The following is a 144,179-nucleotide window of genomic DNA, read 5'->3' on the forward strand; positions in this document are numbered from 1 at the left end:
TACAACAAGACCTCATGCTAGATAACATGAAATTAAGATCTAAAGCCCACTAAATTATGGAGGGAGTGTTGTTTTGGTTTATAGATGCAAGCCGTACATTTCGTTGGAGAGTGTAGTGGATGGCTACGTGCCTTGGATATTGGCTTAGTACAAGATATACTAGAGGCTGGAGAGTGACATACTTTAGTCCACTTCATCATGTGCAATGGGAATGTGGGAGCTGGAGTTATAATGTGGATCACTAGTTTTGCTTTAGGTATCCATGGTTGCTTTGGGTTACCTTTTATTTGGGTCTTGGGAGGCCAAATTTTACTTGGTTCTCTTCATGCTTCTTTGTTTGGTCGCTTTTTAGGGTGATTTGAATAGTGTGTGGAGGTGATGACTACCAAGTTTGTGTACTATTTTTAGGGTGATTTGAATAGTGTTTGTGGAGGTGATGACTACCAAGTTTGCGTACTATCCAATGCAATGACTTACATTGTTAACCCCCACCTTGGACAGTTTGCATTTGAGGATGGTTTAAATCCCAATCTAGAGATGTTTTGTAAGTTTTCATCCATAGTGTCCTGAGTATGACAATTTGTGTCCACTCTGCATCTAGGAAGATATAAATCATGAGATCATTTAGTTTTATAAATCTTCTTGTTTAAAATAGCTCGACATCTTATGACATGATTTGCTATGCAACTCATATGGTTCCATTTACGCGACTCATGAATTACATATTATTGTGCTCCTGTATTGACCAAGGCATGCTTAGATATTCTTTATACAAACTCCATTATGTGTGGATTCATGCCATCTAGATGCGGTAAGTGATGCTAAATGGCTACATTGCTTGGCTAGGGTTCTCGCACCTCCAACCTTTTGTGAGCTTTCCTCTTAGTTATCCGAACGTGAGCCTCCTCTTGTGCCAAAGGTATGAATTCTCATTAGGATCCCTTTAGAGTCTTCAAGTGCCCTTTAATTTTTCATAAGCTAATAAGAAGGATGAAGAGATGTGCAAATGGCCATGTGCCATGTGAAAAAAAAAACTATTGGGTTGTCTCATTGACTTATAGGATGCTTTCCGGGAAGTTTACCTTTTTTTGCTTTCAACTCGTGCACTCTCCTTCCTATTTTTGTGAATTAACCCACCTTTGCAGGACTGTGATTATCCAAAAAACAACAATAGTCCTTTCTCTTGAGCATCATTAACCCCAAGTTTTGTGTAACCCAAGTTATGGATTACCTCCTACTATTTTCAATATCGTATCATACTATTATCATTAACTATTAATTAATGATGGTATACTTATTTTGTTATAGCCATAACCCAACAAGATTGAGATAAATGCTCCCTTCTCAATCAATTAGTCAAACTCTTTGTTATTGATGTAGCTAAGTGCCTTCGATTTGATTGATTCACCTAGTTCAAGTTTGCTCTGCATTATTAAAGTCAGGAAATTTGTGCACACACAAAAGTAGTAGTCTTGAAGGGATGAATTGGATTTAGGCTTCTCCTCAGCTTACAGATCGAATGTTCTTTACCTTTCTCAACAAAACCCTATGATTGTTGCATGTAAAATATCCTTAAGAAGATCGCCTTGACATAATTGTAGTGTGATATCCATTTGAAGAAGATCCACGTCCTTTTTTGCAATTAAAGCAAGAATAGCTGGAAGGTAGTCATTTTTACATCAGAGAGAAGATCCTATTTGAATACATACCCTTCTATTTCTTGAACTTACCAACTTAGCCGTACAAGAGTTCCCATCATTGGGTTTGATCTACTTATAGACCGTTTACACAGAAATGCATCCTTCCCTATTGGCAAAAGTATTGTCTCCCAAGTAACCTTCTTATGCAAAGATGTATATCTTGTTTCACATAAGCTTCTTATACCTTAAGAAAACTTCCTTCTAGCAACCTGACGAATGGCATAATCGCGAGACGGAACATATCTATTGGAAAGACGTGAAACCCATGTAGAACTCTCTAACAATGGCTTAATATTCTCACCATGATGTTTTTCTCTATTATCACATACTACCTTCTTTAGCTCGATTGGAAAGACGTGAAACCAATGTAGAACTCTGCAACGATGGCTCAATATTTTCCCCATGTTGTTTTTCTCTATAATCACATACAACCTTCTTTAGCTCAAACATCTTGTTTTTGTTGCTCAATCTTTGGTCCATTAGGAACTCTATTATGCACAAATTTCCTTTTTGAATTCTTACTATATGTATCTCGATAAAATAAATTCACCTCTTATATATCTCATCTTGATTGAAGTAAACATCATTATTCCTCGCAAACATTTTGGCTCTTGGATGCAATATGATACTCACCATCGCAAAGAAAAATGTGCTTTCTTGACTTTAGGTCAAGTGTATATATCACTAGAACTCAAAGGGTCGTAAGTAAGAATTGATTGCATTATGCAAATCCTTCACATAGTTTAGAGGAAAAATGAATAAATAGAACTATCTTCGAGAAAGTGTGTTGGCATTTAACATTTGGTTAAATGCCAAATTGCCTAAGAAATTCTAAACACAAATAGCTACTACAGCTTGTGACCATCAATAGATCATCGGATAATGCTTTAGAGGAAATATGTCTCAAAAGGATAGATGGTTTAACAAGCCACCATTGTATAGACATCTTGAGAAAGCTTGTAATTTTTCTTGAAAGGAAACACCCAAGCCATTTGTCGAGCAGTCATCAATTAACCGTAGCAACTTGGCTTGATTGATCCTCAATACACCTTCCCTTTTAACGCTTCTATCGCACATAGCACACCCAATTGACATGCAAAAATCCTTGTATGCAAGACCATTCAAGGATTGGCCATTTGGCATTGAGGGGCATCATGGTTGATGGTTAACTTCTATCAATACTTTCACTACTATGATGGGGACACCCAAATAATCACGAGTCAATTTTTAAAAATGAATAAGAATTGTGCAATCTCTTACTATAGTAACTTATCTCAAGCGACTTTTGTTGTCTTCAAAGTATGCAGAAATACACAAAGCACTAGACTATTTGAGAAACCAACTTCTAAAGACAACACAGCAAAGTGAGAGTGAAGTGTGTACTCATCATGGACAGACCAAGGGCTACATGCATGGGAGAAAGATATAAAGAAATGGGATAGACCTCTCTCTCTCTCTCTCTCTCTCTCTCTCTCTCTCTCTCTCTCTTAAGGTTGCCAGGTTAGTGGAAACCTTAAGATGCTATTTTACCCTCTAACTCCACTCATCATTTAACATCAAAGAGGATCATGTGAATAGCACCCCCAAATGATGAGTAGAGCTAGAGGGTAAAATTCTAGATGAAGGAATGATGTCGGGTGATCTAACATGGTGAGGTGACGTAGCGTCTCCATTAGTTTGCGTGAGATGATAGAAATTGAATAGCTAAAAGTTCCAAAAACGCGTGCCATGTCTAGCACAAGGCACCATTATTTTAACTAAAGTCGCCAACCTCTTTTGACCAAGTCTTGACCAACCAAGCCAATGAAGAAAAGAAACTAAAAAGCAAACAAACTGCAATGTCTAGCAGCAGGAACTTGATAGAAAGTATCTCCATTATCAGTATTCTTCCTCACTTGCTGTAAGTACTTCTCTCAAGACTAGTCAATTTTTGATGCACCACAAACTTGTCTGTCAGTCCGGTATAAATTTGAAATGGAACTTATATTTGTAGCATACATGACACTTGATAGAAATAGAATCAGCATAGTTGCAGTAATGTGGGTTCCTGCTTTTTGGAAAAATCAGTATATTCTCCAAAGCTTCTCCCACATTCCCTACCTGAAGCCTTCAAAGTTGCTGTTTGAACTTCCCACTACAAAAAGTGACAACGGACTCTCCGAAAAAACGAGAGCTTACATAATATTTCATCTCCCACAATAATTGCAGAATGCTCAGGCGGCTGCTCTTATTGTTTTCGATCTTTATGATTCCAGTGTCCGCTTCGAGCTCTGTCGAGCCAAAACTTACCCTGCACATGCAACTTTTTAGGGATCGGCGACGCGATGCATAGTTATCAATTACTTTTTGAAACAACTGTGCCTCATGCATGGTCACACGTACACGAGTTATTTGTCTAATGTGCAACTATGCAAGGCCTTTCGTAACTATGCCAATTTTGGCATAGTTGCATCAGTAAGATCTTCCTGATAACTACGCTTCACATGACCACAAAATTTGTACCATATATATAAGAAAGCATACCTTTATAGGATCCCTTGTTACTCCATAGCCTGTGTTGTACATTGCGCCTACAAGGGACTGCATCTCACGATCACCTTGTTCAGCAGCAAGTAAATATTCCTCGAACCATCTCTTGACACAGCTGTCCACAACCACTTTCAGGCGCACTCTCTCATCCTTGTTCCTCACTTTACCATCGATCATTTCTGAATCAGTGATATTCTTTGATGGCGATGTTGACATTGTTCAAGCATAGCACTTTCACAAACAGCGGCATGAACATAAGACTAGCTGCCATGGGAATACAGAAATAATTACAAACAGCTGAAGCTATTCCTTGAACTCCAGAAGCTCGTAAGCAGTTTTCATAGCCAGCCTCACAGGAAAAACTTCATGTGAATGCCCTCACAGCCAGCCCAATTGCATATGTTGTACCTGCTTACCTCTCCCTCTCACACAGCCACAAAGTGTGATGACGTGGTATGACTCCAGTGGACCTAAAGGGGCCAGCCCAACCAAACTTAAAAGGCCAAAACCACTAAAAACGCATGCCAAAAAGGCTGACGCAAGAAACACAAATCGCGCCACAATTCATGGGCAGTTTCTAAAGAGCTTTTTGCATGGAAGTTTTTAACAAACAAAAAGCGTAGCTCGTGGGCGCCCAAATTATGGGCCATTGTAACCCATCTAGGTGTGCCTTGGAGGTGTCTCTGGCAAATCAGCTTGGATGCCTCTGGCAGTTGTCCTTTGCGATCATGAAAGAAATACCAAAAGGGGCGCCGGTCTTTGGGGCGAGTCCTCTCTCTCTCTCTCTCTCTCTCTCTCTCTCTCTCTCTCTCTCTCTCTCTCAGCGCGCAGGGGAAATCGCGGAAATTGCACCAGCGCTTGAGCGCGCAGGGCTGAGCTGTTGAACGCGATTCCGCAACAGGAGACTTGACAGCTGACTGTTTTGGCGAGAGCAAGGTGTCCAACGTGGAGAAAGTTCTGCCAAGATTAGCTACAGCAATTGGAGCACACACCGTTGTGGGGGAGTACACAGGTTTCAATGGGGCAGCCAGACACTGCTCTATGGTGCCAGCAAGCCACGTGCGGCAACAAAAGCAACAGCATGCCAGAGGATGGACCAACCAGCCGATCTTGGAGATGACAATATCTACGAAACCCCGCCTACATCGAAAGTGACATTTAGGCGGAGAATTCGAGAGAGCACACAATCGCCAGGTCCTGTGAGAACAGAGAAACTTTCTAGAGTCAAGGATGACTTAAATGTTTGAGAAGGTACAGATGATGATAAAGGCGGAGCTAAGCCTTTTTGAGGGGTGACATTGAAAAAGAGATGTATGCAAATGCAGAGACTTACAAAAAGGCTATGTATGCAAAAAATTGAACAAAGAAATACTTAGTAAGCATGACGAGATGTACATATCATTGAAGGCCGAAATGCAGACGATTGTGAAGGCAGAAGTGAATGTAATGGAATGCATGATGCAAAAAAGATTAGAGAATGCACTCGCTACGTTTGAATCCTGGAAATTAAAAATGGAAGAACGCATGAATGAAAAGGATACATTGATTGAAGCACTTAAGGGAGACATCGCAGCTTGCAAATATACCCCCGGAAAGGAGGGAGAAAACCAACCCTCAGTGATAAAGGAGCTCGAAAGCATTAAGGAGCAGTTGAAAACTTTACGGGAAAAGGAAGAGCAAAAGGCACGAACAACCTCTTCATGGGCAGAGCACCTATTCAAAACACAAGAGAAGGTTGATAAAGCTGAAAAGTGGACCGAGGACGCAATGAAAGGAAAAGATAAGATGCCTGAAGCCACACTGACATCCACTAACATCAATATGACAATTGAGGAGGAGCAAAAGAGAAAGACTAGAGCCCTTCATGTGTGTCTGTTACAAGTCTCAAAAGACACTGGAAAAGTAGAAGAAGAGGTGCAAGAGCCCTTGAAGTGCATGGGTATTTCTGAACCCACACACAAGGGCTTGGAGAGTTGGCAAGAAGGGAAGTGATGAGAAAGGAAGACCCAAGGAAAGAGCACTTGCATTATACATTTCCCTACGCTCGAAGCTAGGAAGGAATTCCTGAAGAAGAGACCAATACTCAAGCAAACTGGGATATTTTTGGGTGATGACCTCACTCTTAACACAAGTAGCACACATGCAAGAGCTGATGCCAGAGATCAAGGCGGCGAGGGAAAAAGGGAAAATTGCTTTCTACAGGGGAGGAAGAGTAGTGGTGTTGGAAAACGCACCGCATGACGGTGCGAGACCTATGGGACCAGCCTTAAATGGAAACATGGAATTGTAATCAATCAATCAAGCTAGATGTAGGCGCTTTTCAGGATAGCTTTAAGGGAAGGGATATTATTTTTTACTCGAAAATGCATCAGATTGGTGGCGGCACATTACCTAGAGTGACGGAAAACCATTGGGAGATTACTTGTAGGCAGGATGTGAGATCAATGCATAGAGGACGGGGGTCAGGAGGTGTGGCAGCCCTATTCAGGAAGGAGCTTCAACCCCTCATTCGTATTGTTTGGAGAGATGAGTAGGCCAGATATATATGGGTCAGAGTGAGAGCGGAGACACGGAGGCCACTCTACATTGCAATATGCTATTTTGCCCCCAGCACATCTCATTATGCATCGCCCAAGGGGCAATCACCCTACATAATATTAGATGAGGACTTATGGGAGTTCTCTAGGAATGGAGATGTCATTCTTCTGGGAGACTTTAATGCCAGGACGGGCCAGTCTCAGACAGCTTTCTACGATAACTCCGAGGAAATGTTGAAAGAATTGGATGTCAGTGATGTAAGATAGGCCAGGTGTTCACAGGATGAAGAGCACACTGGATATGGGGGGTATCTGACAGATTTGGGGACTGCACATGGACTGCCATCTTGAATGGCCTCTACAGATTTCCATCGTCAAGTGGGTTCACTTGTTTTCCCCATAGACATGGGGCTAGCACAGTGGATTATGTTTTGGCTCAGCTCAGTTTCCTACCCTCTATTCAGGACTTTACAGTCGGGCCCAGACCTATTGGCAGTAAATCATGCCTCACGTTTACTGTCTCATTCCAATTTAGCACAGCTCGACTAACACATACATCTACGCATACCCGATACAATTTTACGTCGAAGACTGATCCTGTCTACATAGATGGTATCTACAGACGCTTATGCACAGAGGATCCGGGGAGACCTCTAGGGGAGCTCAATATTAACAGAGACACTACAGGTGATGAGAAGTACAGAGAGAACAGAGCCCGACTTCAGAGAAAGGTACTTCAAGGAGTCATTACTCACAGGCAGTCATCGGCGTTTGGTACGACGAAAGAAGCGGGCATTTCTAGCTCGACCAAAGCAGGATTTATATCAGCTGTGTTTGAGCCAGGATTCAGGCGAGGCATGGCGACTCTTCCATGAGCACTCCCCCCCACCAATCGCCACTTCTACGGAGGTATGGGGTCAGTATGCCTCACCCCTCTACACAATCTCGGGGCAGCCACCTCTTCCAGATTTGCCAGAGCCATGCCCACACACGCGCTTTCTTTACCATTGAGATGGTAAAGAAAGCCATTGACAGGATGAAGGCCAGTAGAGCATATGATCACAATGCCTAGTAGCGGAGCATTTTATACATGCCAGAGATCTGCTTATAGAGCTTCTAGTAGTGATATTCAACCGTGCCATGTGCGAGGGCCGACCGGATGCTTGGAGTTTGTCCATTATCGTACCTATCTTCAAGTCAGGGGACCCTATGGAGCCTGGGAACTACAGCACTATCATGATTGGACACAATTGGCACGGTTGTCCGCATCCATCCTTGAGCAGCAGTTGAGTAGATGGGCAGAGAGAGAGGGCCTACGCACAGCAGGACAGGCAAGTTTCAGGAGAGGTTTCTCTACTCTTAATCATATTCTGACACTCAGAGCCATTATTGAGGAGGGGAGATCACGTGGGAGACGGCTCTATTGTTGCTTTGTGGATTTCCGCAAAGCCTTTGATATAGTACCCAGAGCTAGATTGATGTGCTGACCGTAGGAGATGGGAGTACCCAAAGAGTTGATTTGGGGGATCATGGCTCTATACAAGTCAGTAGTGGGATATGTACACTCCAGAGGGGATCTCTGATGTGGTCCACTCCACTATTGGGGTGAAATAGGGCTGCCCGCTATCCCCTACACTATTTGGCATGCATGTGGATGAGGTTGTTGACTACATTGAGAGGGATGGTGATAGAGGAGCACAAGAGGCAGGGACATGGATCCCACTATTGTTATATGCTCATGATATTGTGTTGATTTCTGACTCCCCGGAGGCATGAAGCGTCATTTAGATGCTTTGTACACATTTTCCTACAATAGTGGATTGTCTGTTAACCTGGGGAAAACCAAGGTTATGGTGTTTAACACCACACCACAGTGGTCAGGAGGTCAGCACCCAATTTTACATATAAGTAGGAGACGGTGGAATATACATATGCATACCCCTATCTTGGGGTGGTCTTCAGTGGACAGGTGTTTTCATTGAGGAGAGCAGCATAGACTAGATTGACGAGAGCTTATGCAGCCTTGGAAGGATTGGAAAAGATGTATTTGCAGGTCCAGTTTCAGGAACCTCGAACAAAGTTGTGGCTTTTTGACCCTCTAGTGGCTTCAGCTATGCTTTATGGGGTTCAGATTTGGGGACCCTCAATGGACCACCATGGCAGATCAGGTAGCACTGATGGATGGAGATGCATGGAGAGGCCTCTAGTCTCTATGATCTCTCGGCTGATTCAGGCTAAGGCCTCAATGCCACATTCGAGCCAAGCTAGCTGCCCCCCCTCTTGTAGTTGAGGCCCTTACTAGATCAGTTTCCTTCATGCATGATTTATGGGACCTCCCCACAGACAAATATGCTTGGCTAGCCCTTGAGTCATTACGACAGCTAGCGCTACAGGAGGACACAGCAAGCTAGTATGGGCAAATGACATCATGGTTTCAGTCATATGGCTTCAGCATGGATAGACTGCCTCCATTCGAGTACTCCTTGGATGCACCCTCCCTTTCTCTCACACGGGCAGAGAGCACTAGACTTTTACGTCGATTTGATTCAACTAGATACCAGAAGCACATGGATACAGTCGACACAAGAGTTGGGCACGAAGATGGCTTTCTATAGAGAGCATCTTCTCCAACTAACAGAGGATGGATATGTGATCAGACCGGCCTATATGGACACAAAGATGGCTTTCTATAGAGAGCATCTTCTCCAACTAACAGAGGATGGATATGTGATCAGACCGGCCTCATTTATCCTATGGGATATGATGTGCTATTGGTCAGATGCGTACATCATCACATCAGCTAGTGTCACAACTCAGTGACGTGGCTGCCCAGTACACACACACACCCTTTGGCAAGGACTCCCGGCTGGCTTGCTGAAACTGCTGACGTGGCACTGCCGTACGGATAGGCTCGCAGAACCCGACGCGAAATGCGGAAATGCTAACACGTGGCATGCTGTACGGACGTCCGAGTTTTATGGTGCTGCTTTTGGGCAGTTTTGCGTGGCCTGCTTTTCCAGAGCATTTGGACGCAGAGTCTGAGAGTGAGTCCCGACCACTCGCTTGTACTTTGAGTTGCAGATTAATACAAAAAGAAATACCAAAAGGGGCGCCAATCTTTGGGGCCAATATCTCTAGGCACGGAACTCCGCCAAACCAATGTGGAATCAATTGTGAACTGTGAACCGTATTGAAGTGTATTCTTGTGGTGTCGCGGTAGAATCTCGACTTGGAGTGTCCAAGTTTGTTACAGTGGTATCAGAGCACGGCTGATTTCTCTTCTACCGGGAAATCCGATCCTTTTTACGTGGCACTTATGGCTTCAGACAAGATGAGTCGACTCCCTCTGCATCTGGAGATGCGGAAGGAGATCACGAAGAAGATTCATGCGAGGAGTACGGCCCGCCTCGGCCTACTCCGGCGGAGCTTGAAAAGATGGAGCGTCGACGACTGATTGACGACGCAGGAAAGATGATGTTAAATTTTGCGAAAGACCCGAAATTTGCAAAATTTATGACTCAGACCTCTTTCGACGAGGTGTATGCACAGTGGCAACAAATCACAGAACCACCCCCCAAACCAGTACTCAAGAAACCTCCTACCTCAAGGATGTTTACTGAGCAGGAATTAGAAGAGGTGGTTGATGCACGAATTTCTCAGCTTTTTGATGCGCAAAACAAAGCAGAAAAGCACGACAAAAAGCAGAAGAAAGGAACTGACTTCCCGGGTTATTTGGGTCGTCAATCTACTTTTGCCTCGGCAAGAAAGCAGAAGAAGCCTATGCGGTTTGAAGGATTACCTAGTTCTTCTTCTTCTTCTGAGAGTTCTTCTAGCTCTTCCGATTCGAGTGAAGAAGACAGAACAAGAAAAAAGCAAAGCAAAAAGCAAAAGGGCAAGAAAAAGGCAAAGAAGTCTAAATCTCGCCCAATTTTGGACAGTTCTATAGAGAACTTGTCTTCGAATAGTTCGGACTCCGACGACCGCAGATTCTATTCAAAGAAGAAGAATTTTTATAAAGCCAAACTAGTGTGACTTTTTGGAAGATAAAAGCAAGAAAGTCCGAGAGTTCAAAGGTGGACAGTTAGTTAAATTTAACACGTTTTCTGGTTTTCGAGATGCTTCGAAGGCTTTGGCCTTCATACAGCATTTTGACATAGCTTTCTCTGGAGGGCGTTACTCAGAGCACTCCAAGATTCGGAGGGCTACTTCCTACTTCAGGGGAAATGCTCAAACTTGGTGGTCCACGCTTCTATTGAACAGGAAAGCGCCAGTTAAATGGCTGAAATTTAAAAGGCTTTTTATTTCTTCTTGGCTGACTTGAGAGTACGAACGCGACATACGAACTGCTTGGAACCATCTTCGGATTACCAAAAAGAATACTTTGGACACATATTGCGAGAGATTCTGAAGCTCTTTTCTACTAGCCTCTTCGTTTAAGAAGATCTCGTTCAAAGAACAGATTGAGCGGTTTACCTTGGGACTTCCTACAGAGATCCGAGATCACTGCTTAGAGAAAAAGTCAGATTCCATTCAGGAATTGATGAGTCATGCGAAACGGGGTTTTGCCATTCACTCAGGTAGTTTGACCTACCCCACAGATGAAATCATGACACAGAGAAACGAACAGATTTCGAACAATGAAAGTAGAAAGAAGAAGAGTAACCCAGAAAAGAAAGAAAAGGATGCACGACCCGAGCTCACACTCGGGGAGAGAGCTCTCTACATCAAAGAGGGGAAGTGCTTTGGATGCGGGGAAACTGGGCATATCTCCGCGAAATGCCCTAAAAAGGCACCGAATGAACAGAATGAAAAAAGGTCAGAGAGTTCGGAAGCAGCTGAGGAACGTGGCAGAAGAGGCAGATGAAAGCAGAACTAGAACCACATTGCGTGGGGCCTGAACCGAATCAAATGAACGAAAGTACAAAACTTTGCCGCTTTTAGGGCAAAGTGAAAGATCAGGAAGCCCTCTTTTTCTTTGATGAAGGAGCCAAGGCCAACTCCTTTTGGCGGCTCGATCTGGAATTACGTCCGACAGGCTGAGGCCACAGGCGGAGGTAGTTCTAGCGGCACCCAAACGGGATGTTGTCATTACACCAATCATTGGCAAACTTCGTTTGCAATGTTAGGGGTGTTTAGAGCACGAGGATTTCTACGTAATTCCCTTGGGAGGTTGTGACGTCCTACTGGAAATCCCTTGGTACCACAAGAACAACGCCGTGGTTGATTACCGAGCCGAGAAAGCGACTTTTGACAAATGAAGAGCACGGACATTGTACTTGATGAAATTCACTTTCATTACTTTTTGGAAAGGACTGAATGATGATTGAAAGTCGAATATGTTTTGACCTCGAAAAAAAGAACGCCAAGATTTTCTCCGCACTCATGCCGATTGCTTTTCAGAAAGCCTACCAGACGAGTTACCTCCTACTCGTCCTGAGGATCATACCATTGATCTGATACTTGGAAGCACACCACCGAACCGGCCACCTTACCGTGTGAGCCGAGCCCAGAACGAAGAAATTATGAACCGAGTGAAAGACCTCTTGGAAAAGGGTCTTGTCTAGCCTAGTACTTCACCGTATTGCTCTCCAATGTTGTTGGTTTTGAAGAAAGACGGATCTTGGAGAATGTGCATCAATTATAGAGCTCTCAACAAAATCACCATCAAGAACAGATTTTCAATTCCTAGGATCGATGATATACTTGACAGACTACAGGGATCCTCGTGCTTTAGCAAGATCAATTTGAAGAGTGGATATCATCAGATCAAAATCGCGCCGGGAGATGTCTACAAGACACCTTTTTGGACGACTTTTGGGTTATTTGAGTTTTTGGTGATGTCTTTTGGCCTAACCAATGCTCCTGCAACATTTAACCGGATGATGGACAGGATTTTTCCAGAGTGCAGACTATTTGTTGGCACTTTCTTTGACGACATCATTGTTTTCTCCAAGGGTGAGGCAGAACATAGAGAACATCTGCTTCAGGTCTTTCAGGCATTAGGAGACCACAAGTTGGTGATTAATGCGAAGAAAAGTGATTTTTTCCTACCAAAGATACACTTTTTGGGACACATTGTCTCAGTAGTAGGAGTGCAGATAGACCCAGCCAAGATAGAGACTATCCGTGGTTGGCCCGATTTGAAGAATGTCCATGAAGTTAGAAGCTTGCCTAACTCCTTGCATGCTACTTGTAGCATTTGCTTGTCTAGAGGATGGAGAAGATTGATTGCTTCGTGGTTTCTTTTGTGGGTAACCTCTTTTACATTCCTCTTTGCTTGGTGCAATTGGGACGATGTGTTGTCCTCCTTTAGGTGATAGCTTGAGCGACTCAAGACACACGCAAAGCTGGCTGGCCATAGCCAGACTCTCTCTCTCTCTCTCTCTCTCTCTCTCTCTCTCTCTCTCTCTCTCTCTCTCTCTCTCTCTCTCTCTCTCTCTCTCTCTCTCTCTCTCTCTCTCTCTCTCTCTCTCTTTGGAAAAAGTCAAGGCTGTATATTACTGAGTACAATATAATCCCCAGCGGATGCCAAAATAGCCTATCACGTGGGGTGTACAAGCTGAATGTAAGGAGGAGAGCCACTATAGTGACAACTCGACTAGAACAATCTCATGGTGGTCGGTGTGATGAGTGGAGGAGAAACCACCGAGGAGGGGCATAATGCCACGTAATCTGGCCACCTGTAAGTGTGAAGAAGAGTGGGGATTGAGCCCAATGCCGAAGGAAGGCAAATCGGCGTGCCTCGGCTGCTCGAGATGTACCTGAGGATGAATCCCACTGCCAAATCAGGGTATGAATGATGTCCGGCCAAATGGCAGTGAGGGTATCCTGAAGGAGCTGTGGAGCCGCACTTAGAATGTGGAGACAACGAGCTCTCCAAACATTCCATAGTGTAATACTAGTGATGACTGAAAAAACTTCATCACGTGTCTGAGAATCCCCCTGCCAAGCAATCTGTGGTAGCATAGCCAAAGTACCTCGCCGATAACCAGTCGATGTGAGCATAAAGGCTGGATCTGTGTCTGAGCCCGCGTAGAAAAGATGGGGGCCGGGCATCGGCATCAACCATGAGACAGATCCCCAAGTAAGAAATCCATGTTGAACACCTGCTCTGCTAAGTAGAAAGCAAACTGCAAGCCACAGTACATGGGAAGTTGAGCATGACCAAAGACAGTGTGTAGGTGACTCAAGTAGTCGCAAAGGACAGCGAGTACATAACGGATCATGACCCATAGTAGCTAGCCAAGTCCCAACTGGAAGTCCCGCATGTGCAATCATCCAAAGAAATACGACGAGCCGCATGTAAATCCCAGATGGTGGACCAAAACTGCTGCAGATAGGCATGGGAGAGGCCTGAATGTAACCAGAAACGCATACGAGTGGGCTGCTCTGGCTGCTGTCTCATCAGTGCTAATCGTCCAATCCTAACAGTGTACTCAAAGAAGGATACTGGTGCACCGGTGGGGTCAGAGTGAGGTCAATGCCACTCGCCTGGGTCCCAATAAAGCTGAGATAGGGCACGACCCTCCCACACCCAAAGCCTCCAAAGTGCAGCATCGACGGAAGCGAAACGAGGGTCAACACAACGACGCTTCCCGCGGGAGCCAACTACTCTGATGGCCTCCCATCGAGCTCCGGGAAGGGCAAGGTGCGGAGAGGTGGAATCATATGTCAATCTAGCATGAATCCCCTAAGACTGGTCAGTATCAACTGTGAATAGCATGGTGTCTAAACGAGCTAATAAGAGAGTTCTCTGAGCAAAGAGGCCTTCCCAGCCACAATGGGGAGGCATCTGAACCGTGCCTCTCATGACTGCATCCCACTGTGAAGGAACGGCAGAATCAATCTCAAGCAGTCTGTCTGTCACCCCTCGACCAATGTCATAATGTTCTGCCACAAAATCAGCATCCAGCATACGTGACTCATGAAACAACCGCATAGGCAGCAGGGCCAGTGTCCCAGGCAGCCCAATCAATGTGAGTCCTCTCTCCAAGTTGACGGGGTGGATCAACCGAAGAATCAAGAACTGCAGCATTCCAAATGAGAGGCTGGCGCTCAATCTCCTCACGACATGAGGGAGGTGAGCGTATGATAGCCCGTCGCATGGAAACCCAAATCTGAAGGAGCGATCGGATGAAGGGTGAGAGGGAGGCGGTGGACAAGGGGGCATCAGTAAAGAGAGAACGATACCCTGTCTGCCAAGTATGACCATCTCTAGTGCCGAGTCGTGGAGTCACTGCGCAAAGAGCGGCCTGAAGAAGCATCTTCCAAGGTTCTTGTCCGGGGAAAAGACCCCGAACAATAAGCTTGGTAAGAAGGGCGCAGCTCTGTAACTCTGGATCAATAATGCCAAGGCCTCCCTCTGACCTAGGACGAATAATCGTGGACCAGCGAACTCGAGCACGGGTATCAGAAGTCCCATATGTGCCACTCCATAAAAAGTTCCGCACTAAGCGGCGGAGCGGAGCTATCACACCTGAATGTAACATCTAGCAAGAAGCCGTATACCATACTGTAGCCAGAATGACCTAGTTGGTGACCAATGCACGGCCAGCCAACGACAGATGACGTGAAGACCAATGGCATAGCTTCCTGCGAATAGACTGTAGTACGGGTGCAAACTGCTACTGTGAGGTAACATCGAATCCAACCTGAAAGCCCAGATATCTGCATGTCTGACCCGGTCGCAGCCATGTGAAACCATCAGCTACCCCCCAAGTAGGTATGTCATCACTGCCAACCAGTAACCCATAGGATTTATGCCAATTAATGCGTGCGCCACTAGCAATGCAAAAAACCTCTAGGGCCTCCCGCATAGCATCAAGAGCAGCTAGCAAATAGCGTAACATGAGCATAGTGTCATCAGCAAACTCCTGATCAATAAGGTCTGGAGCTGTAGGTACTGGCATGGTCAAGCCACAAAATGCATGACTCTGAGCACGAAGAAAGTCGGACATAGTCTCTCCTACAAACAGATACAGATATGCTGCTAAAGAACATCCCTGACAAACAGATCGAGAAAGCTCAAAACTGCGACTGACGCGGCCACCAATAGTAATAGCACTGCTGGCAGTCCTGAAGAGAGAGGAAATGCCTGAGATCCATCTCGAAGGAAAACCCATCCTGGCTAAAGTTCCTTCAAGAAAGTCCCACTCAACAAGATCGTATGCTTTCTCGAAGTCAAGGATGAAAAAAGCGAGAGGCTCAGAAGATGATCTGGCCCACTCTACTGCCTCATAAAAAGTGAAGATATTATCCAGGATGCATCGATCCATGACAAAGTCTGTCTGAGAAGTATGAATAATATCTGGTAAGAACGGCCGCAAGCGATGGCTGATCATTAACGCTAATATCTTATAGACCGAGGGAGTAGGGTAATAGGTCTCCACTGTCGGAGCTGAGTGGTGTCACCCCCCTTCGGAATATCTCTCACCCCCCTTCGGAATAAGAGATATGAGACCTGAACAAAGATCCGGATGCATATATCCTGATGCAAAGATGTCCTGACAACCGCGAAGAGTGGTATATGCAATACATCCCAATATGTCAAAAAGAAAGCTCTAGTGAGGCCATCCTCTCTCGGACAGGAGGATGGATCAAGACTCTCTATAGCAGCATGCAGCTCTGCAAGTGTAAAAGGAGCCAACAAGATCTCTGCCATAGTGTCTATACAACGGTGTCTCGTGTGATGCCAGATCTGCTCACGGGCAAGTAAAACCTCTGTAGTGCATACATCAGCAATGAACAATGTCTCAAAATAATCTGCAGACATATCAAGTATAACATCAGGATGCATATGTAGTGTCCCTTGAGCATCGCACAAAGTCCGGAAGGGTGGTGCCAGGAGGGCGCTCTTTATGCGCAGCGAAGAAGTCTATTCATTCGATCAGCTTTAGCTATCCAATGAGATACTGAAGCATGATGAGTGAACTCAGACCTAGCATCCTGTACACGACGAATCTCCTCTGTGAGCTCTGTCTGTCTAGCAGCGAGGTATGCATCCTGAGGCCACTCCTCAAGCAAGCGCTGAGTGGAACCAAGAGGGATGTGAAGACCAGACTCCCGTACTCTCAACTGACGATGAATAATAGCGGTCTGATCACGGTAGTAAATACTAGACTAAGTAATGCAATGAGCAAGAAACTCTCCACGGGGTCCACAATAAGAAGCATCCAAGGACCATAAGTCACGAATCTGTTGCTGCAATACTGGGGTGGTGAGAACACTGTCAGGGATGCGGCAGCCTCGTCTCTGTGCAGAGGATCTAGTGAAGGAGATAAACAATGAGATGGGTGAATGATCTGAGAGGCTGGTCCCTCTCCATATAGTAGTGAATCCGCCTAGAGCTGTTGCCCAAGGGCCAATGTAAAAACGATCAAGTCGCTCTAATAATCTCCCCTCCTGTCTCTGAAACCCCCAAGAGTAATGAAGTGTAGCAAGGTGATGGCCAAAAGAGGGTAAGTGCCAGGCGTCAACACCTTGAATAGCTAGAAGAAATCGATCCCAAGCTGGCTGCTCATCGGGAGAGATGGATGATAGAACTGGAGGTGTGATGGCTCGCCAATCAGAGTCGCTCTCAACGTTGTTGAAGTCACCTCCAACAACCCAAGATTCTACAACAGGTAGAACGGCAGCCAAAGAGGACCAAAATGTAGCCCTCTCCCGAGGAGTAGTGGGTGCATAGACTGACATAAAACCAATGATAGATTCCCGAATCCGAATAGAAACATAAAGTGCTCTGCCAGCGACAAGGGTGCCATGCTGTTGAACTGAGGCCAAGTAACGTGGTCCCACTGAGATGCATACACCGCAACTCTGTCCATGAAGGCCCAGAGCAGGCTCCCAAAAAGTGCGGGCGCCCGAGGGCATGAGATTGCCAAAGGGAGTGGCAATCTTATGCTCCTATACTAGCAATATATCCACAGTGCCCACTACATGAGTGTGTAAATCTCTGCGAAGTAAAAGCTTACGCGAACCTTTTACCCGAGAAGTCTGTAAACCATTAAACTACATGTAAATCCATAGACTGCATGAAAGAGTTTGAATAGCATCTGACTAACTGCGCATCTTCTTGGAGGCAACTGGGCCATCCAAGGGGTGAGCTTCAAGCGGTAGGAAAGCTACCCGCAAGCCCTCTCTAAGATATGGTGTCTCATTGCACCAACTGCGTACCTCAGCTTGTTTACATTGCATTACCGATGCTCCAGCTTTGACACCCCAAATGCGCATAGACATAGGAAGCACCACACCTGAGGATACATGAATGACCATAGGCAATAAATAGCAAGCATAAACATCACTCCACTCCATAGCACCAATACATGAAGGGTAGTGAGGAGACAAAACATCAGGAGCGGAAGTAGACAACCATAAATGAAGCTGAGCCATAGTCTGTGCGTGCACAAAATGTAGAACCTCATCCTCGGTCCATTCCTGAGTAGCGTGAAATGGAAGGAAAAAGGAATGGGTAGGCTGAGAGCGACTGCCTATTAAAGAGGGAACGCAACCTGTCTTGTGATGCATAAGATAGAGCTGCACCCGCAATGGCCCTTCTAAGTCGCCGCACATCTGTTGCTAAATTGGCTTTATCTTACAGAAAAATAATTCTAAATGAATTATTGGATTATTAAGTGAGAGGGTTTTTCTCACTGGAGACATCCGAGTACAAAGTATTCCTAGTGCGTCATTCAAAGTAATGACGGGAGCACTGAGAACGGAAATATCTGTAAGGCCACCAGGAACGGGTACTTCTGATGCGTCACATCGGATGGGTGACAAGGAGCATCGGGAAGAAGTATCCGACCATCCGGGAACGGACATCTATGATGCGTCATAGGATGGGTGACATAGAGCATCGCGAAGGAGATTGTACCATAAGTTCGGTAGGAAAGGACTAGGTGATGGGTATTCTAGATGCGTCACAAGGTGGGTGACGGGTACATAGGAAAGGGAATATCCATAGTCGGGAGGAAATTCCGAACTGTGTTAGAATTGTGCACAAGGAAAAGCAAGCACTTGAATGAAGATGGGTTCAGAGGAAACTTTGAGGAAAGACAGATGCTTTCTGAGAAAGCGGGATTGCTTTACGGGAAAGCAGATGCTTTCCCGCGAGGAAGTCTATATCTGCATTGCAACTGTGCCTATGATTGCATCCAGGGACGCCTGGGAAGTGCTGTGAAAGCATTGCTTTTAACTTAAAAGGTTTTATTGAGTTTTTGGGCAAGTTCAGACTATTTTTAAAATACGTCGGCCGCCATTTGATAAATAAGGCAACAGATCAGCCAGCGTTTTCTCTTTCTCATTTTCAAGCAGAACATTGGAAAAAAAAAAAATTGAAAAAAAAATAATAATTAAAAAAAAACGGCCGCGATCTCTACGCGAGCAGCTATTCGTGCCCGTGGCTAGGAGCTATAAAAGCATCACATGCCCTCACTCAGAGGGGAGGACCAATCTTTGCAAGGAGGAGATGCTGCTGCAGATTTCAGCCATAAAGAAGACGTTGCCGGTGATGCCCATGGCTGCCCCAAGTGTACCAGATGTCGCCAAGACCCAGTGTGCGAGTTCCCTCGCGAAGAAGTGCCTACGAAGCATGTTTCCATCGTGACAAGTTGCTGTTTTTCTCTGTTTTCAGCCCATGAACGTCGTAGACGGGGCTGATTTACGAGAAGGAACCCGAGAACACACCTCTTTTGTGTGTAGGATTGGAAGAGAGGATTTTCTATGTAGAAATCTCTTCCAGGGAATTGCTTTTCGAGAACCGAGTTGCATTTCGAGCGTCGAGACTTTGAAGGTAACGATTTTCATGTTATGAACTCTGAGTATTTGTTTGCAGGTGTACTTCCTCTTAGCGAGGGAGTAGGAGCAGAGGAAGGCACGAGCCTCTGCAGGAGAAAAGCGCTCTGAGGAACTAGAGCCAGATCAGCCCAAGGGTTTCGTACCCGAGTTTGGGAAGTAGCTCCACGGATCGGAGAGAGGTAGTCTCTCAGGTTGTGATCCGGAAGTTGGGATTCCCAAGTAAGGACTTCGTGTCCAAAAAAGCAGAGTTGTTCTACGGGAAGAGGACTCTGGAAACAGAGTTGGAAAAGAGAGTTGCAGGGATGTCATTCCTTGAGTCTAGAAGGTGAGATCCAGAGCCGAGAACCTTGGTTCTCAAAGATTTGGAATAAGGAACGGAAGTTCCTTGGAATAGGGTTTTGCCCTAGGAATCGGAAGCCGAGGCTTTCGGGAACCATCAAGTCTTATTCTAGAACGAACGTGGTAATACGTTCGGTTCAAGTGCTTGTATAGACTTCTCCTCAGTAATAAAGATACTATTACAGGGGGGGGGACCAGCCCATCTTCTGGTCCCCAGTACTGTGTCGATCTTCTCACTCTATCTCTCTCTCTCTATCTATTTCTCTCTATATCCTTTGGCTTCATATTAAGTGATAAATTTTATTTATCCGAGTATATTTTATATTGCTATGCACTCCCGTTTGTGACAATGGTATCAGAGCATGGTCTCCTCTCTTTCTCTGTAAAGGAGGACGACTCTGGGAAGATACGAGAAGAAGCCATGACAAGCCAAGAGAGATGTAAGCAGGCAGAGCCCTAAGTCCTGCAAGGAAAAGCTCGCAGAGTTGGGAAAATGTTTCTCACTGCAAGAAGTCGACACAAGACTTGGGATTCTCTGAGAAGGCGACCAGAGCATGATGCTCAAGAACCTAGAGAATCCAAGGAGCGGAATGCTCAAGATCCTTCAGAACCTGGAAGATATCCATGAACATCAATCCAGAACCATAGCCAAGAAATCCCGTCATTCTGGGAAGGATATGAAGGTCTTTAGACCTCAGAACACTCCGATCAAGTTTTAACTTTTGACGGAAGGGAAGATGTTCCGAAAGCTACCGCTATCATTCGACAGTTCGAAGTTGCCTTTGCAAACGGCAATTTCTCAGAAGCGTCGACGGTGAGGCATGTGACCAAACACCTCAAGGGGGATTGCAAGTACTTGGTGGTATACCAAAGCTCTGCAAGGAACTTACAACAAGACTTGGATTCAATTCAAGGCTGAATTTTTCGACAAATTTTTTTCCTCTACGCTTTGAGGGAGGCATCTAAGAAGATTGGGATCGGTTTGCCCAATAGGAACACGAGCGAGTCAAAGCAAGTAGTGGTTCACTCTTGCCAAGGGAGCTCCATTCTTGATCCTCTTTGAGGAAGGAAAGATGAAGAATTCAACGAAGGACTTTTGTCCGAATTTGTAAACGCATCTGCAAGATACTTTGCAGTAGATGGTGGAATCAGCAATACAAGTTGAAAGTGTACACCTCAGTGTACATAGAATCTAATCCCCGTAGTGGGATGGGAACCATTGAACACAGAAACAACGAATTTTGGTTACCTCTCCTCGAAGGATACGTTTGCTATCCGGAGAAAGTTTGGAGTAAGGGAATTCAATCCAACTCCTGAGGTTTTGAAAGGAAGACCCTCAAACTTTAAGTAAGAGGGCAGGTCTTTGATCAAAGTTAAATCTTTGAGGAACTCATCAACTGCGTATTGCTTTTATACACGGGAAATGCATGTGTCTAGCCAGGACAATCACTCTCAAGTGTTTATGAGAGTAGGGTTGAGTCATAACATTGTTTTATACGATGAATTGCTTTGCTTAACCATCCGGAAGGTCCATGATTAATCTGGTATCCCGTAATTCTCGAACAGATTGCCTGCTACTGCGGGTAGGAAATTATGACGGAACCATTCTAAGCTTTCAAGCAAAGAAAAGCTTTTATTGAGCTTAAGTACCTTGCAAACCAACACTCCCTACCCGGTAAGGGAAGACATGGTAGTGTTTTTCGCACAAGTGAATGAACACTCTCTTTACGAGGGAAGGAAGAAGCGACGACTACGACCTGTGCTTGAGGAATATAAGGATTGAAATCCTAAATTATTTGATGAGCCGGTTTTGCTCTAAGATCGAGGCAAGGGATCGTCAGATTGAGCGTCTTTGCTCTAAGGATCTTACCAAGGGAAGGTAATTTCTCAGGTTCACCAAAACTCTCAGCTTAAGAATTATGTACACCTTTGGGTACATGGATAACACACGAAGATCCAGACCTATTGCAAGGAATTGGATGAGAGTTTGTTATACTCTCTTGAGCGTTGTTTTGCGCACAAGGATATTCCGACACGAGAATCTCTATTTGAGATGTGTTTGGTAGAAGGAATTTGAGTTTCTCTACGGAGAAGAGGTTTTCTGATGGTCGTTGATCATTGAGTATGCTATGTGCTTTTACCATTACAGAGCAACTTTTGGTTGCGGTATATGTTTCTCCATGAGCGGGTCAAGTAGCATTTACACGCTACTCGAATAAATTCGAACTATTATGTTCGTAAGAATATAGTTCGCCAACCGTTTCAAAATGGTAAGAATTACATATGGGAGAACATCTCTGAGAATCAAAGAGGGTTTGCTCTATTGTGAACCGGGTTAAAGCGTACGTTCAAAAAATGCTATGGCTAGAATCCTATCTGCCTGAGATTTTGCAAGTCGTCATTGATGCTCACAAGGTGAATCATTTTTTATGATTTTGTAAGGAAGAGACGCTAATGGGCGTCGGGAAAACACTGCTGGTGGTAATAACTCGCAGGAGGAAAAGATTGGAAGGAAGTGCCGTCGTGCACAAAGAATCTTCGGATTGGAACCGTCCGCCTGCGTTGAGCGACGGCCCGGAACAAGAACCTTCTTTAAGGTGATCGCAAACTTTGTTTGTGAAAGAAAGACATCGAGCTTAATGCTCTATGACTTGGGCATTCCCTATGTGGGAGGACACAAGAGGTTTAATACCCTCTGGACTAACAACGCAGGATTATGCGCAAGGACATATACCTAGATTGATTTCTAGGAAGATTATTCTTCTCGAATTTGAGAAGACGGAATCAAGTTAACAGAGTCTCGGATAAGGAAACTTTGGATCAGAACAATTGGCCTACCCAAAGCAAAGGCTCCGGAATAAGAACTTACTTTGGTAAGATGGCACACTTTGTCTGCCACAGGAAGATTCACATGAGCTTAATGCTCTCGACATGCCCTATGCGAGAGGACACAAGAGGTTTAATATCCTCAGGACTAACAGCGCAAGGTTATGCGCAAGGGCAAAGACCTAGATTGATTTCTAGGAGGATTATTCTTCTCGGGATTGAGAAGGTGGAATTGAGTTAACAATTCTCGAATGAGGAAACTTTCGATCTGTTGGAAAGACGCGAATGATGAGTTCTTACATGGCGCATAAGTTTGATGATTGGTGAAGGATATCCTCGAGGTACTAGATGTCACAAAGTGATGACGTGGCGGACAACAGAAACCCTAATTTCTGTCAGAAACCCTAAAATTCCTGCAAACCCTTATTTTTGCCAAAAACCCTAAATTCCGGAAATCGCGGAGGCGGATTATTTTTTTTATAAAAAAAATTTTTTTTTTTTGGAAAATGATGAGCGACACGAATTTTGCTTTTGCTTTTTTTTTATTAAAAAAAAAAGAGAAAAGACTCTCTAAGAGAGAGAGAGAACTGATGCTTTTGATTTTAAAAGCTTTTGGGGCTCTGCTTTTGGGCATCCCTTGTAACCTTTAAATTAGTGGTGAGGGCCTCACTTCTCAGAGCATCTGGACGCAGAGTCTGAGAGTGAAACCCTAACCGCTCTCTTGTACTTTGATGATTGATTAATACAAAAAGAAATACCGAAAGGGGCGCCAGTCTTTGGGGCCAATATCTCTAGGCACGGAACTCCGCCGGGCCAGTGCAAATCTATTGTGATCTGTGAATTGTTTTGAAGTGGTTATTTGGTGCTGTCGCGGTTGATTCTTGACTTGGAGTGTCCAAGTTTGTTACAGTGGTATCAGAGCACGGCCGATTTCTCTTCTACGGGAAATCCGATCCCCGAATTTTTTTCCGCGGCACCTATGGCTTCAGGCAATGATCAGTCGACTCCCTCTGCATCTGGAGATGCGGGCTGGGATCACAACGAAGATTCAGACAGAGAGTATGGCCCGCCTCGGCCTACTCAGGCGGAGCAAACAGAGATGGAGCGTCGTCAATTGATTGGCGATGCAACAAAGATGATGCTCAATTTTGCCAAGGACCCGAAGATGGTAAAATATATGAACCAGACCTCTTTGGAAGAGGTACAGACAGAGTGGCAGAGAACCACAACACCACTCCCGAAACCCGCTCTCAAGAAACCTTCTGCCTCCAAGAAATATACGGAGAAGGAACTGGAGAACGTGGTTGATGCACGGATTGCTCAGCTTTTTGACGCGCAAATGAAAGCCAAAAAGCACGGCAAAAAGCAGAACAAAGGTACTGGCAGACAGAGTGGCAGAGAACCACAACACCACTCCCGAAACCCGCTCTCAAGAAACCTTCTGCCTCCAAGAAATATACGGAGAAGGAACTGGAGAACGTGGTTGATGCACGGATTGCTCAGCTTTTTGACGCGCAAATGAAAGCCAAAAAGCACGGCAAAAAGCAGAACAAAGGTACTGGCTTCCCGGGATATTTGGGTCGTCAGTCGACATTCGACAAAGCAAAGAAACGGAAGAAGCGTGTTCGATTTGAAGGAGTACCCAGTTCTTCTTCTTCTTCTTCTGACAGTTCTTCTAGCTCCTCGGATTAGAGCGAAGAAGACAGAAAAAAAGCAAAAAGCGAAGCAAGACACAAAGCTTCGGAACGGGCAAGAAAAAGGCAAAGAAGGCTACATCTCGCCCAGAGACTGACAGTTCTACTGAGGACTCGTCTACAGACAGCTCAGATTCCGATGACGGAAAGTTTTATGTGAACAAGAAGAATTTTTTTTTACAAGGCCAACCAGTATGACTTTCTCGAAGATAAAAGCAAGAAAGTCCCAGAGTTTAAAGAAGGTGGCCACTCGATCAAGTTTGATACTATTCAGGATACTCAGATGCTTCGAAGGCTTTGTCTCTTATACAACAGTTTGACATCGCTTTCGCGGGAGGACGCTATTCAGAGCACTCCAAGATTCGGAGAGCTGCCTCTTACTCTGAGGGGAATGCTCGTACTTGGTGGTCCACGCTTCTATTAAGCAAGACTGTGCCAGTTACATGGCTGAAATTCAAGAGGCTTTTTATTTCTTCTTGGTTGACTCAAGAGTTTGAGCGAGATATACGAGCTGCTTGGAACCATCTCCGGATGACCAAGAGCGATACAGTGAATTCTTATTGTGAAAGATTCTGGAGCTCTTTTCTACCCGCCTCTTCATTCAAGAAGATCTCGTTCAGAGAACAAATTGAGCGGTTTACCTTGGGTCTACCTACAGAGATCCGAGATCACTGCTTGGAACAGAAGTCAGCTTCTATTCAGGAGTTGATGAGTCATGCGAAGCGGGGCTTTGCCATTCACTCTGGCAGTCTGACCTACCCCACAGATGAGGCCATGACACAACGAGCCAAACAGACTTCTGGGAATGAAAGTAGAATAAAAAAGAGCAACCCAGAGAAAAAAAAAGGATGCACGACCCAAGCTTACTCCTGAGGAGAGAGCTCGCTTCATCAGAGAGGGAAAGTGCTTTGGATGCGGGGAACATGGACATATTTCCGCGAAGTGCCCTGATAAGGCACAGAAAGAACAGAATGATAAAGACGACGACAGGTCTGAGAGTTTGAGAGCAGCTGAGGAATGTGGCAGAAAAGGCAGATAGAAAAGTAGAATTGGTACCACATGGCGTGGGACCTGCACCGAATCTAATGAATGAAAGTACAAACTTTGCCGCTTTCGGGGCAAAGTGAAGGATCAAGAAGCTCTTTTGAAGGAGCCAAGGCCAAGTTCTTTTCACTTGGAATTGGCGGCTCGATTTGGAACTACGCCCGACAGACTGACGCCACAGGCGGAGGTAGTTCGACTGGCACCCGGATGGGATGTTGCCATTACACCGAGCATTGGCAAACTTTGTTTGCAATGACAGGGGTGTTCAGGGCACGCGAGTGACGTTCTACTTGGGATCCCTTGGTACCACAAGAACTACGCCGTGGTTGACTACCGGGCCGAGAAAGCGACTTTGATAAATGAAGGGCTTAGAGATTGTACTTGATGAACTTCAGTTTTCTTACTCATTCTTTTGGGAGAACTGAACGATGGATAAAGATTGAATATGTTTTGACCTGAAGAAAAGAACGCCAAGATTTTTTTTTCTCCACGCTCATGCCGATTTCTTTTGAGAGGGCCTGAAGATCATACCATTGATCTGATATCTGGAAGCACGCCACCGAATCGGCCACCTTATCGTGTGAGCCGAGTACAGAATGAAAAGATTATGAACTCAGTGAAAGACCTCTTGGAAAAGAGTCTTGTCCAGCCTAGTACTTCACCGTATTGCTCTCCAGTGTTGTTGGTTTTGAAGAAAGACGGATCTTGGAGAATGTGCATCGATTATAGCACTCTCAACGAAATCACCATCAAGAACAGATTTCCGATTCCTAGGATCGATGATATACTCGACAGGTTACAGGGATCCTCGTGCTTTAGCAGGATTGACTTGAAGAGTGGATATCATCAGATCAGGATAGCGCCAGGAGATGTCTACAAGACAGCTTTTCGGACGACTTTTGGGTTATTTGAGTTTTTGGTGATGCCTTTTGGCTTAACCAATGCTCCTGCGACATTTAACCGGATGATGGATAGGATTTTTCGAGAGTACAAGCTATTTGTTGGCACTTTCTTTGACGACATCATTCTTTTCTCCAAGAATGAGGCAGAACACAGAGATCATCTGCTTCAAGTCTTTCAGGCATTACGAGATCACACATTAGTGATTAATGCAAAGAAAAGTGAATTTTTCCTACCAGAGATACATTTTTTGGGACACATTGTGTCAACAGCAAGAGTGCAAATGAACCCGGCCAAGATAGAGACTATCCGTGATTGGCCCGATTTGAGGAATGTCCATGAAGTTAGAAGCTTCTTGGGACTGTGTTCGTACTACAGGCGGTTCATACGAAAGTTTGCAGAGGTTGCTTCCCCTTTGCATACCTTGACACAGAAAGGAGTACCTTTTTCGTGGGGACCCACAGAGGTGACTGCCTTTCGGACATTGAAAGAGAAATTGACTACAGGACCAGATTTGACTTTGTCGGACTTGCAGAAGTCATTTGAAGTATTTTGTGATGCTTGTGGTCGTAGTCTGGGTGCGGTCTTGATGCAAGAAGGCCATGTCATAGCTTACGAGAGCCGTTTGTTCTCTAGGCCGGAGATGACAGCACAGATCTATGGGAAAGAGCTTTTGGCGGTTATCCACGCTCTTACTCAGTGGCGGCATTACCTACTCGAAGCGGATTTTACTGTCTTTACAGACCATCAGAGTTTGCGCTACTTCTTGTCACAGAAGCAGCTTTCGGAAAAACAGATGCGATGGGCGAACATCTTGTCACAGTTCCACTTCCAGATTGTCCATGTGCAGGGACAGAAGAATGTGGTGGCAGATGCTTTGTCTCGGAAACCGTTGGTTCTGGCTATTTCCGCGATACATCATAGAAGCTTCGAGGATATGGTCGATCAGTGTGCCACAGATACAGATTTTGCAGATATTTTCACACGGATACGGGATGGGGAGACAGTAGCTGGATACTCCCTTCGGGAAGGCTACTTGATGAAAAAGACTATGTTGTGCGTTACACAGCCGTTGAGGGAAAAGGTTATGACTGATTGCCACTGTCCACCTTTTACGGGTCACCGCAGCATTGCTACCACCATGAAAGGGGTAGAGAGAGATTTCTTTTGGCGGAGACTGAAGAAGGATGTGGAAGAGTTTGTGCGCAGTTGCTTGGTATGCTAGAAGGTCAAGTTTGACAGGCATAAGGCACAAGGATTGTTACAGCCTTTACCCATACCCACCCACCCGCCCCTGGGAAAATATTGAAATGGATTTCATTTTTTTTTTATCTCCCCAGAATACAAAATGATCACGATGATTTTTCGATTACATGGCACGCCTGAGACGATTGTCTCCGACAGAGACCCCAGATTTATGAGTTTGTTTTGGAAGGCAATTTGGGAGAACATTGGGACGCGGTTGCAGTTCTCGTCATCGTTCCACTTGCAGACTGACGGGCAATTTGAGATTGCCAATTCAGTGATTTTAGATTTATTGAAGTCTTGTATCTCGCATCAGAAGACTCAATGGGAAAAGAACTTACCTTTGGTGGAATTTGCCTACAATAACACGATACACTCTTCGACGGGGAAGACGCCATGAGAGATTGTTGAAACTGCTGCGAAGGTTCCATCCTTCCTGAGCACGAAAGATTAGAAATTTGAAGCGGATGAATATTCGCGAGATTTGGATACGGCTTTTGCCAAGGTTCACGAGACTTTACAGAAGTCTCAAGAACGACAGAAAAAGGCAGCGGATCGCCATCGTCGCGACTGGAAACTGAAGGAGGATGATTGGGTGCTCTTGCTTTTGAGAAGGCACGCCTAAGAAAAAAAAAAGGGAAAGGAGAGGCTTTTTCCAAAGCTTAGTATGTGATACTACGGACCTTTCCAGATTACTGACAAGATAAATGATGTCTCCTTCCGATTGGACCTGCCAGATACTTGGAGGATTCATAATGCATTGCATGTGAGTCTCTTGAACCCTGTTAAGGGTGATGTGCCTGACGATGGGGAGCCTGATGAGCAACCCGAAGTGGAAGAAAACGAGGAGATCCTTGTTCCTGAACAGATTTTGGCACATAATGATACGAAGAAAGGTAAAGTCCGAAGGCGGTTCTTGGTTAAGTTCAAGAACTTTCCTGCATTTGATGCGAAGTGGATGGAGGAGGAGGACCTAGCAGATACTCCTCGGATTGTGAAACTTTACCTCGATGTTTTGGTTTAGCATAGTCTACTCCAAACGGAACCCAGAAACTCAGCTTGGCCGAAGATCTGGTGCAGTGGGATGCACAAGAGGGGAGTCGCTCCACTCCTTTGTCAACAGATGCCTCGATTTTGATACTAAAGTCACTGATGTCTCTTTGAGCTTCAGGGATACTGAGAGCTGACAGTATTCTGCTGGATGACTTTATGAAATGGAATTCCTGATTATGATACTGATTTGTTCTTGACTTCTTGTGAGTACAGGAACTGATAGACGAAATGACTGCAGCATTTTGGTCTGATTGATCTCGAATAGACATGGTTGCAATAGGGGTTAGTCAATCGGACATCGTTGAGGTCCCGATTGGACCTAGATGTGATTGCTAGCTACATTGCCGATAAATCATGGTCTAAGATCCGAATGAATGTTGAATGTCATGTGATGTCCTGTGATGTCTGGTGATGTCCTGTGATGTCGTGTGATGTGACTGTCGATTTTGTACATGTGCTAGATGTGTGTTCCTAGTACGTAGGTACTAACAGTCAGTGTCTGCTAAGACGGTTTATGGCTTTTGTCGGTTTTGCAGGCGTAATCGCGGTCGATTACAATGCTTTCAAGAGGGGGGTATGTCACAAAGTGATGACGTGGCGGACAACAGAAACCCTAATTTCTGTCAGAAACCCTAAAATTCCTGCAAACCCTAATTTTTGCCAAAAACCCTAAATTCCGGAAATCGCGGAGGCGGATTATTATTATTTATTTATTTTTTTTTTTAAATTTGGAAAATGATGAGCGACGCGAATTTTGCTTTTGCTTTTTTTTATTAAAAAAAAAAGAGAAAAGACTCTCTAAGAGAGAGAGAGAACTGATGCTTTTGATTTTAAAAGCTTTTGGGGCTCTGCTTTTGGGCATCCCTTGTAACCTTTAAATTAGTGGTGAGGGCCTCACTTCTCAGAGCATCTGGACGCAGAGTCTGAGAGTGAAACCCTAACCGCTCTCTTGTACTTTGATGATTGATTAATACAAAAAGAAATACCGAAAGGGGCGCCAGTCTTTGGGGCCAATATCTCTAGGCACGGAACTCCGCCGGGCCAGTGCAAATCTATTGTGATCTGTGAATTGTTTTGAAGTGGTTATTTGGTGCTGTCGCGGTTGATTCTTGACTTGGAGTGTCCAAGTTTGTTACACTAGAGGAGGGACATGAACCGGTAAGGTAAGTATTGAATTTTGTTTATTTAATTGTATAGTTCTCTTTTGAGAAATAACCAGCTCAACTCACCATTGAGTAAGATTTGGAAATTTTCCGGTTTCTCCCCGCGCAGTTCAGTTGGACCTCTACAATTGAGGACAACTGTTTATAAGTGAGAGGGATGTTGCTAAATTGGCTTTATCTTACAGAAAAATAATTCTAAATGAATTATTGGAATTTTAAGTGAGAGGGTTTTTCTCACTGGAGACATCCGAGTACAGAGTATTCCTAGTGTGTCATTCAAAGTAATGACGGGAGCACTGAGAACGGAAATATCTGTAAGGCCACCAGGAATGGGTACTTCTGATGCGTCACATCGGATGGGTGACAAGGAGCATCGGGAAGAAGTATCTGACCATCCGGGAACGGACATCTTTGATGCGTCATAGGATGGGTGACAGAGCATCGCGAAGGAGATTGTACCGTAAGTTCGGTAGGAAAGGACTAGGTGATGGGTATTCTTGATGCGTCACAAGGTGGGTGACGGGTACATCGGAAAGGGAATATCCATAGTCGGGAGGAAATTCCGAACTGTGTTAGAATTGTGCACAAGGAAAAGCAAGCACTTGAATGAAGATGGGTTCAGAGGAAACTTTGAGGAAAGCCAGATGCTTTCTGAGAAAGCGGGATTGCTTTACGGGAAAGCAGATGCTTTCCTGCGAGGAAGTCTATGTCTGCATTGCAACTGTGCCTGTGATTGCATCCAGGGACGCCTGGGAAGTGCTGTGAAAGCATTGCTTTTAACTTAAAAGGTTTTATTGAGTTTTTGGGCAGGTTCAGACTATTTTTAAAATACGTCGGCCGCCATCTGATAAATAAGGCAACAGATCAGCCAGCGTTTTCTCTTTCTCATTTTCAAGCAGAACATCGGAAAAAAAAAATTAAAAAAAAATTGAAAAAAAAAAAAAAAAAAACGGCCGCGATCTCTACGCGAGCAGCTATTCGTGCCCATGGCTAGGAGCTATAAAAGCATCACATGCCCTCACTCAAAGGGGAGGACCAATCTTTGCAAGGAGGAGATGCTGCTGCAGATTTCAGCCGTAAAGAAGACGTTGCCGGTGATGCCCATGGCTGCCCCAAGTGTACCAGATGTCGCCAAGACCCAGTGTGCGAGTTCCCTCGCGAAGAAGTGCCTACGAAGCATGTTTCCATCGCGACAAGTTGCTGTTTTTCTCTGTTTTCAGCCCATAAACGTCGTAGACGGGGCTGATTTACGAGAAGGAACCCGAGAACACACCTCTTTTGTGTGTAGGATTGGAAGAGAGGATTTTCTATGTAGAAATCTCTTCCAGGGAATTGCTTTTCGAGAACCGAGTTGCATTTCGAGCGTCGAGACTTTGAAGGTAACGATTTTCATGTTATGAACTCTGAGTATTTGTTTGCAAGTGTACTTCCTCTTAGCGAGGGAGTAGGAGCAGAGGAAGGCATGAGCCTCTGCAGGAGAAAAGCGCTCTGAGGAACTAGAGCCAGATCAGCCCAAGGGCTTCGTACCCGAGTTTAGGAAGTAGCTCCACGGATCGGAGAGAGGTAGTCTCTCAGGTTGTGATCCGGAAGTTGGGATTCCCAAGTAAGGACTTCATGTCCGAAAAAGCAGAGTTGTTCTGCGGGAAGAGGACTCTGGAAACAGAGTTGGAAAAGAGAGTTGCAGGGATGTCATGCCTTGAGTCTGGAAGGTGAGTTCCAGAGGCGAGAACCTTGGTTCTCAAAGATTTGGAATAAGGAACAGAAGTTCCTTGGAATAGGGTTTTGCCCTAGGAATCGGAAGCCGAGGCTTTCGGGAACCATCAAGTCTTATTCTAGAACGAACGTGGTAATACGTTCGGTTCAAGTGCTTGTATAGACTTCTCCTCAGTAATAAAGATACTATTACAGGGGGGGGACCAGCCCATCTTCTGGTCCCCAATACTGTGTCGATCTTCTCACTCTATCTCTCTCTTTTTTTTTTTTTTTTTTCTTTTGGAAAAATCAGGGCTATATATTACTGAGTACAATATAATCCCCAGCGGATGCCAAAATAGCCTATCACGTGGGGTGTACAATCTGAATGGAAGGGTGAGAGCCACTATAGTGACAACTCGACTAGAACAATCTCATGGTGGTCTGTGTGATGAGTGAAGGAGAAACCACTGAGGGGGGGCATAATGCCATGTAATCTGGCCACCTGGAAGTGTGAAGAAGAGTGGTGATCTGGCCCAACGCCGAAGGAAGGCAAATCGACGAGCCTCGGCTGCTCTAGAGGTACCTGAGGAAGAATCCCACTGCCAAATGAGGGTGTGAATGATGTCCAGCCAAATGGCCGTGAGGGTATCCTGAAGGAGCTGTGGTGTTGCACTGAGAATGTGAAGACAATGAGCTCTCCAAATATTCCATAGTGTAATGCTAGTGATGACTGAAAAAACTTCATCACTCTATCTATTTCTCTCTATATCCTCTGGCTTCATATTAAGTGATAAATTTTATTTATCCGAGTATATTTTATATTGCTATGCGCTCCCGTTTGTGACAACATCTCAGCCCGATGAGTGCCCCAGGAAATAGGACAAGAGCTGAGAAAACTGCGTGAGACGTAGGTATGAGCTGCTGAGGGAGGGGGAGGACCAGAAGGCGGAGGGGGGAGAGTAAGGGCGAGAGGAAGAGGAGGAGAAGGGAGAGGTAGTAGCGGTGAATGATCCATCTGCATGGGAACAGGGACCTTGGAAAGAGGGGAAGGAGCGGACGGGGGAACTGCAGGTGAAGGAGGAGCTGGTAGCAAAGGCAAGTGATCCTGTCGCGAAGAAGAAGAATGGCGAGGAGATGCAGGGGGTAAAGGGGTGGTGGAAACTTGCGAGGGAGCAGGAGAGGTAACAGTGGGAGCTGGCTGCGTTGTTGGTTGCTGACGAGGACGGAAGGAATGATTACGACCCACTGTCTGCCATGCTACCTCAGTGGGAGCTGAAGCTGAGAGGAACATGGAGGACAGGAGCCTGTAGGCTGTTGAGGTGCCTGAGTAGTAGATGGGAAAGAAGGAGGAACCGGCTGTTGACACTGACCACTTGGCTGAGCATGACTGCCGCGGGCTGGCTGTTGTTGCCGCCGGTGTCGTGGCAGGGTGGGGCAATCTCGCGCCAAGTGTCCCATCTCGTGACAACGTAAGCACTGTCCTGGGCGGCCAGTGACTACCATACGGAGAGAGTAATCTCGATCACGCACAGCCACAGTAACTCTATCTGGTAATGAAGTATCCCCAAACACCAAGACCTGAATGCGAGGTGGGCCAGATGAGAAGATACAGGATCCTGGAACTACCGTGCCAAAATGAGCAGCAATCATCTGGAGGAGATGATCATCGATAAAATGGAGAGGCATATCTAGAAAGGAGAGCGTCAGAGGGAATCTCGGAATAAGGTGTCGACTGTCAAACTCCTCAGTGGAAAACTCAGGATACCACCTCGTCAAGTATATCATCCTGCGATCAGAGAGTATCGGAGAGCGAGCCAGGAGAGCTGAGGCGGTGGCGGGATCTGAAAGACGTACCATGAATATGCCTCTGCCAAGGAGTGTAAGCTCCGAGATCCGTCCCTGAGTAGTGCCCAATGCAGTCTGACACCAATCAGGAATAGAAGATCGGGGTGGAGACTGTCCAATCATCCGGCCAACTAAGGCATGCTGAGCTAAGTGTTGTACTTTGGAGTCAATGCGTGTCAATAGGTCGCCAGTGCAATCCACGCGACAGGCAAGTGGTGATGGAGCGCCATGAGGAGCACTCGAGACCGGCAAAGCCTCCATGAAGAATGGGCGAGACTGGCAAATGATAAAAGCAGGACCCAAAGTGAAGCGTGGACTCTCTCTCTCTCTCTCTCTCTCTCTCTCTCTCTCTCTCTCTCTCTCTCTCTCTCTCTCTCTCTCTCTCTCTTTCCAAGAAAAAATATCCTTCCATTAGTGGAGAAAACTTCCCAATGGGCTACAGTATGCCGCTACTAGAGAGGGCCACATCAAAAGGTGAGAGGAGACTCTCCTAATGAAAAGGCAAGATATGTACAATGACAGCTAAATCAAGATATTGGAGGAGAAAACAGCCACACTAGTGGACGGTACTGCCATCTAGACGCCCCATGAACCATGGTGAAGAAGGGCTTTGGTCGCCAAAGTCGAAGGAAGGCCTCGTGGTGCTCCTGAATGCGGTCATAGCTACCTTGAAGTCTCTCAAATAACACACTCTATCACTGCTCCACTCTTGAGGTACAAGCTTTGTGGTGGGTTGGAGCGTAGGCCAGCCAACCTGTGCAACAATCATCCAACTAACTAATGCCATCTCAAAACGTAGTGTTTGCCGCGTGAGACTAGACCAGGTTGTAGCACCCCAAGTATAGTGACTAGCTATCAAAAGTGCAGGCATCGGCTGAAGAATCTGAAGCCAAAGTTGTTGTGCCATGGGGCAATCCCATAGGTAGTGGCGTTGTGTTTCAAGTGGATGGTCACAAACTGTACATCTCGCGGAGTGACCACTGTGCACCAACCAACTCCCCATGTCCACAAATCTGCCAAGAACTCTCCTCCTCCCAAAGGACCGCTGCAGCAAGACAAGCCTCTCTCTGTGTTGTCATAGTCGTATTGTGTACTTGAAAGAGGGGGTCCCCGGATGATCGGCTAGAGTAAAGGATCCCGCCAAAACGACTCCCTCGGGTCCTACTACACTCGCACCAAAGGACAGCACTCCCCAGCCCATAACCACCAGTGTCCTGACACAGAGAGCTGATGTCACGTGACACATCCAACCCTATGTGTCCATGGACAAGCTACAGCTTGACCAGGGTTCAGTTCAGCCACGCCAGTCTAGAATAGGAAGTGATCTGGCACTTTTGTGTCTGTTCGCAGACCGTGCATGTCCATACACTTAGAGTAGATGCATATCCTCCGGTTGCACACATCATTACCATCAGAATCCATCAGGAGCAGTTTCCAGTGCATTAAACCTATTTTTCCTATTTTTGACATTTTTCACTTATTTATTAAGTGACTTTTGTTGGGAACTAGGTAGGGCAATTTTGCTAATGAAATATATAAGCAGACCAGAGCTACCACTATTTGGTAGAAGAAGAAGGAGAGCAACAGGCACCCAATGCAGCAGGCCCTCTGGAGAACTTCTCAGCAAGAACAACCCCCCATAGCCTGGTGTTTTCAGCAACCAACTCCAGCGTTTTTCGGCCCTTGCACTTGGCAATTCTGCAGCAGCGATTACAGCCCTATTCAGCGTTTATGTGCAGCTATCCTCTGCGTTTTTGAACAGCCCTATTCAGCGTTTATGGACAGCTAACCTCAGCGTTTTTGAACAGCCATACTTAGCGATTCCACAGCAGAATTTCAGCCAGCAATACAGCGTTTTTTGCAGCAGAAAATCAGCGACAAAACCGCATCAAAAACAGCGTTTTCTGTCAACAACAAGAGAGGGACTAATCACATCATGCATACTACCTGGGTCAAACAATATGACAAAACGCTTCCCCGTCATATGACCATAACATTTAATGAGAGACTCATCAATGGGAGGGTCATGAGAAACTTGGGACACACTCGTGTTGTCATTTATTGCATTGACAGAGGAAGTGGGTTCTGTGGATTCTTTAAATTCATTAGAGTCAAGCTTAGGACATGTTCTTTTTATGTGACCCTTAATGTGACAATGAAAACAACGGCCTTCCTTAGAATAAGTGCTTTGCTCTTCCGACGTGATGTATCCTCCTAAAATTCCTTGTGCTACCTTTGCATTTGGAGTAAGCTTAGGTTTAGCAATTGTGTTAGCTTTACTCTTAGGTTCACTTTGAGAGTTCTTTTCTGAGAGACTATTGGAAGATTGGTTAGAAGAGTTACCGTTCTTACCAGTCTTACCGTTCTTACCGTTTTGAGGGTTCTGAGAGGTCTGAAGGTACTTGTCGAAGTCTTGTTTTCCTTAGGCTTTCCCTTGTTGTGCTTCATCTCCTGTGCAAGAGCAATCGCTACCGCCTTGTTGAGATCGATCAAATCGAGCACCTCGACATCATACTTGATATACTCGTCCAATCCATAAAGGAATGCCTCCTTGCGCTCCGCATCCGATTTGCGTAATTGAGTGCCGAGCTGCAAAACACGATTAGAGAAAGACATAACTGGCATACCATTTTGCTTGAGACCGCGCCAATCGTCCTTCAATCGTGCAAGATACTGAGGTGGCATAAACCGCGCCTTGAGCTTGTCTTGGAAATCGGCCCAATTAAAGGAAAGAGGCGGGAATTCGTCGGCTTCCTCTAGGTGCGCGGCTAATGGTGCCTCTTGCCATGCGTGGTACCAATTGATGGCATCACCGGTAAGGTACATAGCTACCGTCAAAACTTTGCTATTTCCTGTCTTCTTAGTTGTCGCAAAATAAGCATTAAATTGATGCAACCAAGAATGAATAACAGTAGCATCCATCTTACCATCATACTTACTGAACTAAATCTTCTCTGTGTTGACAGGGTTGTTGGAGTTCGAATCTCGGCTTGCGCCACTTGATGAACTACCAACATCTTTGGTTGGCTCGGACTTCGAGGCGAGGACCTGTCGAACCAATTCTTGCATGCGTAGTTCTCTATGTGCCTCACGATAGGCCTCCAAGGCCACTCGTCTTTCTTCGGCCACCAAGCGCGCGGCATCGCGCTCACGCTCCAAAGCTGCCTTTCTTTCTGCTTTTCTTTCTTTTCGTTCCTTGTCCGCCAAGCGCGCTCCTTGTCCGCCAAGCGCGCTTGTTCACGCTCGCGAATCATCCGTTCCTCGGAGGCTGCCTGTCGTTCTTGGCGCTCACTCTCCAAGGTAATGCGTTGCGCTTCTTGTTGAGCCATCGCAACACGATTCGCTTCTTGTTGTTGTGCCATCATGTCTATCATCGTCTTGACCAAAGCCTCTATAGGATTTGGTACAATCCCTCGCGTAGATGGCGAAGGGGGAGGGTCAGGAAAACCTCCATGATGAGGAAATTCTTCTTCACTACTTTCATGCCCATCACCTCTGTCACGTGACACATCCAACCCTATGTGTCCGTGGACAAGCTACAGCATCATCAGGGTTCAATCAGTCAAGTCAGTCTAGATTAGAAGTGATCTGGCACTTTTGTGAGTCTATTCGTAGACTGTGCATGCCCGGTCACTTAGCATAGAGGCATATCCTCTCGTTACACACAGCATGATCATCAGTATTCCCTTCAGAATCCATCAGATTCAGTCAGGTGAATTTTCCAGTGCATTTAGCCTATTTTCCCTATTTTTCGTATTTTTCACTTATTATTTTTAAGTGACTTCCCAACAAAAGTAGGTAGGGCAATTTTGCTAAGTTTGTATATAAGCAAACCCAAGTTAGCACTTTCTGGCAGAAGAGGCAACAGGAGCTCCCGCTCAACAGGCACCTTCTCAGCAAGAACCCATCAGAACCTTGGCGTTTTGGTGTTCCCTCATCGCCCACAACCTCAGCACTCTAGCGTTTTCTGTTCCCAGTAGTTTCCCACCGCATCAAGCACCAAGCCTTGGCGTTTCTAGTTTTCCCAAGATCGCCACAGTACCAGATCATTAGCGATTGCATCAACATGCACTAACGCCAGCAGCAGACCCTCAAGGATCAGCATTTTTCATTAACGCTCAGCAGTCAGCCTGCGTTTTTGGTTTTCAGCCTTAGCGACAGCAGATCCGCAGCGTTTTTCAACAGTCTCCATAGCAGCAGATTCATCCCTAGTTGGATGCAAAAGAACCCCCATTTTCAGCCATAAAAACGCAACCAAAACAGTCATTTTCAGCCATCGAAAACAGTCCCAGATTTTCAGCCATAGCGTTTTTATGGACAGCAATTATAAGACCACAGATTTCAGCCCTAAAGTCGTCGTCGTCATCCCCGTCGTCGTCACCGGCATAGTCCCAAGTTGCATCAGTTTCCATGCATCATCATTGTACCACTTTGTGCAATCATAAGTAGACCACTCTCGCCGACGAGAGTGGGGCCTTTGGAGGAGGGTTTTACAACATCTCTGGTGTCGTATCTCTCTTCTCTCTTTCTCTCAGTCTCATACACTTGCACGCACAGTGTCCATTCACTTTTTTTGTGATCATAGCACTTTCCATTAAGAACGGAAGGCTCTCCCTTCCATAAGGACTAAAAGGAACCTTGAGCACAGTTCGGAGCACTCATCTTGAGCTAAGCGCAAACAATCATTCCGTTGCACCTAACATTGGTATCAGAGCTTTGGCAGTGTTCTGTATCACTCAAGAAAAGAACCACAAGAACCACAAGAATTTTTTTTCCTTGTTGAGGTCGCACGAACCCAAGTTCGCTTGGGCGTGTCGATTCCTAATCGTGTTTTGTTGAAGAGTGACAGGAATCCCAAGAAAGAAGGGCTTTTCCAGCCTCCCCTTGTGTCTTTTTTCACTCATTGAGAGCGGACCGTGCAGATAGTGGCCGGCCAATCGACATGAGGTGGGAAAAAGCAACCTTGGTGTGAGCGCAAGGCCGCCAAGGGGTGCGCCCGTAGAAAAGAGTAGAACTCGGGTGAAGAGAAGATCCTTCTCCAACGCGATTTGCAAGCAACAGAAAACCTCAAGAATCTCAAGAACCTCAAGACCCTCAAGAACCCAAGTTCCTCGTGAACTTAAGAACCCAAGACCACAAGAACCCAAGAACCCACGACTTCAGAATGGTCATCACTCAAAGCGGAATGGATACTTCGCTTAGCGGTGATGAGCATGAGAGAGGCGAAGAAGAATTTTCCCCACCAGGAGGTTTTTCTGACCCTTTTCCATCTATGACACCTACCAAGAAAGAATGGCAGCCATAGCGCGTGAGAGCGAGCAAGCACGCTTGGAAGCCAAAGCAAAACAAGCAGAATATAACCGCGAGACCACAGCAAGAATGCAAGCGATGTTGCGACTCTTTTCTCAAATGCAGGCACATATTCAACAAGATCGGGAAAAGGAGACTCTCTCAGTCTCTTTTTCTCCACAGCATGATACACAGGATTTGCATGATTCTGTGAAGCATGATGAGTTGATTAAAAATGATGAGCATGATGATTTAAATGATGATAAGCATGATGATTTGGATGACAATGACAACCATGATGATTTTCATGATCAAGATGTGATTTCTCACAAGCATGATGAGTTGCATGAAGAAGATGTAATTGTTTAGAAGGATGATGTGTTAGTGGATGCTTTTTCTAGCGAAGCTAACCTCGTTGTAGATTCGATCAATCACGAAGAACCGATCTTGGCTTTCGAGTCGAGGTCCAAAGAACCCCCTCAGAAAGAACCCCTTCAAGAAGAACCGATCTTGGCTCTTGAGCCTAGGTCCAAAGAACCCACCCAGGAAGTATTATGTGTTCGCATGATTAGTACGCACGCATTGTTCGAGTGTTTCATTCGTGACCGTTTCCTGTATTTTAGTCAACATCTTTATGTGATCTCTTTTCCTAGGCATGACATATTGTGTGTTGAGCACGTTTCTCTCATGGATGAGCACGAATGTATGCGGATTTTTCATGCAAAGCTGAAAAGTATGTATGACAGGAAGTCACATTCCATGTCTCTTCCTTGGCATGACACAGTTGTAGTAAGAGCACATGAAAGTATGAGCACCAAGCATGGGCATTTCCGTTGTGAATTGCCAAAGTTGATTGCTCTAGATCATAAGAGAAAGATTCGATCTCATTGTTTGCATGTGTTTGATGAACACTTTGTCACTCCGTCTCTATATTCATCTACATTGCATACACAGTCTTTAGCAAAGACAAGATTTTTTCCAATCACTTTACATGGAATAGGTATGTTCATGGTTTTGTGTTGGGAATGGTTTCAGGAATTTTCAACCATGGAGATTCTTGAAGACGAAAGAAGCAGGTCTCTAGATAAAGTTGAAGCATCGAAGGAGCCACAGAAGACTTTGAGTCGCTTTCGGCGCGGTCCAAAGAAGCAAGCATTGCAAACCGTTATGAAGTTCAAGTACCGCACGACTCACACATCAGTGGGCCGACGAAGAATCCCTTGCAGGATTCCGGATGCTTTTGGAGATCTCCCTCGACGCCATACAGTTCGATACCAGTACCTCACTTTGAAAAGGAGGGGATGTCATGTGACACATCCAACCCTACGTGTCCATGGACAAGCTACAGCATCATCAGGGTTCAATCAGTCATGAAAAAGATTTGGCAGGTCTGTGTTCTTTCTGGCTTGTAGGGGCTTGGACATTATTAAGCCTGATATTATGACCTGGCCTACCGTACAGGTCGGCTTCATCTCCTAGTCTACTAGTTAACTATATTTTCGGCTATCTTGAAGCCTTAAAAACAATATAAGCTGGAATGTTTGGCTAAAATGAAGATTCTTAAATTTGATAAATTGTTTGAGCACTGTTTAATTAGACAAATTTTTTAAAATAACTCTATAGTTCTGGGATGGTGATTCTAGCTGGTTTACTTGAAGAAATTAAGGAACTTTTTCTGATGTTGAGAGTTGCCAAATCTCAAAACTATTTTTTATTGTTTCACCAGTTGGTTAATGAGGGACAACCATATATGGGAATACTGGTTGAGAGTTTTATGAGCATCTGAATGATGGGATGTTCAGTCTAGAATAGAAGTGATCTGGCACTTTTGTGAGTCTATTCGTAGACCGTGCATGCCCAGTCACTTAGCAGAGATGCATATCCTCTGGTTGCACACAGCATGATCATCAGTATTCCCTTCAGAATCCGTCAGATTCAGTCAGGGAAATTTTCCAGTGCATTTAGCCTATTTTCCCTATTTTTCGTATTTTTCACTTATTATTTTAAAATGACTTCCCAACAAAAGTAGGTAGGGCAATTTTGCTAAGTTTGTATATAAGCAAACCCAAGTTAGCACTTTCTGGCAGAAGAGGCAACAGGAGCTCTTGCTCAACAGGCACCTTCTCAGCAAGAACCCATCAGAACCTTAGCGTTTTGGTGTTCCCTCATCGCCGACAACCTCAGCACCCTAGCGTTTCCTGTTCCCAGCAGTTTCCCACCGCATCAAGCACCAAGCCTTGGCGTTTCCAGTTTTCCCAAGATCGCCACAGCACCAGATCATTAGCGGTTGCATCAACATGCACTAACGCCAGCAGCAAACCCTCAAGGATCAGCGTTTTTCATTAACGCTCAGCAGTCAGCCAGTGTTTTTGGTTTTCAGCCTTAGCGACAACAGATCCGCAGCATTTTTCAGCAGTCTCCATAGCAGCAGATTCATCCCTAGTTGGATGCAGAAGAACCCCCATTTTCAGCCATAAAAACGCAGCCAAAACAATCATTTTCAGCCATCGAAAACAGTCCCAGATTTTCAGCCATAGCGTTTTTATGGACAGCAATTATAAGACCACAGATTTCAGCCCTAAAGTCGTCGTCATCATCCCCGTCGTCGTCACCGGCATAGTCCCAACTTGCATCAGTTTCCATGCATCATCATTGTACCACTTTGTGCAATCATAAGTAGACCACTCTCGCCGACGAGAGTGGGGGCTTCGGAGGAGGGTTTTACGACGTCTCTGGTGTCGTATCTCTCTTCTCTCTTTCTCTCAGTCTCATACACTTGCACGCACAGTGTGCATTCGCTTTTTTTGTGATCATAGCACTTTCCATTAAGAACGGAAGGCTCTCCCTTCCATAAGGAATAAAAGAAACCTTGAGCACAGTTCGGAGCACTCATCTTGAGCAAGGCGCAAACAATCATTCCGTTGCACCTAACATTGGTATCAGAGCTTTGGCAGTGTTCTGTATCACTCAAGGAAAGAACCACAAGAATTTTTTTGGCTTGTTGACGTCGCACAAACCCAAGTTCGCTTGGGCGTGTCGATTCCTAATCGTGTTTTGTTGAAGAGTGACAAGAATCCCAAGAAAGAAGGGCTTTTCCAGCCTCCCCTTGTGTCTTTTTTCACTCATTGAGAGCGGACCGTGCACTTAGCGGCCGGCCAATCGACGTGAGGTGGGAAAAAGCAACCTTGGTGTGAGCGCAAGGCCGCCAAGGGGTACACCCGCGGAAAAGAGTAGAACTCGGGTGAAGAGAAGATCCTTCTCCAACGCGATTTGCAAGCAAAAGAAAACCTCAAGAATCTCAAGAACCTCAAGAACCTCAAGACCCTCAAGAACCCAAGTTCCTCGTGAACTTAAGAACCCAAGAACCCAAGACTTCCGAATGGTCATCACTCCAAGCGGAATGGATACTTCGCTTGGCGGTGATGAGCATGAGAGAGGCGAAGAAGAATTTTCCCCACCAAGAGGTTTTTCTGACCCTTTTCCATCTACGACACCGATTGCACTAACTCCTATGGAGGCTTTCGACAAGAGGATGATGGACAAGAAGTTAGAAGACAAAGCAAGAGATGCCGGACGAGAAGCAGAAAGAAAAGCCTACGGTGAAGACATGGCAACCATAGAGCGCTAGTACCAAGAAAGAATGGCAACCATAGCGCGTGAGAACGAGCAAGCACGCTTGGAAGCCAAAGCAAGACAAGCAGAATATGACCGCGAGACCACAGCAAGAATGCAAGCGATGTTGCGACTCTTTTTTCAAATGCAGGCACAGATTCAACAAGATCGGGAAAAGGAGACTCTCTCAGTCTCTTTTTCTCCACATCATGATACATAGGATTTGCATGATTATGAGAAGCATGATGAGTTGATTAAAAATGATGAGCATGATGATTTAAATGATGATAAGCATGATGATTTCGATGACAATGACAAGCATGATGATTTGCATGATCAAGATGCGATTTGTCACAAGCATGATGAGTTGCATGAAGAAGATGTGATTGTTCACAGGGATGATGTGTTAGTGGATGCTTTTTCTACCGAAGCTAACCTCGTTGTAGATTCGATCAATCACGAAAAAACCGATCTTGGCTTTCGAGTCGAGGTCCAAAGAACCCCTTGTGGAAGAACCGATCTTGGCTCTCGAACCTAGGTCCAAAGAACCCTCACAGGAAGTATTACGTGTTCGCATGATTAGTACGCACGCATTGTTCGAGTGTTTCATTCATGATTGTTTCCTGTATTTTAGTCAGCGTCTTAATGTGATCCCTTTTCTTAGGCATGACATATTGTACGTTGAGCACATTTCACTCATGAATGAACACAGATGTATGCGGAGTTTTCATGAAAAGCTAAAAGGTGTGCATTCACAAAACTCACATTTCATGTCTCTTCCTTGGCACGACACATTAGTAGAAAGAGCACATGAAAGTATGAGCATCAAGCGTGGGCATTTCCATTGTGTTTTGCCACAGTTGATTGATGTAGATCCACACGACAAGATTCAATCTCATTGTTTGCGTGTGTGTGGTGAACGGGTTACCATTCCGTCTCTTTGTTCATCTACATTGCATGCACAGTCTTTGAGGAAGACACGATTTTTTCCACTCACTTTACATGGAATAGGTATGTTCATGGTTTTGTGTTGGAAATGGTTTCAGGAATTTTCAGCCATGGAGATTCTTGAAGAAGAAAGAAGCATGACTCTGGACGAAGTTGAAGCATTGAAGGAGCCACAAAAGACTTTGTGTCGCTTTCGGCACGGCCCAAAGAAGCAAGCGTTGCAGACTTTTATGAAGTTCAAGTACCGCACGAGCCACACAACAAAGTGGGCCGGCGAAGAGTCCCTTCCAGGATTCCGGATGCTATTGGCGATCTCCCTCGACGCCATACAGTTCGGTACCAGTACCTCCTTTGAAAAGGAGGGGATGCCACGTCACACATCCAACCCTATGTGTCCGTGGACAAGCTACAGCATGACCAGGGTTCAATTCAGTCAAGTCAGTCTAGAATAGGAAGTGATCTAGCACTTTTGTGAGTCTGTCCGCAGACCGTGCATGTCCAGACACTTAGTATAGATGCATATCCTCTGGTTGCACACAACATGATCATAAGCATTCCCATAAGAATCCTTCAAGGGAATTTTCCAGTGCATTTAGCCTATTTTTCCTATTTTTGACATTTTTCACTTATTATTTTTAAGTGACTTTTGTTGGAAAGTAGGTAGGGCAAATTGAGTAAGTTGTATATAAGCAAACCTAAACTAGCACTATTTGGCAGAAGAGGCAGCAGGAGCACCATTGCTCAACAAGCAACTTCTCAGCAGAACCCCAAGCCCTAGCGTTTTTGCTCCACAGCAACCACCTAGCGTTTTTGGACCATATCAGCCAGCGATTTGCACTTGCAGATTCCAGCGACAGCAAAACATCAGATCAACCTAGCGTTTTGCATTTGCAAGACAACCGGCGACAGATTTGCAGATCTTCAGCCCTAGTGTTTTTGCATCTGCATCATCACCCAACGTTTTGCAGATTCACCGCGACGGAATATCAAGAAACCTCAGCGTTTTCAGTTTTCAGCCTTTAGACACCGCAGATCAAGTCCCGAACCTCGGAGATCTCACCTTCCCGCAGCAGTTCCTCGCCGCACGGTCAGTTTCCGCAAGGTTTACATTTTCAGCCCAGAAAACACAGATTTCAGCATCTGCGTTTTCAGCGCGTCGTCGTCGCATCGTCGTCATCGACATAGAGTCAGAATTCAGCAGATAAAGATTTGCAGATTTCAGCCTTTAGCATTTTCAGATTTCAGCCCGGCTCGTCGTCGACATCGTCGGCAAGTCCAAGCATTGTAGAGATTTGTGCAATCATAAGTGGACTGCTCTCGCCATAGAGAGTGGGGCCTTCGGAGGAGGGTTTTACAACGTCTCTAGTGTCGTATTCTCTTCTCTCTCTATCTCTCAGTCTCATACACCTTCACGCACAGTGTTCATTCACTTTGTTTATGATCATTGCACTCTCTCATTAAGAACGGAAGGCTCTCCCTACCATAAGAACAAAAGGAACCTTGAGCACAGTTCGGTGCACTCATCTTGAGCAAAGTTAAAACGTTCATTCCGCTGCACCTTACATTGGTATCAGAGCTTTGGCAATGTTTTGTATCACTCAAGGAAAGAACCACAAGAATCACAAGAATTCTTTTTTGCTTGTTGCGGTCGCACGAACCCAAGTTCGCTTGGGCAAGTCGATTCCTAATCGTGTTTTTGAGGAGTGACGGGAATCCCAAGAAAGAAGGGCTTGTCCAGCCTCCCCTCGTGCCTCTTTTCACTCATTGAGAGCGGGCCATGCACTTAGCGGCCGGCCAATCGACGTGAGGTGAGAAAAAGCAACCTTGGTGTGAGCGCAAGGTTGCCAAGGGGTGCGCCCACGGAAAAGAGTAGAACTCGGGTGAAGAGAAGATCCTTCTCAAACACAGATTGCAAGCGAAAGAAGAACCTCAAGAACCTCAAGAACCCCAAGAATCAAGACCCACAAGAACCCAAGTTCCTCGTGAACTTAAGAACCCAAGACCACAAGAACCCACAACTTCAGTGGATGGTCATCACTCGAAGCGGAATGGATACTTCGATTGGAGCTGGTGAGCATGAGAGAGGCGAAGAAGAATTTTCCCCACCAGGAGTTTTTTCCGAGCCTCCCCCTTCCCCATCTATGTCAAGGATTGCACTAACTCCTATGGAGACCTTGGACCAGATGTTTATGAAAAGGAAGTTAGAACGCGAAGCAAGAAATGCAGAAAGAATGGCAAAAATGGAACGTAGACACGTAGAAAGAAGAGCAGAAAGAAAAGCAGAAATGGAGCGCAAACACCAAGAAAGAATGGCAACCGCCGTCAAAGAAAAGAGCGACCAACACATGAAAGAGTCTTGCGACTCTTTTCTCAAGTACAGGCACAAATGCAAGAGATTCAGGAAAAGGAGACTCTCTCAATCTCTTCTTCTCCCAAGCATGATACACAAGATTTGCATCATGATAAGCATCATGATTTGAATGACAATGATTTGCATGATGATTTGAATGACAATGATAAGCATGATGATTTGGATGATAAAGATGAGCATGATGATTTGCATGATCAAGATGTGATTTCTCACAAGCATGATGATTTGCATGATCAAGATGTGATTTCTCACAAGCATGATGAGTTGCATGAAAATGATGTGATTGTTCACAAGGATGATGTGTTAGTTGATACTTTCTCTAGTGAAGCTAACCTCATTGCAGATTCGATCCGTCACGAAGAACCGATCTTGGCTCTCGAGCCTAGGTCCCTAGGTCCAAAGAACCCCCTCAGGACGAACCGGTCTTGGCTCTCGAGCCTAGGTCCGAAGAACCCTCACAGAAAGTACTATGTGTTCGTTTGATTAGTCAGCACGCATTGTACAAGTGTTTCATTCGTGATCGTTTCCTGTATTTTAATCAGCATCTTAATGTGATCCCTTTTCCTAGGCGTGACATATTGTACGTTGAGCACGTTTCACTCATGAATGAACACGGATGTATGCGGAGTTTTCATGAAAAGCTAAAAGGTATTGTAAGGTGCAGCGGAATGAATGTTGTATTTTCTCAAGATTAGTGATCCTTATCGCTCAAGGTTCCTTTTAGTTCTTAGGGAAGGAGAGAGCCTTCCGTCTTTATGGAGAGTGCTATGATCACGAACAAAGTGAGTGGATATTGTGCATGCAAGTGAATGAGACTGAGAGAAGGAGAGAGAAGAGATACGACACCCGAGAGGTTGTAAAACCCTCCTCCGAAGGCCCCACTCTCATCGGCGAGAGTGTTCTACTTTGATTGCACAAATGTGTACAATGCGAATGCAATGGACTGATGCAACTTGGACTATGCCGATGACAACGACGATGGTGACGACGACGACTTGATGGCTGAAATCTGTGATCTTCTAATCGCTGAATTCGGGGACTGTTTCGGTGGCTGAAAATGACTGTTTTGACTGCGTTTTTATGGTTGAAAATGGGGGAGCATCTGCAACCAACTTTGGGGTGGTTCTGCTACTGTGCATGAGGCTGAAAACGCTGTGGATCTGAGGCGGTTTAGGGCTGAAAACTAAAACGCTGGCTAGTTTTGCCTCCTTGCCAAAACGCTGGCCTGATCTGAATCTGCAAATCAAAAACACTGATTTGGCTGCTTGGGAAAAACGCTAGCAATGCTGATGAATTCTGCTGGCAATAGCAGTTATCTGCTAGCGCTAGGGTTCTTGTGGTGTTGACGATCGAGGCTAGGCTGAAAACGCCAGATCTTGCGGGTCGGCGAGGATGGGATCTCCAAAAACGCCAAGGTGCTTGGGGGGATACTGCTGAGAAGTCGCCTGTTGAGCGGGAAGCTCCTGCTGCCTCTTCTACCAGAAAGTGTGAACTTTGGTTTGCTTATATATTAACTTAGCAAAATTGCCCAACCTACTTATGTACGAAAGTCACTTAAAAATAATAAGTGAAAATCCCAATAAATAGGAAAATAGGCTAAATGCACTGGAAAATTCCCCTAACTGATGCTAATGGATTCTGATGGGAAGTCCGATGATCATGCTGTGTGCAACCGGAGGATATGCATCCATGCTAAGTGACTGGGCATGCACGGTCTACGAATAGACTCACAAAAGTGTCAGATCACTGCTAATCGACTTAACTGAACTGACTGAACCCTTCTGTGGTGTAGCTTGTCCACGGACACACAGGGTTGGGATGTGTCACGTGACAGGTATGCATTCACAGAAGTCACATTTCATGTCTCTTCCTTGGCACGACACATTCGTAGAAAGAGCACATGAAAGTATGAGCATCAAGCGTGGGCATTTCCATTGTGTTTTGCCACAGTTGATTGATTTAGATCCACACAACAAGATTCAATCTCATTGTTTACGTGTGTGTGGTGAACGGGTTACCATTTCGTCTCTTTGTTCATCTACATTGCATGCACACTCTTTTTTCCACTCACTTTACATGGAATAGGTATGCTCATGGTTTTGTGTTGGAAATGGTTTAAGGAATTTTCAGCCATGGAGATTCTTGAAGAAGAAAGAACCATGACTCTGGACGAAGTTGAAGCATTGAAGGAGCCACAGAAGACTTTGTGTCGCTTTCGGCGCGGCCCAAAGAAGCAAGCGTTGCAGACCTTTATGAAGTTCAAGTACCGCACGAGCCACACAACAAAGTGGGCCGGCGAAGAGTCCTCCAGGATTCCGGATGCTATTGGCGATCTCCCTCGACGCCATACAGTTCGGTACCAGTACCTCACTTTGAAAAGGAGGGGATGCCACGTCACACATCCAACCCTATGTGTCCGTGGACAAGCTACAGCATGACCAGGGTTCAATTCAGTCAAGTCAGTCTAGAATAGGAAGTGATCTGGCACTTTTGTGAGTCTATTCGCAGACCGTGCATGTCCAGACACTTAGTATAGATGCATATCCTATGGTTGCACACAACATGATCATAAGGATTCCCATCAGAATCCTTCAAGGGAATTTTCTAGTGCATTTAGCCTATTTTCCCTATTTTTGACATTTTTCACTTATTATTTTTAAGTGACTTTTGTTGGAAAGTAGGTAGGGCAAATTGAGTAAGTTTGTATATAAGCAAACCTAGACTAGCACTATTTGGCAGAAGAGGCAGCAAGAGCACCATTGCTCAACAAGCAACTTCTCAGCAGAACCCCAAGCCCTAGCGTTTTTGCTCCATAGCAACCACCTAGCGTTTTTGGACCATATCAGCCAGCGACTTGCACTTGAAAATTCCAGCGACAGTAAAACATCAGATCAGCCTAGCGTTTTGCATTTGCAAGACAACCGGCGACAGATTTGCAGATTTTCAGCCCTAGTGTTTTTGCATCTGCATCATCACCCAACGTTTTGCAAATTCACTGCGACGGAATATCAAGAAACCTCAGCGTTTTCAGTTTTCAGCCTTTAGACACCGCAGATCAAGTCCCGAACCTCGCAGATCTCACCTTCCCACAGCAGTTCCTCGCCGCACGGTCAGTTCAGCAAGGTTTACAGTTTCAGCCCGAAAAACGCAGATTTCAGCATCTGCGTTTTCAGCGCATCGTCGTCGCATCGTCGTCATCGACATAGAGTCAGAATTCAGCAGATAAAGATTTGCAGATTTCAGCCTTTAGCATTTTCAGATTTCAGCCCGGCTCGTCGTCGACATCGTCGGCAAGTCCAAGCATTGTAGAGATTTGTGCAATCATAAGTGGACTGCTCTCGCCATAGAGAGTGGGGCCTTCGGAGGAGGGTTTTACAACGTCTCTAGTGTCGTATTCTCTTCTCTCTCTATCTCTCAGTCTCATACACCTTCACGCACAGTGTTCATTCACTTTGTTTATGATCATTGCACTCTCTCATTAAGAACGGAAGGCTCTCCCTTCCATAAGAACAAAAGGAACCTTGAGCACAGTTCGGAGCACTCATCTTGAGCAAAGTTAAAACGTTCATTCCGCTGCACCTTACAGACTCTTTTCTCAAGTGCAGGCACAGATGCAAGAGATTCGGGAAAAGGAGACTCTCTCAGTCTCTTCCTCTCCAAAGCAAGACATACAGGATTTGCATGATGATTTGGATGACAAATTAAGAATGATGATTTGGATGACACTGACAAGCATGATGATTTTCATGAAGATGATGTGACTGTTCACAAGGATGATGTGTTAGTGGATGCTTTTTCTAGAGAAGCTAACCTCGTTGCAGATTCCATCAATCACGAAGAATCGATCTTGGCTCTCGAGTCGAGGTCCAAAGAACCCCCTCACGAAGAAGCGATCTTGGCTCTCGAGCCTAGGTCCAAAGAACCCTTACAGGAAGTACTATGTGTTCGCATGATTAGTCAGCACGCATTGTACGAGTGTCTCATTCGTGATCGTTTCATGTAGTTTCGTCAGCGTCTTTATGTGATCCCTTTTCCTAGGCATGACATATTGTACGTTCAGCACGTTTCACTCAGGAATGAGCACGAAGGTATGCGGATTGTTCATGAAAAGCTGAAAGGTATGTATTCAAGGACATCACATTCCATGTCTCTTCCTTGGCATGACACATTTGTAGAAAGAGCACATGAAAGTATGAGCACCAAGCATAGGCATTTCCGTTGTGAATTGCCACGGTTGATTGCTCTAGATCATAAGAGAAAGATTCGATCTCATTGTTTGTGTATGTATGGTGAACGGTTTGGCACTCCGTCTCTTTGTTCATCTACATTGCATGCACAGTCTTTGAGGAAGACAAGATTTTTTCCACTCACTTTACATGGAATAGGTATGTTCATGGTTTTGTGTTGAAAATGGTTTGAGGAATTTTCAGCCATGGAGATTCTTGAAGAAGAAAGAAGCATGACTCTCGATGAAGTTGAAGCATTGAAGGAGCCATAGAAGACTTTGTGTCGCTTTCGGCGCGGCCCAAGGAAGCAAGCGTTGCAGACCTTTATGAAGTTCAAGTACCGCACGACCCACACATCAGAGTGGGCCAGCGAAGAGTCCCTTCCAAGATTCCGGATGCTATTGGCGATCTCCTTCGACACCATATAGTTCGGTACCAATACCTCACTTTGAAAAGGAGGGGATGTCACGTGACACATCCAACCCTATGTGTCCGTGGACAAGCTACAGCATGATCAGGGTTTAATTCAGTCAAGTCAGTCTAGAATAGGAAGTGATTTGGCACCTTTGTGAGTCTGTTCGCAGACCATGCATGACCAGTCACTTAGTGTAGATGCATATCCTCTGGTTGCGCACAGCATGATCATAAGCATTCCCATCAAAATCCATTAGAATCCTTCAGGGAAATTTTCCAGTGCATTTAGCCTATTTTCCCTATTTTTGACATTTTTCACTTATTATTTTTAAGTGACTTTTGTTGAAAAGTAGGTAGGGAAAATTGAGTAAGTTTGTATATAAGCAAACCTAGACTAGCACTAATTGGAGAAGAGGTAGCAGGAGAACCAATGCTCAACAGGCAACTTCTCAAACAAGAACCCCTTGGGGGCGATTTCCCTCAAGCAGACTCCCTAGCGTTTTTCATCCTCATCGCCTAGCTTCCAGACATTGGCGTTTTCAGCAGGATTCCTCGCCATAGAACATCAGCCCCTTGGCGTTTTTCATCAAGGTGAACATCGCCCAGACACTCCCAGCATTGGCGTTTCCAAATCTCCATCATCGCCCACTTTTGGCATAGCGTTTTTCAGCAGATAAGACTCGCAGTTTTCAGCAGACGAAGACCTGCATTTTCAGCCCTAAAGACCATCGCAGTTTTCAGCAGACAAAGAACTGCATTTTCAGCCCTAAAGACCATCAGATTTCAGCCCCAAGTACCCGCAGTTTTTCAGTCATAAAGACCAGCAAGGGCAGCGATTTCTCTTGCAATTCAGCCGCAACAGAATTCAACCTATGAGCGTTTTTGGACAGCAGATACATACCTTCAGTTTTCAGCCCTAGCGGCGGCCTCGTCACCCCCGTCGACGACACCGACATAGTCTAGACTTGCATCAGTCACATGCATCATCGTTGTACCAATTTGTGCAATCAATACTAGACCACTCTCGCCGACGAGAGTGGGGCCTTCGGAGGAGGGTTTTACAACCGTCTTGGTGTCGTATTTCTATTCTCTCTCTATCTCTCAGTCTCATACACTTGCACGCACAGTGTCCATTAACTTTGTTGTGATCATAGCACTCTCTCATTAAAAACGGAAGGCTCTCCCTTCCATAAGAACAAAAAGGAACCTTGAGCACATTATGGAACACTCATCTTGAGAAAGAACAACATTCATTCCGCTGGACCTTACATTCTCTAGTGAAGCTAACCTCATTGCAGATTCGATCAATCACGAAGAACCGATCTTGGCTTTCGAGTCGAGGTCCACAGAACCCCCGCAGGAAGATTCGATAGATTCCGAAGATCCGATCTTGGCTTTCGATCCTAGGTCCAAAGAACCCTCACAGGAGGTATTATGTGTTCGAATGATTAGTCAGCTGTCACGTGACACATCCAACCCTATGTGTCAGTGGACAAGCTACAGCATGATCAGGGTTCAGTCAGTCCAGTCAAGTCTAGATTAGAAGTGATCTGGCACTTTGGTGAGTCTATTCGTAGACCGTGCATGCCAAGTCACTTAGCATAGATGCATATCCTCTGGTTGCACACAGCATGATCATCAGTATTCCCTTCAAAATCCATCAGATTTAGTCAGGCGAATTTTCCAATGCATTTAGCCTATTTTTCCTATTTTTGACATTTTTCACTTATTATTTTTAAGTGACTTTCCAACAAAAGTAGGTAGGGCAATTTTGCTAAGTTAATATATAAGCAAACCCAAGCTAGCACTTTCTGGCAGAAGAGGCAGCAGGAGCACATGCTCAACAGGCACCTTCTCAGCAAGAACCCATCAACCTAGCACGCAGCCAAAACAGTCATTTTTAGCCACCGAAACAGTCCCGAAATTCAGCGGATAGAAGACCACAGATTTCAGCCCTAAAGTTGTCGTCGACATCACCGTCGTCGTCGACATCACCGTCGTCGTCACCGGCATAGTCCCAAGTTGCATCAGTCCATTGCATCCGCATTGTACCACTTTGTGCAATCAATAAGTAGACCACTCTCGCTGACGAGAGTGGGGCCTTCGGAGGAGGGTTTTACGTCTCTGGTGTCGTATCTCTCTTCTCTCTATATCTCTCAGTCTCATACACTTGCACACACAGTGTCCATTCACTTTGTTGTGATCATAGCACTTTCCATTAAGAACGGAAGGCTCTCCCTTCCATAAGAACTAAAAGAAACCTTGAGCACAGTTCGGAGCACTCATCTTGAGCAAAGCGCAAACAATCATTCCATTGCACCTAACATTGGTATCAGAGCTTTGACAGTGTTCTGTATCACTCAAGGAAAGAACCACAAGAACCACAAGAATTTTTTTGCTTGTTGAGGTCGCACGAACCCAAGTTTGCTTGGGCGTGTCGATTCCTAATCGTGTTTTGTTGAAGAGTGACAGGAATCCCAAGAAAGAAGGGCTTGTCCAGCCACCCCTTGTGTCTCTTTTCACTCATTGAGAGCGGACCGTGCACTTAGCGGCCGGCCACTCGACGTGAGGTGGTAAAAAGCAACCTTGGTGTGAGCGCAAGGCCGCCAAGGGGTGCGCCCGTAGAAAGGAGTAGAACTTGGGTGAAGAGAAGATCCTTCTCAAACACGGTTTTCAAGCGATAGAAAACCGCAAGAACCTCAAGACCCTCAAGAACCCAAGAACCCAAGTTCCTCGTGAGCTTAAGAACCCAAGACCACAAGAACCCAAGACCACAAGAGCCCTGGTCATCACTCAAAGCGGAATGGATAAATCGCTTGGAGGTGATGAGCATGAGAGAGGCGAAGAAGAATTTTCCCCACCAGGAGGTTTTTCCGACCCTCCCCCTTCACCATCTACAACAAGGATTGCGCTAACTCCTATGGAGGAGTTGGACCAGGAAAGAAAAGCAAAAATAGAGCGTGAACACAAAGAAAGAATGGCAGCCATAGAGAGTAACTACGCAGAAAGAATGGCAGCCATAGATCGCGAGAACAAAGCAATAAGGCAAGAGATGTTGCGACTATTTTCTCGAATGCAGGCACAGATGCAACAGGATCAGGAAAAGGACTCTCAGTCTCTTCTTCTCCAAAGCATGACACACAGGATTTGCATGATTGTGTGAAGCATGATGATGATTTGGATAACAAAGATAAGCATGATGATTTGGATGATAAAGACAAGCATGATGATTCGCATGATCAAGATGTGATTTCTCACGAGCATGATGAGTTGCATGAAGATGATGTGATTGTTCACAAGGATGATGTGTTAGTGGATGCTTTTTCTAGCGAAGCTAACCTCGTTGTAGATTCGATCAATCACGAAGAACCGATCTTGGCTTTCGAGTCGAGGTCCAAAGAACCCCCACAGGACGATCCGATCATTCAGGAAGAAGAACCAATCTTGGCTCTCGAGCTTAGGTCCAAAGAACCTTCACAGGAAGTATTATGTGTTCGCATGATTGATACGCACGCATTGTTCGAGTGTTTCATTCGTGACGGTTTCCTGTATTTTAGTGAGCATATTTATGTGATCCCTTTTCCTAGGCATGAGATATTGTATGTTGAACACGTTTATCTCATGGATGAGCAAGTATGTATGCGGATTTTTCATGAAAAGCTGCAATGTATGTATGTAAGGAAGTCACATTCCATGTCTCTTCCTTGGCATGAAACAGTTGTAGAACGAGCACATGACAGTATGAGCACCAAGCATGGGCATTTCCGTTGTGAATTGCGACCATTGATTACTCTAGATCATAAGAGAAAGATTCGATCTCATTGTTTGCATGTGTTTGATGAACTGTTTAACACTGTCTCTTTGTTCATCTACATTGCATGCTCAGTCTTTGAGGAAGACAAGATTTTTTCCACTCACTTTACATAATATGGGTATGTTCATGGTTTTGTGTTGGAAGTGGTTTTACGAATTTTCAGCCATGGAGATTCTTGAAGAAGAAGGAAGCATGACTCTCAACGAAGTTGAAGCATCGAAGGAGCAAAAGACTTTCTGTCGCTTTCGGCGCGGCCCAAAGAAGCAAGCGTTGCAGACCTTTATCAAGTACCGCACGACCCACACATCAGAGTGGGCCGACGAAGAGTCCCTTCTATTATTCCGGATGCTGTTGGCGATCTCCCTTGACGCCATACAGTTCGGTACCAGTATCTCACTTTGAAAAGGAGGGGATGTCACGTGACACATCCAACCCTATGTGTCAGTGGACAAGCTACAGCATGATCAAGGTTGAGTCAGTCCAGTCAAGTCTAGATTAGAAGTGATCTGGCACTTTTGTGAGTCTATTTGTAGACCGTGCATGCCCAGTCACTTAGCATAGATGCATATCCTCTGGTTGCACACAGCATGATCATCAGTATTCCCTTCAGAATCCATCAGATTCAGTCAGGGGAATTTTCCAGTGCATTTAGCCTATTTTCCCTATTTTTGACATTTTTCACTTATTATTTTTAAGTGACTTTCCAACAAAAGTAGGTAGGGCAATTTTGCTAAGTTAATATATAAGCAAACCCAAGTTAGCACTTTCTGGCAGAAGAGGCAGCAGGAGCACATGCTCAACAGGCACCTCTCAGCAAGAACCCATCAACCTAGCGTTTTTGGACCTCCTTCGCAGTACCTCCCAGATCCCTGGCGTTTTCAGACCTGATCATCGCGAGCCTACCCACAACCTCAGCGTTTTCACAAACGTTAGCAGATCAGCCTAGCGGTTGTGGTTTCCAGCCTTGACAACAGCCCAACTCCTGGCGTTTTCAGCCCTAGTGACCACCCTTCAAATCAGCGTTTTCCCTAGCAGATAGGCAGCGCTTTTCATCAACCATAGCAGCAGATACAACGCAACCTCAGCGTTTTCATTTTCAGCCTGTTCTGCAGCAAAAGACTCAGCGTTTTCAGCATGCGTAGGAGGTAACAGATTCAGCCCCAGTTGGTTGCAAAAGATCCCCCATTTTCAGCCATAAAAACGCAGCCAAAACAGTCATTTTCAGCCACCGAAACAGTCCCAAAATTCAGCAGATAGAAGACCACAGATTTCTTGCACGCACAGTGTCCATTCACTTTGTTGTGATCATAGCACTTTCCATTAAGAACGGAAGGCTCTCCCTTCCATAAGAGCTAAAAGGAACCTTGAGCACAGTTCGGAGCACTCATCTTGAGCAAAGCGCAAACAATCATTCCGCTGCACCTAACATCAGCACGCATTGTTCGAGTGTTTCATTCGTGATGCTTTCCTATATTTTAATCAGCGTCTTTATGTGATCCCTTTTCCTAGGCATGACATATTGTACGTTGAGCACGTTTCACTCATGAATGAGCACGGATGTATACGGATTTCTCATGAAAAGCTGAAAAGTATGCATTGAAGGAAGTCACATTCTATGTCTCTTCCTTGGCACGACACAGTCGTAGAAAGAGCACAAGAAAGATTGAGCATCAAGCATGGGCATTTCCATTGTGAATTGCCACAGTTGATTGATTTAGATCAGAAAGACGAATTTGGATTCCATGTTTTGCATGTGGTTGATGAACGGTTTGGCACTCCGTCTCGTGGTTCATCTCTCTTGCATGCACAGTCATCTCGAAAGATTAGAATTTTTCCAGTCACTTTACATGGAATGGATATGTTCATGTTTTTGTGTTGCAAGTGGTTTCAGGAATTTTCAGCCATGGAGATTCTTGAAGAAGGTAGACGCATGACTCTCGACGAAGTTGAAGCATTGAAGGAGCCACAGAAGAATTTGTGTCGCTTTCGGCGCGGCCCAAAGAGCGTTGCAGACCTTTATGAAGTTCAAGTATTGCATGACCCACGCTTCAGAGTGGGCCAGAAAAGAGTCTTTTCCAGGACTCCAAACCCTGTTGGCGATCTCCCTCGACGCCATACAGTTCGGTACCAATACCACACTTTGAAAAGGAGGGGATGTCACATGACACATCCAACCCTATGTGTCCGTGGACAAGCTACAACATGACCAGGGTTCAGTTCAGTCAAGTCAGTCTAGCATAGATAGTGATCTGACACTTTTGTGAGTCTGTTCGCAAACCGTGCATGTCCAGACACTTAAGAGTAGATGCATATCCTCCAGTTGCACACAGCATTACCATCAGAATCCATCAGGAGCAATTTCCAGTTTTTCATTATTTTGACATTTTTCCTTATTTATTAAGTGACTTTTGTTGGAAACTAGGTAGGGCAATTTTGCTAATGAAATATATAAGCACACCAGAGCTAGCACTATCTGGTAGAAGAAGAAGGAGAGCAACAGGCACCCAGTGCAGCAGGCCCTCTGGAAAACCTTCTCAGCAAGAACAACCCCCCCATAGCCTGGCGTTTTCAGCAACCAACTCCAGCGTTTTTCCGCCCTTGCACTTGGCAATTCTGCAGCAGCGATTACAGCCCTATTCAGCGTTTATGTGCAGCTATCCTCAGCGTTTTTGAACAGCCCTATTCACCGTTTATGGACAGCTAACCTCAGCATTTTTGAACAGCCATACTCAGCGATTCCACAGCAGAATTTCAGCCAGCAATACAGCGTTTTTTGCAGCAGAAAATCAGCGACAAAACCGCATCAAAAACAGCGTTTTCTACAGCATTAGCAGTTTTGCAACAGAAGCAAGTCAGCGTTTCAAGCACTCAGTTTTCAGCATTAGACTCGTCCTCGTCGTCCACACCGTCGACCTCAACATCGCAGCATTTAGACTCATTGCATCAGCCCCTTGTATCAGATTGTGCAATCAATAGTAGACCACTCTCGCCATCAAGAGTGGGGCCCTTGGAGGAGGGTTTGACAACATCTCTGGTGTCGTATTCTCTTCTCTCTCTATCTCTCAGTCTCAACACCTTCACGCACAGTGTCTATTCACTTTGTTTGTGATCACTTGCACTCTCTCATTAAGGCACGGAAGGTTCTCCCTTCCCTAAGCAAAGGAACCTTGAGCACAGTTCAGAGCACTCATCTTGAGCAAAGTTCAACATTCATTCCGCTGCACCTTACAACTGATGGGTCTGGGTCTATCACACAAGTCCTCCCACTGATGCCCACAACTCTGAACCGCTGAAAGCAGCACTCGGCCACCAGTGTCCTGACATAAAGAGCTGATGGGTCTGGGTCTATCACACAAGTCCTTCCACTGATGCCCACAACTCTGAACTGCCGAAAGCAGCACTCGGCCACCTCTCATGCCTCGGCAGTGACTCTGTGAATGCAGCCCTCTATCTAAACATCAAAGAACATGCAGGAGCTTGTATCTAAGCAATCCCTAACTACAATACCTCCAATCCAGTGAAGGTGCCCATCCAACAGGGAGCCGCCGGCTCAAGAGGGGTGTGCCACTCTGCTGGTATAGCTTCTATAATATCATGACACTTGCTCTACCCACCCCTCACATCTCGTAGCTTAAGGCTTTAAATCTCCTCAGGGAGTGCTATAGACTGTAACCAGTCTCCAAAAGTGCGGGTTGCCTCTGCCATGGGACCCCAAGAGACATGAGACCGGCTACCAACCATGTGACCTTGTTGTGTGCTGACCAAGGGGTTCCATGTAAGTGGGTGCCTCAAGCGCTCCTCAATGCATATAGGCTAGTGCTCAAGGCCACACCGCACCTGCTTTTTACTTTCACTTTTTACTTTTTTGGGCTAGAGCCGACAAGCTGGCAAGAAACTGCCTTTGATTCGCGTGCACGCAAACGAGTCAAAGACAAGTTATCTTACCGACTTGCCGGCAAGGGAAAAAGCGCCTCCAAGCCGTATCGTGGCATGTCAACGGGGAATGGAAGCAAGTTTTCCCCTCGGGGGAGTAAAAAGTCTTTTCATGCCATGTTAGTAAGTCCATGTTCCCTTGTTAGTCACGCCACCCGAAGGTAACATCTGGAAATCACCAAACGAGTTTAGTGATGCAGTTAAGGACCAAGGCCGAGAGACAGGGACGAACCCTTGTAACTCACAGACCGTGTTGAATCTTGCCCAGGTACTCCAGGATTTTCGCCCGGTAAAAAGACCCTCGTCCAGCGGATGTCCGGTAGGACTGCCATACCCAAAGTGGGCGTCAGCTCAAAGGAGGCATCCTGATCCGGCAAACCATGGTCGCCAAGGCCCGCTCGGAAAGCCCCAGGACCATGTTAGGCGAGACCGCACCGTACTCAATGACTACAAGCCGTACGAGCTTCAAACACCCTCACGGGCCAGAGCCCGTGGTACGACCCCGCAAAGGAATGCTGCAACGTTCTCCGCATAGGCACTCCTCAGCTGCGGTCCACGACGACCATTATGGGCCCCACGGGGGACAACCCATCCTGGCAATCGCTTTCCGCTAATCTCCCCTCCCAGGAGTAACACTTCGGTATCTTCACTGCTAGGATTGTTTAACAGCCGTCTAGCATGATCCAAACAGGGTCGTAATGAGTTTCTAAGATTGTCCAACTCAGGACACTGTACCAACATGTGAGTAAGTGACCTTGCGCCTTCTTCCAATCTGCATAGCGGGCAAGTTCTAGACTGTGTCCGCTCAATCTTATCCTTAAGCATTAAACCATCCACTCTTGCTAGTAACAAGACTTTCTCTTCCATCCCACAAGGGTTCTTTCCAATGCTCTGCCTATAGAGGTATCCACGCCTATCCTCATACTTCCTCTCAATATAAGGATCAAGGGAGACACATTGGTGTGAATGTTCCCAAAGCTTCCAGCTCTCCTGTCTTGCGGTCTCAACAGAAGTGCCGTTGATATACCTCTCCCCCCAAAAGTTTGTCCTTTTACACCACACCCATTTCTTGAATTGGTTCCAGTCTGGTAAATTGTTAACCAAGTCTACAATCCAAGTTTTTAGACCTGCGTACTTGGTAAAAGCTCGTACCCTCTATCCTGCACAGTAAGCTGGTACGGGGGAGAGCCCTAACTCCCGGTGAAGAGTTGCTGCTGCCACAGAACTCGACTTCGCGGCCTTACCCACTACCCACCTCATTCCAGTTGCTATAAGCGTCTCTAATGGATTCAACTTCCTCATGTCATGTGAACCCATAATCTCCGCTCCATAAGTCGCCATTAGGAAGACGCACGCCTTGAGAAAGGCCAGCCGTGACCACATTGGAATTTTCCTAGAGCATAGAAGGTGTTTATGGGCATACAGAGACTTACGTGCACTTTCGATCCTATCCTGAAGGATAGTATCTATCGAGACTTCGTTATCTATTAATATGCCCAAGTACCTATACTCTGAGGCTTAAAGGCAATAAGTTCCTCAAGGTCCCTGTTAAACACGATCGCATGGCATTTCTTTATGCCGAACTTCATCTCCCACTTCTCCGCCCAACTATGCAATCTATCTAAACTAGCCTGCAACTCCTCCTTAGACTCCGCGAATAAAACTAAGTCATCTGCAAAAAGCAGGCCCTGGATCTTCAGGAGTAGGCCTGGAATAGCCACCCCAAGGTCAGTCGCACTCTCATCCAAGATGTCATTGATGAAGATATTAAAGAGTAGGCGACGTGGGACACCCTTGACGCACGCCACGGGCAATTTGGACCTCCTCGCTCAGCTTCGCTCCGACCCGCATTCTGACCTTGGAGGATTGGTACAAGGCTTGAAAGAAATTCAAGCAACGACCTCCAATCCCTATGGCTTCCATCTTTAAAAAGAGCGCCTCGTGTGGCACTGTATCGTACACCTTTTCGAAGTCAATGTATGTCACATACGTTGGTTTCTTAACGACCTTCCGTCTCAGCACAATTTCCTTCAAGGCAATCACTTGAGCCACACGTTCCTCCTGAGTCTGAAATCCGGCTTGAGCACGGAAGAAGTTTCTTTCCTCGAGTTTCACTGAGATCCTATTGATCATGAGTGAGGTCAAGAGTTTCAGAGAGATTGGAATAAGGGAAATCCCTCTGTAGTTGTTCGAATTAGAAAAGATCACCCTTCTTCGGGATATACACCACTACGAGGTAGATGATGTGTCCGGCAACTTCCCTGAACCAAACCAAGTACATAGCAGTTTGAATACTGCTCTTCCCATATCTGTATTTGGTTTAAATCAATCCGATCTAGTTCCCTTATCTTGAATAAGGATCTTGAAAAGTTCAAGGGGAATGCCGTCTATCCCAGCTACTTTATGCCGTTTGATCTTGCGACATACCTCCCTAACTTCAGTCCAACTAATAGAGTCATTGATGCCCTCTATTCTAGGCCAAAGTCGCACAGCATGGTTCCGCCGGTGTTCTGGATCCTTACTGTGCCCAGAGGGATCGGCAAAGACTCGAGAAGCGTGATCCATCCAAATGTCTTGGATCTTCTCTTCGTCTGCCTACAGCTCGCCGTTCTGGTCTCTTAGGGGTTGAGCGGGCCCTCCTTTTCTGCTCCCCTAGAACGGCTTTCATATGCTTCCACCAAGCATACCACTCTTTGCGTCTTGCCATTTCGACGCTCTTGAGCATGAATCGTTTGAGAGACTCTCTCTCGCTTCTCTTCGTTTCAGCTCGCGCCTCTTTTCGGCATTCGACAAACTTCGGCCATGCCCTATCCTCACCAGAGGAATCACTCTTTGCCTGCCGCGCAGAGACTTCCAAGCTTCCCGTCTTCGGTTGATGGATCTCCGGGCTCTCGGGTCTAGCCTAAAGCCTCTATTCGGCCTCTTGGGGGGCCTTGCAGAGAACGCACCAACATCTCGAGAGACTCTTTCAGCTGCCTCCTCAAAGCTCTTCGATTGGCGGTTCACCCCCGCCTGAGTGATTTCCCCCTCTTCCGTCGCCTCTGGCAGGGAGTCCCAAAAGTTGTGATGCAAGAATACTTGAGTTGCCGTGTCACATGACACATCCCAACCCTATGTGTCCGTGGACAAGCTACACCACAGCAGGGTTCAGCCAGTTCAGCCAAGTCTAGATTAGCAGTGATCTGGCACTTTTGTGAGTCTATTCGTAGATCGTACATGCCTAGTCACTTAGCATAGATGCATATCCTCCGGTTGCACACAGCATGATCATCGGAATTCCCATCAGAATCCATTCACATCAGTTAGGGGAATTTTCCAGTGCATTTAGCCTATTTTCCTATTTATTGGGATTTTCACTTATTATTTTTAAGTGACTTTCCTACAAAAGTAGGTAGGGCAATTTTGCTAAGTTAATATATAAGCAAACCCAAAGTTCACACTTTCTGGCAGAAGAGGCAGCAGGAGCACCTTGCTCAACAGGCAACTTCTCAGCAAGACCAACCCCCGCGACTACTCTAGCGTTTTCTCCACAAAAGACCTAGCGTTTTTGCATCAGATCAGCCTTGGCGATTTGTGCACAGCAGATCAGCCCCGGCGTCATCACGACACAGCAGATCAGCCTAGCGTTTTTGCATTTACAGAACCCCGGCGACAGAAGGACCAATTTCAGCCCCTGGCGTTTTTGGATTTCAGCAGCAAATTAAGACTGGCATTATTCACCTAAAGTGTAGCAGATTCAGCCCGTAAAGACCATCAGTTTTCAGCCTAAGAAACCTCATTTTTCAGCCAAGAAAACGCAGCCAAAACAGTCATTTTCAGCCACCGAAACAGTCCCGAAATTCAGCGATTAGAAGATCTCAGATTTCAGCCGTTGTCGTCGTCGTCGTCGTCATCGTCATCGTCACCGTCACCGTCACCGTCATCGTCATCGGCATAACCAAGTTGCATAGTCCATTGCATACGCATTGTACACCTTTGTGCAATCAAAGAATAGACCACTCGCCAACGAGAGTGGGGCCTTCGGAGGGTTTTACAACCTCTCAGTGTCGTATCTCTTCTCTCTCCTTCTCTCAGTCTCATTCACTTGCACGTACAATATCCACTCACTTTGTTCGTGATCATAGCATTCTCCATAAGACGGAAAGCTCTCTCTTTTCCTAAGAACTAAAAGGAACCTTGAGCAATAAAGATCACTAATCTTGAGAAAATACAACATTCATTCCGTTGCACCTAACATTGGTATCAGAGCTTTGGTAGTGTTCTGCATTACTCAAGGGAAGAACCACAAGAATTTTTTTTGCTTGTTGCGATCGCACGAACCCAAGTTTACTTGGACGTGGCGATTCCTAATCGTGTTTTGTTGAAGAGCGACAGGAATCCCAAGAAAGAAGGGCTTGTCCAGCCTCCCCTTGTGTCTCTTTTCACTCATTGAGAGCGGACCGTGCACTTAGCGGCCGGCCAATCGACGTGAGGTGGGAAAAAGCAACCTTGGTGTGAGCGCAAGGCCGCCAAGGGGTGCGCCCGCAGAAAAGGGTAGAACTCGGGTGAAGAGAAGATCCTTCTCAACACGATTTGCAAGCGAAAGAAAACCTCAAGAACCCAAGATTCTCACGAATCAAGGACCTCAAGAACCTCAAGACCCTCAAGAACCCAAGTTCCTCGTGAACTTAAGAACACAAGAACCCAGAAGAACCCACGATTGCAGAATGATCATCACTCGAAGCGGATTGGATACTTCGCTTGGAAGTGATGAGCATGAGAGAGGCAAAGAAGAATTTTCCCCACCAGGAGGTTTTTCCGACCCTTCCCCATCTACGACAAAGATTGCACTAACTCCTATGGAGGAGTTGGACCAAGAAAGAGAAGCAGAAAGAAAAGCCTACGAAGAAGATATGGCAGCCATCGAGCGTAAGTACCAAGAAAGAAGGGCAGCCATAGAAGCAGAATTTTATCGCGAGAACAAAGCACAAATGCAAGAGTTATTGCAACTCTTTTCTCAAGCTCAGACACAGATGCAACAGAATCGGAAAAAGGAGACTCTCTCAGTCTCTTCTTCTCCACAGCATGACACACAGGAATTGCATGATGAGAAGCATGATGAATTAAATGATAATGATTTGCATGATGATTTGATTGACCATGATAAGCATGATGATTTGAATGACAATGTTAAGCATGATGATTTGCATGATCAAGATGTGATTTCTCACAAGCATGATGAGTTGCATGAAGATGATGTGATTGTTCACAAGGATGATGTGTTAGTGGATGCTTTTCCTAGAGAAACTAACCTCACAGATTCGATCAATCACGAAGATCCGATCTTGGCTTTTGAGTCGAGGTCTAAAGAACCCCCACAGGACGATTCGATCATTCAGGACGAACAGATCCTGGCTCTCAAGCCTTGGTCCAAAGAACCATCACAGGAAGTATTATGTGTTCGCATGATTGATACGCACGCATTGTTCGAGTGTTTCATTCGTGAAGGTTTCCTGTATTTTAGTCAGCATCGTTATGTGATCCCTTTTCCTAGGCATGACATATTGTATGTTGAGCACATTTCTCTCATGGATGAGCACGAATGTCTGCGGATTGTTCATGAAAAGCTGTAAAGTTTGTATGTCAAGAAGTCACATTCCATGTCTCTTCCTTGGCATGACACAGTTTCCGAAAGAGCACATGATTGTGTGAGCACCAAGCATGGGCATTTCCATTGTGAATTGCCACAGTTGATTGATTTCGATCAAACAGAAAAGATTCGACCTCATTGTTTGCATGTGTTTGATGAACGGGTCGTCACTCCGTCTACTTGTTCATCTACATTGCATACACAGTCTTTAGAGAAGACAAGATTTTTTTCCTTCACTTTACATGGAATGGGTATGTTCATGGTTTTGTGTTGGAGATGGTTTCAGGAATTTTCGGCCATGGAGATTCTTGAAGACGAAAAAAGCAGGACTCTAGACGAAGTTGAAGCAAGAAAGGAGATTCAAACGAATTTGTGTCGCTTTCGGCGCGGCCCAAAGAAGCAAGCTTTGCAGACCTTTATGAAGTTCAAGTACCGCACGACCCACACATTAGAGTGGGCCGGCGAAGAGTCCCTTGCAGGATGTCACGTGACACATCCCAACCCTATGTGTCCGTGGACAAGCTACACCACAGCAGGGTTCAGTCAGTTCACTCAAGTCTAGATTAGCAGTGATCTGGCACTTTTGTGAGTCTATTCGTAGATCGTACATGCCCAGTCACTTAGCATAGATGCATATCCTCCGGTTGCACACAGCATGATCATCGGAATTCCCATCAGAATCCATTCACATCAGTTAGGGGAATTTTCCAGTGCATTTAGCCTATTTTCCTATTTATTGGGATTTTCACTTATTATTTTTAAGTGACTTTCCTACAAAAGTAGGTAGGGCAATTTTGCTAAGTTAATATATAAGCAAACCCAAAGTTCACACTTTCTGGCAGAAGAGGCAGCAGGAGCACCTTGCTCAACAGGCAACTTCTCAGCAAGACCAACCCCCACGACTACTCTGGCGTTTTCTCCACAAAAGACCTAGCGTTTTTGCATCAGATCAGCCTTGGCGATTTGTGCACAGCAGATCAGCCCCGGCGTCATCACGACACAGCAGATCAGCCTAGCGTTTTTGCATTTGCAGAACCCCGGCGTCAGAAGGACCAATTTCAGCCCCTGGCGTTTTTGGATTTCAGCAGCAAATTAAGACAGGCATTATTCACCTAAAGTGTAGCAGATTCAACCCGTAAAGACCATCAGTTTTCAGCCCTAAGAAACCTCATTTTTCAGCCAAGAAAACGTAGCCAAAACAGTCATTTTCAGCCACCGAAACAGTCTCAAAATTCAACGATTAGAAGATCTCAGATTTCAGCCATCGTCGTCGTCGTCGTCGTCATCGTCATCGTCATCGTCATCGTCGTCGTCATCGGCATAACCAAGTTGCATAGTCCATTGCATACGCATTGTACACCTTTGTGCAATCAAAGAATAGACCACTCTCGCCAACGAGAGTGGGGCCTTCGGAGGAGGGTTTTACAACCTCTCGGTGTCGTATCTCTTCTCTCTCCTTCTCTCAGTCTCATTCACTTGCACGCACAATATCCACCCACTTTGTTCGTGATCATAGCATTCTCCATAAGACGGAAAGCTCTCTCTTTCCCTAAGAACTAAAAGGAACCTTGAGCAATAAAGATCACTAATCTTGAGAAAATACAACATTCATTCCGCTGCACCTAACATGCCGGCTCAATTCTTGTCGCATCAATGGAAGGGGGTGGTGGTGGGGGAGGCTCCGCACGCACCGCATCATAAACCAACTTCACCTTAACAGGCCACTGGTCCGACAAATCCACCGCTCTCTGGACACTGGCATGGCCGAGGAATTGAAGGGCTAGATCATTGGCTAAGAAGAAGTCAATGTCTGATCGTCCTTTACCACAGGAAGAGTGATACGAGAGTCCAAAGCCTCTCATTTGGTCCAAAGCCTCTCGTTTGGACAATCTTAAAGTCAAGGTCCTCGTTCCCCAACCATCTCTTCATCGGGCGCCGTCTAAGATTCCAATCCCCTCCTATCAAGAGAGGAAGGCTCTTTCTGCCCAGCCTACGAAGCTTCGAAGCTAACACACTTAACACGTCTGCTCGCTCATCCACTAACTGCCTTTGCGGGACATAAACATTCCCATAAATCCAACCCTCTTTCATATTTAGAGGAAAGAGTTGAACAAACAAGGAGTTTACGTCCAACATTCCCAACTCAAAGGCTCTGAGTTCCTGGGAGACCAAGGTCACGAGTCCCCTTGCCCATGGTTTATCAGATCCTAGCACTTGGAATGTCAAATACCCCGCCATTCTAAGGGGCCATGCACCCTAGAATAGTCGAGTCTCTTGGAGACCCACCACGTTCCAAGTCTTTTGTAACATCACGTACTCCAACTCCCCCCGCTTCGACCGGAGTCCACTGATGTTAAGCGTGGCAAAGATCGGCGATTTCAGCACTTCCCTCGCCGGCGCTGACGGTTCCTAACTCTCCTATCGAAAGGAAGCGAGATCTTAGCAAACCACCTAAGCCTACTCTCCGATTGGATATTCTGAAGGATATCTAGGGCTGCTTGTTTACTAGAAGTGAAAACATTGAATCGGGTAGCCCCCGTTCGATTGTTAAGGAATCGATCCAGAAACTCAATACTTGCAAAAAGAGAGGTTGATCTTAGTGCGTGCTTCAGAGCCTTGCTGAATGAAACTTCGGTGTGTTCATTAGCGCCCAAAATGCACATCTTGCCAACCGTCCCTTCCGAAACACCCCTCCCAAGCCTCTTCTCATCATTACCCGTTCATCTCTAGCCGGTCTGCTTGGGGCGGCGACCGAAAAAAATCGCGGGTACCGACAAATATCTTAGCCCGTTGTTTTGGAGTTGGTCGACATTCATAACCTCAATGTACCTTACTTCCCTTGTTGAGTTCGATTCATCTTGGTCTATGCCACCGCCCCCCAGTTCCTCAGACGGTTGCCCGTCGAAGTTAGCCGTGGGGTGTCCAATCTCAGCCATAGCTAGTGAGTTTCGCTGCCCCGCTACGCACTGGCTCATCCCGTCCTTCTCGATTTCTGTGAGTTCGGGTTCACCGTAGCAGCGACCAGCGGGGCCCCGATCCCCACTTTCTAGGGTGCTATCGAACGCTTTACTTGGAGCGGCTCCCAGTGCCCACCTCCCCGAGGGTACCTAGTACCAGCCCTCTTCCACGTCAGCCCAGATACCCTTAACTGGTGCTCCTGGATCGATTATATATAATGGTTGTGAATTCATTAAAAAGACACGACTATATTTATCGAACAGGTTGTTCACTTTAGTTTGCAGGGGTCCGGGTTAGGTACGTCGGTCCCGAGGGACCGCCGTCCCACTTTCCGGACTATGGATGTCTTGCATGTAGGACATATTCACAACTGCCAACGTGTTGACGAATCAACTTCATCTTCTAGACTCAAGGGTTCACATTTAGTATTGACACAATCCGCACAACATTCCGCTCCTCAATCAGTGGGGGCGAGGCCGAGGGACAAGCGAGTTCCTTGATCTAGGTGTGTTCCGTAACGGCCCCGTGGTTAGCGAGACCATGAGACACACACTCTATTGTACTCATCACATAGTTGGTTCACTTGCGGGTGGATCACCAAGCCCGAGGGTCCATTAAGGGTGTTCCGTGAAAAGGGATGGGTCAGGAGAACTCGTCGCCTCACCTCACCCGTCTCCCATTTCACCCTTCCACAAGCATTGACTGTTCCGTGGAGGGTGACATTGGCACCGGCCCGAGGGAGGGTAAATCATGAAATGAGGTGGGTCAGGGGAACTCGTCGCCTCATCTCACCCGTCCCCCGTTTCACAACCCACAAGTCCGTCTCAGGACGTCACCGCCACCCCTTTAGTTTGGAGTCTACTCTCCCTATGAGTCAAGGGGGACCATCGGAAAGGTTCCGCAAGGAGTGTCTTAACCCACCAACCTCAAATGTATGAAATACCCATTCGCCCATACTTCGAAGAGACATTCCGTGGTTCCTGTCTGCTTTTAGACTCCCCCTCAGAAGAGATCCCGCAAGGCAGCAACCCCTCTAATGTCACGTGACACATCCAACCCTATGTGTCCGTGGACAAGCTACAGCATGATCAGGGTTCAGTCAGTCCAGTCAATCTAGATTTAGAAGTGATCTGGCACTTTTGTGAATCTATTCGTAGACCGTGCATGTCCAGTCACTTGGTGTAGATGCATATCCTCTGGTTGCACAGAGCATGATCATAAGCATTCCCATCAAAATCCTTCACGGGAATTTTCCAGTGCATTTAGCCTACTTTACCTATTTTTGACATTTTTCACTTATTATCTTTAAGTGACTTTTGTTGGAAAGTAGGTAGGGCAAATTGAGTAAGTTTGTATATAAGCAAACCAAAGCTAGCACTAAATGCCAGAAGAGGCAACAGGAGCCAAGCTCAGCAGGCAACTTCTCAAGCAAGACCATGGCGGTTCTCCCCTCCAAGCAAGACTCAGCACCTAGCGTTTTGCATCATAAAGCATCATCGCCCTAGATCAGCATCAGCCTGGCGTTTTCCATCAGGAGGATTATCGCCCACAAACTCACAGATACCTATCGTTTTGGATTTGCAGCCCTAGCGTTTTCAACCCAGATCGCCCTCCATTGTAGCTGGCGTTTTTCAGCCATGAAGCAACCGCAGATTCAGCCCGAAAGGACCATCAGTTTCAGCCCTTAAGAACCATCAGTTTCAGCCCTAAAGACCAACAGAATCAGCGTTTTCGGCAATAACAGACTTCAGCCCATAGCATTTTTGGACAGCAGATAAAAGATTGCACATTTCAGCCCTTAGGTCGGTGTCGTCATCCCCGTCGTCGTCATCGACATAGCTTAGACTTGCATCAGTCCCATGCATTCAGTTTGTACCAGTTTGTGCAATCAATCATAGACCACTCTCGCCAACGAGTGGGGCCTTCAGAGGAGGGTTTTACAACGTCTCTGGTGTCGTATCTCTCTTCTCTCTCTATCTCTCAGTCTCATACACTTGCCCGCACAGTGTCCATTCACTTTGTTTGTGATCATAGCATTCTCTCATTAAGAACGGAAGGCTCTCCCTTCCATAAGAACAAAAGAAACCTTGAGCACAGTTCGGAGCACTCATCTTGAGCAAAGCGCAAAAATTCACTTCCGCTGCACCTAACATTGGTATCAGAGCTTTGGCAGTGTTCTGTATCACTCAAGGAAAGAACCACAAGAATCACAAGAATTTTTTTTGCTTGTTGCGGTCGCACGAACCCAAGTTCGCTTAGGCGTGTCGATTCCTAATCGTTTTTTTGAAGAGTGACAGGAATCCCAGGAAAGAAGGGCTTGTCCAGCCTCCCCTTGTGCCTCTTTTCACTCATTGAGAGCGGACTGTGCACTTAGCGGCCGACCAATCGACGTGAGGTGGGAAAAAGCAACCTTGGTGTGAGCGCAAGGCTACCAAGGGGTGCGCCCGCAGATAAGAGCAGAACTCGGGTGAAGAGAAGATCCTTCTCAAACACAGATTGCAAGCGAAAGAAACCCTCAAGAACCTCAAGAATCCAAGAACCTCAGGACCCCCAAGAACCCAAGTTCCTCGTGAACTTAAGAACCCAAGACCACAAGAACCCACGACTTCAATGGATGGTCATCACTCGAAGCGGAATGGATACTTCGCTTGGAGGTGATGAGCATGAGAGAGGCGAAGAAGAATTTCCCCACCAGGAGGTTTTTCCGACCCTCCCCCTTTCCCATCTACGTTAAGGATTGCACTAACTCCTATGGAGGAGTTGGAGCAAATGTTTATGGAAAGGAAGTTAGAACGCGAATCAAGACACGCACAAAGAAAAGCGGGAGTAGAGCGTGAACACGAAGAAAGAGTGGCAACCATACATCGCGAAGCCAAAGCAAGACAAGAACAGAGCGACCAACACATGAAAGAGTTCTTGCGACTCTTTTCTCAAGTTCAGGCACAGATGCAAGAGAATCAGGAAAAGGAGACTCTCTCAGTCTCTTCTTCTCCAAAGCATCACACAGCATTTGCATGATTATGAGAAGCATGATGAGTTGATTGAAAATGATTTGAATGACAATGATTTGCATGATGAGCATGATGATGATTTGAATGACAATGATGAGCATGATAATTTGGATGACAAAGACAAGCATGATGATTTGCATGATCAAGATGTGATTTCTCACAAGCATGATGATTTGCATGAAGAAGATGTGATTGTTCACAAGAAAGATGATGTGTTAGTTGATGCTTTTTCTAGCGAACCTAACCTCGTTGCAGATTCGATCAATCACGAAGGATCGATCTTGGCTCTCGAGCCTAGGTCCAAAGAACCCCTTCAGGAAGAACCGATCTTGGCTCTCCAGCCTAGGTCTCAAGAACCCACAAAGGGAGTATTATGTGTTCGCATGATTAGTACGCACGCATTGTTCGAGTGTTTCATTCGTGATCGTATCCTGTATTTTAGTCAGCATCTTTATGTGATCCCTGTTCCTAGGCATGACATATTATACCTTGAGCACGTTTCACTCATGAATTAGCACGGATGTATGCGGATTATTCATGAAAAGCTGAAAAGTATTCATTCAAGGAAGTCACATTTCATGTCTCTTCCTTGGCATGACACAATGGTAGAAAGAGCACATGAAAGTATGAGCACCAAGCATGGGCATTTCCGTTGTGAATTGCCAAAGTTGATTGCTTTAGATCATAGGAGAAAGATTCGATCTCATTGTTTGCGTGTGTGTGGTGAACGGATTAGCACTCCGTCTCTTTGTTCATCTACATTGCATGCACAGTCTTTTACGAAGATGAGATTTTTTCGAATCACTTTACATGGAATAGGTATTTTCATGGTTTTGTGTTGGAAGTGGTTTTAGGAATTTTCAGCCATGGAGATTCTTGAAGAAGAAAAAAGCATGACTCTAGACGAAGTTTAAGCATTGAAAGAGCCACAAAAGACTTTGTGTCGCTTTCGACGAGGCCCAAAGAAGCAAACGTTGCAGACCTTTATGAAGTTCAAGTACCGCACAACCCACACATCAGAGTGGACCGGCGAAGAGTCCCTTCTAGGATTCCGGATGCTATTGGCGATCTCCCTCGACGCCATACAGTTCGGTATCAGTACCTCACTTTGAAAAGGAGGGGATGTCACGTGACACATCCAACCCTATGTGTCCATGGACAAGCTACAACATGACCAGAGTTCAGTCACTCGAGTCAGTCTAGATTTAGAAGTGATATGGCACTTTTGTGAGTCTATTCGTAGACCGTGCATGTCCAGTCACTTAGTGTAGATGCATATCCTTTGGTTGCACAGAGCATGATCATAAGCATTCCCATCAGAATCCTTGACGGGAATTTTTCAGTGCAGTTAGCCTATTTTACTTATTTTTGACATTTTTCACTTAGTATTTTAAGTGACTTTTGTTGGAAAGTAGGTAGGGCAAATTGAGTAAGTTTGTATATAAGCAAACCAAAGCTAGCACTAAATGCCAGAAGAGGCAACAGGAGCCAAGCTCAGCAGGCAACTTCTCAAGCAAGACCTTGGCGGTTCTCCCCTCCAAGCAAGACTCGGCATCTAGCGTTTTGCATCATCAAGCATCATCGCCCTAGATCAGCATCAGCCTGGCGTTTTCCATCAGGAGGATTATCGCCCACAAACTCACAGATACCTAGCGTTTTGGATTTGCAGCCCTAGCGTTTTCAACCCAAATCGCCCTCCATTGTAGCTGGCGTTTTTTAGCCATGAAGCAACAGCAGATTCAGCCCGAAAGGACCATCAATTTCAACCCTTAAGAACCTGTAGTTTCAGCCCTAAGGAAGTGCAGATTTTCAGCCCTAAAGACCAGCAGAATCTGCGTTTTCAGCAACAGCAGATTTCAACCCATAGCGTTTTTGGACAGCAGATAAAAGATTGCAGATTTCAGCCCTTAGGTCAGTGTCGTCATCCCCGTCGTCATCGTCGAAATAGCCTAAACTTGCATCAGTTCCATGTATTCAGTTTGTACCAGTTTGTGCAATCAATCGTAGACCACTCTCGCCAACAAGAGTGGGGCCTTCGGAGGAGGGTTTTACAACGTCTATGGTGTCGTATCTCTCTTCTCTCGCTATCTCTCAGTCTCATACACTTGCACACACAGTGTCCATTCACTTTGTTTGTGATCATAGCATTCTCTTATTAAGAACGGAAGGCTCTCCCTTCCATAAGAACAAAACGAACCTTGAGCACAATTCGGACCACTCATCTGGAGCATAGCGCAAACATTCATTCCGCTGCACCTTACATCTACTCTCATCACTTAATAGGTATGCTTGCAAGTGTCAACACGAAGCCCGAGGGTATATCCAATGGAACACACCTGCTCCCTAGACCGAAGCAAGCTCAAAACAAAACAATCTTCCCATCTCCTGCTCAAGCCCACTCTACACATCTCTATGAAAATCCACCAAGTGGAAGGGCTCCATGGGCTGCCCGTCTGAGGGACAAGGGCACGAATCCGATGAAGCAACAACTCTTCCAAGGCTCCTCTCCTAGAATGAGACCTCTTACAATGAGCTTCCCAAGGAGGGCTCTACTCTACAAAGCTGGGCCTATGATTTCCAACCCTCCCTAAGGGCGAGGTAAAAGTAATGACCTGCCAAGAAACTTTGACCAGAGCAGACTGTGCATCTCGCCTTGACCACACCTAATCAACCTCTCCAATGGCTGATGCAAGAACTCGAGAAAATCCAGCAAGACGTAATGTACCACATAGTAGCCAAAAGCACCTGGTTGGCCACTACGGCCCTGCGTACAAGAGAAAGCCGTGCCAAACTCCAATGGAGCAGTTTCTCCTAATGGACAGGATGAGAGGAGCAATGTGTTGATCTGGTGACGGATCTAGACCAACCTCACACACAAGTAACGGACTGGTGTCCCTAGGGGGATCCACCTAAAGCCCTCTCCACGCAACCAATCAGGTGTGGGAGCATGACCGACCCAAAAAGCCACTATCTTCCTCCAGTTAATCAGTGCTCCCGACGCACAACAGAACACCTCAAGAGATTGCTCACACCTGTGTGCACAATTTTTCAAAGTAGTTGCTTTTAGATTCGTGTGCCTTTTATAATTGGGAGCACCTCTGCTGATCATTGCATGGTTGCAGTTTGCAGAGCGACTTCCCAACAGTTTTATCCATGATTTATCTAGCAATAAAGAAGTACCGCAAGGGGCACTTGACATTGCATCTTGGTGGAGAACTCCACTCATGTCTCGTCTCGTGTTCAGTTAATACAATGCTCTTTCAAGTTCAAGTGCATGCTTCTCGATTCAATCATTGGTCTGTTGTTGATTCACCACCTTGTCAGTGAGTTTCCGGTTACATAACTCATCAAAGATAGCCTCCTATTGAGACTTCTAGTAGTGTATCAGATGACAAAATCTTTGGATGAATTCTTCTCTCTGTGCAAATGTAGATTCACGAAGGCTACAGACTGCTTCGATGGTTGCCCTAGATGGGACGTCTTTGGCTCCGGATTCCGATTGCCAAGAATATGCAAATGGTATTTACTAACCATAGTCTTGTACCATGCAATTAGATTTCGTAAGCCCAGAGCCATGGTAGCTTAAGCTTGATACAAATTAAGATATCCAAATGAATACAAGCTTCAAGCTCACAGAAAGCTTCTACCAAAACTTAGGACAAATTTGGCAACGCCATCTACAACCAGGCAATTGATGTTGATTAGAAAAAAGACGAACGAGATCTCATGAGGAGTGACTGTCACATAAACATTCATCTTTGTAAGAGATTGAGGGAAATTAATGCCTACACTCTCTCTCTCTCTCTCAGTTCTCTTGGGATTGTTCGACGCTAAAATTTATTGTCTTCTCTCTCTCACACACATGCACACGCACACAATCAGACTGTCGCGCATAGAAAAACACGAGAGACTTACAAATGGTGAAGGGAAGAACAGCCCACCAAAATAACTGGGGGAGAAAGGAAATGAAACGTGCATATTGTGGCAAATTACGTTTAAGAACTATTGAAAACAACGCCGTCACTAACTTGACGACAGCGGCACTGCCTGATTTGTGAGAGAGAGAGAGAGAATTGCCTGAGACGAGAGCGACCAGGGAGAGTTTGCTGCTGCCGGCTTTTTAAAATGCGTGCTATTCTTACTGCAACAAGCGTGGCTCCAAAGAATAGCATCTTAAAATAGCTTCAAAAAGCCTAAAAGTTGTGTACGACATTTCATAGGCACCACGCCCATATCACTGCAGGCAGTGCCAACAAGGTGAAAGTTCACTATGTTATTGAGAGGAATTTAATAATAAGAAGCTTCTTTGGGAGAGAGGGAAAACAACAAAGTGAGATTAATTTATTAGAACATTTGTCATCATATTATATTTTTTGAAAACAAGTACACAAGGGAATGAGCCACCGTATGGTCCACCCCAGCACCATAGCAATCCGTACAAACCGTTGAGACGAAGAACCACAACTTCAGGTTAAGAAGGTGAACCATGCACCTGTGACCTGCCAATAAGGGAACAGTAGAACCGAAAGTTGCCACGGATCGAACAGCCCTACCACAACCATCCAGTCTACAATCGAAACCACCATCCCAGCTAAGCCATCTCGACCACCACCAAATGACGAAACGAAGCAGATCTAGGCGAGCTTGTTGCCATCACACAGAAGCAGGGTAACTGCCTTGCCCTTGATTCAAAAAAAAACTTGCAGTGGGAACCACACACCCAAGGGAGGGGTGTAGACAGCTGAGCACCCACTACTCGGGGCCACTCCTGTCTGTTGGCCACTGCCAATCCCCCCCCCCCCCCGACTGCCACAATGAAAGCACAAATCCTTGCACCCAACCATGATACCCCTGCAACCCCCAGCAAGTCCACCAAAGGGGCCCCACCCATGTGCGACATATGGGGCTGTCGTGCGAGTAGCAGAGGTTAGGGTATGGCATCATTTTTGTGCGAAAACCTTAAATTGTGCCAATTTTACTCAACGTACGTTATTGTTGTTCATGAAACATTGCATCCCTTTTTTTTCAAAACTCACAAAAGTGAGTGATGTTATATTAAACATATCAAAAAATTACAAGACTAGCCATGCTCACAATCCAAGGCAGGGCAACCACCACAGGACCATAGAGAAACATGAGACATCATAGGGTACAACCAAAAAGAAAGGTAGAGGTTCCATAGACATCATCAAGACTGTCACCCTTGAATGATACCTCCTCTAGAGTCAGCATGACATCAAGACAATACAGAAACTTGATACAACTTGTGGTTCATCGTACAATCAACAAAGAAAACCAGTGAGCGACATCAACTAGATAGGGAGCCACCTTCGCGACCAGATCAAGGAAATGATAAGAAGCAATAATACTGCATATGGGAAGAGCGTGACACTCCATCACCATGAGGAAAAGGAGAAACTTTCACAATTTCTAGACGACATGGAGGACGATGGGACCACCATTGAAATAGGCCTTTAAGGAGGGCCACGCACCTTCCAAGAGAGAAGAAAGAGCCCAGAGTCAGCCACAATTCGAGATGGACTGCCACCACTACCCACGATCTCATAGGCCCCGTGGGGGGGGGGGGCAAGGGGAGACCGCACAGAAGGGAGCCACCCAACAGCTCACAGCAAAGCCCCCTGACAGCTCACAGCAGAGCCCACCGCCCTTCAATGGCTGTGCTCTTAGGGAGCGACCACGGGCTCGTCGCCCTGCCCGCAAAACCACCCTTATGCACCTTCGGCACCGTGGCTCGCAGGCTACAGAAAGATGACACACCTAGCATGTATATTTGAAACATTGCATCCTAACCTAATCTTTTTTTAGGGATTGTTTAATCTATTGTAAGCGAGAACACAGGGGGGTCCTTTGTGGCCGTATTGGATGGGCTCTCTTTTAGTAGACTTGCTCATGCTCCCTTGCCAGATTGCAATGCCATACATGGATGTTGGATTCCTAATGAAACAAAGTATGACTTGATACATAGTACTAAACCCTTCTTTTTTTTTTTGCAAAACTCACAATGGTGAGCGTATTATATTAGCATAACCAAAAAGTCACAAATTCTACTCATGCTCGTGCAAAGTCATGACGTCCCCCAGCAACCATAGATACATCGGCTCATAGGGGAACCATCTTAGCACACTGAAAAGGACCCAACTTGGTTGAACATGGAGCAAACCTTGACCTGAGCAAGGACCTATATACTACCCAGTTAGTGCGGCACAATCACCATGTTTCATTCATTAGAGCTCCAATGGCAACGATAGCTTCCCTACTTTCTTGTATAATCTCTGTGAATCTAATATTTCCAAGGTGTTCTTGAAGACCCGATTGTTCATAGCCTAGTACATTGTACTTCCTAATCCCATTGTGTACTATATCGTCCTTGACGACATGAACATTCCTACACGACGAGACATGAGAAAGAGCCATTGTAAATTGCACTAATCAAGGCATGTTTAGACCAATCAACATGGGGTGGGGTTGCAAAGATCGAATGCCCAAAATCACATCAACACGATGTTTTTCTTACCAGAGTCGTTATTCTAATGCTTCTTTTCACCCCACTATTTTCCCAAACAAAAACATATCATAAATTGCACACCGTTCTCTTTCCCTATACAATGTCCGCGTGTGCAGGTGCTGCTTGTTGTAAAAGAAAAGACTTTGAAGAATGCTTGTGTACTTTGAACATGAGATATAGACTCAAGACTAAATGCCCTTTTGGACTGCAAAACAAGGTGACAGTCAACAAAGATAATAATACACGTGAGTTCTTTAAAATACATGTAAGTGCTAACAATGGATTTCAACTTAGAGCATCTATATCTATACTATAATAAAAGGGGGAGGGGGGGGGGGGATTCCCCCCCCCGACACGTGTTAGCACCTCTTGCTTCAGGCGAGTGTTCTCTGCAGCTCCGAGAACATGACATAGGAATAGCATGAGAGAGAGAGAGAGAGAGAGAGAGAGAGAGAGAGAGAGAAAAGGGTGTCGCCGTTGAGATCAAATCAGAGCACAGAAGAGCATTGGGAATTTGGGATTCTTGGAGGATGCAACATAAGCGACGGTGGTCGAGACTAGACAGGGAGAGAGAGACTGCTGGTATGGAGAGAGAGAGAGAGAGAGAGAACAAGAGGTTGTGTCCTCTTGTGACGTTGTTAGCCACGGAAATACATTGGGTTTTTATAACCCCTGGCGTCGCTAAGACCGTCGCTAACAGCGTCGATACGGGAATGTAGATATAAGCGTCGCTATAAACGTCGCTATATAGTGACACCTATAGCGACGATTATAGCGACGTTTGTAGGCCATCTATAGCGACGTTTATAGCGACAATGCAGAGCCTTATATAGCGACGTTCATAGCGATGCCCAAGAGGAAAAAAATTTGGTGGCAGGGCACACCCATCAACCATATTGAATGTTTCATTAATTGATTCACCTTTGAAAAAAAGTGCAAAGGTAGATATAGACCCATCAACCAAATTTGGTGGCAGGGCACACCCATCAACCATATTGAATGTTTCATTAATTGATTCACCTTTGAAAAAAAGTGCAAAGGTAGATATAGACCCAAAATAGTCACCCACAAAACAATATAACCATTAACTCCATCATCCATAATACGTATTGTTTGCAAAATAAAGATACAAAACTGACAAGCGTGAATTGATGAAAGTAAATCAATGACAATTGTACACATCATAGGCAAAATCACTTGATTGTTAAACTTTGCAAATGTAATAGTTACAACACCATTGTCATTATTGAAAAAATATACATGGTTCTCAAAAAGACGTATAAAAGTCGTCTCATGATACATAAGCTATGACAAAAAGAAACTAATGCTATCTAGCTACGGCTAGACTGACGTCGTTTAATCAAATGTCTCATCGCGTTCAAGCGGCGTATCTGTCGGATTCTGCAAAAAAAACAATAAGACAGTTTTTTGTAAGTATAAACATATAGCGACGTTTATAAAACAATACAACAAATAGAAAAGAGTAAACCCTAATACTAACCATGCCGCCGCGAGAACTCAGAATGTCCATCAGGGCGTTTAAGCCCTTCTTGCCTGCGTACTCGCGCTCGTACGGTGTGGCATCACGCCCATCATCGACCACTGTCAAAACACACAAAGAATCCATTATGTTAGAATATAAAAACCCATAAACCCTAAACTATCAAACATAAAGAGCAATGCGAAAACACTTACAAAATCGGCCTCAAATGATGCCCACCCGCCGCTCCCCAAGTGGTGCGAGCTCCCTGCCTCTACTCGCGCTCTGACTGCCTCCTTTTGTTGCTTCCACTTGTCGGGATTCTCGCGCGCTACTTTCTTCACATTCTTCCAATCTTCTTTGGCTAGCCAATCTGGTCTGTTCCACCCATGCTTGATTGCCTTTTGCACTTCTGAACGCTTGTGCTTGCAGTTTCACGCATTTGAACCTTCATCAGGTCTTCATTGAAGCGCTCATCCCGTGTTGGAACAGGAAACTTGTCATGAAGCATGCTGATGACTCTGTCTTTTAAATCATTCGGTACTTCACTCCAGGTGTTTACTATGTAGTGTCTAAACACCTGAGAGCAAAGACCGCGCATGCGCGAAATCATCTTGCCTTCATCATCCAAGATGATGCCACCGCTGAAGTCAACGAAGTAAGGCAAGCCCTCTCGCCGCTGACGCATGAACCTGGGTGTCCAAGTAAGGGTCTCTAGCGGCGTGCCGACAGGGGTACGGACGTGAGGTGTATCCACTGGAGTCTGAGCCCCGAAGTGAGGAGTGTCCACTGGAGTGACTCCTGGAGGAGTAGCTAGTGGTGTGTAGCCGTACGAACGGCAGTCAGCCGCGCAAAACCTGGTGTGGATAGAGATGCCGTGGCTGATGTCGGGGCGGGAAAAGAAGGGGAGGGTAAAGAGCCTCGTCGAACACGAAACGGTGTCGAAGCATCGGCGGCGGCATCCCCACAACAATCGCCACCGCCACCACTAGAGCGCCGGTGCCTAGATGAGTGTGAAGATCGTCTCGTCGATACTGAAGCTTCGGAGCACGCTGAATGCTCCGAAACAGAGGGAGATGCGACTGGAGTAGGAACGCGCGATGGTGCGCCAGAGCGATGACGCTCCACGTACCACTATCTCTGCTGGGGTGAGAAAGAAGAAAGAAACTTCTCATCATCCATACCTGCATTAAACACACGAACATTTAAACTGAATATTGAATGAATGGAGTAGAAAACATGGACAAGTAGATATATATATATATATATATATATATATAGAGAGAGAGAGAGAGAGAGAGGAGGGATTCCTGTGTAGAGAGTTTTCATTGAATGAGCGTGAATTTGTAAAAGCACTACGCTCCGGGTGCGATGGAGACTGAAGCTGTAATCATGAAGGAAGTCCGTATCTGCTCATAGATGTTGCTTGCCCCACCACTAAATCTAGTTGATCGGGTGAAAGAGATGCTAAGAAGCAGTAGTAGTGCTTCTTAGCATCTCTTTCACCACTAAATCTAGTTGATCGGGTGAAAGAGACGCTAAGTAAGCAGTAGTAGTGCTTCTTAGCATCTCTTTCACCCGATCAATTAGATCTAGCAGTGAGACGAGCTGCATCTATGAGCAGAGACAGATCACTCCCTTCGCGATTGCATCTTCAGTCTCCATCGCACCTGGAGCGCAGTGCTCGTTGTCCCTGCTTGTGAGAACATACTTAGAGCATATGTACCTGGAGTGGACGCAAAGACCATTAAATACAATGACGCAATGACGCATATAAATATGAATGGACAAAAAGCCACGTGAACACAATATATATTATAAAACGAAGCAAAATTGTTCAAATCGGAGAATCGTACAAGAATCCCAACTATCTCTTTCTTTTTTGACGTAGAACTTGAAGGTGCTTGTAGCTTTGGAATGTTCAAAGGCTAGCAGCAGTAGAACGCGTTCTTCTTCTATTCCCGGGGGATTCACCATGGAAAACTTATCGCACCACGTAAGTGTAGGGGAGGGGGCTTTTTCTACACGTTACATAAGCGTATAAGTTAGGGGTAGGCCCCCAATAATTTATCTCCTAAGCTCAAAAATAAGGGAGGGGGTATCATATGTAGGGGGCAGGGGGGTGGAGTGAGAAAAGGGAAAAATGAGAGGAAATTTTTGTGTTTCAAAATCATGGCTTCCCAAAAGAGTCTTCCCTTGTACTTGTGAGTCAATAGCTACCAAGGTACATGCAAGAACCAACACTACTTTGTATCAATTGCTTGTTTTGTTATTATAGTTCATTTGTTGAGGGATGAAAGCTATAAAGGGTTTGTATAGATGCAACTTTACACGGAGAACCTAACACAACTTTATAACCATGTTTTTTGAGTAACTTAGATTGGTCAAAGTTAAACGAGTAGCTAAGGTGCAGGCTAGACGGGTACATAGTTTGAAAGTCAAACTAAGACACATTGATGATACATCTAGTTATCAACATAAGTGGATCAGTAGTACATTGCCAGTCACTATGCTACACGCTCTTTGAGTAGCTCAACTTAGTTAGATCATGTGAGACCTAAATTTTATATGTAAGATAGAGGTATGATAGTTTCCTACATTGCCTTCCGTATCAACGTAGAAAGGGGGGTCATATTCCCTAATATGAGTCATATATAGGGGTTTTATCAAAGTTGTCCGCTCGCATGTGGCATCCTGTTTTGCATATAGAGTGAATCCCCCGGGCTTCTATTCAACTTGAGTGATGGAAGAGGTAAGTCGATAACTCAGAATTTTCAAGAGAGAGAGAGAGAGAGAGAGAGAGAGAGAGAGAGAGAGAGAGAGAGAGAGAGAGAGAGAGAGAGAGAGAGAGAGAGAGAGAGCGTACACAATCAAATCTTGTAGTCGAAAAACTAGGTGGTGGAGCTGCATGTGGCCATGGATTGCCCAGGATGTGAGCGCAAAATCAAAAGAGAGTTATACAACATGGAAGGTACTTAGAGAGCCAGAGTTTTTACAAAACAGAGCAAAATTGTTCAAATACAATATTTATGGCTTTAAAAGATCTCTCTCTCATCCTCGCATAGCTGATCATAACTTCCTATATCTATATAGAGCTCTCCGTTTAAACAGATGTCCCCTGTTTCATTTTGTAGATCCTTTGCATGCACCCCATAGAGAGTAGCAGCTTGATGTTCGTCTGGCACCAACTCAATGGCTTCTGGCTGAGCATCTTCTCCGATCTCCTCCATTGATGCCGTTGTGATTGGCACATGGTAGCCTTCATACCTCCATGCACTACGAGGGGCTACCTCTATGACGTACCACCAGTTTGATGCAGACTTTGTAGGATGAAATATCACTTGCCAGAGCCACATAACTTACATGAGAGCTTCCAAGCACATAAATTCTAAAATGGGATGTTAACTATTTACATACTTACTTCTTCACAATGCTCGGGTAGTACGAAAGTGTCTCTTAGGTCAGTCCATTTCTTAGTTGAATCCACCTCAAGAAAACCAGACTCTCCTCTACGCACAGTAGCGTTGCGACCCTCCATGATTATCTTGAACCATTGCACGTCGAACAAGTCGACAAAAAATCCTCTATAATCGATCCTCAAAATCTCTTGTAGCGTGCCAAAGTAGCCACTGCAGGATCTGCATCAGAGGACCGTCATCGACTAGATTGTTCAAATTTTGCCATGATTCCACAATCTTGAGTAAAACACTTTTTGTCGATCCGTTCCACCCTAAAATGTCAACCTTTACACCATGATGCTATGTATGACTTATACTACAACGAACAAAGATTATGAGTGGCCGTTCAAACATCTAGAAAGTCACTAGTCATACATAGCAAACTTACCTTGGTCGCGCAACCCCGAGAGTACTCCCACTCTTCCTTAGTCACTTCTTCACCACATTGTTGTACACTTTTCAATTGGTTGTGCAACCATCTTAAGCTCATGAATGTTGGTAGGCTCTCCAGACCCGTCGGATAGTGCATCCGTGGTCGTCTTCCCCATCTCCACTCGATTCGTGCCCTTTGTTGCTCTTGCTTTGCATCCTCATATTGTGAAATACTCTTTTGCATCACTGGATTGTGAAGCATGCAAAATCGGTTGATTTTAGCCTCTAGATCTTCCGTCATCTTCTTCTCAACACCGAGATTGCACATGACAATCCCAGATATGGGCTCATCATCTATGGTTCGCCATAGCGTGTCCCGAGCTTTATCAAATCCGTCTAGCCACTCTCCAATGTACACTAGGGACTCTGATACCAACCAACCTTCTGCCATGCTACCCTCCGGACGTGCCTTCTGACGCACATATCCCTTGAGCGTTTTCATGAAACGTTCTAAAAAGAACATCCATCTGGAATGTACTGTGCCAGCTATTTCCACCTCATCAACTATGTAAACAAGAAGATGCACCTGAATGGTTAGCATGGTAGTAGGAAAATGTTTCTCAAACATGCACACAACCTCTACAGCGTTTAGTTTTGCAAATGGTATGGAGTCTACATTGATCTCCTTTTGTGAAATCCATTGCACCAACTTCGCAAGTTGGTAGATTGTGTTACGGACGTCAAGAGACAAACATCCCTCAATGGCAACCGGTAAAATAAACTGCAAAACACGTGCAACAATGATATTAAAGTTCACACACAAATTTGTTACACAATTCCCACTATGAACATACCTAACACATTTTATGCCAGTCGTGTGACTTCAAACCGGTAAGCTTTCCTTCGTTAGTAAAACATGTTCGGATCGAGTGCATTACGCCAGTGGGGGTCCACAAAGATCGAATGGTCTCTTTTACTTTGTGTTCTTGGGCTCCTGTGAAAATCCATGGTGCTTTAGGGAGTTTTATCGATCCATCGAACGCTGTTTGCGGCCAATATTTCTCCATACGATCCACATTTCCAAGGTCAACCCTGGCTCCCAAAGTATCTTTCTTGCCGGTCAGATGGTCCCATAGTAGATTACCCACATTCTTGAATATGTGCATTGGATCGAGCAAGTGATTGATCATGAGTCGGGTCTAGTATGGTAACTCGTACCATAGAGATAGTCTCTTCATCCCTGGGGGCAATCCGTCATCACACATCTCCTTCTGCTCTAACCATGCTTGTGCAGACATCCTCGGTGGCTCTCTTCCCAAAAAGTCATCGCGTAACCCATGATTCTCTGGAAGATACGCTTGATGACCTTCGTAGATTTCCTTCTTCAATGAGGGCGCCCTACGTGCATTCAGTTTAGGTCCACATGTGACACATGCTCTGTATCCGCTTGTTTGAAGCCCTGCATGTATACACATGATAATAGATCAGCTTGAGAAAAACCAAGATTTACAGTGTTTGAGTGAGGAGTGTAAATCACCTGAGCATTCTGTTAGTCCGGGATAGTCATGCATGGTCCACATTAGAATACCTCTGATCAAAGCATTCCGTCGACATGTGTGTCGGCTCATATCCACCACTTCTATGCCAATCCACAATTGTTGTAGCTCTTCCAATAGTGGACGAAGATACACATCCATATTCTTCACTTTATATCGCCCCGGCACAATCAAGCTTAGCCATAGGTGCCCCTTCTTCGTAGTCAACCACGGGGGAATGTTGTAGTTGACGATGACAACGGGCCATACACTGTAAGATGTTCATCTTTGACCAAATGGATTTACACCATCCATAGCCAGACCTAAGCGCAAATTTCGAGCTTCCCTGGAAAAATCCGACCATGTTCCATCTATATGTTTTCAGGCTGCGCAATCTGCAGGAATCCGTAGCACACCATCCGAAGATTTATTCTCCTCATGCCATGATGCTAGGGCGGCCATGGATTTACATTCGAAGAAATGTTTGATGCGAGGAAGCAGAGGAAAATGTCGCAAAACCTTTTGCGGAATTTTTGTTCCGTGGAGATCTACTCGATATCTCTCGGAATCACATTTCGGACACTTCTCCATGTTTATGTATTCCCCTCTGAAAAGAATGCAGTCATTAGGACAATAGTGGATCAAATTGTAATCCATCCCCAAGTTTCACAAAATCTTTCTTGCTTCCTCTCGGGAATCTGACATCACATTATCAGCTGGTAGTATATGCTCTTTGAGCAATCTACACAACATAAAAATACGGTACAATTGTGTAAAAATCTATCAGATCATTATACATTTAGAGTTTTATTAAAGTAAATTAATTGTAATAGTTCACCTGAAAAGCGTTGTGACGCTAGTGTCACTCCATCCAAGCTTTGCCTGCATGTTGAGAAGAACTAGGAGCACTTTCAATCTAAACACACGTGCTCCATTATACAATGGCGTATTGGCTTCACTTTTCATATCATCATAGATAAGCCTTTCTGAATCCATGATCGTCTCGATCATTTCATCAAAATCTCGGGCTCAAACATTGCCTCATTGGGAATGTGGTCTGCATGATCATCCCCCGAGCTGTCAGAGGCTACATCTTGTGGCCTCACATATGCTGCTTGACCAAAGCACCTGCAAACATGTCTATTGGGTTGCAAGATTGTTGCCTGTTGGCCAGCGTCAGAGTCCGACGAGTTATAATTGGCAACAACTCGATCTATAATAGATGGATCGAACTCGCCAAATTTGCAAACGTGCTGCAAAGAAACGGGGCGTCTTGTCCGCCGCACAACATGCTTGCATTGATTACAAGGACATAAGATCCTCGTTGAGAGATAGGTGTTTCGGTTGGACGGCCCCACATCCTCGTCACTACTTATAATGAGGGTAAAAATCTTATAACCTGGACAAAAAATTTAATATTCTATTGGCATTCTTCGTCTTTTATCTCTCTCTCTCTCTCTCTCTCTCTCTCTCTCTCTCTCTCTCTCTCTCTCTCTTTGTTCACACTGTAAACTACCTCACATTCTCTAGTCATGTCCAATCCCCGCACACCTCGGTCTAGAGGTGCATCGAGATCAGAACCACCGGGTTATAATCTCGTCTTTATTGGTCAATGCCTATATTTGTGGGTACAAGAAATCTACACACCCACGTCTACATGATAGTGCATGTAGTGGACAAAACCCCTATGCCTCTTCTCTAGCTGTAGCATTTCACAGCATCTTAACATCTTTTCACAATAGATCTTTTCACCATTCGTCTAACTCTAATTTTTTTACCGTAATCTCGAAGGTAGACTCTAATATAAAAACTCAATCCAAAATCTTATCTTAAATCTAACCTAATTGAACATGTGGTGATTCGCTCCATTGAAGGGTAAAAGACATACCAATGGGGCTACTAGCTGTGTAGATGTGAATAGGCCTCACATATACAAATACTTCAATGCAAGAGTTTAATACTCTCACCTCTCCACCCCGTCAATCCATGACCCAGGTGATGGGACAAAATCCTCCTCGAAGCGAGCCCAGCCGCCACTCCCCAGGTGATGGGATAATCCCATCTTGATGCAAACTCTTGCTACGTCACTTTGTTGCCACCACCTGTCTGGATTGGTCGTCCTCTCCTGCCTGATACCCCTCCACTCCTCTCTTTCACGCCAGTCACGTCTGGCATCTGTGCATCTGACCTCCGATGCTTCATGTAGTCGCGCATGCGTCTCCTCATCCAAGCATCATCAAATGTATTCTCCAGAGAGGGAACTGGAAACTCCCGATGCAGCGTCGCAATAAGATAATCCTTAGAGGCTTTATCCTGATCCCTCCAAGAGACCATGACAGACTACAGTGTGTTAAAAAACCTGTTTACACAGCTATTGTATGCGGCCCATCACTTGCTTCCCCTCAGGGGTCATAATGGTCTCATCGGACATACGATTGATGAGGTAGGCGTATCACTTTGGCATGTCCCTCACGTGAACTATAGCAACCATGTCCGATGAATGCTCATCATCTAGGCCTCTAGGTGACCCTGACGGAGTGTTCGGGTCACTCCTCAGCATCTCCGACATAGTGGTCGGGACACCACTCTCAAACGCGTAGGCAGTATAATCCTTCGGTGTACTCAAAATAAACCTAAATTTAATCTAACGTAAATCTAAATCTAACCTTATTTTAAACGATAAAAAGAGGAAAATGGTATAACCTTTCTATCACCCAAGTGTGGTAGATTGGTTATTTCATTTCCCTCTTCAATAACAGGTAAATAACGTAAATAAACCTAAATTTAATCTAATATAACGTAAATCTAAATCTAATGTAAATAAACCTAAATCTAATCTAATATAACGTAAATCTAAATCTAACGTAAATAAACCTAAATCTAATCAAACGTAAATCTAACTAAAAATAAACCTAAACCTAATCTAATTTAACTTAAATAAACCTAAATCTAATCTAACGTAAGTCTACATCTAACCTAATATTTAACGTCTTTTGAGATAGTTTCCTACGACGTTAAAACTCTCTTCTTCTCGTGTGTGTGTGGGTGTGTGTGTGCCAATAAAAAGAGAAAAATGGTATAACCTTTCTATCACCCAAGTGTGGTAGACTGGTTATTCCATTTCCCTCTTGAATAACAGGTCTTAAGTTCAACTCCTCATCGGCTAGATCTTTAAGGTCTCTTGAATTAGTTTTCTACGACGTTAAATTAAACTCCCTTCTTCTCGGGTGTGTGTGTGTGGGTGTGTGTGCACGCCAATAAAAGGAGAAAAATGGTATAACTTTTCTATCACCCAAGTGTGATAGATTGGTTATGCCATTTCCCTCATGAATAACAGGTCTTGAGTTCAACTCCTTGTCGACTAGATCTTTAAGGTCTCTTGGGATAGTTTCCTACGACGTTAAGACTCTCTTCTTCTTATTATTCTCTCTCTCTCTCTCTCTCTCTCTCTCTCTCTCTCTCTCTCTCTCTTTTCCTCTCTCAATGTGTGTGTGCATTCTTTGTTTATGCATGTGTGTGTGTGTGTTTTGTTTATGCATGTGCTCTCTCTCTCTCTCTCTCTCTTTTCCTCTCTCAATGTGTGTGTGCATTCTTTGTTTATACATGTGTGTGTGCGTTTTTTGTTTATGCATGTGCTCTCTCTCTCTCTCTCTCTCTCTCTCTCTCTCTCTCTCTCTCTCTTTTCCTCTCTCAATGTGTGTGTGCATTCTTTGTTTATGCATGTGTGTGTGTGCGTTTTTTGTTTATGCATGTGCTCTCTCTCTCTCTCTCTCTCTCAAAAACACAATGTGTGTGTGTGTGTGAGTGAGAGAGAGAGAGAGAGAGGGAGAGAGAAAGAGGGGAAGGGAACATGAGAGTGAGGAGAGGAAAGGAGCATACCTGGCTCTCCTTCCTCTCCTCGTGTGTGTGTGTGTGTGTGTGTGTGTGTGTGTGGAGAAGAAAGAGAGAGAGACGGAAAGCGCGCGTTACCTTTGCTTGCTTGAGCGCGCGTCGAAAACTCAGATATGAGATCTGAGTTTTCGGACGCTCTCGGTTATTTTTTTACCCCTGACGGCGTCGCTATGAGCGTCGCCAAGTTACTTATAACTTAGCGACGTGCACAGCGACGCCGTGGGTTTTCACATTTGAGCGTCGCAAATATTAAGTACCTCTTAGAGAGAGAGAGAGAGAGAGAGAGAGAGAGAGAGAGAGAGAGAGAGAGATAGATTTTATTATCGTCCTCGGAGGTCAAATATGACCTATGGGACCAAAGTTACATGTGATGTAGTATGTATATGGCTGATGAGTGACTCTCGATGCTCCAAAATTGTAGTGATGAGAGTCGCAATGGAGAGCCCACACTTTGGCTGGGAGAGGAAAGTGTGTAGGTCTAAGTTATGGCTGAAAATGTGAGAGAAGCAAGTTCGGATGTGATCAAAAGCTGAGCACTCTAGTAGTGTGTGGTACTCAGACTCTCGAACTTGCAGTGAGCATAATGTGCACAATCGATTTGACTCTTCTCCATTGCCCCAACGCCCTATCTCGCATCGAAGGAAATGGGAGCTAAGCCGAATTGCTGCGATAGTGCGTATCGCGGACAAGGGAATAGGCTCAAGCATGTAAGTGTGAGTACGGTTTCCTCTCTCAGCGAAGAACATGGTTTTGTAGTTGGGGGCAATATAGGTGGTGTAATGTATGAAGCGTGACCCACCGGATTTCTCCCAAGCCGTAATACATTGGCGTTGTAGAAAAGCTTCATTCACTTGAGAGTCAATTGAAGCATCATGTAGCAAGTGTAATGCATCCCATCTCCCAAACCACTTCTTTATGTCTTGCATCCATCCCGTGCTCAAGATCTTGCTTTTATGCGTCTTTTGAACTTTTTTGCTTGATTCCCATGCAATTGTAGGAAGTCGATGTGAGGGGTTTTGACGCATCTTTATCATGTACTCCACAACCCTTTCCATGCCCATAACCTCAATTGGAAGAGATCCCGACTCAAGAAGTAGGAGCATATATGGTGTTTGTGTCTTAACTTGGAGAAAGTTTGTAAGAAAACGCTTGTGGACATTCTCAAACTCTTTCCAAGTAGACTTTGAGATGCTCCCGCCCCACACTTCAACTCCATAAAGAAGAACCGATGTCACCAATGCATCAAAAAGATACTTCTTGAGAACCCAACACTTCATGTTTCCCGCATTGCACATGTTCTCAAATGCATAATATGCTCTCTTTCCCGCTTCCAAACGACGCATAGCACGTTCATGCCACTTGTGATTGGATGGAACCTCAAGGCCAAGGTACTTAAAGCTCTCAACAACTTCAAGTGTCTCGTTGTTGTACACAATGCATGGCTTCTCCTTATGGTTAGCTTTCACAAGCATAACCTTTGTTTTGGATTCATTTATAATCAGCCCACTATGCAAGCAAAAGTTCTCAAGGACAACCATAAGCTTTTGTGCATCTTCTAAAGTGTGTGCTAGAAGCACTACATCATCCGCATACAACAAAAGCATGATTACTGCATTGCAAATAGTGACCTCTTCAATGCCTGCTTCTTGCATAAAGTCAAGTACCATTTGTTCCAATTGATCGATGCATAGACCAAAGAGAGTTGGTGACAATGGACATCCTTGTTTAACCCCAATAGTGCTTACAAAAATTTCTGAAATTTCTCTTCCCATACGCAATTGACAAATCACCTTCTCATAGATTCGAGAAACCGCAAGCATAAACTCACTTGGCACTTGGAGTTCTTCCATCCTTCTCCACAAATTGTTACGTGGAATCATATCAAAGGCTTTCTTAAAGTCCACAAAACAACAATACAATCGCTTGCCTTTCAACCGACTTTCCTCCATGAGAATACGAAGAGTGACAAGATGATCAATGGTGCTATGGCATCGACAAAAACTCGCTTGTCCCTTTGCACGCTTGTCATTCTCTTCAGCCCAATCACTCAATTTCATCTCCATTATGCACCCAAACAACTTTTCCATAAGAGACCCAATCATTATAGTCCGGTAGTTGCTTACATTCTTTACATCCCCTCCTTTATGCAAAGGCTTAACCCAATTAGTACTCCAATCATAAGGCATACCATGTTGAAGTGCAAGGTTAAACATATCACACTTCCACTCATGGGTAAAATCTGCTGTCCATTTGATCATCTCCGGCTTGATACCTTGAAGATCTCCCGCTTTGCGAGTGGCCAACTTTTCAAGCCCACCGCATACATCCTCAATAGTAAAAAAAGACGGCATGCATGGGAGTGAACCATAAAATGGTATTTTTTTAGTATTTTCTTGCTCATATAATTGCCTACAATGTGTGTACATATCCACTAGACTCAAGTTACCAAAATTCTCAACCCACTTTCCTCTCAAGTTTCTCCAAAATCTTCCACATGCATGTGCCTTTTCTTGGACTTGAAATTCTTGTTGCTTTACTTCCCATCTTCTTCTCTTCTTTTGAATCAATGCCTTGTATGTATGCAAATGACTTTGATAGTTGTCTTTGTCCATAGTTGCATCAAGCTTTATCAAGGACTTTCGAGTATCTTGACATTCTTTATCAAACCACCTTTTGCGTGATCTATCTTTGTTGATACCATGAAGATGCTTTATGGCAAAGCATTCTTCCGCACAAGAACAAATAGCTTTCTTGAAAGCTTCCCATTTAGTTTCCAATGGTGCATCACATTGAAGCTTTGTCATCCATAATTTTTGCTCAACCATTTCAATGTACATTGGTGCCCGTTTGAAATCCATACATAGTGATAACTTCTCTTTCCTTTGGCTGAGATTATAATGCTTAGTTGCTTCTCCACATGAAAGGTCAATACATAAGGTGCGATGGTCGGATTCCGGGGTCCATTGACCAAACATAAAACTTTTTATGTGATACATGATGGCTTCAGAGAGTAGCATATAGTCAATCACACTATCCCCATTATGTCTTCTACATGTAAATCCATTGGTTCCACTCCACAAAGATACACCATTGGCAATGAGCATACCCGTGCTATTACACATGTGTAAAAGTAACTTTCCATAGTGATCCGGCTCTTTCTCATCCATTGAAGTACGATCATACAAGTGAACTTCCTCCAACTCCCTTGAAATGTATGGCATATCAAATTGTTGAGTATCATGTTGCAATGTTTTTTTGCAAGCATTCATATCCCCAAATACAATAACATCACCTTCACCTTTGAAATAAGCAATGGCCTCTTCCAAATCAGAAAATGGTTGATCTCTATCCATGCAAGCATAAAAGGGAGAATCATGATGAGGAATGTAGCAACCGGCTACAAAAATGGGTGCTCTATTGGTGTCATAATTTTCAGCCATACATAACGTTTGTACTTGTCATCTTTCACAATTGATACAAAATATTCCAATCCTTTCTTAACCATACATGCTAACCCTCCTTGTCCTCTTCGTTGCTTGAGATTCTTTGACCACATCAATGAATGTACATTGTAATCCTCCAAGCCGTCAATCCTTTGTGTATCATGCTCACAAGTTTCAACAAGAAGTACAACATCGGCTTTGCTTGTTAGTTCATCAATGCCAACCCCCGCATTCCATGGGTATCCATTACAATTCCAAAAGCATATTTTCAATTGTAACTCGGTCTCATAGGTCACGCATCCCTATTTGCTTGAGAGACTTGCCTCCTCCTTGGGCACATTTTCTTCATGAGAGATCTCCTTTTCTTTATTATTCTTTTCCTCATATGCCTTGCGACGCATATTTTGTTGCTTAATAGTGCGATCTTCACATACAAAACATTTTGTATCCCTCAAATAGATCCAACTATTATCAAGGATAATCTTTTGCTTGGTATCATCCGGCATGGTGCATACAATTGGCCGTTCTCCCGAGCGAGGAGCTGCTTCCCCACTCTATGTGCTCCATAGACCATAACTCCGGACATGCCAAAGTGGGTTTTGAAGAAATCTTCAATAACAATGGCAAGAGAAGGAGGTGTCTCTAACTTCTCTTTGGGAATTCCACGAATAACAATGTTCTTGGAACGTCGCTCCCGTTCCTTCAACTCCTCCACATCCACATTCTCAACATTCTTTGTTTGAACCATAGCTTGCATGAGTGAGGAATTAAAAACCACATTGCTACCACATACATAAGCCCAAGACTTGTTTGTGCATACATTTTTCATGTCGCATACATCCCGGCTCATAGTGTCAAATTTCTCTTCTTTCAATACATGGTCATGCTCTACTTTGCTCATCCGCTCCTTCAAAGCATTCAAGTCCACAAGAGAGCGTTTACATTCCTTGACTTCCTCTTCAAGTTGCATCAAACGTGTTGTTTGCATCTCAAGTGTCCTCTTGAGATTATCATTCTCAACCACAAGTACCCTTAGTGTGCCATTCTCCATTGCAAGTGCTCGTAAGTCTTCGCCTTGTTTGTTTACGGTCTCTTGCAATGATACCATGTATGCCATGATCATGGTTTCCGATGTCGTTGGTTGGGTGGTTGTGTTGCTATCTCCACACTTAGGAGATTTTGGATCATTTTCCACAATGGTTGTGGACCTTGTTGAAGAAGAAGAACCCTTGCGAGTGCCGGAAGACATTGTATGTAAAATAGGAGATGAGAATCAATTTTGTTGAACCTGTTCACTTCGGAAATGCTGCTACAGAGAGTTATGGTGGCTGCAGGGCTTTAAATCAATTCCATCTAATGAGTTGGAACTTGGAAGCATGAGCATAATTAGCACATATAAGCCTTCGTGTTGTAGAGCAAGAGAAACATTGAGACAGTTAAATGAGAGAGAGAGAGAGAGAGAGAGAGAGAGAGAGAAACTCGGAGTGCAACTTCCGAGTACATGCACCCTATACTATAATAAAAGGGGGAGGGATTCTGGTCCCCCCCCCCCCCCCCGACATGTGTTAGCACCTCTTGCTTCAAGCGAGTGTTCTTTGCAGCTCCGAGAACGAGACATAGGAATAGCATGTGTGTGTGTGTGTGTGTGTGTGTGAGAGAGAGAGAGAGAGAGAGAGAGAGAGAGAGAGAGAGAGAGAGAGAGAGAGAGAGAGAGAGAGAGGGGTGTCGCCGTTGAGATCAAATCAAAGCACAGAAGAGCATTGGGAATTTGGGATTCTTGGGGGATGCAACACAAGCGAAAGTGCTTGGGACTAGACAGGGAGAGAGAGACTGTTGGTATGTCGAAGGGGGGGGGGGGGGGGAGAGAGAGAGAGAGAGAGAGAGAGAGAGAGAGAGAGAGAGAGAGAGAGAGAGAGAGAGAGAGAGAGAGTAAGTTATGGCGGCCGCAAGGCTTTAAATCGCTTCCATCTAATGAGTTGGAACTTGGAAGCATGAGCATAATTAGCAGATGTAAGCCTTCATGTTGTAGAGCGAGAGAAACATTGAGACAGTTAGATGAGAGAGAGAGAGAGAGAGAGAGAGAGAGAGAGAGAGAGAGAGAGAGAGAGAGAGAGAGAGAGAGAGAAACTCGGAGTGCAACTTTTGAGTACCTGCACCCCACCCCCTCCTTCCTCTTGGCGTGATGATATCCTCCGTGCTTACACCCTAAACCTTGAGCTCTCTCTGCAGATTAGCTTTTCTGATTTCGCGTGCTCACTTCTCTCTCCTTCGTATGAGCAGTCCTTCATCTGACGAGAGCTTCGTAGAGAACTACTCCAGAGCCCTGCAAATGCACATTGCACACCCATGACAATGCTAGGATGATCCTTGCTCGAGAACCTCTCTCTCTCTCTCTCTCTCTCCATTGTGCAACACTCTCTGTATGGTACCCATCCATGAAAACATCCAGCAAGCCCCTCTCCCCCATCACTGGAACATCATGGTGTCGCCCCTTTCAGCCAAGCATTCATTGTCTGTGTGTGTGTGTGTGCGCGTGCGCATGCGCGTCCAACACCCCATGTGCAGGGAGGCATGAGATTGCAAGAAGAGGTGCGTGCAGCATCTACCATGGAAAAAGGTAATTAATCCTTTGACAAGTCTAGGTAGCTAGAGAACCCCACACACACACACACACACACACACACACACACACACACACACACACAGGGAGGGGGGGGGGGGGGGTGGAGGGTAGCATGCGCTCAGTAATCCCAGATCCAGCATCATATTCGTGATTCATTTTGGAATTTAAAAAATTGTGAATCCAATTTTTTGCAAGCGTTTCAGACCCAATCTCTGTTAACAATGTTGAAGCTACCAATAACTTTCACATTTGTAGGACATTGATGTCATGGAGTGATTTGGGTGCTTCAAATCTCCTTCGTACCTACCTTAAGTTATCTTATGTCTTATATATCATGCAATCAAATTGTATAGGGTTGTGTTTGATCATGTGGTAGCAACAAGTTTGATGCGTTCAAATGCACATGCATATGGCCGTACACTATCTGGCCGTACACTATCAGATGGTGCTCCTCACACCACACTCACACTTAAACCCCCAACCCAAACCTATCATCTCTTCTACCTCAATCCATGCTCCCGTCCTTGCATGTTGTAGCACGTTGCTTCTTTTGTGCTTGCGTGTGTGTCCGCGCTCCTCTTGCAATAGGCGAAGCCCGTCTCTACTCTCACCGGTTTTGTGTCCACATAGCTGCAACGAATCCATTGACCCCAACCCACACCTCTCATCTCTTCTGTCACGATCCATGCTCTAACCCCAATGCCTTGCTTCTTTTCAGCTGGCGTGTCTGCTCGCACTCCTCGCGCTCCAATTTATGTTCAAGGTAAATTGGAGTTGAAGTGCTTTTTTACCAAGTCTCTTAAGATTTTGTAGGTTTTTTCATCTTCAAATTTAAAAATTTAAAGATAAATTTCAAATTTCATAGGTGGAATTACATTAAACCTAGAGTTTTATTGAGCATGTCACGTTCATCGCCGCAATAGGAGTTGAACAACCTTGACCCCTACCTTATCATTAGCAATATTCTACTAAGGCTCACCTTAATATCGTGCCATTTTAGCTTTCAATAATGTCGGTTGAGGGCAAGTGAAAAAGGAGAAATTCCGCCCAAAATAGAGAAAAATAGTGTATAAATAAAAAAAATAACCTAATTTTTGTCATGGATGCTTGAGAATCAGTCGCTGCCTGCATCATCACCTATGTCATCGCTAGAAGGCTCTAGAAGAATCTAGAAGGCTCTAGAAGAGTCTAGAAGGATCTAGAAGATTCTAGAAACATGGAGAAGTTTCTGGAAAGCTCAAGAGAGTTGAAGAAGGATCTAGAAGGCTCTAGAAGAATCTAGAAGGATCTAGAAGCTTGGGGAAGATTCCGGAAGAATCTAGAAGTTTCTGGAAAGCTCTAGAAAGTTGAAGAAGGATCCAGAAGGTTCTAGAAGAACTAGAAGGTTCTGAAGATTCTAACCTCCTTAAGAAGAACCTAGAAAGGTCTAACCTCCTCAAGTAACCTCCTCAAGCACTAGTATAAATAGGGGTCTTGGGCCACAAGCCCCTCAATCTTGCCAACACCAGTTGTGAGGCTCCTATGAGGAAATCCCTCTTCTAGTTCTTGTCTTATGTTCAAGTCTTCTCCTTGCAATCAAGCCTAGTCTTGTACTCAAGCCATGTAATCCAAGTCTTGTATCTAGCTCTCTTAATAAAGTATAAAGTCTTGTAATCAAGATTAAACTTATCATCAAGTCCCAAGTTCTTGTACATTGTGAGCGCCTCCTCTTGCTCTCTTCTAGCTCTATATGCACTCATAACAGTTTGGCAAGACTACCATCTCTTAATCTTCTCAAGCCATCATGGAGCCAACGATGGAAGGTGTCATCAACGCATTGCAAAGCATCCAAGCTCAGTTACTTCGTGAGAGTAACGCTCAACTTCAAGCAGGGCAACCCTTAATCTTGGGACCGATGTTGCAAAATCTTCAACATCAAATTCAAGAGCTTCAAGAGACAAGCACAAGCTGCAAGATCTAGCTATTCTCAACAACATAAGAAGGAGCCGAAGGTCAGCATGCCTAAAAAATTTGATGGGACTAGATCAAAGTTTAGAGGTTTTCTCCAACACGGGCGCCTCTTCATTCGAATGCAACGAGAGCATTATCCAGATGATGCCTCTCAAGTAGGCCTTATTGGGACCCTCCTCTCGGGTACGACTCTCTCTTGGTTTGCTCCCTTACTTGAAAAATAATATCCTCTTCTTCATGACTTTGAAGCTTTTGTGCGGGAGTTCTCTGCAACCTTTGGGGATACTGATAGAGCAAGGGTTGCTGAAACCAAACTTAGAAATCTCCGCTGAGGATCAAGACCTACATCCGAATTTCAACAGCTCACTTGTGATCTGACTTGGCATGAGGAATATTTCATTAGCCAATTTCGGTGGGGATTAAAGGATGACGTAAAAGATCTTTTATTGACTATGCCAAAGTTTCACACACTAAACGAGTTTATCTCTCAAGCAATAGAATGTGATAATCGACTATTTGAGAGGAGACAAGAGAGGCGTCTTGGGGCACCATTACGACCCCAAACAAAAGTGACACATAATGGCTACATACCTCAACAGGGCCATGAATCAAGCATTGAGCCCATGCAAATTGATTTAGCACGGTTTCAACCTCTCTCAGCCCAGGAGAAGCAAAGGCGACGCATTAATGGCTTATGTATGTATTGTGGAGAGCAGGGGCACATGGTTCAACAGTGTCCAAGGAAGAGAAGGATGAAGTTTCATGGTGCAATAGCCTCAACGTGTTCGGGAAACATGGACGTCCAACTCCAATAGAGACCGACCGGTTGGACAAAAGACAAGCAAAAAAAGGTCTCTTTCTTCTCGCTGTCCACTTCAAGTTTTATGCTACCAGTCAAGATCCATATGCCGGGTAGGCACATGGATTGTGAAGCATTACTAGATTCAGGCACAACGGCGTGCTTCATGGACAAAGAATTTGCAAAAGAACAAGGCATACCACTTTTGGAGAAGTCTAATCCAACAACTGTAGAAGTCATTGATGGTCGTCCCCTCGCTTCAGGGGATGTCAGGTATGAAACTCGCCCCATAGAAGTAACATTGCAGGAGCATATTTCAAGAATAACGTTCAATATTATACAAATCCCAAGCAGTCCAAATTGTTATTGGGCTACCGTGGCTTGAATTACATAATCCTGACATCGATTGGAGGGCTCGGAGAATTGAACCATGAAAAGTCCAAAAGAAGAAGGGAAGGCATAATAGGCCTATATATCTTGGAGCCAAGGTCTTCATGCGTGCAGCCAAAAAGTATCCAACTTTCCTGATATTTGCAACACCAACCGACACGTCGACAACAAAAATCATGGAGGCATTGCCACGTCAATATCAAGATTACAATGATGTTTTTGAGAAGAAGAATGAAGACCTCTTACCGGAGCATCGACCCTATGATTGTGCTATAGAGCTTAAGGAGGGAACCCAACCCCCTTTGGGCCCAATATACAAGCTATCTCAAGATGAATTGGTAGAATTATGGAAAAATAGTGATGATAATCTTGCTAAGGGGTTCATACGGCATTCAAAGTCCCCAGCAAGAGCTCCGATACTCTTTGTAAAAAAGAAGGACGAAACTCTCCGGATGTGCGTGGATTATAGGGGCCTAAACAAGATCACCGTCAAGAATCGCTATCCCCTTCCCTTGATCCCAGAGCTTCTTGAGCTCCTTGGCAAGGCAAGAATATTTACAAAAATAGATCTTCGTGGTGCTTACAACCTAGTCAGAATCAAAGAAGGTGATGAATGGAAAAAAGCCTTTCGGACAAGGTATGGCCACTTTGAATATACCGTCATGCCATTTGGTCTCACAAATGCCCGAGCTGTTTTTCAACATTTAATGAACGATATCTTTCGGGAGTATTTGGATTATTTTGTGGTAATATATTTGGATAATATCTTGATATTTTGCAAGGATCAAGAAGAGCATGAGCACCATGTACGATTAGTGATTGAAAAGCTTCGTGCATCAGGGTTATATGCAAAGTTGGAGAAGTGCTCTTTTCATCAATCTAAGGTGGAATTTCTTGGTTATGTAATTTCTGAAAAGGGAATCTCCATGGATCCAAAGAAGGTTCAAACCATCCTTGATTGGGAGACACCCACCTCGGTAAGAGATGTTCAATGTTTTCTCGGATTTGCAAATTTTTATCGTATCTTTATATAGGATACTCCAAGGTGGTTACAGCACTCACAAGGTTGACAGGCCATAATAAGTTTGTCTGGGACTCAGAGTCCGAAAAAGCATTTCAGAATCTCAAGCAAGCTTTCACGACTGCACCCATTCTAATTCACGTAGATCCTACAAAGCCTTTCATCCTAGAAACAGACGCTTCAGATTTTGCCCTTGGAACTATTCTATCCCAAGTAGGAGAGGATGGTCGAGTACATCCAGTGGCTTTTCATTCCCGCAAGTTCTCAGCTGCAGAAATCAATTATGAAATCCATGACAAAGAGCTCTTAGCAATCATCGACTCCTTTGATACATGGAATCACCTACTTGAAGGAGGTCCTCATAAGATCACTGTCTATACAGATCACAAGAATTTGGAATACTTCATGACATCCCACGTCTTGAATTGTCGCCAAGCCAGGTGGAGTTGTATCCTATCAAGGTTTGATTTTCTTATCTCTTATAGACCTGGCCGTCAACAAGCTAAGCCAGATGCCTTATCAAGAAGATCCTACCTTGCACCTACAGAAGGCGACGCAACATTTGATCAATAAGAGTCAGTAATTTTGAAACCTGAGCAGCTTAAGCTAAACGCCACCATGAGCCAAGCTCCTGAAGATTCTACTTTTCTTTCTAAGGTGAAGACGCAAATTGCCAAAGACCCACTTGCTCATAATATTAGACAACAACTACAAGAACAAGAGGTTAATGAGGACTTTCAAGAAATTGATGGACTAATTTATTATAAGGGTCTTCTCTATATTCCGCCACGACCAACACGCTTTGAGGTACTTCAGCAATGGCATGATCTTCCATCAGCAGGGCATTTTGGGGTTAATAAGACAATTGAGCTCCTGTCCCGTGACTTTTGGTGGCCTCAAATGTGGAAGCTTGTCAAGGAGTATGTAGGCACTTGTGACACTTGCAATAGATCAAAGGCCCCTCGTCATCGTCCTCATGGGTTACTCCATCCCTTGACCATTCCAACCAAACCATGGTCATCCATCTCCATGGACTTCATTGTAGAGCTACCCTTGTCACAAGGATTTGAATCCATTTTAGTAGTCGTGGATCGGTTTACAAAAATGGTACACTTCATTCCAACCACTACAACCATCACCAACGAAGGTATGACCAAACTCTTTCTAAAAACATATCTATCGTTATCACGGATTACCGGATGACATAGTTTTTGATCGAGGCCCACAATTCATCTCTAGCTTTTGGAAAAGCTTATTCAAGCTACTCGGAGTACAAATCAACCTCTCCTCAGCCCACAAAGTGATGGACAAACATAGAGAATAAATCAAGTTTTGGAACAGTATCTCTGTTGTACTATCAATTATCACCAGGATAATTGGGTCGAGCTCCAACCGCTAGAGCAGAATTCTCTTATAATAACAGTTTTCATGCCTCCACCCGTCACACTCCATTCTTTGCTAATTATGGTCAACATCCCAAACAGGATATCCATAGACACTATCAAGTCAAGAATCCAGCTGCTATTCATCTTACATAACAATTATCTGCAATTCACAAAGAACTTACAATTCATATCAAAGAAGCTCAATCCAAGTATAACGAAAGTGCAGATCTCCATCGCATGCAGCATCCAATATGCAAAGAAGGGGATAAAGTGTGGCTCCTCCGACGTGATCTGCGTTCATCTCGTCCCTGTCAAAAGCTTGATTATCAAAGGCTTGGCCCGTTTAAATTTATCCGTCAAGTCAATCTAGTCACCTAGAGACTCCGATTGCCCTCATCCATGAAAATCCATCCGGTCTTTCATGTCTCAGTCCTAGAACCTTGTCACACATTTAAGATCCCAGGAAGAGCACTACAACCACCTCCTCCGGTTGAGATTCAAGGACATGACGAATATGAGGTCGAGAAAGTCCTAGATTCTCGAGTTTCACATGGCAGATTACAGTACTTGGTGCATTGGAAAGGCTATTATGTTAGTGAACAAACTTGGGAACCAGCACACAATCTACAGCATGCATCTCTCAAAGTCCAAGAGTTCCATCAACAACATCCATGGAAGCCCAACTCAAGGAACACCACTTCTCCTCGTGGAACTCGTCGCTAAAGGAGGGGGTAATGTCATGGATGCTTGAGAGTCAATCGTTGCCTGTAGCATCACCTATGTCATCACCTACATCATCGCTAGAAGGCTCTAGAAGAATCTACAAGGATCTAGAAGATTCTAGAAGTTTCTAGAAACATGGAGAAGATTCTGGAAGAATCTAGAAGTTTTTGGAAAGCTCTAGAAAGTTGAAGAAGGATCAAGAAGGCTTTAGAAGAATCTAGAAGGATCTAGAAGATTCTAGAAGAATCTAGAAGTTTTTGGAAAGCTCTAGAAAGTTGAAGAAGGATCCAGAAGGTTCTAGAAGAACTAGAAGGATCAAGAAAGTTCTAGAAGATTCTAACCTCCTCAAGAAGAACCTAGAAAGTTCTAACCTCCTCAAGTAACCTCCTCAAACACTAGTATAAATAGGGGTCTTGGGCCACAAGCCCCCAGTCTTGCTAACACCAGTTGTGAGGCTCCTATGAGGAAATCCCTCTTCTAGTTCTTGTCTTATGTTCAAGTCTTCTCCTTGCAATCAAGCCTTGTCTTGTACTCAAGTCATGTAATCCAAGTCTTGTATCTAGCTCTCTTAGTAAAGTATTAAGTCTTGTAATCAAGACTAAACTTATCATCAAGTCCCAAGTTCTTGTACATTGTGAGCGCCTCCTCTTGCTCTCTTCTAGCTCTATACGCGCTCATAACAATTTTCAAAAATTTCCTCTTGGCAAATGCAAGAAAAGAAATTTTGTATGTTTTGGAGATTGGTTTTTCCCGATCATTGCTACTGACCCACAAATGCTTTGTACGAAGAATAATAATTAGACACATTTCCTGTTGTCTATCACTAATACGGCTCAAACATTTGAGGCAATTATGAAGGGTTTTGTCACGCGTGCTAACATTATTATTGCCGATTGGGCAAGAGTTGGAGACACACATGGATCTTGCCATGGATCCCTCAGCAGCCAGTTCGCTAGTGGAGAAGAGCAGAAGAGATGTTGGACGAGTAGGCACCCGACACACACACACACACACACACACACACACACACACACACACACACACACACAGAGAGAGAGAGAGAGAGAGAGAGAGAGAGAGAGAGAGAGAGAGAGAGAGAGAGAGAGAGCGCATATGCAAAGGAAGATGCCGCTTACGGGCCATTTCATCCCAAAGAGCGGCAACCACAAAATTGGTCAGTGAATGATGGGTTCTGATGTACATGAAATGCTAATGGATACTGCAATGTTTGATATAAGTTGTCGATTGGGCAGGAGTTGGAGACGCATGTGGATCTTGCCATGGATCCTGCAGCAATAGGTAGCCACTAGAAAAGAGTAGAAGAAAGTGGACGAGTAGGCACCCAACACACACACACACACACACACACAGCATATGCAAAGGAAGATGCCGCTTATGGGCCCTTTTATTATATAGACTAGTAAAACGGCGCCGCCTTCGGCGGCGGCATGGCCCCTCTTACCCTCAACCTCCTCACTCTTGATAAATTTCACAAAAGAAGATCAAGAAAATTACTCTCTCTCTCTCTCTCTGTGTCTCTCTGGGCTTTTATTTGTGGCGGTAAAGACTAATAGAGAGAGGAGGAGGAGGAGGCTCAAATCGAGAACACATCTTTCAAATCTAACACACCTTTCATATTTAAAAATAGGACATAGTTTTTTACACTATTTTAATTAGAATCTAGGTGGGACTTTTTCCTTTTCTTACTGCTCTCGAGAGGCATTTTTTAGTTTCAAAGCGACATGATTGTGAGTTGACCGAGACACACTTTTTGTGAATACAGCTACTTCATTCTGGCATCTTAAGACTTGCTTTTCTCTTACTCACTTACCCTTCAAATTTCAAAGTATGACACACAAATTCCAAAAGTGATAAAATAAACGGCTAGTGTAAGCATGTCAAGACTTGGAGGTAGAACTACCTCAAGGCAGGCCGAACAACTCCATGACAACACCGATACGTGGATGGGCTAGACGCTCTGGCACTTGTCAAATCAACATAACAAAATGTACTTGGTAGTGATGCTGACACGCCATATAGATCCACATTGATCATAGTCACTTGTAACCCACATGAAGGAGGAGGAGGAGCTCACATCCTTACAACAGGGCATGCTGCTTCAAGGGCGGGAAGGGGTCCTTCTAAGGATCTTTTAATGAAACTCCAACTTTAACATTTTTATTTTAAAAATTTCGTTTATAAGGTGATATTTGGGTTTAGAGCTTCTAAACCCATAGCTCATTGGTGTATGACCTTTCCAAGTATCGGAAAATTTATCCCACTTAGCCTTGAGAGAGAGAGAGAGAGAGAGAGAGAGAGAGAGAGAGAGAGAGAGGAATGGGAACCTGCAAGGCCAGAGGCCCTCCAAACCAGCCATTATCTGATACATATATGGTGTACCAAAATGGCCTTGAAAGCCTCTCCCTCCAACTCCACATCTTTATTGCCACTGACGAAGGAAATTTGGAATGGCGGTCTCTACACCAAAACAAACTCCATTGCGCCACAAGGGAAATGAGATGAGGACACCACCTAGTCTTCGAAGCGTGGACTAGGACCGCTACGCAGAGAGAGAGAGAGAGAGAGAGAGAGAGAGAGAGAGAGAGAGAGAGAGAGAGAGAGAGAGAGAGAGAGAGAGAGAGAGAGCTATCACAATGAATGAAGCATTAACCTCAGTGTGTGTACAAGGAATGGATAACTTCAAGCACTCCCAACACAAATAGCATGTAGATTACTAAACAACAACTCAAGATTTAGCCAAAATCACATCAAGCACTCTCACACACACATAAAAGATCTCTCTTAATTAACATAAGTGAGAGGAGGGGGGGTTACTAGCATAAAACAATTTGCACTCTAGAATGTGCAAGAATAGAGTGAATGAATGAGCTTTATGGGCTCATGATGAGTGATACAAGACTCAATGGGGCTGAGGGAGACTTGAAATTACAAAGGGGGGGGCTCTTTATATAGGCAAGAGAGTGATTAGGAGTGAGGTTAAGATCCAAGTGCAATTTGTACAAATGAAGCTTGATTAGGGACATTCCACCAATGAAGAAGCTCCTGCCAAGTGATTTGTTGACCAATTTGCAACTAATTGGCTCCATCATCACTTGTGTTGTCTTCACTCCTTCCTCCATAGCTTGAGTCCAAGAGCTTCCTTATTTTAAAATGTAAAGAATCTACATAAAATCAATGCATATCTAGTAATAATAGGAAGGGGTTGAATGACAACTTATGAATTACATTAAGCATGATTTGAGAGGTGATTAGAAGAGGAATTTGTGATGGTTTTATGAGCTTGAGAGAGAGGAAGAAGGAGGGGAGGGTGAGGAGACTAATGGCTGATTTTTAGAGAAGGACTCAATATGGAAAAGGAAGGGTGTGTGTGTAAAGGTAGAGGGGGTGGTCTCCACCACAGTTGCAAGAAACTGGTGTCCGCCATTTTGGCCATATCTCCTAGACCGTAGATGCAAAAATTATTAAAAAAATATGATCAGAATCTCCAGCTCATCAGCTACAACTTTGATGCAGACAACTTTTCTTGGATCGGAGTGGAAGTATTTTTAAAAAATCCAGCAAAATCATGTGTCTGTTTTCTTCCTTTACCAAGTCTTCCACCTGGGTCCCATCTGTTTGAATCATCATATGGCTCCAAAGCCATGATGATTTGAGCCCCTCATGACCCTTGAATAATGGGTGCATGGCTCCACAAACACATCATATCTTTTCTTTTCACATTTACATATTTTCCCTTCCCTTTACCATTGGGTTCTACCTTTTACCTCCTGTGAACTAGTCAAGGAAAAATTCCCATCAAATCATTTTTTTGAATTTTTCCAAGAGGTTGTTCTTACTCTTTCTTTTATTGTAAACCTCTAGAAGCAAGGAAAACCAACAAAATATAGTAAACAAAAATTTGTCATAGGCTCGGATCACCACCACTAGCCTCTCCCTCCCCGACGACCTTCCAAGCATTGCCTGGCTAATGGCGGCAACCATCATTGACTCTCCTTGATAGCAAGTGATCACCGTTTTAGAGAGTGTAGCCTCGCTCTCAGCGATCCACTGCTCTATGATCACATCTATATAATAAAAGGGCCCGTAAGCGGCATCTTACTTTGCATATTCTCTCTCTCTCTCTCTCTCTCTCTCTCTCTCTCTCTCTCTCTCGCTATGTGTGTGTGTGTGTGTGTGTGCTGGGTGCCTACTCGTCCAGTGTCTTCTGCTCTTCTCTAGTGGCTACCTGCTGCTGCAGGATCCATGCCAAGATCCACATGTGTCTCCAACTCGTGCCCAATCGGCAACTTATATAAAAAATTGCACTATCCATTAGCATTTCATGTACATCAGAACCCATCATTCTTGACCATTAAGCAAAATTTGGACTCACAAAGGGGCCCTTTAAGGAGTTTGACTTTACCTCTCTCTACCAAAACGGGCGCATGGATAAATTTTTGCAAACAAACTCCAAAGTTGGCGGAGGTTTGACAGTTAGAATGTCCTCTTCAAGCTCTATCTACTGATATATAGCACGCCATGAGATTCCTCATATTTTAGAAGATTCTTTAGTGAATCAAAAAAAGAATCTTCTAAAATATGAGGAATCTCATGGCGTGCTATATATCAGTAGATAGAGCTTGAAGAGGACATTCTAACTGTCAAACCTCCGCCAACTTTGGAGTTTGTTTGCAAAAATTTATCCATGCACCCATTTTGGTAGAGAGAGGTAAAGTCAAACTCCTTAAAGGGCCCCTTTGTGAGTCCATATTTTGCCTAATGCAATTTTGTGGTTGCCGCTCTTTGGGAAGAAATGGCCCGTAAGCGGCATCTTCCTTTGCATATGCTCTCTCTCTCTCTCTCTCTCTCTCTCTCTCTCTCTGTGGCGGGTGCCCACTCGTCCAACGTCTCTTCTGCTCTTCTCCACTGGCTACCTGGCTATTGAGGGATCCATGGCAAGATCCACGTGTGTCTCCAACTCTTGCCCAATCAGCAACAATATTGTTAGCACGCGTGACAAAACCCTTCATAATTGCCTCAAATGTTTGAGACGTATTAGTGATAGACAACACGGAATGTGTCTAATTATTATTCTTCGTACAAAACATTTGTGGGTCAGTAGCAATGATCAGGAAAAACCATTCTCCAAAACATACAAAATTTCTTTTCTTGCATTTGCCAAGAGAAATTTTTTGAAAATTAGGTTATTTTTTTATTTTATACACTATTTTTCTCTATTTTGGGGCAAAATTTCTCCTTTTGCACTTGCCCTCAACCAACATTATTGAAAGCTAAAATGGCACGATATTAAGCTGAGACTTAGTAGAATATTTCTCATGATAAGGTAGGGGTGAAGGTTGTTCAACTCCTATTGCGGCGATGAACATAACATGCTCAATAAAACTCTAGGTTTAATGTAATCCCACCTATGAAATTTGAAATTTATCTTTAAATTTTAAATTCGAAGATGAAAAAACCTACAAAATTTAAAGAGACTTGGTAAAAAAGCACTTAACTCCAATTTACCTTCAACATAAATTGAAGCGCGAGGAGTGCGAGCAGACACGTGAGCTCAAAAGAAGCAAGGCACTAGAGCGTGCAAGGGTCGGAGCATGGATTGTGACAGAAGAGATGAGAGGTGTGGGTTGGGGTCAATGGATTTGTTGCAGTTATGTGGACACAAAACTGGTGACAGTAGAGACGGGCTTCGCCTATTGCAAGAGGAGCAGGGACGCACACGCAAGCACAAAACAATCAAGGCGCTACAACATGCAAGGATGGGAGCATGGATGAGGTAGAAGAGATGAGAGATTTGGGTTGGGGTTTAAGTGTGAGTGTGGTGTGAGGAGCACCATCTGATAGTGTACGACCAGATAGTGTACGGCCATTTGCATGTGCATTTGAACGCGTCAAACTTGTTGCTTCCACATGATCAAACACAACCCTGCACAATTTGATTGCATGATATATAAGACATAACATAACTTAAGGTAGGTATGAAGGAGATTTGAAGCACCCAAATCACTCCATGACATCAATGTCCTACAAATGTGAAAGTTATTGGTAGCTTCAACATTGTTAACGCAGATTGGGTCTGCAACGCTTGCAAAAAAAGCGGCTTTACAATTTTTTAAATTTCAAAATGATTCACAAATATGATGCTAAATCTGGGATTACTGAGTGCATGCTACCCCCCCCCCCCCTCTCTCTCTCTCTCTCTCTCTCTCTCTCTCTCTCTCTGTGGTTCTCTAGCTACCTAGACTGGTCGGGGTCTAGGGGCATTAAAGTGGTATGCAAGGGAGACTTCCTATTGTGCATGTCATTGTATACCTTGGGCTACGCACATTGTTCTTCTTCAATGGTTGGAAGTTCTGAGTGAGCTAGCTAAGTGAAGTATCTTCAACATGTTGGGGGCTTGTGTCTTGATGCCTCTAGCAAGTTCTCAAAGGGGGTGAGCAATCCAAGTGCGGCTCTTTGGGCACTAGTCATAACTCCAAACGAAACAATGGTATGAGATGATAGTATGAGTAGATGGTGTAGGTGAAAAAGATATTAAGGGAGAAGACAAGAATTGAGGCAAGGCTGATGGAAAGGTCGATAATGATGCAAAGAGTGTTTTCAAGGTAAGAGGTGCGTGCATGGTTGCGATTGAAGATATTGGTAGTAATTCACATGGTGAGGTTGGAGGTGGGGTTGACATTCATGTTGAGATTAGTCCCAAAGGTGAACGTACTACACATTGTGAGATTGTTAGGAAATATGACGTAGCTAAGTAGATAATTGAGTAGATTACTTAATGGAGAGAGATAATTTTCACACACAAGAGATTACTGAGAGTAGAGAGAGAGAGAGAGAGAGAGAGAGAGAGAGAGAGAGAGAGAGTACACACGATATACATGGTTCACCCAATGTTGGCTATGTCCACGAGAAAGCAGCCACTCAATGGCTTTAGTACTTCAAAACACGAAGTAGATTACAAAGGGATTATACCCTTTTGGAGCTCTCGCCTTGCTTCACTCTCACCACCTCACATCAACTTCACAATGACCACCATGCTTCACATTCCATTTTTGTGTATAGAAGAGGCCTTCTTTTATAGGCCTCAAGGGATGCCCTCTCTCATGAGATGCACCCGTATGTAGCCGCCCTTGTGTTGACAAGTCCAAATCGGATCGTCCAATCTGCCCATGTGTGGCCACCCTTGAGAAGACAAATCCATCTTTGAAATTCGGCCACAGGCCACCGGCCATTGACTTCCAACCACCGGCCACCGGCCATTGACTATCAGCCATCGGCCAACCGGCCAAATGACCGGCCATTTTTTCGATCATTTTTCGGTCGCCGTCCGGCCATAATATTCCAGCAAATCTCGAGATTGGCCATGAAAATTTTGGTTTTCGACGAGTGGTTTTTCTTCACGCACGATGGCTTTTTCTCATAACGGGGGCCTTACAAATGTGCGTTTTTAACACAAACAATTACAAGGGGTAAATCAGGCTCCATACTTAACACAGATTGCAGTTGCAACATCGTAGATAACTAGTGAGTAATTGAGATCATATTGAAGGAAAACATTGGTTGCCCCTTGTGTAGTGATCTTGTGCCTTAAGGTGTCTGCATGGACGGGTGCCTTCTTGGATAGTGCACCTACCTTGGTAGTGCTCATATTCCCCACATCTATAACACTTGATTGGTCGATTGGGGACATATAGGCTTGCTTGGATGGTCATGGATCCTAGGGATTTGGGGTTACCATAGGTGTTGGTGAAATGTAGAATCTCTAGGGTGGCTATGCATCTTGATTTATCGGAGTAGTGAGCAAGGGAGGAGACTGATCTTGTTGCTCGATTGGATTGATCCATTGTGTTCTGTTGGGTGATACTCCAAGGTGCATAAGGGATATGACATCAATGTTGTGATGGAGATAGGGAATTTTCTTGAGGTGGTAGAAGTCTTTGGTTCATGCCTTCCCTTCCCACAAAATTGGTAGTAGACTCTTTGTGGGAACTCTTGTGGTGAGAATAGAGATTAAATGGGTTGTCCATTTGGATTGGTCCAATATGTAGTGTTGAGGGTTGTTGCAAGGTGCATAAAGAATGTGATGCCAAGGTTGTGTGTATGCCAAGCAGCACCATTGTGCTCATGTGTGCATCTTGTGCTATCCATCCTACAATTTTTTTGCAATCAAGGCATTGTTATTTGGTACTAGTAAAACGGTGCCGCCTTCGGTGGCGGCATGGCCCCTCATACCCTGAACCTCCTCACTCTTGATAAATTTCACAAAAGAAGATCAAGAAGATCTCTCTCTCTCTCTCTCTCTCTCTCTCTCTCTCTCTCTCTCTCTCTCTCTGGGCTTTTGTTTGTGGAGGTAAAGACTAATAGAGAGAGGAGGAGCAGGAGGCTTAGAACGAGAACACATCTTTCAAATTTAACACACCTTTCATATTTAAAAATAGGACATAGTTTTTTACACTATTTTTATTAGAATCTAGGTGGTACTTTTTCCTTTTCTTACTGCTCTCGAGAGGCATTTTTTAGTTTCAAAGCGACATGATTGTGAGTTGATCGAGACACACTTTTTGTGAATACAACTACTTCATTCTGGCATCTTTAGACTTGCTTTTCTCGTATTCACTGACCCTTCAAATTTCAAAGTATGACACACAAATTCCAAAAGTGGTAAAAAAAAACAGATAGTGTAAGCATGTTAAGAGTTGGCACTAATAAGGTAGGTAGAACTACTTCAGGGTAGGCCGAACAACTCCATGACAACACCGATAGGCGGATGGGCTAGCACTCTGGCATTTGTCAAATGAACATTAAAAAATGTAGTTGGTAGTGATGCTTGCCATATAGATCCGCATTGATCATAGTCACTTGTAACCACATGAAGGAGGAGGAGGAGCTCACATCGTTACAACAGGGCAAACTCCTTCAAGGGCTGGAAGGGGTCCTCGTAAGGATCTTTCAATGAAACTCCAACTTTAACATTTTTATTTTAAAAATATCGTTTATGAGGTGATAATTGGGTTTAGAGCTTCTAAACCCATAGCTCATTGGTGTATGACCTTTCCAAGTATCGGACAATTTATCCCACTTAGCCTTTGGAGAGAGAGAGAGAGAGAGAGAGAGAGAGAGAGGAATGCGAACCTGCAAGACTAGAGGCCCTCCAAATTGGCCATTATTTGATACATACATAGTGTACCAAAATGGCCTTGAAAGCCTCTCCCTCCAACTCCACATCTTTATTGCCACCACCAACCTCTCCCTCCCCAGCGACCTTCCAAGCATTGCCTGGCTAATGGCGGCAACCATCACTGACTCTCCTTGATAGCAAGCGATCACCATTTTAGAGAGTGTAGCCTGGCTCTTCATGATCCATTGCTCCATGATCACATCTATATAATAAAAGGGCCCGTAAACGGCATCTTCCTTTGCATATGCTCTCTCTGTGTTTGTGTTTGTGTGTGTGTGTGTGCTGGGTGTTGGGTGTTGGGTGCCTACTCGTCCAGTGTCTTCTGCTCTTCTCTAGTGGCTACCTGCTGCTGCAGGATCCATGGCAAGATCCACGTGTGTGTCCAACTCCTGCCCAATCGGCACTTATATCAAAAATTGCAGAATCCACTAGCATTTCATGTACATCAGAACCCATCATTCATTGACCAATTTTGTGGTTGCCGCTCTTTGGGAAGAAATGGACCATAAGCGACATCTTCCTTTGCATATGCTCTCTCTCTCTCTCTCTCTCTCTCTCTCTCTCTCTCTCTCTCTCTCTCTGGTGGGTGCCTACTCGTCTAACATCTCTTGTGCTCTTCTCCAATGGCTACCTGGCTACTGAGGGATCCATGGCAAGATCCACGTTGGAGAGGGGGTATGGGGGAACACACCTGGCACAACAACAAAGGCCTCTCTATAGCTCAGGGTATCCACATCACCCCTATCCTCTCGGAAAACACCTTCAAAAAGCACACTTCACACTAGCAGACCACTGCCTGCTCTATTTCCAAGGCTCACACACTCCACAAATCCTCCACACAAAGCACACCTACTACCAGAATCTGTCTCCACCCTTACACACGCACACAGCCACTCAATCTCACTCTCTCACACAAAACACCGTCGGTCCGGGGGACACACACTTCCACACAGCCGGCACCGAGGGGAAACACCAGAGCAGAAGAAAGAGAAGGGGGGAAGGGTAAACAACAACAAGACGGGGCAACGGTGGCTTGATTGCACTTCAAAATGAATATACAAGGGCTTGCAATTCCATCAACATGGCCATTTTCATGAGAAAATGCAAAGGGCTTTGACAGGCACACTCCTCTGCCAACCCAAGAACTCACACACACTCTCTACCTTGGTTCTCTGCAGGCTCACCGGCTCAAGGCTCTGGCAAGAAGCCTTCTCTGGCAAAAAGCATGAAAAAAGGCTCAAAAATGGTTTATATAGGGGTGCCCCTTTCAATTTGGGCATCTAGGCTCTGATTGGTCCACCTTGCATCCACATGTGGCAACTTTGGGAGGAGGTAGCCGCCTTGCTTCATCTGTTCTCTTTCTCTCTCTCTGTTGCACTTGAGGAGGGGGGGGGGGGGGGGGGGGGCATTAGCGATGTTGCTATTGCCCCTTGACATTTTTTTATTTTTATTTTTTCTTTATTTTTTATTCCTTTGGGGGGGCTTAGCTTGCACTGCTTCTCTTTTTGACCCTTTGACCACCTCTGCCCGGCTCTTCCTTGACCTATCCCCCACTAGCCTCCTCTCTCTCTATTTCTCTCTCCTCCTTCTCCCTTTTGGTCCCGGCCTCCCTCCTTTGCCTTTGCTCGGCCCGTTTTACCCCGAGCAATTTGAAGTTCCTCTGGACTATCTTGCTCGGCTCTTGACTACTTGCTCTTCTACCCTTTTGGATTCCGCCTTTTCATTGGGTTTGTCCCCTATCTCGGCTCGCCCTCTGACTATTTTTCCCGGGCTACCTCCTCTCTTTCACCCTCATATGAAACCTTCCCTACTCCAAGGCATTAGCGATGTCGCTATTGGGGGGGGGGGGGGTCTCTTCAAAAGGGGTTGCCCCCCAAGGGCCGCGGGAACAGCCCCCTGGAGGGCGCTGCCATGTCATCACTACAACCGTCGGCTACCTCCACTTCCTCCTCATGCGGGCGCGCATTACTGGCGCCGCCCCTCGCCACCAAAACAGGCCACCTGAGCCGCCCCGTGCCACTGCACACAACTAGAACAGCGCCCCATGGGGGTCCGCCATCACCACACGAAAGGGGGAGCTCCCTTTCCTCTCTTCGATACCACAAATTGAGGCGCTCATGGCCTATATAGCCTGCTCGTCCATGCTTCTTCCTTGCATATGGGACTTATGCCCACCTGCCACGTGACAGCTGCCAATCAAATGGCCTCTTAAGCCCACAAAAAGATCCTGATTTTTTCACCAAAAGCTTCATTTTTTTTTAACCTGCTTGATCAACTGTCATCCGGTGCTGAAGGGTCCCATGGTCACCCGATAAAGATCCACCAAAACCCCGCATTCTAGACTTCAAGTGTACATAACGGCTCCGCAAACCGACTTCGCGGTGGCCTTGAACGGAGCACCCCAAACTGGATAAAAAACATCTGGCCCTTCACGTTCGCTACAAATTGCCAACTTTGATCGGTCATTTCTCCGCACTCCGACCTCAGATTCACATGTCGTCGAGTTTGATTAGCTCCACATAGTGCACACCATCACCGAGAACCTTGGCGAGGCCATAAAGATGTCGGATGGCCCAACTTCCAATGCAGGCAAGTGGGCTCAAACCTAGCCCCCCGAAAAAATTTCAATTAACCATAACTTGCTAACCTGAGCTCCGATTGACAATCCAAGAAAACAGGCACGCTCCATAATTCGAGCTCTATGCATCTATCCACTAATGTCAACCTGGGCCATCTGTCCCCAGCTACCTTGCCCGTCTTGGATCTGCTAAACATTCTATCTTTACACTTCAATATCTCGCACACCGAGGCTCCATTTGACGAGCTGTTTGGACCAGCTTCTAGAACACATTGAACACAACATCCCAGAGCACTGACTTGGCACTTTGGGCACCTTCACCTATTATCCCATCTGGCCTCATTCTTTAGCTCTTTTGGCCTAAAAAACCACATTGATTATACACTTCCACTACCCTTTGGCTGCCCAGGACTTTGGTTCCTGCCCTAGCCTTCTGCACTACACCTGCCTGCAGCCTCTGCTTGGCATTGACCACTTTCTAGCCCAATCGGCAACAATACTGTTAGCACACGTGACAAAACCCTTCATAATTGCCTCAAATGTTTGAGCCGTATGAGTGATAGACAACAGGAAATGTGTCTAATTATTATTCTTCGTACAAAACATTTGTGGTTCAGTAGCAATGATCAGGAAAAACCATTCTCCAAAACATACAAAATTTCTTTTCTTACATTTGCCAAGAGGATATTTTTGAAAATTAGGTTATTTTTTAATTTTATACACTATTTTTCTCTATTTTGGGGTGGAATTTCTCCTTTTGCGCTTGCCCTCAACCAACATTATTGAAAGCTAAAATGGCACGATATTAAGCTGCGACTTAGTAGAATATTGCTAATGATAAGGTAGGGGTCAAGGTGATTCAACTCCTATTGCGGCGATGAACATGACATGCTCAATAAAACTCTAGGTTTAATGTAATCCCACCTATGAAATTTGAAATTTATCTTTAAATTTTAAATTCGAAGATGAAAAAACCTACAAAATTTTGAAGAGACTTGGTAAAAAAGCACTTAACTCGAATTTACCTTGAATATAAATTGGAGTGTGAGGAGTGCGAGCAGACACATGAGCTCAAAAGAAGCAAGGCACTGGAGCATGCAAGGATCGGAGCATGGATCGTGACAGAAGAGATGAGAGGTGTGGGTTGGGGTCAATGGATTCGTTGCGGCTATGTGGACACAAAACCGGTGACAATAGAGACGGGCTTCACCTATTGCAAGAGGAGCACGGACACATACGCAAGCACAAAAGAATCGAGGTGCTACAACGTGCAAGGACGGAAGCATGGATCGAGGTAGAAGAGATGAGAGGTTTGGGTTGGGGTTTAAGTGTGAGTGTGGTGTGAGGAGCACCATCTGATAGTGTACGACCAGATAGTGTACGGCCATTTGCATGTGCATTTGAACACATCAAACTTGTTGCTTCCACATGATCAAACACAACCCTGCACAATTTGATTGCATGATATATAAGACATAACATAACTTAAGGTAGGTATGAAGGAGATTTGAAGCACCCAAATCACTCTATGACATCAATATCCTACAAATGTGAAAGTTATTGGTAGCTTCAACATTGGTAACGGAGATTGGGTCTGAAACGATTGCAAAAAAAAATTGGATTTACAATTTTTTAAATTCCAAAAATATGATGCTAAATCTGGGATTACTGAGCGCACGATGGCTTACATCTGCTAATTATGCTCCTGCTTCCAAGTTCCAACTCAATAGATGGAAGCGATTTAAAGCCCTGCGGGCTGCCATAAGTTTCTCTCTCTCTCTCTCTCTCTCTCTCCCCTTCGACATACTCTCTCCCCTTCGACATACCAGTAGTCTCTCTCTCCCTGTCTAGTCCCGAGCACCGTCGCTTGTGTTGCATCCCCCAAGAATGCCAAATTCCTAATGCTCTTCTGTGCTCTGATTTGATCTCGATGGCGAGACCCTTCTCTCTCTCTCTCTCTCTCTCTCTCTCTCTCTCTCTCATGCTATTCCTCTGTCGCGTTCTTGGAGCTGCAGAGAACACTCGCTTGAAGGAAGAGGTGCTAACACGTCTGGGGGGGGGGAGAATCCCTCCCCCTTTTATTATAGTATACATGTGATCATAATGCAGTGGATCGCCAAGAGTGCGGCTACACTCTCTAAAACGGTGGTCGCTTGCTACTATCAGGAGAATCAGTGATGGTTGCCGCCATTAGCCAGGCAATGCTTGGAAGGTCGTCGGGGAGGGAGAGGCTGGTGGTGGCAATTAAGATGTGGAGTTGGAGGGAGAGGCTTTCAAGGACATTTTGGTACACTATGTATGTATGAGATAATGGCCGATTTGGAGGGCCTCTGGCCTTGCAGGTTCCCATTCCCCTCTCTCTCTCTCTCTCTCTCTCTCTCTCTCTCTCTCTCTCTCCCCCCCCCCCCCCCCCCCCCCCCCCCCCCGCAAAAGGCTAAGTGGGATCTCTCTCTCTCTCTCCCCCCTCCCCCCCCCCCCCCCCCCCCCCCCGCAAAAGGCTAAGTGGGATAAATTGTCCATACTTGGAAAGGTCATACACCAATGAGCTATGGGTTTCGAAGCTCTAAACCCAAATATCACCTTATAAACTATATTTTTTAAAATAAAAATGTTAAAGTTGGAGTTTCATTAAAAGATCCTTACAAGGACCCCTTCCCGCCCTTGAAGTAGCATGCCCTATTGTAACGATGTGAGCTCCTCCTCCTCCTTCATGTGGGTTACAAGTGACTATGATCAGTGCGGATCTATATGGCGTGTCCAAGTACATTTTGTTATGTTGATTTGACAAGTGCTAGAGCGCTAGCCCATCCACCTATCGGTGTTGTCATGGAGTTGTTCAGTCTGCCTTGAAGTAGTTCTACCTACCTTGTTAGTGCCAACTCTTGACATGCTTACACTTGCCGTTTATTTTATCACTTTTGGAATTTGTATGTCATACTTTGAAATTTGAAGGGTCAGTGAATAAGAGAAAAGCAAGTCTTAAGATGCCAGAATGAAGTAGCTATATTCACAAAAGGTGTGTCTCGGTCAACTCACAATCATGTCGCTTTGAAACTAAAAAATGCCTCTCGAGAGCAGTAAGAAAAGGAAAAAGTCCCACCTAGATTCTAATAAAAATAGTGTAAAAAACTATGTCCTATTTTTTAATATGAAAGGTGTGTTAAATTTGAAAGATGTGTTCTCAATTTAAGCCTCCTCCTCCTCCTCTCTCTATTAGTCTTTATCACCACAATGAAAAGCCCACACATAGAGAGAGAGAGAGAGAGAGAGAGAGAGAGAGAGTAATTTTCTTGATCTTCTTTTGTGAAATTTATCAAGAGTGAGTAGGTTGAGGGTAAGACGGGCCATGCCACCGCTGAAGGCGGCGCCGTTTTACTAGTACCAAATAATAATGCCTTGATTTCAAAAAAATTGTGGGATGGATAGCACAAGATGCACACATGAACACAATGGTGCTGCTTGGCATACTCACAACCTTGGCATCACATTCTTTATGCACCTTGTAACAACCCTAGACACTACATATTGAACTAATCTAAATGGACAACAAGTTTAATCTCTGTTCTCACCACAGTAGTTCCCACAAAGAGTCTATTACCAATTTTGTGGGAAGGGAAGGTATGAACCAAAGACTTCTACCACCTCAAGAAAATTCACTATCTCCATCACAATATTGATGTCATATCCCTTATGCACCTTGAAGTAGCACCCAACACAACACAATGGATCAATTCAATCAAGCAACAAGATCAGTCTCCTCCCTTGCTCACTACTCCTATAAATCAAGATGCATAGCCACCCTAGAGATTCTACCTATGGTAACCCCAAATCCCTAGGATCCATGACAATCCAAGCAAGCCTATATGTCCCCAATTGACCAATCAAGTGTTATAGATGTGGGGAATATGGGCACTACCAAGGTAGGTGCACTATCCAAGAAGGCACCTGTCCATGCAGACACCTTAAGGCACAAGATCGCTACACAAGGGGCAACCAACCTTTTCCTTCAATATGATCTCAATTACTCACTAGTTATCTACGTTGTTGCAACTGCAATCTCTATTAAGTATGGAGCCTGATTTACCCCTTGTAATTTTTTGTGTTAAAAACGCACATTTGTAAGGCCCCTGTTATGAGGAAAAGCCATCGTGCGTAAAGAAAAATCACTAATCGGAAACCAAAATTTTCACGGCTAGTCTCGAGCTTTGCCGGAATTTTATGGCCGAACGACGTCTGAAAAGTGATCGGAAAACGGTCGATTGTTTGTCTGGTTGGCCGGTGGCCGGTAGTCAATGGCCGGTGGTCGATTTCAAAGATGGACTTGTTTTCTCAAGGGCGGCCACACATGGGCAAATTGGAGGGTCCGATTTGGACTTGTCAACACAAGGGCGGCTACACACGGCTGCCTTTCATGAGAGAGGGCAACCCTTGAGGCCTATAAAAGAAGGCTTCTTCTATACATAAAAATGGATTGTGAAGCATTGTGGTGCATTGTGAAGTTGATGTGAGGTGGTGAGAGTGAAGCAAAGCGGGAGCTCCAAGAGGGTATAATGTCTTTGTAATCTACTTCTTGTTTTGAAGTACTAAAGCCATTGAGTGGCTGCTTTTTCGTGGACATAGCCCACATTGGGTGAACCACGTATATCGTGTGTACTCTCTCTCTCTCTCTCTCTCTCTCTCTCTCTCTCTCTCTCTCTTTACTCTATAATCTCTTGTGTGTGAAAATTATCTCTCTCCATTAAGTAATCTACTCAATTATCTACTTAGTTACGTCATATTTCCTAACAATTTCACAATGTGTAGTACGTTCATCTTTGGGACTAATCTCAATGTGAATGTCAACCCCACCTCCAACCTCACCATGTGAATTACTACCAGTATCTCCAATCGCAACCATGCATGCACCTCTTACCTTGAAAACACTCTTTGCATCATTATAAACCTCTCCATCAGCCTTGCCTCAATTCTTGTCTTCTCCCTTAATATCTTTTGCACCGACACCATCTACTCATCCTATCACCTCATACCATTGTTGCGTTTGGAGTTATGACTAGAGCCCAAAGAGTCGCACTTAGATGGTTCACCCCCTTGAGAACTTGCTAGAGGCAACAAGACACAAGCCCCCAACATGTAGGAGATACTTCACTTAGCTAGATCACTCAGAACTTCCAACCATTGAAGAAGAACAATGTGCCTAGCTCAAGGTATACAATGACATGCACAATAGGAAGTCTCCCTTGCATACCACTTAGCTAGCTCACTCAGAACTTCCAGCCATTGAAGAATAACAATGTGCCTAGCCCAAGGTATACAATGACATGCACAATAGGAAGTCTCCCTTGCATACCACTTTAATGCCCCTATAAGTAGAAGCACATCAACTTGATGCAATACCCCACCCAAAGAAGAAGATCCTTAACATGCAGGACCTCCTTCTATGGGTGGTAGCAAGAAAATCTAAGAATTTCAAGTTGATAAAATACCATCATATGCCATGGAAGCTCCTTCACATTTGGGTCAGCGCTCTAAAATTGGGTGATTTATTAAGAGCCTAGCCAGAGAAGTCCACTTGTGTATTGAAGAATTGTCCCAACCAATCCTTCTAGCAACATGGCTAAGGGATCACCCTACACCCTTGCATCAGGTAGTAACTTTCATGCACAATTTTAAGGATGCATTTGCATGATCCTCTTGTGCACTATAAAGCATGGGTTCCAAGTTGGGCATCCACACGATGACTATCATTGATGTGAATGTGTTTGGATGGTCCTCTTGTGCACTATCAATCATGGGTTTTGATCCACACAATGGCTATCATTGATGATGGCACCCAAACTTATGAGAGATAGAGCATATGAGGCAACCCAAAGTATGTAGAGGTAGTGAAAGTAGAGATTGCAAAGATGCATAGGGATCATCTTTGCATTTCCCAATGGCTATCACCTATGGTCACTGCTCCAAATTAGAAAAACTCCAATAAAATGAGTGTGTGTGTGTTGACTTCAAAGATCGATCTAAACAAGGCCATAGTGCAAGACGAATTCCCTATTCCACTTACATAGGGAGGTCATAGGGTACTTAAGGATGTAGCATGGAATGTCTAGTATACTAATTTATGGACAGTTTAAGGGGGTAAAATAATATGGCTATCCACTCAGATGATAAGATCAAAACGGCGGGAACTTTCATCTACACCAAGATTCCATCTGGACTCATGTATGCCCAAGCATCCTTGAACAGATCATGTACATCATCTTTGACCCATTCAAGTTGGGGTATACCTATCTAACTACTATCCTCATTATTTGATATACTAAAAGGAATAAGGGCCCATCGCCCACATATGTTCACCTCCTTCCTCATTGCACACATGCACTAGGTAGGGTGGAAAACTGATTTCATTTACGTGTGCACAAGTTCCAAAAGTAGCTAAGACTTATAGCCTTTAGAGCAGGGAGGTGGAGTTTCATGTTTCTGTGTATGAGAGCTTTGTGTGCAGGAAGTTGTGCAAACATTAAAGACATTTGAAGTTTAAGCTTCATCGCAGAAAGCTTAGCATGGTGAGCATTAATTAAGGATGCAGAAGACCTTTGTGTAGGACGTTGAAACTCAACACTCTTTTGATAAAAAAGGAGAGTTGTAGCACTGCAAAAATTGATTAATGCAACCAGTACACATCAAAGTATAGTGAGCACAAGAGTTACACAATAGAGCTTGCAAAAATGCAAGCTGATCACAATGTTCGATGCAAATTTGAAGAATCAGAACATGAACTTCTGTGCAAGGCTTATATACAGTGAATTGACATTGTGCAAGGTACATGTAATCCGTGAGTAGAGAATAGGTATTCAGTGTAGCCAAGTAGAATCTAATTGAGCAATGTCAACATAAGCTAGCCACGGAATATTCGGCACGAGCAAAATTGCATCAATATTGTGTGTACCAATAGCAAGGGTTGAAGTGAGCAAGCAAAAAACCACAACGCTTTTTATGTTATGTTTGGTCACATATTACACAAAACATAGGAAGCCTGCCAAAAATATAATTTTGCTAAGCAATTCAACTTTAGGAACCTCCGGGTCAAAATCTATAAAATCTCTTGTGAACCACCTTAGTGAGATCTTGATTTTCCGATATTTTCCACCTCCGACTGCTTGAATCCTTCAGGTATGCGCAGCTCACAAGGACTTTTCCACCCACTACAAAAGAAAGAAACGTCCTTAATTAAGCTAGTGACAACCTTTTCGATAAATTTACTAGTAATGACCTTCTTTTCTCGGAAGCAGCTCGTTTTGTTTTCTTGGTGCCTAGCTTATACACAGATTTATAGATTTCAAAGAGGTCTTTTGTTTCCACCCTACAAAACAAACAGACCATGAGAGAAGATTCAATGTGTGTGTGTGTGTGTGGGTGTATGCATATTAGAGAGAGAGAGAGAGAGAGAGAGAGAGAGAGAGAGAGAGAGATAGAGAGAGAGGCACACACACACACAGGCTAACCCTCACTGTCTTGCAGCCATTTGATACACATATATTCTTCCAAGTTTAGGGTTTTACCATTCCCTTAATTCTCAACAAGCCGGCCAGAAGCTTCTTCCGTTGTCCACCATCGATGAGGTAGTTGTGTCGCAGGATCTTCAGAAATTCTTATTTAATAGACCAGGTGTTCAAAGGGACGCGGAAGAACCTCATACTGCACCTTCCATGGCGGTGCTGGCTAATTGGAGGGAGATTTTGAAATGCCCGGTGCAGTCTCACAAATAGGCCTACTATGAAGACATTCTTTTTCTAAGGATGGCTTCACAAACGGGCGCCCCCCCCCGTCCCCTGTGCCCTACATGGGCACTCACAAAGTGAGCACTCTTTCTTTTTTGGAGAGAAGTTGAACTTTAAATTAATAGGAAAAAAAAGAAGGTACAAGTACCCATAGGAAAGGGGTGGTTAAGCCTTCAGCTAGAAAGGTTAAGACATTATCAAGTCTCTCATCTTGAATCTAACATCAGAGTAGAACTTAGGGAGGTGGGTTCTCCATTGCTATCACCTAGTCACTATTGCAGCTTTAGCTAAGTCAAACTACAATACATATAAATGGGTAGGTTGACTACCAAATACAACTAAGTTTCTTTGTGTCCAAATGAACCATAAGATACACCCTCTCCAAATATTCCACAATGGAATATCCAATCCTTTGGCATGCCCCAGAAGGAATCCTTGAACATTTAGAGGGGAGGTGGAGAGCTGTATGCACACTTTCTTCAAAGAAGATAGAATTTGGTTGTTGTATTTACATCTGCACCTCTAACAGATTCCATTACTAACTCCAACCGTCAAGGCCCTTTGTCCACTCCAAATCCCTTCATAAAGTATTAACTAGAGTAAAAAACTATGTTTTGCTATACTTGGATACGCCCACAAACATTTGAACATGTACATCCATTGTTTATACCTCCATTAAAATTTCCATTTATCGCTCCTCTTCATCTCTTCATCCAGCTGGCCTTGTTGGTTTGATTGCCTGTAGATCTGAGTGGAGATATGCTGGATTGAGCTATGGCTAAGGTTGACTTTTATGTGGGATTATAAGCTTCCCAAGAATTTTCTAGGCCCTTTCCAAGCACCATCTTGATGTTGGTAGGCTGAGATTGAAGTCTCCTTGCAACTTCTCTCCTGTCTTCAATAGGTGATCCTAGAAGAGGTCTTCCCATTTTTTGATTCTAACCTTAACACTAGGTTAGTAACCTAACAGGACATAAAAGTGTCCTTTTAGGGTTTTGAAAAAAACCTCCAAAACCATAGTAGATCCACTCATTTTGTAAAATCCTTTCATGAGGTTATAGTTCAAGGCCTACTACACATGGAAAAAATAAGAGACTTGTAAAATTTCTCATCTTTTGGTCACACCAAGCCTCCAAAGTTGATGGACCAGTACATTTTCATCAAAACAGTCATTTCTTACGTTTTTTTGTATAAAAATAAGATTAGGAATTTTTGTAGGACTTGAGATAAATTCCCTTGTTAACTTCAATGGGTTGGTGATCAGAACATATGATTGCTTCTCACTCACTATTTTTTGTTTTGCCAAAAGAAATAGGTACAAAAAAGTTGATTTTTTACCATTCTGCAAACCTATCATCAAAGTTTCTATAGCCACGCTGAATACAAATAATATATGCATGTTTTCTTAGTTCCCTATTGTCCTTTAGGTTCATAAGGAGCCATGGAGCATGTCAAAAGAATAATACATCTCTTACCAAGGGGAATCTTGGGGACAAAGATGAAGTGCTAAATACAGCAAACATGAAAAAACTGGGTTCAAAATTATGAGTTGTAGAATCCCATAGAAACTATCGAATATCTAGCCAAATTTGATCCTTATGACTAGATATGGTTACTACCTACAAAATGCATATAGTTGTCATAAGAAACTAGCAATATTGAAAAAGCTATACTTGATATACTAGAATGTTTTGTTTTCTTCTATAATAGAAAAAACCAACCATCGTTGTATACTATGCAAAATAGGGTATTAGGTGCCCAAAAACTCAAGGAATATTAGCTTTATGTTACAATATGGGACATAGAAAATCAAAACTACATTTGGATATCATGAAAGCCACCAAACAAATCATAGAAGAGCTAAAATTGGCTAAAAAACAGGATTTGACAATTTTTGTAATTTGGTCATAACTTACAACTTTAACATTTATTTCTCCCTAGAAGCATCAGGACATGTTGAGGACTACGAAAGATAGTTCTCTAGCATTATAGACCTCACAAACATGAATTCTAGAGTGGTATGGTTGCAAAAAGTTGAAAAAAGCCAAAAACAGGACCCGTTTTTTCACACAGTTTAGGTTGTGAAATGTTGTGCAAGGACAAGGTTAAAGATGGAATTGATATTCCAAAAAAATGTCAAGTTTTTTTCAGCTCATGAGACAACTTTCTAGATAGATAGCACCTCAAAATCCATTTTGAAACTCTTGACATAATTCAAGGAAAATGGTCACTTAACAGGACATAAAAGTGTCCCAGGACATAAAAGTGTCCCATTACCAACCTAGTGTTAAAGCACATGTGTGCCTTCCTCCCTAGTGGAGATTTGACTTTGCCTATCGAAGGTGAGTCATATAAAAAAACAAGAAAGATTAGTTCTGAAGGATCTGGATGGTGTCCATTTAAGCTTGATGATGCAGTTCCATGCTTCCAAAAACCTGTAAACAATTGTTGAGCCTACAGGCTTGATGTTGGATACAAGAGAAAGCATAATTTCCTTGATGTCTAGATTGGTCCAAGCCTTGTATTCTTGAAGCTTGAATTTATGACAGTCCCTTTTGATTAGTAGAGCCCAAAGATCAATGGATGTAACTGCTCTCAGAATCCATTTTGTGGCCATTCTTGTGGTAATGAGGTCTAGATACATTAGGCCTAAAACTCCTTTAATCTTTGGTAGGTATAATTATGCCCAAGCTACCTTGGGAAGTTTGTGATTTTGATCATTACCTCCGCATAAGAAGTCTTTGGTCATTGCATAAGCTTTTTTGAGTTGGTATTTGGCAGGGGACCAACATGACAGAAAGTATACAAGACTGGGCAAAATAAAGTGATTAAGCACCAAGGTTCTTGAGGAAAGAGAGATGCTATGGTTCTTCCATTAATTTTTTTTTTGTTTGGACTTGTTAAGGACCCATTCCCATCTTTGATTCAGAGTGACTTTGAATCCCATTGGAATACCAAGGAGCCTAAAAACATGTCCATCAAATATGGGGCTGCAACTTGCATCAATTATAAGCTGAGGGACATTACCTAAGGAGATTTTGTAACCCGAGGGACATTACCTAAGGAGATTTTGTAACCTATTTTTGAATGGTTTATAATAGAGCCACTTGCTACACAAAAAATATTCAAACATTCCTAGAAGGTAGTGATTACCTGAGTGTCAGATGCCATTATTCCATTGGTGTCATATGCAAATTTTTGTAGACACAAATTTTTAGTGGCATTAGGAATCTTTATAATTTTGATCTTCCCTTGATACATTGCTTCTAGGACAAGCCATCCAAATGTATAAGAACATATGGCATGTAATAGTGGAGCAACCTTGCCTTATAAAGTTGGTCAAAGGAAAAGCATATGTAAGGTCACCATTGATGGCTATATTAGCATAGGCATTTCCAAAGAGAATATGAATGAACCTGATGAAGACTTTACCGAATCCCATGTCAAAAAGGGATTGGAAGATGAAGTCCCACTTCATTCTATCATAAGCCTTATCAAAATCAATTTTGAAAAAACCAAAGTCTTGACAGCTTTCTTTGTGCATAATCAATCAACTTTCAATGATAATATTGATTCTTTGATTTCCACCTCTGTGAGAGGCTGATCCATAAGCTCAGTCATGTGTTGGGGCACACTCTACTTCCTTATTCTAGAGATGTAAGAACTTGCTTTGGATTGATCAGGACCCCTTTGAGGGGGATTAGAAAAGATGTTCGTAAAAAATGCCTTGGCCAGTGCCAGATTGTCTGCATGAGTTTGAGTGATAACTCCATTTTTATTTTTTAAAAAGGGTATAAAGTCCTTATTTTTCTTCCTCTTGAGAAGGGCAAACATGCTATTCTTAGGTCTACCTATTTTACATGCCCAATGGTCTCTTATTCACAAGATGGAGCCCTAGCAGCTAAGATTTTCTTGTTTCAATTGTTCTTTGTACCAACTTACCTGCCAGTGGAGAGAACCTTGTAACAACTTACCTACCAGTGATCCTATGAAAGCCCAATACTCATGAAATCTTTGTCCAACCTGGTTTCTCTTAAGCAGCTGCCATTTTGTTTGTTTGTCCAAGTGGTACCTGTTCAGTTGTGATATCAATTAGACTAAGAGAGTTAGTTAAGTTAGGGGTGAAAGCATGAGAAGGTGGTCACGTTTTGGGGCAAAATTGGTGGATCACTTTGGTACTTTCATATTGTGTGAGGGTCTAGTCTAAGTTGATTAGAAGGTACCAAGATTTGAAAACATCACTTCAAGATTTCATCATTTCTTGAAATGCAAGCATGCAGCAAAAGTAATGTGCTCAGTGGCGGCATGCGCCAAGGTCGCCTTGCGTGCTTTCGGAGCTCACTTTTTGCTGTGCTCTACCACTAGTGTCATGAGATTGCTGACAACCATTACTTCCTCAAGGTAGTGAGCTCTCTCTCTCTCTCTCTCTCTCTCTCTCTCTCTCTCTCTCTCTCTCTCTCTTTCTTGCTGATGCTTGCTCATCTCTCTTGGGTCAATTTTCCTTGTAGTTCTAGATTGTTGAAATGCTGGATTTTCTTCTTCTTCTCTCTCTCTCTCTCTCTCTCTCTCTCTCTCTCTCTGCGCTGAGGGTGTTGCATTCGTTGTTGTATGAGATTTGATAGTTTTTTGATTGGGACACCAAAAATGAAGACACCACCATGAAAGTGCACCTTACCAAATAAATCACCGGTTGAGGTGTCATCCACAAGCTTTCATTCGAGTAGTAGCAAACGGCCCAAGAGTGGTGCAAGTTTGTCGTCAAAGGACACCTTACTTGCCTCTTATAAGAGCAATGGTAATCCTTCTATAAATCTCTTAATTAGTACTTTTTGGTTAAAAAATTAGATGTTAAAGGCTTGCCACTGTTTATCCCATGTCCACATGTCATTAGTTTTATGCATAGTTTTACATGGCGGTGGAATTGTTTTGACTAATCCCCTTCCCTCTGAATTTTTGTTCTCAATAGTAGCATCTCGGAAGGCTCAATATCCTAAGCAGACCAGATTCTACTTTACCCGACATGAGCTAGATGAGGAGTACGGTCTAAGTTTGGAAGGCAAGTTGTACCAACATTTGTCTGATGAGGATGTGGTAGATGAGAATTGGTTGGCTCTTCACAAAGAAAAAGGAGAAGGGTGCCAGAATCTTCTTGCATATGGTGTGGCCTGAATATGTAGAAGAATGTAGGTTATTGTTTCACAAAGTATATCAAGCCATGCCAACCAACAAAGAAATCACACACAAGTTTTCAACCTTGTTTGTATATGAGAGATGCCCAGCTGCCATGCAAAGTCCAACGGGTCAGCGGAGGTTGCATGGGCTATTTTTGGTGAACAGGTCCTAGATCACTGCAAGAAGCTCCCAGGAGAAATGGACAAAAGGCTCACTAACTGGACTGAGTGCAATGAGAATGGTCAGCATGTGACTCGGACCACACAATCCACATCAAAGGCTCTCATTGACCATGGTGGATAAGTTCTATTTCCTACAGTTTGGGCCCTCACTCATTTTTGAATTGCATCTCTATTAATCTCCAAATCGTGGCGGAAGTGGAGCAGATGTTGTCTGCAAGAAAGAGTACACTAGTGACTGTGAAAAGCAGACTAAATGCAGCCCAAGTGCAACTACAAGAGAAAAGTTAGAGCTTGTGGAAGATAGAGGGAACATCTTCAGCTGCAATAGTGCTTCAAGGGCAATGGCCGAGCTTCAAACACTAAAAGACAACATGGAGGGAGGAGCATGTGGTGCATCTGATTCTGAGCTGATGGTAATTGATGCAAAGATCATTGCTCTCTCAAGTGCATTGATAGCTCTAGGGGATGATGCAAGCAACTCAAAGATTAGAGACGACGTTGATTGTATAGAGGTATGCAATGTAAAACTATACCTTGCATTTAGGTTTTTAAGTGCAATGTAAGTAGCATGTGAGCTTTCTAAGTGGTTCATAGAGTTTTGGGATATTACTTAACAAGTACAACACCTGAATCTGATCATGTTTTGCATGGTACTTTCCACAAGTCCTAATGGAGTTTTTTTGGTACTTAACAAGGCACAAGTAGATAGAACTACACAAACTCCACCATTTAACAAGGATTAAATATGTCATGGTACTTTATATAAGTACTAATGAATCCGTATGGGTGCTTCACAAAGCTTAAGGATGGTAAAAATGAGGCAAAACTCTCAGATTCCACCATGTGATTTTGATTTTATACACCATGGTACTTTTTGTAGTTACCAATGAGGCATTGTTGGTACTGCATAAAGCTTATAAATGAAAGCAAATAGGTAGAAGTCTCAAAATCCAACATCTAAGGTGGATTGAGTAGATCATGGTACTTTTTGTAAGTACCAATGCAAGTGTATTGACCAGTGGTTCACAAATCTTAGTGATGGTGGTGGAAATCACAAAGTCCTCCATTAGACTAGGATTAAAGGTACTTTGTGAGGCTAAGTAATATGGTAGCTTTTAATATGGTAGTTCAAATTCAATGTACAACCAAGAGTACCCACATAGGCACGTTGTACATATTGTTGTATTATTTGGTAGAGTTTATAGTACCTATCATAGGTACATTGACAAAATATATGCCTTTATCTTTCAAGGTACCTTTCATAGGTCGATACTTTGAAATTACCTATGCTCTGTTTCCAAAGTACCATGCATGTGTTTGTACCATGGGAATGTACATATGCCTTTGTTGCAAAGTGCCTTTCATATGTGCTTGGTAGGTTCTTATGATTGGTACTTTGAGCTTGTCCTTGGTACTCTCATAGGTACTTAGAGTGTATCCCTGGTACTTTTTTGACCTGGACTAATATTTACTTGTCAAGTGTGGTGCAGAAAGAACTAATTGAGTTGGCAGCATCAGAAGCTACATGTGCTGCTCAAGTCACATTTCATGAGAGCTTGCTGGATCAAGTGAAGAGAGGTGACTCAATGTTGCTACGACCGACAGATGGCGAGCATGGGAGTCACCAAGAATCCAAACTGTCTGTTCTAGGAGCATGTGCTACATGTGGTTTAGGTTTTGTGGCTTCCAAAGTAGTGTGTGTGTGTATACACTAGCGTGTGGTGATGCATACCATGTTTTGTGTTTTGCTGGATGGGCTGGGTCAGAGAAAGAATGTGCCAACCCTTCCTGTAAGCAGAGTATTCCAGAATTGGCAACGTCGATGCGTGTGCATAATGGTTGATTTTCTATTCTCCATGTCTATGGAGGTTAATAGAGTTTGTTAAGAATGTAAGAAACTTTTTTTATTACACAAGCTACAACTTCTATGGTGTAGTTGCAGGTTCCAATCATATGCCATAAGTGGCAACATTACCAGCTGAGGTGCCAAACCTAAATGTTGATCCAACTCCGGACGCCCACACTATAGGCACAGACATGCAATTTGATGATGAGTCAACTCCAGGTGGCAAGGAAGGATCATCCTTGGCAAGTGACAAAACTCTGGCTTGCGAGGAAGGCTCGCATGTGGCAATTGACCAAACCCCAGTTGTTGAGGTGGAGCCCTCTCAAAAGACAATAGGTGAACCAAAATGAAAGGAAATTGAACCAATGGAAGATGCTGATGTTAAGATGATAGATTTTGTAGCGCAAGAGGGGGTGGAAGCAGTGCAACGCATGGTTTATGGTGATGCAGATCCACATTCCCTTGTCTTCTTTAGTGATATGGTGAAGAAGTCAAGGAAGCGGAAGAAACATGCTAATGGTAAGTTGTTTTGTCTATCTAGGACTTGGCTCCCTACAGGCATTGGATGAGTTTTATTCATGTGTCTCTTTATGGTGCAGCTAGACATTCCAAAAATACGCGAGCATTAGAGATGAACCGCTCAAAGCAGCAAAGTAACAAGGATGAGGAAGAGAATGATGGTGAGACCTCTTTTACTCATGGCTTGTTCAGGAAAAGCATCTCAGTATGTAGAGGAAGTTTGTAGGGTCAACCTCATTGATAGTTTTATCTCTATAGCTCATGTTCATGCTCATCAGCTTGTAAGTCGCTTGGGTTTTGGTTTTAGGTGGAGATGGAAAATCGATGAGCAAGGAAGTTTCGAAGTCACCGCCTCCTGTGAAGAAGTCCCCCAAAAAAAGTACTCCCCTCCAACATCCCAGTATTATTTCCCACCCCCCAAAGCCTCGTGTTTGCAAAAAACTGTGACATTGAAGACACTTTGTGTCTGCACTCTCTTGTAATGATAGAATCTTTGATTCTTGCTTTTTGAATAGAAATGATAATTTTATGCTGGCCTCCATTTCTCTATCTCTCAATTTATTGCAATCGTCACTCTTGTTTTGGTTAAAAAGTGCTAGGTCTACTCCTTGAAGTATGTAAAACCCATGTCTTTTACAGAGATATCAAAAGAAAAGGGGACTCTCAAATTGCTTGTCGAAGAAATAATAATTATCAGAGATCCACCCCCCTATATTCCAAAAACCATCACATCGCTGCCATTTGATATATCCTCACAACCAGCATTAGTGTTTGATCTTAACAATGTCCTCTGTACTTCATGGATTGAAGATTGTGATAACCAGGATGGTCAGCCACATGATCTTGAAATTGCTGGGTTCGACCTCATCAACAAAAAGGATGACAGGTTTGATTGAGGCTTTAAAAGTATGTATGATTTGTGCATGCCCACAGAGCGGGAATTGTTGTTCTTCACGTACCTCTTTGTTCCCAAGGATGCAAAACAGTTCTTAGCTTGGGCCGTGGGTTGGGCAAAATTTACATCTGGAGTTCAGCAATGCTTAATAGAGTGGACAAAATAATCAAGGTAGCTTTTAGGGGGCTTTGTGACTACTTCAGCGGATGGGCTAGACAACAATTATGTGATGTAGCCACATTCAAAATGGTAGGTGGAAAACCAGTCTTTTTCAAGAATCTACAAAATTTTCTACAACTAGTTCCACGATACAGTATGAGAAATGTGCTATTGATCGACAACAGTTTTTATAAATGCCATTATAATTTTCCTGGTTCCTACATCATTGTACTTGGCCTAGAGGATCAAAGTATTGAATTCTTGTCCAGGGATTTGCAAGAGGTTCTTGCCAAGTGGCGTGATGCTACGGATCAGTCAGCCGAAGCTTTCAACTTCAATGTGAAGCCTACATTGGAGGACAACTATGTTAAAGCTGCACTCAAGTGAGGTGGAAAGACGACCAGTTATAGAGAATACTTGACGGGGCCACATTTGATGCCAATGAAATTTTAGCCCTACTATCTCATCCTTAGAAAGCTCACATAATTTTAGGAAGCCAAGCTTTGTAGAAAACCCTACGTTTTGTCATTACAGCTTAACGCTCTCTTCTAACTCATGTATATGCCTACTTCCCATGAGGGATGGTTTTTTGGATAACATTTTGAATGCCTCTATACTGAGTGATTAACATGTAACTTATCGGCAACACGAAAGTTGAATTTATAGTTATTCCATTATGTCAATTTAACATGCTTTGGACTCTAGTTTTTGTGCTTTGGACTCAATTTATGTTGTGGGTAGTGTGTGTGTTTAGATGTGGTTGTGGATGGTGCCAGACACGTAAGTTAAGTGTTTTTGAGGCCATGTTGTGTAGTCATTAGCGGCCTCTTGTCATTACATTCATGTGTTGTAGCATTCTAGCACTAGAAAGTAACAATACAGGTACCAACCAAGGTACTTGGTGTACCTGATGTGCAGGCAGGTATTTTAAAAGGGAACTTTCAAAACACCCACAATGGTAGTTTAAACTACCCTATCTGTATATAGATACATGTGAATAATGTTAGGAGACTAACAACAACGGTACTTAAAGTAACTACTTTAGAGATATGTTCTATGCATGTTACTTTAAGTACCTAATCTGCACACTTCTACATTGTAGAACATGCACTAAAACCCTGTCATTGGTACTTTGAGACTACCTGGATACCCCCTTTAAGTACCTGAACAAGCAGTTAGATGCTTGAAACCTAAACTGTAGTAAGTTTTAAATTACTTTGAAGTACACATGTTGATATAGTAAATGGGAGTTAGACAGTTTGTTGTCAACACTCTGATATCATGTGAGAAGTGGCAGTGGGAGAGAGAAACACACCACACATGGACTGTAGAAAGAGAAAAGAAAACCAGGAGGCTACATTTGTGATTAGGTGTTTTGGGAGGACTCAGGTACAACAAACAAAAAATTTCAGCAAAACAACTATTTATTAGGCTCAAAGATACAAAGACCTACAAAACCATTGGCATGCTGTTGTACACATTTTCATAAACCTCTGGAGATAATATGAACTTATGTGGCTCTCGATGGATCAAACCAAGTGCGCCAATAACACTTTTGGCTGGTCAGGAGGTATGTAATAAACATCCTTGGTACCATCGACTAGCTCATAGTAGTAGCCCTCAACCAAATAGGAATACAAAAAAATGCAGTTGTCCCAAGAATCTCTTAGAGATCGTGCTGTTTTGTATTTCTCCTTTGAGCACCTCAAGAGGTAGAAGTCTACTCCGTCTTCGTTCGTATTCATGGCAAAGTTGTCACCTACACGTAGAGCATCACTAATGGCATCATGATGTCCACCATACATAGGCAAATCTGATCGTTCATCGTCACTTGACTGATCACTTTCTTCGTCACTGCTGTCCAAGGGTTTGATGGCGATATACTACCAGTTTTTGACATGTGTGTTGTTAAGGCATTTCCTCCAACGTTGTAACATACAAAACTGACAAAAACATGAGAGAGCTCTGTAGCAAAGTGTACACTTGTCAGTCCTAGAGTGTCCATTCACACAATGCAAAGAGCGTGACCCTTCAGTTCACTTGCAATTCCATTTCCTCTTCCTCGTCACATCTGCCGCTTCGACGTCCCAAAAAATTCAAATCTCCTCTGACCGGGTGTTTTCATCATGAAATTTATGTTTCAAGAAACTAACCACATCCTTGGCACACTTCATGTGCCATGCATCAGGTTTCAATTGCTCATGTGTCAGAGCCTTTTTGACAATTGCACCGGCCCATCATGCTCTCCTTTGCCATGGCCCGATGCAAAGAAACTCCATAGCATCTCAATGCCAGTCAAAGAGTAGTACCTAGATCAATGACACATCTCAAAGGCTAGGAGAAAACAAGAAATTGGATATCATGTTCAAGAGATCAGAGAAGCTAGAATACCTTGACACGAAGAAAAATGGCATGGATGCCTTGAATTGAGTAGCACACCCATCTGACCAGACCTAGTGCCGCTTCAAGGAGTTGAATCCTTGCTCTTGTAGCCACACACTATGAAAATGCATGCAATGCTACACAAAACAATGTGTCATGCTCTTTGTCATAAAGAATGTATATACTTCAACACCCTGCCAGCCTCGTCTAGGACATAGGTGATGTGCACCAAGATTGTGACTTGTGAAGAGTACCAATGCATTGATTGGATTTCATTTTTCTCCTTGATTGAGTAATTCTTAGCAAAGTCTATATAGATACTAACACGTCTGTAGGAAACCTTTGAATGCAGTCTTTGAATTGCTGAGATTTCTACCTGGTAATAAAATTGTGTCTAGTTAGTTAGATGCTTTTTAAGGAAGGATGTAAAATCTGCACATCCCATTTCCTTGACCAATAGATCCTTGCACTTCTTGCCTTCTTGATGGGCTGATGCAATGTCTTCAAACACCTTTACTGAAATCTGGAATGCATTTTTAGATTCTTCTTTTGGACAGAGCACTAGCCGTTGCGATTCACATTGATCACATTCTCCCTTCAAGCAAGAGAGCTTATGAAACGTAGACTCATCTGGCTTTGAACATAATACCATCTCAGCCAATTTGTTGATGCTATTGTGCGTGTACACAATAGCTCCACACTTTCCTAGATCCTCTTCTATGAAGCATACTTGACACTTGCAGCCACATGTTTCACTGTGCACTCATGTCTTGCTTTGTCTCATCTGGTTGAATGCATCCTTGAGGTATATCATTTTTATGTGAGCAATGCAACAACAAGTGTACCTGTCCTTCAACTTGTGAACAAATCAAGGCTTCAATCCCTCAAAACATTTGAGAGAGATCTTGATGTGTGAATATTGCATTTGGAATCTCCTATAAAATTCCACCTGTCCAATGAAAGAAAATATCATCAAAACTTTGAGTTTGTGAAGAGAAAGTTAAAGTCATTGCAACTTGAACATGCTACCTAACATGGCACTTTTTAAACCTTTTGTTAGGTACTAAAGTACCTAAGCCAATGTAAATGGTACTAAAGTACTAGTTTTTGCAAAGCACCTAAGTCCTTGAAATTGATAATTTAATAAGTACCACAAAGAGTACATTTAAAGTACCTATATACCTAGAGTTTGTATTCCAAAAGTACATGCTAGTGGTTGCATGCTAGCTTCTACCTAGTCTCAAGGTACTTTGGAAGCTTCCAAGTAGCCCAAGAGAGCCTATTGGTATGTACTTTCATAGTTGTAAAGGACCTATGAGTTTACAAAGTTAGTTTTGAACTACCATTAAATGTACATTCATTGTCCAAGAGGACCCTAAGAGAACTTATGAGTCTACATTGGTGCTTTTGAGCACAACCCCTTTGACATGGTAGTATTACTAGAATCTATCTACATAGCTACAAATTTGTCTCAAGAAGAGAAAGAGATCTTCATAAAAAATTTGAAGGAGTACAGGGACGTTTTTGAATGGTCATACAAAGATCTCAAAGGGGTAGATCGTGAAATTTGTAAGCACACTATTCGTATGTGAGATGATGCCAAACCAAGTAGACAAAGACCAATACCTATAATGAGACATTTGCCAAAAAGATAAGGAGGAGATAGAGAAAATCAAGGAAGTAGAATTCATCCACAAAATTGAACACATCAACTAGGTGTCACCAGTTGTGGTGGTATTAAAGAAAAATGGGAAACTATAAACCTCAAAAAGGTAAATTCTACAATCATATGATATAACTATCCTCTTCCCATCACGGATCATGTGTTAAAATGAGTAGCTAGAAAAGAAACCTATAGCTTCTTGGATGGGTTTTCTGGTTACAATTAGTTAACCATTGATCCTAGAGATCAACACAAGATTGCTTCTACCATAGAAAATGGAGAATATTTCCTTACAAGTTCATGCAATTCATGCTGATAAATACACCGGCAACATTCCAAAAGCTAATGAGCCATGCATTCAAAGAATACATAAGAAACTTCTTAGAAATTTACATGGATGATCTTTGTGTGCATTCATCCAACATAGAAGACCATTTTGAGCACCTCAAGTCTGTCTTTGAGAAATTCCGTTTATACAAGATTTGTTTAGATCCCAGAAGTGTGTATTCATTGTTAGACAATGCAAGATTCTCAGACAAACTATCTTAAAAAATGACACTGCAACACATATGGAAATGGTGGTAGTGGTTGTTGAAATGCTTAGACCAGCAAATGTTAAGGAAGTTCAACCATTCATGGAGCATTGTGGATACTATCAAAGATTTATCTACATGTATGTTGTCATTGCTAAACCCATTTATAGCCTTATCATTCAGTTTATATCAATTGATGAGTGTGAAGAGTCATTTCAAAAGCTTAAACAAGCTTTGTCTTCAGTACCAAATTTGAAACCTCTAGATTGGAATAGAAATTTCCATGTGCATGTCAATGCCTCAAACTTCACTATTGGTAGCATATTGCCACAACCAATAGAGAAAACCATGGATTTTCCCATCTCATATGCTAGCAGGCAGTTAAACACAACTAAAGAGAATTACCACAATAGAAAGGGAACAACTTGGCATGGTCTATGTGGGCATACATAACTTATTAGCAAATAAGTTTGTCTTCTTTGTGGACCACCAAGCTCTCCTTTATCTAATAAAAAAACCATGTAACACTAATAGGATTGTAAGATGGTTCATCATCTTATTGGTGTTTGTTGATTTAGTGGTTGTTAAGAAGGGAACCACGTATCAACGGGCATATCACTTATCAAGAACCACCTCAAGACACCTCCCAAGGGAATTGATGATGACTTGCCAGATGCTTATCAGTTCTCAATTGAGCTAGATGGTTAGAAGATCGAGTCTCTCTAATGACTATAGCTCAAGCAGATTCATAGATCCCACTTCCAATCACATCGTGGCTGATTGAGCAATCGTCTATAAGTCAATTGTTGGTAGGAAGACATATCAAAAAAATAAGGATGGGATTCTACTTTTGTGCAAAAACCCAAAGGAACAAGCCAACTACATAAATCAGGCTCATACAATAGTGATGGGAATCCATTTTGCAGAAGACTAAACAATGAGATGACTTATGTGGTTAGATATTTATTGGACAAACATGAAAAGAGATGTTTATGCCTCTATAGACAAGTGCTCGCAATGCAAAAGAGAAAAATAATAATCACATGTTACCTTACTCCAAATCTCAATTCCACATAGATGGAGTAGATATGTGGTGGAGTACTTGGGGAGTACTTGGCAAATAGAAAATTTCCTAAAGACATGAGTAAATGAAAGCAAAGAGTAATCAAAATAGAGAACAAATTACACCATGATCGGCCAACAACTTGATAGAAAAGGAAAAGACCAAGAGCTTAGAGTGTGTGCCAATGAAGATGAGTACACTTCCATCTTAGAATAAGCATGTGCAGGTCTAGAGGAGGGACATTTCTCTTATGAGACTATGGATAGGGTGGTACTAATGGCTAGTATATGATGGCTAACTCTGTTTTCAAATATTAAAGTATTTGCCAGAAGATATGACTCTTGTTAGAGAGCAAAAATGCCAACTAGAATTGATAGCATGCCATTGTGACCAATGATGGGAGCAAGAGGATTTGCTAAATGGAGTATATACTTTTTTGGTGCTACACAACTTCTTGATTATGAAACTGAGGCACAATATATTATTGTAGCCACACTGATTACCTAACCAAGTGGGGTTGAAGCTAGAGCCACTAGGAAGAATAATCCACAAGAATAAGTGGGTTTTTACTACCAACCCTGAGAGTTGCAGGCAAATTAGAGTGGACGAGTCATGAACTATTGGAATGACTAGAAAATATTGAGCAAACAGATGAGCAAAGACTATAATCTATTACACACACCTACGCTCCAATAAAGGAAACAAAAAAGCTCTTTGACTCATATAATGACAAAAACCTTCAAGCAAGGAGATCTTGTATTAGTCTATTCTTTGAAGAACCACATCCCCAAGTTCAAGAAAAAAGGACATGTTCCTTTTAAAATTAAAAGTGTTTCACCAAGCAGGATGGTTAAATTGGTCGCCTTGGATGGTGAAATAATGAAAAACTAGATAATTAGTGGATGTTGATTGCAAAAATTTATAATGTTCCATATACTAATGATCTCTTAGAGAGGATGCATGCAGCAAAGGAGTGCAAGATCAAACAACAATAAGTCATTAAAGAAGCTCAAAAAGAATCTTGCATTTGAGTTTTAAAAAAGAAAGCGACAATGCAACCAATATTGCCAATCAATATGCTTCAAATTTAGACTCTACACTTCACTCAAGCTTTAGCAAGGCTTTAGCAAAAGATAAAGGAGATATGGATGATGGAATGGACATGCAGATAATAGTGAGCCTAAATGATGGATTCAAAGACAAAGCATTAGCAGATACAAGTTCCAGGATAAATGCAGTAAGCTATTCAACCTACAAGAAGGTGACTACCCAACCCTTGGAGTCCTATGAAGCTAAGGTCAAAGTGTATCATAAAGAGTTCACTCCAACATTAGGCACGATCAACTTGGATATCTTTGTGCATGGATTTCTATGCCCATGCACATTTATATATACTCTAGACGAGCATATGAATGAAGACATGGTACTAAAGTTCCATGGATGCGGACATAAAAATCTGTCCAAGTTTGGGGTGAAAAAGCTCTCACATTAACACTCAGAGGTGGATAGTTAAGGGTACCATTTGCTCACATCAATCAAAGGAAGAGTGAAAAGCAGACCTACAGGCTTTGAAGTTAGCGAAAGAAAGTTCAAGCACAACACTTATATTAGTGGCTCAACACAAGATCTATCCTCATAGCAAAGTCATGCAAGGAACCTGCAATATTAAGTACCAAAATCTAAATTGCAAGAAAATCCTAAACAGATTTGGGTTCTTAAGAAACAATTAACCAAGTAGAAGAAATCACCAGGAACCCCAACAAAATAAGAAAGTGCCTTCACCAAAGACCAAGTGAGTGTGGGTGCCAAAGAAGAAGCCTAAAGCAAAGCAACCAACCAATCTAGTATACAAGTGGATACCAAAGACCAAGCCAGAGTGAAAGAAACATAGCAAAACAGTTTACAAGTGGGTGCCAAAGCTTCAACAACCACAAAAGAAACAACCAATCTTTTGATAGACAGATCCAATACAAAAAGATGGTTGTTCACCCCAGGAATTATCAAAGAATGATCATAATTGCTCCAGTATATACTCTTCAAGAGAGTTAAGTAACAGGAAACCGCGACATCAGAACCCTTGAGCAACCCGCTCAAGACCCTTCTCTTACTCAGCATGTTTTGAATTGGATTGACCTCACAAGCATGGTAGAGCCAATCACAGCTATGCGCGTAGACACGATGTATCAGCCCATGCACAACACAACCCAGGCTACACACTATTGTCCTAGAGAAACTCAATTAGGAGAAGGGAGCCATTTTAAATGTGGACCTTAATGGATGAAACCTACTAGAAAAAGGGCAATGTTTGAAGTGTTTGTACATTAACATGTGATTTTTCTGCAAGATCCTTAAGAATTTCCCTTATAAGTAAAGAGAATGGGGATACGTACTATGATAACCCCTAGGTGTATGTAAATAGTATTTATATCAACAAAAAAGTCAAAAATATTGCTTATTTTACTTGTTCTATGCGTTTTTTTGCAAAAAAGTGATCAAAATTGAGAAATACTCAAAAAAAGGGCCAAGTATAGTGTTCTCATGTGTTTAGATACCCTATTGATCAAGAAGAAGGAACGGACAAGCATGTCAAACATTGTTCAATTTTGACGACAGTGATGGGAGGCCTAAATTAGGCCCACAAAGCATGTTCTGGTGAATCTTAAAAAATGGTGCAATCGGAATCCAAATGAAGAAATTTTCAAAAGGGAAGTATACTTGATGATCTAGTAGGACTAATCGAGGCGTATGAGAGAAAATTAGTATAGAAGCCTAGGTATGTATAGTCTTCGTTGGCCGATTATAGTCTCATTTGTACTTGACACCTTTTGGAGAGAGCTCTTAGAGGCTTCCTTGCATGTCATTTCTACAGCCTTTAGCGACTTCCATAGTACACAGTCTCACATGAGACATGAGGGGTAAGTTCTTAACCTACTAATGAACATGTTTGATTGTACTTACGAAATCGAGGTAGTCCAAAAAAGTGCTCGGTTAGCAGAACCTTGCCAAGAGAGAACGAGGGCAAAAATGATTGTAAGGGTCAGTCTAGTACACCAAATCCAGTTGTAATGTACCCAAAATTTTTCAATAAAATAATTTCATATACTTTGCAAATATTTAATGTTCTCATTTTGTTAAGTCATAAAGCATTCCAATAGAACGATCGGATTGGAAATCGGACTCTGGAACTATTAATTATTATGACCTTTATTCACTTGAAGACAATAAGTTGATATGGGAAACTTAAGGCTCAAGTCTATTTCTAAAGATAAGAGTTGACCCTCAAGAAAGAAGGAGTAGTTTTAGGAAAGGAAGAGTATTTTTAGAAGAAAAAGAGGAGAAGGAGTATTTTTAGAAAAGGAGAATTATTTTTAGAAGAGGAGTAATTTTAGAAAAGGAAAAGTATTTTTAGAAGAGAAAGCGTAGTGAATTAACGTTAGAGCTTCTTTTCTGTTTATTCTAAAATAAGAGACTCAAAATCGTGCATAGGGATTCGTGTCCAAAACAAACAAAAAAATTAGGAGATGCGAACATTCCCGAACTTATCTTTTTGCTTTTTGCTATTCTTAGCTTGTGCTTTTGGCTCTTGATAGCTTAAATAAAGGCCCCTCTTCCCTCAATTTCAAGACACACACATAGGAGTTCTCAGAACCGGAAGCTCTCTTACCATAACATCCGACTTACCCTCTCTCCCTCAACCCATCTCTATCTCCAACTCCCTCTCTACCATCGTCATGTTGTCCTTCGGATTCTTGAGTTATCTTCTCTCTCTTTTCCTCTTCTCTACCTTGATATGATGGCTTTGAAGCAAGTGACTCGAAGCTCCAAGGATGCTCATGTTGTTCCACCTCTAAGAAAGGTACAATGGAAGGCATCAACAACTACTCCAATCATAACTTAGGCGGAGATATTGACTCCGAAAGAAGTTGAAACCACCCAACCTCAAATACGAAAGGTAATCGAATATGTCGCTAATCCGGTAAGACAAATTTATAACTCTGCATTGCTATTCATGTCGACTTGGGAAGATAAGCATAGGGATTCCCTTAAACCGTCCAAAAAATGTGATTCTATCACAAAAAACAAGCATATGTTTTTATAGATTAGTGAAAGAATTATTTGATAAATTGTCATTGTTTGTTAAATTGTTATTGCTTGATAAATTGTTATTGTGTGATAAGTTGCTGTTTGATATGAAGAGTTGGGTGATCATGTTTAAAGAATCATTTAAAGAGAAGAATTTTTGGAAGAATATCTTTTGTTCCTCGCGGCGGGTAGCGAGATGCCTTGCACGGTTAGCGGAGATTAAGCTGAGGTTATTGGCTCTCTTTTGTTCCTGATTAGCAGGATGCCTCGCGGTTAGCAAGATGCCTCGCGGTTAGTAGGATGCCTTGTAAAACAGTGTGGTAGTAATTAGAAAACAAGAACAACGGGAGAGTGTGGTGTGAAAAGTGGAAGACTAGTATCCATTATAGTCTACAGATGGGTGGACCCGATTAGTCGGGTACTTTTCGCAAGGTTACTAGTTAGTTTAGACTATGTCTCATATCATATTCAAGGTTTATGAATGGTGGACGTGCCTCTTAAACGTCGGGAAAAAGACGTTGTTTATGGATTCTAAATATGTCAATGAGATTTCATCTTTATGTTATAAGAAATAGATTCCATTAGAATCCTTGATTTATCGACCTGACTTGTGAGTATGACCCTACAACCACGATCACAATGGATAGAGGACTTCCTTTCTTCTGTTGCTCGTATCTCTACTTTGTGGAAACAGAGTAGGGTGTCGTCAATGGAACTTGAGAATAAAGGAAGGCCGTCTATCAAGTTGCCCCAATCTTCCCGGGGTTGGGGACCTCACAATTGGTATCAGAGCCTAAGTTAAAAAGATTTAATTTGCTACTTCAAGCTTCCTCGTGTGTATGGTTTTCTATACCCATCACTTGACTCACAAAGATATTACGACATGTCAGTTGATATGTATCATAGTTGTGGTTGAAACTTCTATTGTATTTTCTCATTGAGAGATTTTTCTAGATACCTATATGACATTTTGATGTCTTTATGAATAAAAAGATTTTCTTCAAAAAAATTGTATGACTGGTTAAGTCATGTGATTAAGATAACCATGACTGGTTAAGTCATGTGATTGAGTCTTGATGGATTAAATAACTCACGACTGATTAAGTCATGCAATTGAGGTTTGATGGATTGGATAAGTCCTTACTGGTTAATTCATTCGACTTAATTTTAATGGGTTGGATAAGTACTGATTGATTTAGTCATAGGATTGAGCTTTTAGTGGACTAGATAAGTCTAAGTTTGGAAAATACCCAATTGATTTGAGTTATTATAAACATTTATGTATATTCAGGGGAATCGTCAAATCACTTCTACGTTGGAAATCCTCAAAATGTTGCTATTTACACGGAAATTCAAGAACAAACAAATGTAACCACCTTCTTTTAAAGGAGAGGGTCATGATATTGAGAAAGATGCGGAAGTATGGATTGAAGCTATGGATGATTACTTCTCTGCTACAAAGACCACACCTACAAATCAAGCAATGCTAGGGATGTTTTGACTCTCAGGAGAAGCGATATTATGGTGGAAACAACAATGTCATGATATTGGAGTATTAGAGAACTCTCAGAGTTGGTGGAAAATCAAACTAGCGGCGGTGAAGAAAAGATACTTATCCCCTATCCATGAAGCAATAAAGATGAATGAGTTCTTTAACTTGAAACAATATAGCTTATCCTTGGAAGAGTACTACTTGAAGTTTGTAAGGCTTAGACGTTACGCTCCGCCAATGACCATAGAGCAGCACATAGCTCGCTTTTGTCAAGGTTTAAGAGAACCAATTAGCTCGCGATTGGAAACTCTGAAATCTACCATTGTACAAGATGCTTTACTATGAGCTAAACCTTTAATGAAAGAACAAGGGATTACAAGAATAATTAAACAGAATCAAAGCTTCAATGATAGACATCAACAAAGAGCTTATGCCACTAATGCGTAAAGTCCTCCATGCTTGAATGTTTGATGCTTTGAATGTGGAGAGTTGGGACATTATCAGAACACTTTTCCACAATTGACTAATGGAGCAGCAGCAGCAAGTGAAGGACACCACTCTTTTAAACATAATGATGGTCGAGCTAGTAATAAGAGTAGGAGTACCCTCACTTTTTCTCGTGATGAGGACATCATGAATCAATAAGTTGGGGAGATTGTAATGTACCCAAAATTTTTCAATAAAACTATTTCATTTACTTTGCAAATATTTAAGATTCACATTTTGCGAAGTCATAAAGCGTTCCAACAGAACGATCAGATCAAAAATCAAACTTTGAAACTATTAATTATGACCTTTATTCACTTAAAAACAATAGGTTGATATGGAAAAATTAAGCCTCAGGTCTATTTCTAAAGATAAGAATTGACCCTCAAGAAAGAAGGAGTAAAGTATTGCTAGAAGAGAAAGAGTAGAATGAGTTTTTTTGGAAAAGGAGAAGTATTTTTTAGAAGAGAAGGAGTAGAATAACTATTTTTAGAAAAGGAGAAGTATTTTTAGAAGAGAAAGGGTAGTGAGTGAAGATTAAAGCTTCTTTTCTTGGAAGCCAAGCTTTTTCTGTAAAATAAGAGACTCAAAATTCCGCATAGGGATTTGAGTCCTCCATAAAACATACAAAATAAAAAAAATCAAAAGACGCAAATGTGCACGAACTTATCTTTCAGCTTTTTGTTATTCTAAGCTTGTGCTTTTGGCTCTTGAGAGCCTATATAAAGGCCCCTCTTCCCTCACTTTCAAGACACACACATACACAGAAGTTCTCAGAAGCGGAAGCTCTCTTGCCATACGTCGTAGTTACCCTCTCTCCCTCAACCTCTGATCCTCAACCCATCTCCATATCCAATTCCCTCTCTACCATCATCGTGTTGCCTTCGGATTCTTGACTTCTCTTCTCTCTCTTTTCCATTTCTCTACCTTGATATGATGGCCCCGAAGCGAGTGACTCGAATCTCCAAGGATGATCATGTCGTCGTTCCACCTGCAAGAAAGGTGCAAAGGAAGGCATCAACTACTCCAATCGTAACTCAAGCGGAGATATCGACTCCGAAAGAAGTTGAAACTACCCAACCTCAAATATGAGATATAAATCGAACATGTTGCTTATCCGGTAAGACAAATTTATAATTTTGCATTGCTGTTCATATTGACTTGGGAAGATAAGCATATGGATTCCCTTAAACCGTCCAAGAAACGTGATTCAACACAAAAACTTCTTGAAGGGTATTCTCTCTGGGATGTCATCTCTTGCAGCGGGTTAAGTGCAGGAGATGCCCAACATTGTTGATGCAAGGAAGTGCATTGGCGATAGACATTCAATCGTGCGGTGAGTAAGCTTTATCATTTTTTGATTTTTGACATGGAGAATGCAGTTAATGAACGCACTGAAAATTGCACGCTGCCGTGGGAATGGCACGTTCCCTCGTATAATAAAAATTGGGGAGGACTGTGCAAACTTCCCCATGCAAGGAGACTTGCATGTTTTCTTCTTCCTTTTTTGAAACATAAAAATGTAACAACAACAAACAATCAATAACATTGACATCTTGTATGATCATGAACATTGAACTCCTTGTGGTTTTTTGCGAGGTATCCCTTTGAAGCACTACGATTGATATCCCATTTTTGTGAGGAACACCTCTTAGCCACGATGATCAGTATCCCAAACACTCTCAGGTAAAAAAGTTTAGCACGCTTTCATGAAAAATCTCTCAATCTCTCAATCTCTCAATCTCTCTCTGTCTCTCTCTCTCTCTCTCTCTCTCTCTCTCTCTCTCTCTCTCAGCTTCATTTTGACGTCCCTCCTCCCAGTTAATAAAAATATTAGACATAATTAACAGCATCAATTAATCGATTTTTTTTCATTTGAGAAGTGTTGAAATTTCATACATAGTTTCCAATATTTTGCTCAATCTCAATCTGATGCGAAGGTAGCTAATGAAGCACTCTAGTTCAAATGAGCTGACCCTCACTTGAGAATTATATTGCATGGTGGTTCCTTCTATCACCACTCAAGCATGCTGCATGAGTTAAGTGAATTTTGTCAACCGCTTAAATAATTATCCCCAACTAGCCCTGCATAAGCAAAAACTCAAATACACTCCGCCTCAACCACACACCACATGCAGAACGCTCACCCACCCTCTCTTGACCACACCCACATGTAGGCACAATGATTTTTTAATTTCAACTAAATCAATGCCTCCCCCTCATCGTCTACGATGCCATTTTTTTGCTCCACACTGCTTATTCTCTTTGTTTATTTTATTTTTCTTATCACTATCCATTTAATTTTTCCCAATCACTACTAATTTTCAATTTTCATCCCTTAAAAAGAAGGGACATTATTTGACTATACTGTTTGGAAGTTATCTTCCTCTCACCCACTTTCGCTCTCAGATAGCTGCTAAAGGGGAACACACATACACACACATTATAGATATTCAAGCAATCACACACACACACACACACACACACACACACACATACACTTTGACTATCATTGCACATGTGTTGACTTGAGCCTTTGAGAGCGACATCTCTCCCTTGCCATTAGTTGAAGCAGCACTCTTGATCAATCTCACACTATCTCTTGCAAGCACATATAAGCTCCACTGTGCCCAATCCATAAGCAGCCAGCAATCGACTGCCAAACTTTGTGAGTTGTTTTACTCCATCCAAAGACATGGTAAGTGAATCATCAAGTTTATTTGTCGCAAACCATCTATTTTGGACTGCAATTTGCAACATACCAACGTGATTAACAACATTCCCCCTCACAATGGAGTCCAGTGCCAATAATTCTTCTGAATGGGTCAAAGATCCATCCCTCTCGACACTGACTCTTGAGCAACATGTGTATTTACTCTAGTAGGAGTTAGACGAAGCAAATCAGAACTTGGCACAAAGCAAGCACAAAAGGGCTCGTGATGAAGACCTCAAAGATGAACAAATTATTAAATTTTGAGTTGCATTCAAAGCTCAATAGTCCCGCATAGACAGAAACATAAGTCAAAAAGCTTTCACATTTTTTACGTTCAATTGCCACAAAATTGGTAAAATTGTCCTATCTTGGTTAACTCAATTCAACGATTATTTTGTTGGCAAATCTTTCAGTGAAAATGACAAAATTAAGTGTGCCATTAATCATCTCTAGTGGAGTGTACTTTGCAAAATGGCAAAACCATCATCAACCTGGGAAAGTTTTCAATAGCGGGTAAAAGATTCCTTTTTGCCCCCTCAATTTAGTCTTGATGCTTGTCGTGCCTAGGCCAAATTTTTATTGGATGCAAGAAGATAATGTCTCCCATTACACCGACAAATTCTTCTACTCCTTCGCATGGTAGAAGAAGTCCCAGCTGATTCCCTCCAGTGTAAGTATGAAGATTGGCTTACCCAATAGCATCCAATCAAAGTCGAGCTCTCTAAAACTGACTACAATGTATGAAGCTATATATTTCACTCACAACACATGAAAACAAGATAAATTCCATTGTGCAAGAGGTATGCCACGCGTGTCCACAACAAAATAGTCGCTCAAATTTTCAACAATGCACTCGATGGGATAACTGCAACCGCAACTGTAATGGTAATAATTTCAACAGGTATACTCCTATTCCTCACAAAAATAACTACACATAGAACCGTCCAACCCCCTTTTCCTTGCAGACACCAAAATAATAATCCCCCACACCATAACTCCACAATTACAACTACCCACACTACACCTCATAATCCAAACCCAACAACGTAAACTAAAATCTTCCTCCCAATAGAAATGGTGTTTAGTGCTTTAAGTGCCGCCAATATAGACATGTTGAAGCAAATTGCATAAATCAATGCCAATTTGGACCCAGACAACACAGAGCTCCCCTACACAACCTGGAAGAAGAATCGAAGAACATGGACAACTACATAGGCAACTAGATAGAAACAAAACCAAACCAAGAACCAGATAGAAAAATCTCAATTCATGCTTTGCTTTGTGATAAAGGCCAAAGTCAAAATTCTAGTGTCTCTATCTTACATAATGATGGTAGTTCACACGATCTCATTTCTGAAAAATTGCTTAGAAAATTAAATTTAACCACCACACCATCTATCTATAAAGTAAAATGTGGTTTCCAAGGAACTAGATACAATGGCACTCATGAAATAAAATCTCTTGAAATTACCATCGATAATTATACAAACGAGCGTGATTTCTTAATCGCACAGTTGCAATCCACTGATATTATTTTGGGTATACCTTTTTGTCACCAACATATCCCCCAAATTGATTACCACACACACACACACACACACACACACAATGACTTTCACTTTCAAAGGCCACCCTGTTTCTTTTTCTATTGATACATCTCTTACCATGTTTCCTCTCATATCACACACACAAGCAAAATGTATACTTCGTAAAGATGACAAAGCATATATGGTATTCGTCACTAAAGTTGAGCAAAAGCAACCACCTTCTTCACATACACACAAAGATTTCATTTCATAATATGCTGATTGTTTTGCTGACAACTATCCCCCTTATCTTCCACCTTGACAAGGAGAATTAGACCACAAAATTAAGATATTTCCAAGATCACAATCCCCACACAGAGCACCGTATAAACACAGTCCTTTACACCAACATGAAATCCAAAACCAAATAACTGAACTTTTAGATAAAGGACTCATTCACCCCAGTTCATCTCCTTTTGGTGCCCCGATACTTCTTGTCCAAAAGAAAAACAAAACATTTTGCATGGGCATAGATTATAAAGCATTAAACAAGGTCACTATCAAAAGTTGATGTCTTGTGCCCTGTGTAGATAACCTCTATGAGGTACTAAACTTTGCAGCAAAATTGACTTAAAGTTAGGTTACCACCAAATACACATGCACCCTAATGACATTTCAAAACTGATTTTTGTATATTGTTTGGACACTATAAATTTATTGTGTTACCTTTTGGTCTCACCAATGCACTTG

At 43.7% G+C, this 144,179-nt stretch overlaps 1 protein-coding gene across 2 annotated transcripts; it reads right to left on the reverse strand.

Moving 5' to 3' along the window:
* Positions 1-3,523: 3,523 nt before the first annotated feature.
* LOC147464428 (uncharacterized) lies at positions 3,524-73,804 on the reverse strand. 2 transcript variants are annotated; one of them, XM_086514888.1, is made up of 3 exons: positions 73,648-73,804; positions 4,224-4,493; positions 3,524-3,990 (listed from the first exon to the last, which is right to left on the reverse strand). In XM_086514888.1, exons 2-3 carry the CDS (start codon positions 4,443-4,445, stop codon positions 3,928-3,930), a joined length of 285 nt encoding a protein of 94 aa, XP_086371014.1. In that variant the 5' UTR covers positions 4,446-4,493; positions 73,648-73,804; the 3' UTR covers positions 3,524-3,927. The 2 variants fall into 2 exon arrangements, with proteins under 2 accessions (XP_086371014.1, XP_086371021.1); XM_086514895.1 differs by lacking the exon at positions 73,648-73,804 and adding an exon at positions 73,486-73,637.
* Between the last annotated feature and the right edge of the window lie 70,375 nt (positions 73,805-144,179).

The sequence above is a fragment of the Adiantum capillus-veneris genome, chromosome 1 (genome assembly GCF_014529385.1).
Source record: "Adiantum capillus-veneris isolate H3 chromosome 1, ASM1452938v2, whole genome shotgun sequence".
Classification (NCBI taxonomy): Eukaryota; Viridiplantae; Streptophyta; class Polypodiopsida; order Polypodiales; family Pteridaceae; genus Adiantum; species Adiantum capillus-veneris.

Excerpts from the sequence above, each read along its gene's own strand:
- LOC147464428 (XM_086514888.1), bottom strand. The coding sequence starts at position 4,445 with ATGTCAACATCGCCATCAAAGAATATCACTGATTCAGAAATGATCGAT. Across the intron at positions 3,991-4,223 it reads TAACAAGGGATCCTATAAAG|GGTAAGTTTTGGCTCGACAG; the intron begins GTATGCTTTCTT and ends TTGCATGTGCAG.